The 131,399-nt window shown below is 40.2% G+C and overlaps 3 protein-coding genes across 4 annotated transcripts; 2 read left to right on the top strand and 1 right to left on the bottom strand.

Annotated features, from left to right (window-relative positions):
* Positions 1 to 1,660: 1,660 nt before the first annotated feature.
* znf238.2.S (zinc finger protein 238, gene 2 S homeolog) lies at positions 1,661 to 7,684 on the top strand. 2 transcript variants are annotated; one of them, XM_018232307.2, is made up of 2 exons: positions 1,661 to 1,996; positions 6,246 to 7,684. In XM_018232307.2, exons 1-2 carry the CDS (start codon positions 1,924 to 1,926, stop codon positions 7,679 to 7,681), a joined length of 1,509 nt encoding a protein of 502 aa, XP_018087796.1. In that variant the 5' UTR covers positions 1,661 to 1,923; the 3' UTR covers positions 7,682 to 7,684. The 2 variants fall into 2 exon arrangements, with proteins under 2 accessions (XP_018087796.1, XP_018087797.1); XM_018232308.2 differs by lacking the exon at positions 1,661 to 1,996 and adding an exon at positions 5,165 to 5,601.
* A 21,593-nt stretch (positions 7,685 to 29,277) lies between these two features.
* cep170b.S (centrosomal protein 170B S homeolog) lies at positions 29,278 to 91,935 on the top strand (the record flags this gene model as incomplete). Its single annotated transcript, NM_001096179.1, is given in 21 exon segments — positions 29,278 to 29,400; positions 44,252 to 44,392; positions 49,150 to 49,239; positions 55,118 to 55,196; positions 56,071 to 56,129; positions 56,993 to 57,046; positions 59,422 to 59,557; positions 61,092 to 61,199; positions 63,692 to 64,174; positions 65,029 to 65,783; positions 67,239 to 67,418; positions 67,524 to 67,659; positions 68,313 to 70,019; positions 75,990 to 76,119; positions 78,240 to 78,399; positions 82,495 to 82,533; positions 85,131 to 85,268; positions 85,977 to 86,065; positions 88,190 to 88,283; positions 88,794 to 88,845; positions 91,002 to 91,935. Coding segments are annotated over 20 exon segments (4,827 nt in total). The 3' UTR covers positions 91,235 to 91,935.
* Positions 91,936 to 107,401: 15,466 nt separating this feature from the next.
* On the bottom strand, positions 107,402 to 116,902 carry LOC121397762 (myosin-11-like). Its single transcript, XM_041575189.1, has 3 exons — positions 116,548 to 116,902; positions 115,469 to 115,677; positions 107,402 to 113,457 (listed from the first exon to the last, which is right to left on the bottom strand). The coding sequence occupies exons 1-3, from the start codon at positions 116,900 to 116,902 to the stop codon at positions 110,044 to 110,046; spliced, it is 3,978 nt and encodes a 1,325-aa protein (XP_041431123.1). The 3' UTR covers positions 107,402 to 110,043.
* Positions 116,903 to 131,399: the final 14,497 nt, after the last annotated feature.

Here is a 131,399-nt window from a genome sequence, read left to right as displayed (position 1 = left end):
TAGATGATGAGATTTCTAAAGGATCCGATCGTCATCGTGAGACCACAATTATCTCGGAACGATCGTACGAATTGTCCAGGGGAAAAAAAGGGGGAGCTGCCTTCTTGGCCCTGCAAACAGGGGGGCGACAAAGATTTTTTGACCTGGCCGATCAATTTCCTGACAGATGCCGGCCGAAAAATCGTAAGATGTTCGATCGCTCGAATCCCACAAACCGCACGATAATTTCGAAGGATTGCTCGGAGTTCGCTAAAATCGGTCGTTTCAAGCAAGAGAAATCTTTGCGTCTATGGGGACCTTTATACTCATTTAGATATAGAATTGTGCTTTAGGCTAATTTATTGTATATTTCTGCAAAAACCCTAATAATTAGTGATGGGCGAATTTCTCCCGTTTAGCTTTACTGAAAAATTTGCGGAAAATTAGTGAAACTCGAAAATCGATGCCCGCGTCAGTTTTGGAAGTGCTTCTGAGAAGTCGCTTGCGTCAATTTTGACGCCGGCGTTAAAGTCAATGGGTGTCCGAATTGTGTTAATGCACGGTGATTTTGACACAAGCGACTTTTCGGACCCACGTCCAGAAATTTCTGATGCCGGCGGATTTTCTCTGGAGTTTTGCAGATTTATTCACTGACGGCGAAACACGGAAATTCGCCACGAATTCCCGCCAGGCGGATTAATTCGCCCATCACTTCTAATAATCCCTCCCTTCTCTTCCACTTCCTGCTCCCTGAATTCCCAGGCTGTGCAGGGGAGCTGGCAGCGTAAATTTTGGATGCGGGTCTGAAAAGTCGCTAGCGTCAATTTTGACGCTGGTGTTAAAGTCGCCGAATAGTGTCGATGCTCAGTGATTTCGACATAAGCGACTTTTCAGACACGTGTCCAAAATTTTTTGACACCGGCGATTTTGTTCTGAAGTTTCGGAAATGTATTCACCAGTGGCGAAATGTTTTTAACTTGTAAGTTAATGTTTTTTTAAAAAGAGATTTCTGGGGCGCCAATTTTTTTTAAACGTGTAAGTTTAAAAAATGCTTTTTTAAAAAAAAACTTTTATGGGTGGCCCTGGCGCCAATGTTTTTTTTTTAAACTTATAAGGGGGCCCTGACCATCAATAGCTTTTTATAACTTGTGTGTGGGTGGGGTTACTTTTTTAGCGCTGATGTCTGTGTGGAGTGGGCGGGGCTTGGGCGCCAGGGTGGGTGGGGCCCCAAAATGTTGTTGTACGGGGTGGGGCCCCAAAATGTTGTTGTACGGGGCCCGTGATTTCTATTGGCGGCCCAGTTTGCGGCAAATGCCAGAGGGGCTGCTTTAAGTTGCCACAGACACTCACTGTTTATATATTGGGCCGTGTGTGGCCTGTCTGGGCCTCTGTGTAACTGAAATGCCAGGGCCTATTTTGAATCTCAGTCCAGGCCTAAAGTCTAGTATTTGAGGCCAAGAATCACTTCGCAGCTGTACATCTGTTTCACTGCTCAGTGTCAATAGAAATCTGCCCAGGAGTGACATTTTCAGGAAGAGCAGTGGCCGGAGCTGACTGACTGACTGACTGACTGAGGGGCGTGTTTATGTGACACGGGCACAGCTGCAGCAGACGCCTCTCCTATTGGATCCCAGCGGCGGTGCGAACACTTCCCATTGCTGCCTGGAGAGAGGGGAGGGGTCAGCGGGGACTGTAGCCGGTGCCAGGCGCACACACACATTCACACACACTCACTCTCTCTCTCACACAACCTGAGCCCTGGGAAAGGGGAGACACAGCCCTGGAGCAATTTGCAACTATTGTGTCCGGGACTATCGCGAGAGCGTCCTCTTACCAACCTGCTCTTACCAACAAACAGAGCGCTGCTAGGCTGCAACTAACACAGCCGCACACTGGGGGAGGCAGCGCTGCAGTGACACCGGCAACAACATCTGGGGAGGTACCATGAAGCCGCAGGATTCTCACAAACTCTGGGCACTGAAACAACCGGCAGCTCCCGGCGACCCCAGCGCAGCCTGTGAGTATGAGATTCTCTGTTCGCTCTGCCAGTCGCTTTAGTGGGCGTTTAGGTGATTTCTATGTTGTTACTGCCCGTGCCCACCCCCGCACCTCACTGCAAATGGGACGCCCCGAGTTGTGTGCTTCCCCCCCGCACCTCACTGCAAATGGGACGCCCCGAGTTGTGTGCTTCCCCCCGCGCCTCGCCGCAAATGGGACGCCCCGAGTTGTAATAGGGAGCCTTCACTCATTGCGACTTTTAATCCTCACAGAGGAGTTTGTCAGGCTGCTGGCGAGGGATTGCTTGCTTGGGCACATACTGGGAATTCATAGGTCACAACTAACAAGGCAGACAAAATAAATCAGAGGAGAAAGTGTCGCTGGTTGCAGAATAGAATTATAATCATCTCACTTCCTTAAACTCCACACAACCTGCTCTGCCTGGAACCTGCAGGCCTGGGACTCACAGCAAAGGTCACACAGACTCCCCCACCGTCTTTACTGAGTCCCAGGCAGGAACAGTCTGTACCAAGACTTTGTAGCAGCAGCAGCAATAATAATAATACACCTCCCCCCAGTGTTAAAGGGGTTGTACACCTTTAAATTAACTTTTAATATGACGCAGAGAGGGATATTCTGAGACAATTTGCAATTGGTTTTCATTTTTTATTATTCGTGGCTTTTGAGTTATTTAGCTTTTTATTCAGCAGTTTGTCAGTTTGCAATTTCAACAGTCTGGTTGCTAGGGTCCAAGTTCCCCTAGCAACCATGCAGTGATTTCAACAGGAGACTGGCATACGAATAGGAGAGGCCTGAATAGAAAGATCAGTAATAAAAAGTAGCACTAATCATACATGTGTAGCCTTCAGCTGGCCATAGATGCAAAGATCCGATCGTTTGAATCCTTGAATCCTCGAACGATCAGACTTCCCCATCTTCTGACCTGCCACTAACCGTTCTGATCAAATAAAGTACAAAAGAACAGATCAGCCGATATTCGGGCAGATTCGGGGAGATTAGTTGCCCCAGCGACAAATCTCCTCTTCTTTGGGACGACAATCTCCCTGAACTGCCTTCCCCTACCTTCCTGCCGGCTAAAATGGAAAATCTCCAGCGGGGTGGCACTTGCGACGATTCATTTTCCAAAGTCGCCCAAGATTCCTCGTGAGGCAACTTCGGAAAATGAAGCCCGCCAGTGCCATCCCGCTGGCGATTTTTCATTCTAGCCGGTGGGAAGGCAGTTCGGGGAGATTGTCGCCCCGAAAAAAGAGATTTGTCGGTGGGGGCGACTAATCTCCCCGAATGTACCCTTACAGAGCATTTGCTGTTTAAATGGGGTCATTGACCCCCATTTGAAAGCTGGAGAGTGTCACAAGAAGAAGCAATTAATACAAAAACTATATTAAAAAAAATGAAGACCAATTGAAAAGTTGCTTAGAATAGGCAATTTATGTGAACCACCCCTTTAAAGGTACAGGCTTGATTTACTTACAGGGGAAAAGGAACCGACTTGGCCACCCTGCCTGACCCTCCTCAAATCCAGGGGAATGTATTGATCTCTTTAATCGTCTGCCAGACAGAAGCCAATGTAGCTAAGTACATAGATTAGAACAGTGATGACCAGTCCCCAGCTGTTACACTACAACTGCTAAAAACCTACATATTTACAGTGTGGAGTCGTTTATCAAAAGAGCTGCAGTTTGTCCCTCTTTTAAATAACAGCACTTTGGCGAAGGGCTTTTGGGAGTTCTAGTGCAACAACAGCTGGAGGGCAGCAGGTTGGCCCTCCCTTAATGAGACTGTTCTGTACATATATTTATACGTAAAGCTGACACACACCTTTTGTCTGATGATTGTTGCAAACCAGAGGTTATCCGCAGCTGCTGTTATTTGCTAACACATCTAAAATGTTAAAAAAAAAAAAAAAAAGTAGCAGGTATTCACTTGCCATGATTCAGTTTTACGCTCCCCCTCCTAGAGGGTAACATGTCCATTTTAGTGATTGGCCTAAGGGAGGAACTCCATGATGCGTTTGGTGCCGACATGTCGAAGCGCGCTGCGTTTTCATCCGACAGTCGGATAAATGTAGTTCTTACATGCAATTCTCCTTCACTTCCTGTTTCTTCACATCTGAAACTTTGCATGCGTCTCGTTGCATGGCGACTTGTCAGCAAAAAAAACGCATTGTGGAGTTCCTCCCTAGGGCAGGACTCCACTAACGATTCCGGCGTCCGGAATGCGAATGGGACGGAAATAAGGTAAGTAATGCTATTGTTGGATCGTTTCGCATTTTTGATGCAACACGATCCGACAATAGAATTACTTACCTTATTTCTGTCGCATCCAACGTGACGCCTGCGTTTTTGCGCAGCGCGCTGGATCGCGCCGGAATCGTCCGTGGAGTCCTGCTCTTAAAGGAGAAGGAAACCCCCTGAGCGCAAAAATCCCTCCCCTGTGTTGCCCCCCCTCCCTCCTCCACCCTGGCCTACGTGTCCCCCTGGGCAAATGCCCCTAACTTGTTACTCACCTCTCTGCGCAGGTCCTGTCCACGGAGTTCACAAGCGCTATCTTCTCCCAATCGGTCTTCTTCCTGCTTTCACCGGCGTTTTTGGCGCATGCCGAATGTCACAAAGTGAAATCGGAAAACTTCGTGACTTTTGGCGCATGCACAGTAGATCCATACCGGATAAATGCTCCTACTGTGCATGCGCCAAAAACGCCGGTCAAAGAAGACCGCTTGGGAGAAGATGGCGCTTGTGAACTCTGTGGACAGGACCTGCGCAGAGGGGTGAGTAACAAGTTAGGGGCATTTGTCCAGGGGGACAGGTAGGCCAGGGGGCGGGGGGAGGGTTTGTGCGCCCAGGGAATTTCCTTCTCCTTTAAGGGTGCTGCTGTGTGCACTGTACCTGCTCCAGAGTTACTAAACTTATTTGGGGGAGCAGTGCCATTTTCCACCCCTACCCCCCCAAGCAACAGTTGCACCTATGTAAGGGCTCTTACAGGCAAGCGTTTTTACCTGCTCCGGTTTCATGCGTTCAGCCGCAGGGAAGCGCAGGAGTAGATGCACTGAATTCTTTTCAATGGGGCTGTGCTCACACAGACGCATGTAAGCGCCAAACGCAGGTGGGGACGCAGCATGTTGCTTTTTATTCCTGCGTTCGGCGCTTACATGTGTCTGTGTGAGTACAGCCAGAATTCAGTGCGTCTACTCCTGCGCAGGTAGAAACACTTGTCTGTAAGAGCCCTAATGGATGACTATAAATGGGGCTGTTGGAACTTTAAAAGGCAGCAAGCGGCGTGGTTGGCTGGTAGCTAGATTTGGAGTAACATATGGCATTAAAAGGAGCACAGCTGGAGGTAGCATTTCCATAGCAGTGAAGTCAGAGCAGCTGACTCTCCAGCTTGCAGTGTAATTAGCAAACTGAGCACTCCTCCCTGCCTCCTCCTCCTCCTCTCTCCCATACACTCTCACACTGACACTCTCGGCTGCTACTGTTGCTGCTGCTCTCTCGCTGTCTGCTGGAGACCTTGTTGTAATACCACAAGCTGATTTAGAAGAAAGCTCGAAAGGTCTCTGGGGCATATCCCATGAACTGGTCCATCCCTTTGTTGCAAGGGGGGAAGGTAAGATTGAGATGAAACAAACAATATCACTTTGCTGGTAGGGGGATCTTTTCACCTTCATTTTTTTTTAAGGTTTATTTTAGTAACAAAAACTTTTTTTTGGACTGGTGGTTTAAACTTGAAGCTATAGCCGGATCAGTGTGTACAGCACTTTGGGTTTATCGTAACTTTTTTCTTTTTTTGTTTTGGTCTCACGATTAAGACTGATTAATTATGTGTTATGTTATGCTGAATATTTATCCTTTTTTTTTTTCTGGAGTACTGTTTAACCATGATTATGTCCTGTAGAGATACAGTGTATTTGATTAATACATAAGAGGTAATCGAAAGTTGAAATAGCAGCCAAGCCTTGTGTTTAACAGCCGTGTTTCCATAACTACTTACTGGCCGAGCTCAGTTACACTGACCGAAAGGGACAAAGCTTAGAAACTGCTTCTCGGAAGCTTTTGTTTATTTAAAATCAAGTTATTCCAGTTTCGGGCAGGTACAGTTTGGATGGGGAGGCTTGTTACAAAATACAACTGCTATAGGGAACTGTTAAAACGTTACAAGTGAAGCCCAGGTTGCCCTTGGTTGCCACTCTTTTTCTGTTAATTGCAGCTGCTGGTTTGCTGTAGCTTTCACGTTTTTCCTGTTTTGAACAGGTTATGAAGGAAGAATGGAGTTTCCAGACCATAGCCGCCAGTTGCTGCAGTGTCTGAGTCAGCAGCGTCACCAGGGTTTCCTGTGTGACTGTACGGTTTTAGTTGGAGAAGCACAATTCCGAGCCCACAGAGCAGTCCTGGCTTCGTGCAGCATGTACTTCCATCTTTTCTACAGGGACCAGCCAGACAAAAGGGATATTGTGCATCTCAACAGTGACATTGTCACAGCCCCGGCATTCAGCCTTCTGCTTCAATTCATGTATGAAGGCAAGCTAGAGTTCAGCAATCTCCCAGTAGAAGACGTGTTGGCTGCAGCAAGCTACCTTCACATGTATGACATTGTCAAAGTCTGCAAGGGCAAGTTAAAAGAAAAAGAACTTAATTCAGGGGAAAAGATTGCAGATGACGGCTCTGACTTGGAAAAGGACAACGCGCTGGTAGGCTCTGAGGAACACAGCTTAGATGCAGCAAGTCAACAAAAAATCTCCACCCTGGACAACGTAAAACAAATTTGGAAGGAGAAGGTCAGTGGACTCTCTGGTTTATCCTCTGACCTGATAGGTGTTAATTCAGTTCCAGCAGAGGCTGTTATGTGTAAAACAGCAGCTGGAAAAACAAAAGCCAATGGCAGTAGTCCTTCAAGCCCTTTGTCCCACAGATCTGCTAACCACACACAGCCTCCAAGTGATAGAGATGGCGCTCTGGATTTATCTTTCAAGCCTGTGCCTGGGAGAGATTCCTTCCACCCCTCCTATGTCTTTGGACAGCTGCTTTCCGACAGCCAGCAGCAGGGCTCTTTGCCGCTTGTTAAAGATGAACAAGACTTGCTGTCAGAACAGGAGGACAGTGAAGCAAAGAGTCCAAAAAGTCAACGCGTCGGGAATTCAGCCAAAAGTCTAGTGACAGGGTTAGGACACGTGTTCACAGGAAATGGCAATTCTCACGCTAGGGTAGATGACTTGTATCAAGATCGAGAGGAGAGTGAGGATGAAATGGACTCCTCTGATCTTTCTACGTCAGGCGGGCTGGTGTCTCCTGGACAAATCTGCATCTGTCCCCTTTGTAGTAAGGTATTTCCCAGTCCACACATTCTGCAGCTGCACCTGAGCTCACACTTCAGGGACAGGGACAATTCACGGATCAAGATGTCCCCTGATGGCTCCGTGCCCACGTGCACTACATGTGGCAAAACCTTTTCATGTATGTACACCTTAAAAAGACACGAGCGCACTCACTCGGGTGAAAAACCTTTCACCTGTGGACAGTGTGGGAAGAGTTTTCAGTATTCCCATAACTTAAGCCGACATGCTGTGGTTCACACCAGGGAGAAGCCACATGCGTGCAAGTGGTGCGAGAGACGTTTCACTCAGTCAGGGGATTTATACAGACACATTCGTAAGTTTCACTGTGGCCTGGTAAAGCCATTGGTTGTGTAAAAACATTTGTTTCTTATTTAATGTGTGAGCTTACTACTAGTTGCATCACGGGTGCTAGTGCTGCGCCTTAAGCTGCTGTACTGTGAACCTCCATGCACAATTTTTAGACTTTCTCTTCCTTCCTTGTTGTTGCAACATGGCAAGTATTTGGGTCAAGTTTATGAACCATAATATTAGGGAAGAAATGGAATGAAGGAGTTGCAAGATGGGTGGTAATATAGTATATGTGTATTGAATGAGTATGTTACTGGTGCCTACAAGACCGTCTACTTCTGAACCATGAAAAGCCTACATCTTTCACTGATGGTGTTTATAGGCCCATTTTCTTTGCTACCCAGTCCCACTATGAAACCTTAAAGGATCCGTAACATAAAAAAAAAATTGTTTGTATACTACGGGGGAAAAAACACCAACACATATTAAACTTTAAAATCGCAAAGTTTTTATTAAGAAATAACTTACCGAAACTCTGCATGCGCTCCTCTTCAGAAAAGGCGATAGGGCGATGATCCATCATGCGGCGCTCGATTTATCCACCCTGGCTATCTCCTATAAGGAAGGCAGGGAGGAGAAATTGAGCACCGCACGATGGATCACCCGATCGCCTTTTTTTCTGAAGAGGAGCGCAAGTGGAGTTTCGGTAAGTTATTTCTAAATAAAGACTTTGAGATTTTAAAGTTTAATATGTGTTGGTGGGTTTTTTCTTTCGTAGTATACAAACGAATTTTAAATTCAATAAATTTTTTTTGATGTTACTGGTGTTTTAAGTACTCATATTTATTTAAACTGTAGAAAAGAAGTTAAAATATAAATGCCTCACCTCTTCATAATCTCATTTTAACACCCCCCCCCAACCTTATTTACTGCTGGTATGAGATCAATGCAGCTGTGAAGTTCAACATCAGATGTAGGTTAAAGATACAACTTAACATCACGCAAACCCTGAAACATGAACAAAGAACTACCTAAGCCTATTTATATAAATGAAACTGGTATTTACTTGGAATAATTTGTAGCTTACAGCCTCACAGATGATTCGATTGTATGGACAATATTTTAACTTTCTGCCCCAGAGTTATCAGTTACCCTAATAAAATAAAAAATAAAATTAAAATCACATATGCAATTTGATGTGTGCATAAATACAAATATATACATACATATATTGTTTACCTTCCCTGGTAGGCATATTCAGTCTAGATGGAATATAGTAACTGTCAAGTATCTGTTTACAGTGAATTACACTTTGTATTATTTCTAACAAGTAAACACTTGTTTTCTTCCTTGCTGCCCTGTTGTCAGGGACACACAGTGGAGCCACAAGCACAATGCTTGTTAAGATGACGCTAGTTCTTACTAATCGAACAAGGGGCTGATGTAACATTCTTTAGCATTGGAAGAAAACCTGGCTAAATGTTCCCCGAACTTTTAGCCTAGACCATACAATACATAGCACATCTGAACAAATATGTGGCTTTCTATTTCTCCGCCCCATGAATGGTACAAGATGAACTTTAAAGTAATAGTATTTTATATTTAAACATTATGGCAGACGATGCAGAGACCTGCTAAAATGATGTATTGAAAGTTTTCAGCCATACTGTCTCGCATTAAGTATTAAATATTTAGGTGTGTAAGAAATACATGTATTAATATAGTTTTCTACTCATGAAAGCCCTTTGGAAACCGTATCAGATGTTTTTAAAACATGGTAAGCTATGTTTATTTATTTTCCTAAGAGCTGAGCACTATATATCATAATGGAAGAAACATTTAGGATTCTATACTATCCGTAAAAATCCAGCTCCACTTATTCTCAAATTCCCTGTTTTTCAGGATAATGATTCATAGTATCAATGCACGTTATCTATCATGTGATGGTAACGTGCTGCTACCTTCTCAGGACCCACCTACTGAGCTGGTTAATGTTTTTGCAGTTTCCACCACATCAGTGTCCATCATTTTCTTTAGGTGTCTTTAAAAGTTTCACAGAAAATGGATGTTTTTTTTAAGCGCTGTTTCCCCATTCCAATTCTATATTATGACTGCAAACAGAAAAAAAGGTCATAGCGTGAGCAAATACAAAACTTCCAGTAGCCTGTTGATTGCAAGTTTCATCCTACAGTAAAACCTAATTTCAGCCACTTTTTATCAAAGCGATTTGAATGCTGCCTTTTGCATCGAAGAGGTTTGTGATGAAGAGAATAAGGTGTTTCTAAAATATGCATATGTGTGGGTAATAGTGGACTACCTTAACTAGTTCCAAAAAAAGTAAACTAAAAATGTTTATATAATGTGAAAGAAGCTTTTCTTTAAAGAATACAGGCTAATTTCACTACAAGTTTGTGAAATATTTTTGCTGACACTGTTACATTCATGTTGAAAGGACGGTACAATATATATATATATATATATATATATATATATATATATATATATCTATATAATATTTTTTTAATATGTGTGAACATTCTTGTAGACTAAACACTGGTACAGTGGTCCTATTTACTATTTAGTTATTTGCTGTGATTGGTAATAGCACTGAAAAAGTACTAAAACCTTAAGTTATTTTTTTTTTTCCTGATGGTACTTGATAATAGTATTTATTAGTTTGTTTGTTTTTTGTTTGTTTTTTTTTATTTTGGAGTGAAATTGAGTTTTTCTTTTAGAACTGCTTCTAAATCAAAGGGATGTCCTTGGATTGTTAAAGGTGGGGAAACCATAACAATGTCCTTTTTTCTTTTTCCGGAAGGGGTTTAACTGATTTTTTATTTTTTGGTTTGTTTTTTCGTTAGCTAAAATATTTAATTTAATGTAAACTTTAATAAGAATAATTGAAGTATGTATCACTGGTAAATAGCAGCATCTAATTGTTTTCCCTAATCTCTCAAGATAACTATAGCAGTGAAGGTATAAAAAGAAAGAGAATTCTGCATTAAACTGTTTAATTGTGTTTACAGAGATGACAAATGTGCTATTCTTGGTTACCTTGTTGTTTTTATGGAAATTGGAAAGCAATTACATTTGCACTTATAAGTTTTATTATACAATAATAACACTGGCATCTTGGATTTGAAATATCTCGCTTTTGTACACATTGCACATTAACAGTTTGGGTATCAAAAAAAGAAAAAACAAATTTTTTAGAAAAAGAAATTCTGTACCTGCAGAGCTGCTCTTTTGGGTTTAAACACTGGATGTAAAACTATCTGACTCCTATGCTGTGAAATCACTGAAGAAACTATCAGTTTTGTTGTTCTCCTTGAAATGATGAAAAAAACATGTATATGTAAAACACTAATTATTTCTGTATAAAATTTTATACTATATATTATGTAGACATAACTATTGGCTTGGAATATATTTTATAAAAAAAAACATGTTCTACTGATTTTTTTTGTTTTTAGTTTTCTCATAATTTGTGTGTCATTTAATTTGTACAGTTTTCAGTATGTGTTTGTTAAACTGACAATCGTGAATAGGATTGACATATATATATATATATATATATATATATATATATATATATATATATATATATATATATATATTTGCAGAAATAAAATCCAAATCTGTTAGAAATTAAATGATTCTAGATGACTAGCTTTGATTGATTTGTTTTTGTTCCTGTTGCTGCTGCTTACATTCAGAGTGTACATGTGTAGGGCCAGAAAAGTAGATGTTTTCACCAAAATATGACAATGCCTGCTAATCTAAAACCTAGTCAATGCTCATTTTCTAATGGAATGAATAATTTCCTTTTATCAGGGCATTGACAGGCACTTGTACTGGTGCCAGTAAATGTGAAAGCCCATCAGAAAAACAAAAGAGGCTGTCCTCAGCGTCACAGACTGTGAAGTGGTCATAAGCATTGAATCCTCAAACGATCGGACTTCCCCATCTCAAGACCTGCCACTAACCTTTCAGATCAAATAAAGTAGTAAAAGAACAGATCAGCCGATGTTCTGCCCCTACAGCAGTGATCCCCAACCAGTAGCCCGTGAGTAACATGTTGCTCTCCAACCCCTTTGGATGTTGCTCTCAGTGGCCTCATAGCAGGTGCTTATTTTTGAATTCCAGGCTTGGAAGCAAGTTTTAATTGCATAAAAACTAAGTATAGTGCCAAGTAGAGCCTCCTGTAGGCTTCAGTCCACATAGGGGCTACCAAATAGCCAATCACAGCCCTTATTTGGAACCGCAAGAGACTTTCTCATGCTTGTGTTGCTCCCCCAGCACTTTTCACATTTGAATGTGGCTCCCGGGTAAAAAAGGTTGGGGACCCCTGCCCTACAGCAATCGTACAAAAGTTATGTCCGACAAAGCTGGTGACAGTCTCCCATGGAAAATCGTCCAATCGGCAATACATGCAGAGAAATTATCAGCAGCCGACAGAAATCTTTTAACTCGCCCGATCGTCCAAACCACCGATCTCCATGGGAGGTAAAATGTCGAGACTCTACACACACACGGTCCGAAATTCGTATGAATAGAGGATTCCTACGACCGGATCTTTGCGTCTATGGCCAGCGTAAGGGTGGTGGCAGACGGGGAGATCCGTCGCCCATCGACAAATCTTCTCTACTGCAGGCTACTAATCTCCCTGAAATTCCATATGGCATATATATCGCTTCGGAATTCTCAAGTCGCCGAAGTTTCCTTGTGAGGCAACTTCGGGCATCTTCAGAAAACGAATCGCTACGTATGCCATACCGCCAGCGATTTGCATTGTTGCCAGCGGGAAGGCAACTGGGGAGATTAGTCATCCGCAGTAGAGATTTGCCGCTAGGCGACTAATCTCCCCGTCTGCCACCACCCTTACTGGTGACACTGTATAGATATTTGTACGTCTTTCATAGACCACAGCGAAGTCCAAGTGATAAATGCATAATTGCTGAAGGGGGGGGGGGATAGCCACAAACAAGAGAATTCACAATACTTCACAGTCTGTGTCTCTGTTTTGGGGACATATTTTTTTAAGTAAAATGATGGCTCTTTAGCTGTTGGTAGAGTTGTACTTAATAACACAAAGACCACAGCTTGAGCAACATTTATTTAAGGTCGAATTTTGAATTCATGTACGTTTTTAAAAACTCCCATAAATTCGAAAATTCAAAATCTATTAAAAAAAAAATCTAATTTTTTCAATCTTGGATAAATTAAATTGACCTGAAAATACTAATTGAATTCAATTCGAGTTTTTTCTCAGAAAAAAACTTGAATGTCAGGAAGGCTGCAAACAACTCCAAATCCATCCCTGGATGTCTTCCATTGGTTTAAACAGCAATTGGGCAGGTTTTAGTTGGCGGATAGTCGAATTTGAGGACCAGTCGGCTCTGTCAATGGAGTAGTTGACAGTAGTTTGGGTTCCATCAACTACATGGTTGAAGCACCTGCTCTCCACCTAATGAGCATTGGATTACAGGAAATGTAATTTGCAAAACATAGTGGAAAAGATTACAGTATCTGTAGAATGTTTCTTTAGCAGGGGCTTCCTGGGGCCAGAATAGTGTATTCAGTTGATCATCTTTTGACTTTTTTGTAATTTCATATGGTAAGTATTTAAGGGGCAATTAAAGCCATCATGAACCATTCTCTACTAATAATAAACTTGTGTCAAAGGGCTGAAATACAAGCAAGTTTATGCACTGCCCTGTGTGCCATCCATCCCCACCCATCTGTTTTGAGTGGTGGTTCCGCAGTCTGCTCCTATTATATATACAGCCTAAAGCAGGGATTCCCAACCTTTTGAACCCGTGAGCAACATTGAGAAGAAAATGGAGTTGGGGAGCAACACTAGCATGAAAAATGTTCTTGGGGTGCCAAATAAGTGTCGTGATTGGCCACTTGGTCACCCCTGTGTGGTTTGTCAACCTACACTGAGGCTCTGTTTGGCAGTGCACCTGGTTTTTATACAACCAAAACTTGCCTCCAAGCCAGGAATTCAAAATTAAGCAGCTACTTTGAGGCCACTGGGAGCAACATCCAAGGGGCTGGAGAGCAACATGTTGCTCACGAGCTACTGGTTGGGGATCACTGGCCTAAAGCAACTGTGGCACTGTAAGGAGAATGCATGTGTTGGGGTGATGACTTATGCTTGTGGGGCTATAATTTACCTATACTAATGCTACTATATTGGCATGCTCATACAGTATCCAATGACACATATTCATTATTATCGTTATCCTTTATATTGTGCTGCCATATTGTGCTGCACACTACAGATCTATTTTACACGTTTCACATCTGTCCCAGTGGAGCTTACACATAAAGGTCCCTATTCTATCCACACAACACACACATTAGTCAATTTTATGATGAGACCTTTAAACATCCTGTATTTCTTTTGAGTGCGAGAAGAAACCTAGATAACACGGGGTATCAAAAATACTCCTTGTAGTGCTCTGGCTAGAATTGAGTAATATGTTTATTTTATCGGCAGGGTTGTTCTGACTGCTGTAATAATGTTGCCAACTTATTAAAAAACCCTAAAGGGAACTTACTGCTTCTAGATTGTTTCAAAAATTAGAACAAGAGTTTGAAAAGGGATAAACAAAAACTGCTTTCAACAGCATTACATTTTCTTTCATTCCATTCATGGCCATTTACAGTATAATTAATTAAAGGCACAAGGTTTGCCCAAGTGCTCATAACAACCAATAAGATGTTTGCTTTTGAACAGGTGAGCAGTAAATGCTGCCTGCTGATTGGTTGCTCTGGGTTATTAGGGTAAGGGCACATGCTAAGATTCGGGGAGATTTAGTCGCCCGACAAATCGCCTCTTCTTTGGCCGACTAATCTCCCCCAAAAGCCTTCCTGCCGGCTAGAATCTAAATCGCCAAAGGGATGGCACTCGGATCGATTCGTTTTCCGAAGTCGCCCTGAAGTTGCAACTTCGGACGACTTCGGAAAACGAAGCGCTCCGAGTACCATCCTGCTGGCGATTTAGATTGTAGCCAGCAGGAAGGCTTTTCGGGGAGATTAGTTGCCCGAAGAATCTAAATTGCCAGAAGAATCTAAATCGCTGGCGGGATGGCACTCGGAGCGATTCGTTTTCGGAAGACGCCCGAAGTTGCAACTTCGGCCGACTTCAGAAAACGAAGCACTCAGAGTGCCATCCTGTTGGCAATTTAGATTCTAGCCGACGGGAAGGCTTTTCAGGGAGATTAGTTGCCCGAAGAATCGAAATTGCCAGCGGGATGGCACTTGGAGTGCTTTGTTTCTTCGGAAAACAAAGTGATCTGAGTGCCATTCTGCCGGTGATTTAGATTCTAGCTGGCGGGAAGGCTTTTTGGGGAGATTAGTCACCCGAAGAATATGTAGTTTGTTGCCGGGCGACTGCACCTCCCCGAATCTTAGCGTGTGCCCTTACCCTTAGAACAGTAGTAAACTATGAACCTTTAATTACATTACCCCATAGGGGTGTACAGATCTGTGCATTTGAGCATACCAAATAGGGCAAAGTGTGTATTGCAAGAAACGGTTTTTATAAATGAGCACTAATGTGTAATGTAAGGATGGTTTAATATTCATACTACCTTTAGTTGTCAATCTATTAAGTGGTTCCACGTAGATTTTTACAAGATATAGTGAAACTAATTGGAGAGAAACACAACATGAGTTACTGGTCATTATGAAAAGAGAGACAATGGGGTAAATTTATCAAAGAGTGAAGTTCCGCCACTAGAGTGAAATTCCGCAGCTCTCCATTCATTTCTATGGGATTTTGAAAGGCATATTTATCAATGGGTGAAAGTGAAAGTTCACCCTTTGATAAATACGCCTTTAAAAATCCCATAGAAATGAATGGAAAGTGGCGGAATTTCACTATTAACTTCACTCTTTGATAAATATACCCCAATGTCTTAATTTGTGCATTTGATGATAATACTGCATGATTTCTAAAAATATTGTTGCTTCCCTTCCATCCCCGACTTGCTATATCACACAACTTACATCTTGGGCTGCATTAGCTCTGAAGAATTGGCAGGCTAAGAAATGATTAGATAACAAGCCACCAAAATAGAGTTTACCGAGGGTCAGTGCAATGTCATCTGTTTCTGAAATTGGTCTTCGAACTATCTAGCGGAACTTGTTCTTCCTGCTTCATTGTTTGCACCATCACAGATGCTCAACCAGAAGTTTTGGGCAATGAATGACAGGCACTGTGTCCCCACAACAAAGCTTTTTATTTGTATTATTTACAAGTAGCCACTTCATACAAAATGCAGTCACTGTAATTATCATACACAAGGTTTTATGGGTCTCTGGTAACTATGGGCTTGAACAGCCCTGGTCCATGTTCCATTCCGGCTATAGATCTGGCGGCCACATGGAACAATGAAGGTTCATTGAGACTCCAGTGCTTATATAGATATCGACATGCCAGAAATAAAATGCAAAATATACATTGTTTGCTGCTGTATCTTCTTTTTACTGGCCAATACTGTTTAAAAAAAATGGAATATATGAAGTTATATATTTATTTTATAAAATCTGCACTTACTTTATAGTTCAAAATTCAAGATGCCCATGCAGCTCCAGATCATTTATTCACCAAAGTTATTCCATTGTGATTCTATGGTTAAAAATAGTATGGAGTCCATCAATGTCACATTTAAAATATACTGCATACCTTCCATAATCAACTCACCGAAGCAATATTATTTAGCAGTGTTTGTGTGTTATCCAGAAGGAGGCAAGGCCACGCCATTGGTGCAGTTTGCTGATTTGGAGGATTGAATATAAAATTGTTGTTACACTAAGGGGCAGATGTATTAAGGGTCGAATATCGAGGGTTAATTAACCCTTGATATTCGACTGGCGAATTAAAATCCTTCGACTTCGAATATCGAAGTCGAAGGAGTTTGCGCAATTCGTTCGATCGAATGATTAAATCCTTCTAATCGAACGATTTGAAGGATTTTAATCTATCGATTGAAGGATTATCCTTCAATCAGAAAAAACTTGGAAAGCCTATGGGGACCTTCCCCTTGAACTAGGGGGTCAAAGTTTTTTCTTAAAGAGACAGTACTTCAACTATCGAATGGTCGAATAGTTCGAGTTGTAGTCGAAGGTCGAAGTAGCCAATTCGATGGTCGAAGTAGCCAAAAAAATACTTTGAAATTCGAAGTATTTTTTATTCTATTCCTTCACTCGAACTTAGTGAATGGACCCCTAAGAACTGGAGAGTATGTGGCATCTACTGTAAAGGTCTGGAGACAAATTTATAAAAAATCCCTGGAGTGTCCAAAATGGTCTATAGAAAGCACATTTATTTGCTATTGTTCTGGTTTGTATGCCTTCTGCAGAACAGATGTGACTGCCTTATCTTGCTAGGCAAGCTATATCTACCGGTATATGCAAGGTATGTCTACAAAACTTGTTTTAGTGCTAGTGCAACTATTCCTGAGGCTAAAAAGATAAATATTTGTTGTGGAAAACTTTTTTACGTTTCCCAATTATTTCAGGGCATATTGAAATGTAATGGAAATAGTCAGCGCAGCTCAAATGACAGTTTCCGTACATAAAAGAAACATGCACTGTCATTGCAAGTACAGGTTATTTTGGGGTTTCTTTTCCTTTAAACAGGATTCACGACAATATACATTCAAAGGTAACCAGCACAAACTGTGTATTTAACTAGACATCTTACCAGGAGCTACCTCATTCCAGACATTCTCCATAGACTTTAGTACTTTAATTAAAAGCAACAATCAAGTTGAGAGGAAGATTAGACATTTCCAGATTACATTCCAAGGTCCCTATTAGGGCAGAGACACATGTGAAGATTCGGGTAGAGATTTAGTTGCCCGGCGACAAAACGCCTCTTCTTCGGGCGACTAATCTCCCCAAAAAAACCTTCTCATTGCAGGATGGCACTCGTATTGCTTTGTTTTCTGAAGTCGCCTGAAGTTTCCTCGTGAGGCATTATAATTAAACAATCCAAATTTTTTTAATTATTTTTTCTCTGTAATAATAAAACAGTAGCTTGTACTTGATCCCAACTAAAATATAATTAATCCTTATTGGAAGCAGATCCCGTCTATTGGCTTTATATAATGTTTACATGATTTTCTGGAGACTTATGGTATGAAGATCCAAATTACTCTGGAAAAGCCCAGGTCCTGAGCATTCTGGATAACAGCTTCCATGCCTGTACAAACAAAGTAAGGGCCATATATATTATATCACTTTAGTTCCTCTTTAAATGGGAAAGGTAGGAATATCATTTAGCCTGCAGTTCAGTAGATACCACTCTTATTTTCTGCAACACCCCCAATAAATAAAACACAACTCAAAGCATATTGCGGTTTGAAAGAAACTGAAATGAAAAGAAATTGAGGTTTGAACGAAACTGAAATGCAAAGACAGCAATCTACCAAGGAAAAAATACTTGCTCCCATACATTACTACACACTTGCAATAAACAATTAACTTGCATGGATTATATTAAGTACGTTAAGCAAAACCAGTTTAGTATTAAATTGGACAGGATGGGGCAGATTTACTAAGCTTGAGTGAATAGTTCGAATCCAAAAATATTCGGATTTCGAAGTAATTTTTTGGGTACTTCGACTATCGAATTGGTCAAATTCGATCGAATCAAATGATCCGAACGATTCGAAGTAAAAATCGTTCGACCATTCGCTAATGAAGTACTGTCTCTTTAAAAAATCCTTTGACTCAGTACTTTGCCAAATAAAAGGTACCGAATTGAATGTTAGCCTATGGGGACATTGTAGATAGGTTTTGGGCACTTTTTATGATCGAATAAAAATCATTCGATTGATCGCTTAAAATAGTTAGAATCGTTAGATCGAACCTTTTGCGCTAAAATCCTTTGAATTCGATATTCGAATTCGAAGGATTTTACTTTGAGGGTCGAATTCAAGGGTTCTTTTAATCCTCGAAATTCAACCCTTGATAAATCTGCCCCTATATGTATTATGCATCTTTTGAATATGTTAAAAATAAATAGTGATGGGCGAATTTGCGCTGTTTCACTGAAAAATTTGCGGATATCCCGCGAAATGTTGGAAAATTTGCGAAACGGCGCCGGCGTCTCGTTTTTGATACCGGCATACGTTGTTTTCTTTTAAACGGATGCCGGCGACAATTTTTTGGACGCCGGCGAATTTTCGCGCCCTTTTTGCAAATTTATTCGCCGGCGGCAAATAGAACAAATTTGCCGCAAATTCGCGCCTAATGAATAAATTCGTCCATCACTATAAATAAACACTGATGGGAACACAAATATAGCTGGGTTTTCCCATGATGATGAGTATATTGCTTTATTACGATGTATTGTTGTTATATAAAGCACTTCAGATTAGAATTGCTGTACTATAAATATCCATTTACCAAACTGCCATTTACTATAAATGATACCAATTTACCAAGTTACACTGCAAGTGAATCACTCTGATAACATCCCTTTATTATGTATTTAAAACGGCCATTTATGATTCATTCAGTTCAGATGAAACAAAAAACATAAAAAAAATCAACATAAAAAAAATCTATGTATTAATTTTTAATATATCTATTTATTATCTATATATATATATATATCTATATATCTATATATATATATATATATATATATATATATATATATATATATATATATATAATATATACATGTTTATACAATGTTTATACACATTCAAATCAAATACTTGGACACTGATGTTATTTTAACAGTATAACTGTTTCACTATATGTAGTAAATATTATGGTGTAATAATATAGTCATCAATATGTCTCTTCTGAGTACGCTAAAATAAATAGACTGAAGAAGTATTAAATACTGTTAGAGAACATTAATTCAGAGGGCGCTGTCACAGGCGATGGGAAACCAAACCAAAGAGTGCCATCTACTGCATGCATTGTATAACTACAAGTAGAGTTGTTTTGTTTGGTACAAGGGAAAGGGATCGCCACTCAAAAACATACTGTAAATACATGAAATTCATTGGTTAAAGATTTTTTAAAGGTTTTAAAAAATTTTCAACAAGTAATTGTTATTGAAAGCTTAGGACAAATGTTTATATTCATAACATAACTATGCATGTCTGGTAGTGTCTTGTGTAAGTTGTTTCTAGCACTAAGATTGCAGGTAAAGTTGTTGTACCTTGTTAGCCAGTAAAAATGTGACAGGGCAATCCTTTAGAAATAAAAAAAAGAACAAAGTGGTATAAAGGTGATAAATTTAATGGCTAACTAATATAATCATAGCAAGCTTTCACAACATTTTAGTACCTTTTTTAGGCTGATAACAATGCAGCTGTGGTGTTCTCTGGTATATATACAACATTCAACTCATAGGTCAAATGACCAACAAAAAGGAATATCAATCTGTGTGTAAGATGTCAAAGTCATTTACGAGGGGATCTGCAAGAGACAAGCAGATAAGGTACAAGATAATGTGGGTCAGAGAGGCTGAATATAAATTAAGGCTGGATTACTGGAGTGTAGAATCAAAGGAATTCCATATGATCTCTTAGTCCAGATCCATATATGGTTGTATTTCTGACCTGGTGCTTTTTCTTAGGCCAGATAATTAGCAATAAATCCAAGGCCCAGGTTGAGTCGCTTCTCCAAAGAATGGAAACTTTCCATTAGTTTGTATTCCCATGTTTTTCTTTCATTATGTGTTTTACAAAGGATAAGTAAACCTTTAAAATAAGTGAATGAAAAATTGATGAGGGGGCTATTCTAAGAAACTGTGCAATTTACATTCATTATTTATTTTGTTTTAATGCCAAGATATTAAGGGATACATATTGTGTTAATATGAATGAGTTTTGTTACAACAGCGCCACCTGCTGGTCAGTTTCCCACCAGTCTGACCACCAAGTAGTCAAGGAAGTTGTCAGGAGAAAGAAAGAGGCTGCTCTGATGTTCTTCTGCTTAGGGAAGATGTGAGAAAGGTTTCTATTTTTTTTTCCTAAGCAGAAGAACATCAGAGCAGCTTCTTTCTTTCTCCTGACAACGTCCTTGACTACTTGGTGGTCAGAAACTGACCAGCAGGTGGCGCTGTTGTAACAAAACTTATTCATATTAACAGTACATTTATCCTTAAATATCTTGGAATAAAAACAAAATAAATAATAAATGTAAATGGCAAAAGTGCTCAGAATATCACCCTCATCAATTTTACATTCACTTATTTTTAAGGTTCACTTATTCTTTAAAAGAGACTGAGACGGCAGCTTATTGGCCCGTGTATGGGACCCCCCGACGGGCTTCCCCGATCAAGATCTGGCCGAACGTCGGCCAGATCTCGATCGGATGGGACTAAAAATCCCGTCGGATTGCGGCCGCATCTGTTCGTTGATGTGGTCCCACGATCCGACCGCCCGTAAAGCCACCGTTAGGATCCGATCGTTGGGCTTTAGGGCCCACGATCGGATGAGCCCGATATTGCCCACCGCCAAACGAGCGCATCTCTCTGTGTATGGCCACCTTAACTGTCATTGATTATCTGACACCCAACTGCTGCATGAAAACACAATGAAGAGAATCAGATGCTGAGAGAGGAATAGTGAGTATAAACTTGATTATTTCAGAAACGATGCAGAATTTTTAATCAATTGTATTTAGAAACTTTCTTATTTCAGTATGCTTAAGCTTATATTGCATTTTCATTTCGGCGATCGTTCCCCTTTAAAACTGTACTTCAGTCCCAGCTTGGACCCCCAATATTGGTGGTTTCACATGAGAAACAACACAAAAAACAGAAAGTTCCATGCCCTTAGTTGCAGAGCCGGTATTTTGGCAAACACAGTGCTTGGTGTGTCTTGGTGAAAGTAATTGCAAAATCTTTGCCTATGTTTATTATAAACACAGAATCCATCATCATTACAGATAAAATCACTGTAATCACTGCTGTCCTTTGATTCCATGAACATGTTATTACTCCAAACAAAAAACTGCTTTCAAAGGGCTTCTTTATATTCATGTGCAGAAATATATACTCCAATGGGTTTTATGGCCTGACTTATGGCATGGTGACCTTTACAGCTTATCATATTGTTATGTCGCTTAGCCACAAGTAACAACTGTTCCAGCTTGTGGATAATACAGGGCGGCTGTTTCGTGGGATGCGCCACACACACACACATAAAGGGACTTTCTCAAGATCACAAGCAGCAGGCAAGAGATTCACATCCAGGCTCCCCCTTTCCAGCAACCAGTTCGTTGTATTTCAGAATGCACAATTCATTTACAAACACAGCTGCTTATTTTGGAATGCTGCCCTAGATAAAAAAAAAAATAGATGAAAAACTAGAATGTTACGCTTGACTGGGCGCTTTGTATAGTGCAAAGTGGCATAAACAGTGCAGTGCACTAAGGTTTACAAATCATAGAAAGTAAAAACGATCACTGTGCCTTTTTGATGGGGTATTTTAAAGGAGAAGGAAAGCTACGGAGGCATTTTATTGCCAATAGATTAGCTGCAATAGTGCAAGCTAGAATGCTATATTTATTCTGTAGAATGTTTTACCATACCTCAGTAAAAAGCTCTAGAAACTCTCTGTTTGTTTAGGATAGGAGCTGCAGTATTAATGTGGTGTGACATCACTTCCTGCCTGAGTCTCTTCCCTGCTCTGGGCTCAGATTACAGTAGAGAAGGGAGGGGGGTGGGGAAGAGGAGCAAACTGAGCATGCTCTTGCCCAGGGCAATGAAGTTTAAGCTGAAGGCAGGAAGTCTGATACAGAAGCCCATGAGTACACAATAGAAGGAAAGAAATGCTGTGTTTCTTTTGACAGGGGACTCAGAGCAACATTACTTTGGGGGTTTACTGGTATATTTAGATGGACCTTTCTGATAAGGCTTACTTAGTTTTAACCTTTCCTTCTCCTTTAAGGCTAATTTCACACAGGGGTAAGCAGTAACCCTACTGGCTATGAAAAATGAACTGTGATTTGACATTTAGGGGCCTCCGCCAAAAATTCGCCATCGGCGGCTTCACTCACGACGCAACACTTTGCCAGGCATAGATTCGCCAGAACAACGCTAATGTGCCCTACACATGAGCCCAGTGTATAGTTTATGTGCCATATGTTAGGAAATGTAGGGGGAAGGGGATTACCCCAAAATAATTTAACGCTCTTTTGCAGCCTATCACCCAGAAAAAAGGAAAAGACACAAGCGTTTTTTTGGGAATTAGAAACATTTTCAACTAAATTGAAAATTCGTGATTTTTTTTATAAAATCAGACTTTTAAAAAATCACGAGTTTTTCAGAATGGGTTAAACACCCAGAATAGAAAAGTCAGAATCAGAAAATCCGGCATCTCAGACCTGTCAAGGTTGCATATAAGTCAATGGGAGAAGTCCCAATGATTTTTTTGATGTGCGCTGGGTTTCGGAGTTTTCGGGAAAAAAAGAGTTTTCAGGTGGAAAATCGTAAAAACCGCATGTAATAATAAATAAGCGTAAAAAAACCCAAGCGGATTTCATCAGATTTTGTAGCAGAAAATATTGAGATAAATTTGGACTTTGATAAATAACCCCCCTAGTGTCCAATTTTATTCTTTTACATCTTTGGCAGTAGTGAGTTGTAGTTCAACAACATCAATACGTGTTCTTTCCATTTAGCGAAAGCTCATCCCATACTTCCCAACTGTCCCGTTTTTATAGGGACAGTCCCTTTTTTGACAGCTCAACCCACAGTCACTCGTTTGTAATGGAAAGTCCAGTTTTTCTCCGCATTTTCCGCATATCTGAATGTACTTGCGTTTGCATAAGGCTGGCTCCAACATGTGATAGCGGCAACATAGTCTAGCACAGTGATCAGCAAACTGTGGGGGTTGCCCCATTTAAAGGGGAACTAAAGTCTAAAATAGAATAATGCTACAAATGCTGTATTTTGTATACTGAACATAAGTATGAACTTACTGCACCAGAAGCCTAATTAAACTAATAATTTATGTTTTCAAAGTCAACATCTTGTAACATTGTCAAACTTCTCTACAAGACCAAGACCATGCACATGCTTAGTGTGGTCTGGGCTTCAGTTGGAAGGTTACGATTAGGGATCATCATAAATTATCAAAACAGCACAAGTCAAATAATATCTGCCATAGAAGCCGATAAAGATAGACTAATTAATAATCAGAATATGCAGACTGCACTGGGTCTGCAGATACGAATCTCTACACGGTCGCCGGCTGCTCGACAGGGAAACAAACAAAGCTGCTTAAGTTCTGGGAAAGTATCGTTTGAAAGTATAATCATTTCCCTGCAGAGCAGTTAGAGACTGTCTGAAGTTTCTAATCCATAGAAGTCAGAGCAAATGAAAGGGAAATTTCACTGCATACAGTCAGGTTTCTTATCAAAACAGTAGGCATTTTATTGTACGCAAGTATATTGGAGATAGATTTATTTTTCATTAAAGATGTAAAGTAAAAATGGGATTTTATTTTTTTTGCCTTTACATCCCCTTTAAGGGAACTCAAGGCAGTGTACAGGGAGGCCCAGTCTAAAGGCAAGTCAGGGTAAGCATCCCATTTAGAGATAACAAAGCATAACTGCCACCAGACAGGCAGGTAGGACAAGGACCTTATCAAACCTGCCCAATTGATATCTGCCTGGTTTTCGCCCACATATCAGTCGGGCAGGCCTATTGGTTGGCACCATACATGGACCAATAAGCTGTTGATGCAGTCCAGTTTACCTTTAGGGCAGAGACACACGTGGAGATTTGGGGAGATTTAGTCGCCCGAAGAAGAGACGATTTGTCTCCGAACTGGCTTCCCGCCGCTACGTTTTCCGAAGTCACTCGAGTGCCATCCTGTCTGTGATTTCGATTCTAGCCGGCGGGAGGGAATTGCAGGGAGATTAGTCGTCCAAAGAAGAGGCGATTTGTTGCCGGGCGACTAATCTCTGCGAATGTCCACTTGTGTCTCAGCCCTTAAGCCAAACAATCCCTGTAGCAAGGAAGTGTACCTATGCCCCAGGGGAGGAATGTGTTCCCATACGTCAGAACTAGTGAAAGTAATTCCTGTTCTCTAGTCAGTATATTGGAAGTAAATACAGGCTTCTGTCTCTTTGGACTGCACCCCATGGAGAGGGTGGCTGCTGCTGCTGGAGAGCCTAAGGTAGGAGGCCTCAATTAGAAGATTTAACCCAAATCTTAGTGAAGCTACTTTTTGCACTTTGCTCACTATATTCTGGCCTTCTATTGCTCTGAAATACAAGGCAGAGACCTGCCGCTTGCCCCTCAAATACAGCGCTGACTGTTAGGTAGCATTTACTGGTTAGAAAACTGAAAGCAAACATCTGATTGGCTTACAAAACCCAGTGAATATTTGCAACAATTATCACCCCACAAGCTTTAATGGGTAAAAAATATAAGCTGAGAAAAGTTTCCTGAATATATGTATTTTAATGTGTTGCGTGCAAACACTTGTACCTGAGATAGATATTCAACCCCCCAGCAAAACATCATATACATATATGTTCAGGGAAATACACTCATCATATTTCAATTTATTTTTATTAAGATTATCAGCACCGAAATAAAAAAATCATATCACTACCTGTGGTTCTGCGGCTGCTTTGGAGCAATTTCTCCTGCTGTGTTATCCACAACTAATTCATGCACTAGACACTCATAAAGACATTGCCTCCTTGGAGAAGATTATAATGGCAACAAAATACCAGAAAAAGGGCAGGTTACCTGTTGTCTTACACATCCCAATGCAGGGCAAGATTAATGAATGTTCTGGTTTGATGGTTAAAGTGACATTATCAGGGAAAGGATTTTATTTGCAGACAAAATGATATATCACACTGTTTTAATGAGAATAAAAATTTGTTTTTGCTTGTAGTAAGGAAAGTATTTCCTAGTACTCATTTCACTTTCATTAAATAGAGACTTAAGGTGCAATTCCAATTATTTGGAATTGCCCCTCCCCCAAACATTTTGCTGAGATGTCTCATAAACCAGAACAATTATGGTTTTAGGTCATTGAAGGGACCTCTCCATTTAAATGTGAGGAAGAACAGGGATCTCTTTCTTAGGGCAGAGACACACGCTCAGATTTGAGGAGATTTAGTCCCCCGGCGATAAATCGCCTCTTCTTAGAGGCAACTAATCTCCCCAAACTGCCTCCTACCAGCTAGAATCTAAATCGCCGGCGGGATGGCACTCGGAGTGCTTAGTTTTTCGAAGTTGCCCAAGTTTCCTCATGAGGTAACTTCGGGAGACTTCAGAAAACGAAGCGCAATGATTGTCATCCCGCCGGCGATTTAGGGCAGAGACACACGCTCAGATTTGGGGAGATTAGTCGCCCAGCGACAAATCTCCTCTTCTTTGGGGCGACTAAACTCCTCTTCTTCCAGGCGACTAATCTCCCCAAACTGAATCCCGACGGGAGTTTTCCACGAGGAAACCTTGTGCGACTTCGGAAAGCGAAGTGCTTCGATTTAGATTCTAGCCGGCGGGAGGCAGTTTGGCGAGATTACTTGCCTCTCAGAAGGGGAGATTTGTCGCTGGGTGACTAATCTCGCCGAATCTGAGAGTGTGTCTCTGCCCTTACATTCTATCCGGCGGGAGGCAGTTCAGGGAGATTTGTCGCCCCGAAGAAGAGGAGATTTGTTGCTGGGCGACTAATGGGACATACAGTAAGTGACATCACTAAGCACTGTTTGTAAGGATATATTTTATAGGTTGTTTGTGGCTTTGATGTATTATATACTCAACTTAATTCCCTATATTTCCTGTCTCTTCAATTGCTGCTGTTTCTCCCTGCTTCCGGCTAGAAAGGAATTAATGCAAATTAAAACTGCTCCAACCAGTCTGTTAAACACCGGCAGTAATAAAAGCGCCTATATTATGATGCACTGGAATGCTGTTACAGGAACTAATAATAAGCACCCTGACATGGGATTCTTTAGGGTTTACAAAACCAACACCTGATACTGGTTTAATACTGTTTTTTTTCCCCTAGCTAGATGCATCATCCTAGCTAGATGCACAATTTCTGCACAATTCAAGATAATTAAAAAGTCTATAAAGGCCAAAGTGAATATATACATATATATATATATATATATAGATATATATAGATATAGATAGATATATATTAGGGATGCGCCGAATCCACTTTTTGGATTCGGCCAAACACCCGAATCCTTCGTGAAAGATTATATATATATATACTTCTGGATTTACTATATATATATATATATATATATATATATATATATATATATATATATATATATATATATATATATATATATATATATATAATCGCTGTGTCGCTCCAGTGCGAATACACTGATCAGATTGTGGTAAAGAAACATGAGACTTTGCATTTCGTACAGAAATCCGCAGAATGTGTTCGTGTAAGAGCCTTAAAGAAGAAGGATACTGCTTGTTGTGGGGCCTGAAATCGGGGCTCGGCCGCCTGCATTCCCGGTGTTGTGATCTGATTGTTGGCCCAAAAGGCTCACGATCAGATCAGCCTGATATCGTCATCTCAAGGTGGGCAAATTGGGGCACAATCCACTCATTAGGTTAGTGGCACAGGGGAAAATATGTCGCCTGCAATTTTTTTGACACAGCTGCAGGTGACAAATCTCCCAAAAATGCCTCTCCACTGCCGAAATCTCTGGCGCTATGTTCAACTTATCGCCAAATCCTCTGGAGGCAACTTTGGGCAATTAAGTGATCAGTTGGACACACCACCAGCAATTTCAATGACGGGTAATTTGGAGAGGCATTTTTGGGAGATTTGTCGCCCACAGCTACGTCAAAAAAAAAAATCGCAGACAACAAATCTTCCCGTGTGCCACTGCCCTAAGGGGTATAGTTTTCCTTTAAAGCGGTGGTTCACCTTTAACTTAACTTTTAGTATATTATAGACCAGCCAGTTCAAAGCAACTTTTCAATCAGTCGTCATTATTTATTTTTTGCTAGTTTTTCGAATTATGACCCCATCTAAAAAAACAAAAGCTCTGTAAGGCTACAATTGTATTGCTATTGCTGCTTTTTATTACTCATCTTTGTATTCAGGCCTCTTTTATTCATATTCCAGTCTCTTATTCAAATCAATCCATGGTTGCTAGGGGAATTTGGCCCCTAGCAACCAGATTGCCGAAATTGCAAACCGGAGAGCTACTGAATAAAAAGCTAATAAACTCCAATACCACAAATAATAAAAAATGTAAGCCAATTGCAAATTGTCTCAGAATATCACTCTCTGCGTCATATTAAAAGTTTTCTCAAAGGTGAACAACCTCTTTAAAGGATAAGTAAACCTTTAAAATAAGGAAATGTAAAATTGATGAGGGGGCTATTCTAAGAAAATGTACATTCATTATTTATTTAGTTTTTTATGCCAAGATATTAAGGGAAACATATAGGGGCAAATTTACTTATGGTCGAATACCGAGGGTTAATTAACCCTCGATATTCGACTGCCGAATTGAAATCCTTCGACTTTCGAAGTCGAAGGATTTACCGCAAATAGTTTGATCGAACAAAAAATCGTTGGATTTGAAGGATTTTAATCCATCGATCGAACGATTTTTCTTCAACCTAAAAATTGTTCCAAAGCCTATGGGGACCTTCCCCATAGGCTAACATTGACTTTGGTAGGTTTTAGGTGGCGAAATAGGGGGGTCGAAGTTTTTTTTAAAGAGACAGTACTTCGACTATCGAATAGTCGAGCGATTTTTAATTTGAATCATTTGATTCAAAGTCGTAGGTCGAAGTAGCCAAAAAAAACATTCGAAATTTTTTTTATTCTATTCCTTCACTCGAACTAAGTAAATGTGCCCCATAGTGTTGAATATGAATGAGTTTAGTTACAACAGCGCCATCCACTGCTCAGTTTCCCACCAGTCTGACCACCAAGTAGTCAAGGAGTTGTCATGCACTGGAGTAAGGGGTTTTCCCCCCGAAAGCTTGTGTGTGAATTTTCAGCTGGAATAAAATGTTTTAAAGGCAATGCCTGAGGATGGTGTGCTTCATATCCTGTTATTCAAGATAAGAAATTTGGCTGACTTGGAGGCAGCTTGGGAGTGGATGCACCCAGAAAGAAGTAAGTGGTGTGCTGAAGAAAAATTGTATTAGGAAAAAGAAAGAGGCTGCTCTGATGTTCTTCTGCTTAGGAAAGATGTGAGAAAGGTTTCTAAGCAGAAGAACATCAGAGCAGCCTCTTTCTTTCTCCTGACAACGTCCTTGACTACTTGGTGGTCAGACACTGACCAGCAGGTGGCGCTGTTGTCACAACTCATTCATATTAACAGCACATGTATCCCTTAATATCTTGGAATAAAAACAAAATAAATAATACATGTAAATGGAAAAAGTGCTCAGAATATCACCCTTGTTCATTTTAAATGCACTTATTTTTTTTATGTCTACTTATCCTTTAAGCGCAGCTTATAACGGACCAGTATTGTGCCTCTCTCAGGTAGCCTGACAGCAGTGAAGCAGATGACCAGCAGGTGGCGCGCGTTCGCTCCCCGTTGCAGAGCAGGAATGTCACCTAGGCTGGTTATTCTGCTGGAGAGGGCGGGGCTTTAGCTGATGACGTCACGAACCTGTCGTGCAAGTGAAGCCGGAGAGGGGAGAGGGTGTGTAGCGTATGGATAGGATCACCTGGGCCGGACACCTTCACATCTGTACAAGGAGAAACGTTTCCTACTGCCTCTTGGGAGGGATCACAGGCGGCAGCTGAGGAGACCACAAGCAGGTAGGTGGGAAGAGATGGGATGTTGTTACCCTGAGAACAGCTGATCGTCCATTGCTTTGCGGCCTCTTCCCAACACCTGCCTGTATTGATGGTGCCACGGGGGAAGGATACGGCGGTGTGTGATGCGGTTCTGCACTCTGTCCCTGGCCTCTGGGCGCAGTGATGCGCAGGTGACACATAGCGAAGGGCAAATGGTGTTTCAAAATGGTTAACTCTTTCCCACATTGGATCTCCCCTCCCCTCTGTTGGAATAATGATTACACATTGGCACAAGGAGAAATGCAATGAATGCAGAGGTTGCACTATCTCTCCTGCTGCCTATTGTCCATACTGTGTGTGTGTGTGACACATTGTGTCTGCTGCAGTGAATTATACATGAGAGCCCCCTGGGCTTTTTCCTTGCGACTGAGGCTGATCAGCTGTGATTTGTCTGTGCGACAGGGACATATTATGGCTTCTCCCAAGCTCTGTCTTGTATCCTCACAGGCCTCTAATCTGCTGCCAAACCCAGTGTTTGTCTCTGCCTACAGCTTGTCTCTCTTCTATACAAAGCAGCAGATCTGCATAGAGTGTCTGTGATGTTGCTGCGGCTTTCAGTGGACTGGTGGGAGCCTATTTCTCTCGCACTTCCACTTCCTGTCGTACCTACAAGGTTGTCTCCATTATGTGGATGTTTAGCTTCCCTTTACAGCTGGCATGTCCTGTCTTTTATTGTTACATTGGGGACTCAGGGCTCCATAATTCCTAAAGTTAGGGGTTAGTGAGGGAGTGTCTAAATATATCTGAATGTCATCGGCATAGAGGTGATATTTAAGGCCAAATGAAGATATAAGGTCTCCCAAAGAGAGAGCAACAGAGGACCAAGTACAGAACCCCGAGGCACCCCCACAATAAGAGGGGCAGGGGCACACGTGCAGGTTCGGGGAGATTAAATCGCCTCTTCTTCGGGGCGAACTGCCTTCCGCCTGCTAAAATGAAAAATCACTTGCGGCACTTCGATATCCGAAGTCGCCACGAAGTTTCCATCGTGAGGCAACTTCGGACGGCTTCGGAAATCGAAGCGACGCAAGTGCCATTGCGATGGCGTTTTCTCATTATAGCTGGCGGAAGGCAGTTCGGGGAGATTGTCGCCCCAAAGAAGAGGCGATTAGTCGCCAGGCGATTAAATCTCCCCAAATCTGCCCGTGTGCCCCTGCCCTGTTCATCTTAATGTGGGGGTGCCTCAGTGTTCTGTACTTGGTCCTCTGTTGTTCTCCTTGTACACTCTCTCTTTGGGAGACCTTATATCTTCATTTGGCCTTAAATATCACCTCTATGCCGATCACATTCAGATATATTTAGACACTCCCTCACTAACCCCTAACGTTCAAACCCAGATAGCAGACTGCCTAGTAGTTATCTCTTCCTGGATGAATCAACGCCACCTCAAGCTCAACTTGGCCAAGACTGAGCTCATGGTCTTTCCACCCAAATCGAGCCCTTCTCTTCCTTTCACCATTACTATTGATGGCATGACTATTAACCCGGTTAACTCAGCACTCTGCTTAGGGGCCATCTTTGACCAGTCCCTCTCCTTCTCTAACCATATTAATAATACTGCCAAAACCTGTTGTATCTTCCTCCGCAATATAGCCAAGATATGTCCGTTTCTTTCACAAACAACAGCCAAAGCACTAATTCATGCCCTTATCTTATCCCGTTTAGACTATTGCAATCTCCTCCTAACTGGTCTTCCTGACTCCCATCTCTCTCCCCTCCAATCAATCTTAAACTCTGCTACCAGGATCCTTCTACTCTTTCCTAAAAGGGAACCTGCTCAACCCCAACTAAAATCCTTAGCGTGGCTGCCTGTTAAGCAAAGGAAAACATATAAAACCCTTCTGCTAACATTCAAAGTACTTCACTTTTCTGCTCCTCATTACATCTCTTCTCTTGTCTCACTATACATTCCTGGTCGTCTTCTCCGCTCTTCTCAGAGCCACCTTCTCTTCACACCATCCACATCCACTGCCATCTCTCATCTCAAATCCTTCTATCTTGCTGCTCCTCTGGAATTCCATCCCTGAATTCCTCCGTAAGGAATCCTCGCTTAATCTCTTCAAGAAAAAACTAAGAGCCTACCTTTTGGATCACTAGAACATCAGCCTAGTCCTGTCCCTACTTACTATGCCTTACCTTGTGCACTTTTTTTATCTCCAATTAGTACCTGTATCTTAATCTCCCATCCACATAGTACTTTTATGCAGTGTACAGCACTGCGGCTCCTTAACAGCGCTTTACAAATAAAGTTATACATACACGCTCATATTCGGGGAGATTAGTCACCCAGCGACAAATCTCATCTTCTTTGGGGCGACTAATCTCCCCGAACTGCCTCCTGCCAGCTAGAATGTAAATCGTTGGCGGGATTGCACTCTGAGCAGGCAGTTACCCTCAGTTTTCCTGACTTCAACTAGACAACATCGCTTGAAATGGTCTTTTTAGTTGATGGATAAGCTTGGTCTAAAGGTGGCCATAGACGCAAAGATCTGATCGTTTGGCGACATCGCCAAATGAGCGGATCTTTCCCCGATATGCCATTAACGAGCATGGCTATATTGGGGGTAATCTGATTGTCCGGCCGTATGGCAGAATGATCCGATTACGATGTGCCATGGGCTCCGGCGGGATCGGTCGAGTCAAAGTCAAACCTGACCGATTGACCAAACGACCGATCTCCGCCGGACGAAAGCTGTCGGCACACGCCACACACGATCCGAAAATCGTACGAACACTCGATTCATACGATAGGATCTGTGTGTCTATGGCCAGCTTAACGATAATGGAAAGATTTTATAAAAAAAAAACCTTAAGCCAGCCATAGACGCAAAGATTTGATCGTACGAATCTCCGTTTTGTGACATTTTTGGGCCGTGTGTCCTGACATTTTTCGTGCCATGGTCATTCAGACGATCGGACAGGGTAGAAAATTTCTGTCGGCTACTGATAATAACCCTGCATGTATTGCCGATCTGACGATACCAGTGGGAGACTGTAACCAGCTTTTGTCGGACATTTGCACAATTGCTGTCAGGGGCCGAACATCGTCTGATTTATTCTTTTACTACTTTATTTTATCTGAATGGTTAGTGGCAGGTCAAGAGATGGCACAGAACGATCGTTCGTCCAATATGAAGGTAAATCTGCACGTCTATGGCGAGCTTTACATCTATGGCCAGCTTTACACCCATCTCATTTCTTCCACCGTCCTAATTGTCAATTTTCCTCATATCTCCTACTTTTCCCTAGTGTCTTCAGCCCTTTTTCCTTGAATACAATTCTTTCCCGCTATGTCCTTCTCTTCTTCCATTACTTCACTCTCTCTCTCTCCTACATAAAGAGGATACGACAATGGAAAAGGTCAAATGGATGAACAAGTTGCCCTCCTAATACCTCGGCACACCATCATTTTCCTGGTGTCTGTTTGCAAAAGGACCTGGTGAAGAGAGGCTACAGGGCTCTCCAATATACCCCCCTGCATCCAGATATATGGGCTGCAAAACCCCTAACGGTAGGAGTCCAAAGGCGATTTCCTCGTGATCCGTCGCGCTGCGCAAAAATACACAGGCATCATGCCGGATGCAACGGAAATAAGGTAAGAGATGGAAATGTTGGATGAAGTCGCAGCGTTGAACCGACGCGACTGTCAGATGCAGACGCAGCGTGCAGCGTCTACATCCGACAGTCGTGTCGCGTTGGATCAACGCTGCAACATCATCCGACAATGTAATTGATTGCCATATTTCTGTCGCATACGACGTAACGCCTGAATTTTTGCGCGGTACGTCGGATCGTGTGAAAATCGCCCGTGGAGTCCTACCCTTAAAGACCAGCAGAGTTCATGTATTTGTTTTGTCAGTACTACAGAGCCTCGCTAGCGGCCATAGACTGTAACTCCTGGTAGAAGCTATTGACATATGCACATGTAACATTGCATGTAATAGTCTGCCCCACAACATAAAGGGATTCTGTCATGATTTTAATGAAGCTGTTTTTATTTCTAAATATATTCATATTTACACTGCAAATAATTCACTCTACAATATAAAATTGTATTCCTGAACCAGCAAGTGTATTTTTTTTAGTTATAATATTGGTGTGTAGGTGCATCACTTTGCCTGGTCATGTGATTTCAGCACTTTAGGATGGAACTGCTTTCTGGCAGGCTGTTGTTTCTCCTACTCAATGTAACTAAATGTGTCTCAGTGTGACCTGGATTTTACTATTGAGAGTTGTTCTTAGATCTACCAGGCAGCTGTTATCTTGTGTTAGGGAGCTGCTATCTGGTTACCTTCCCATTGTTCTTTTGTTTGGCTGCTGGGGGGTAATATCAGTCCAACTTGCAGTAAAGAGTGACTAAAGTGTATCAGATGACGAATGGCAGCGGGCCTAGGGGTGCCACAATGAAAATAAGACTGGTAGCAAGACCCAAACCTAAATAAACCTCTGTCTGGATTTCATTTAATTCTTGTTCCCCCAGTGGAATCCTAAAAACAAGCAGAGCTGGGATGCACTCTAGGGCAACATGCCAGCTGCCTCCTACTGGTGTTAAACTACAACTCTCAGTATCTGGCAGTCAAGGGGTGCTGGCAGGTGCATTGCAGCAGTGTCTGGTGGACATCAAGTTTAAAAGCTGGTTAAGGCAAATGTTGTAATTACTGAATGAACATACTGAAATGACCTTCGATGGTATAGTGGCATCGGTGTACTTTGCTCTTTTCATCCTGGAGAACCTTGCTTTATTACTATCTACATATAAGTGTGCCTTTGCAGTCATCCACAGCAATACCACAGAGGGAACCCTCTGCTTTTTGGTTGTTAGGAAACCCATCTAGTGTTTATTCCTGGCTTCTTAGCAGCAGATTCCAAAATGGAAGGGATGGCATGTTATTTTTGGAAATACAGCGTAAACTGAAGTAAACTGTTTTATAACATTGTGCACATTTCAGCTTTAGGGACTCTTGTATGTGACACAGTTGTTTTAACAAAGTACAAACGCACATGTTATATGAATTTGCATGTACTTATTTGCATTCCTCTTTTCCTTATAATAGAGAGCAGGAAGTTATTGCTGCAGGATCTCCATCCTACAAAAAAGCTTCATATGTAACTGTTTTTCTGACACAAGAAACATTTGCAATAGCTGGAAGGTCAGACTGGTCTTGCTTTATAAGGCCATCTGCATATCTGCATACAAGTGCTGCTATTGTGACATGTGCGGGATTATGTATTGTCCCTATTAGTCCGCAAAGGTCTGTGCTACTTGAGTGACTTGCTTAGTGGGCTTACTGTATTTATTATTATTATTATTATTAACATGTATTTATATAGCGCCAACATATTGCGTAGCACTGTATATCGCAGTTTGGTCACTCCGTTGAATGATGCATTGCACTAATCCCATCAATTAGCCGATGCCAGATCAGTTGCATAGAGTTGGGCGCTGGGAGTAGAGTTGGGCGCGGGGAGTAGGGTTGGGCGCGGGGAGTAGGGTTGGGCGCGGGGAGTAGGGTTGGGCGCGGGGCGTAGGGTTGGGCGCGGGGCGTAGGGTTGGGCGCGGGGCGTAGGGTTGGGCGCGGGGAGAAGGGTTGGGCGCGGGGAGAAGGGTTGGGCGCGGGGAGAAGGGTTGGGCGCGGGGAGAAGGGTTGCGCGCATCCTAAACTTTCCTAGGGGTACCAAATGAGGGCTGTGATTGGCAATTGGTAGCCCCTATGTGGACTGGCAGCCTACAGGAGGCCCTGGCAATACACCTGGTTCTTGTGCAACCACAACTTGCCTCCAAGCCTGGAATTCAAAAATAAGCACCTAATTTGAGGCAACTGGGATCAACATCGAAGGGACTGGTGAGCGACATGTTGCTTGCAAGCCACTGGTTGGGGATTGGGGATCACTGTAGTAGACCATTCCCAAAGTTTTTTCAGCCAGGTAGTTTCAGCTGCTTTGTTGCCCATCTGAGAGATGATTTCCTTCAGGAAACAAAACTTTCAGTCTAATGTAATTCTGAGGGTTTAAAGGGTTGATTCACCTTCACAAGATAATTAAAACGCTATACCACAAATACAATGTTTTTGGTTTGTTTCGTATTCTTTACAGTTTTCTAAATAGGAAAAGTCATCAACTTTTTAAACCATTAAAATTCAATACATATCTTTGCAGCATGAGAGAAATGTCACCAATTTATCAAATGGTTGCTCTGTGACAAACCTTAAGGCCATACACGGGCAGATAAAGCTGCCGATATCGGTCCTTTAGACTAGGGATGCACCAAATCCACTTTTTTGGATTCGGACGGATCCCCGAATCCTTTGTGAAAGATTCGGCCGAGTACCAAACCGAATTCAAATCCTAATTTGCATACGCAAATTAGGGACAGAAAAGGAAAAGGTGGGGGAAAATGTTTTTTACTTCCTTGTTTTGTGACAAAGTCACACGATTTCCCTTCCCGCCCATAATTTGCATATGCAAATAATGATACGAATTCCGTTCTGCCGGGCAAAAGGATTCGGCCCAATTGGATCCTGCTGTAAAAGGCCGAATACTGAACGAATCCCGAACCAAATTCTGGATATGGTGACCAATTCAGCAATTTATCTGCCCGTGTATGGGGGCTTCTGACGGGACTTCCCAATTGATATCTGGCCATGAAGGTTTCATTTTTCCCCCGACCGACTCAGCCCATTGCTCCTCTTTGTAATCCAATCGTTCGGCCCTAGGGCCGAATGTTCGGATTACCCTGATATAGTCCTGCTGTTGGTGGGCATATCGGTGAAAGATCCGCTCGTTTGGCGATGTCGCCAGACAAGCGGATCTCTTCATGTATGGCCAGCTTTAGTAGAGCTCGGAGAGCCTGCTCCGTAGGGTCTAAGTGAAGCCGCTACTGGTGAGCAGTGTATCCATTAATCGAATTGTAACCGTAATCTGCTACTCTGAAACATCAGAGGGAGAAATGAAACAAATGAATTTGTAAATTAACATTGTAAATGAGTGCTATTTAAAGGGGATCTAAAGTCAATTTTTAAAATGCATAAATCTGTTCCTAGCACTAAATAAAACACTTTTGTCATGTATGTTTGTACCTGCTTTGAGATACATGTAATTGTGTCTGCGGCTTTCTCTTCTCTTCTCTTGTTTGCGTTCTCTGTCCTGCTCACTAGTGATTGATGGGCTGCCCCTCCGATGCTTGAAAGTTAGATAAGGCTCAGGGGTGGTTTAACCCTTACATATATACATGCTTGTTGAGAAATGACTGCAATCTCGGAGCGCGAGGGAGTAAAGGTGGCCATACATGGATAGATCCGCTCGTTTGGCGATGTCGCCAAACGAGCGGATCTCCCTCCGATATGCCCACCTTGAGGTGGGCAATATCGGGCAGATCCGATCGTGGGCCCTAGGGCCCAACGATCGGATCCTAGCATTCGGTAAACGGGCGGTCGGATCGCGGGACCGCATCAACGAACAGATGCGGCCGCGATCCGACGGGATTTTCTGTCCCATCCGATCGAGATCTGGCCGACTTTCGGCCAGATCTCGATCGGGGAAGCCCGTCGGGGGCCCCCATACACGGGCCAATAAGCTGCCGACACAGTCTGTTGGCAGCTTTTATCGGCCCGTGTATGGCCACCTTAAGACGGCCAGCAAGCCGCTGAACTTTGAAGGAGATCGCAAACAAGAAAGAGAAGAGAAAGCCGCAGACACAATTACATGTATCTCAAAGCAGGTACAACATTTTTAACAGACACACATTACAAAAGTGTTTTATTTAGTGCTAAGAAGCTATTTATGCATTTTAAAAATTTACTTTAGATCCCCTCAAAAAAGTCTTGGGAGTGTGGGAGCAGTGGTTCAGTTGCACCACCTACTTCTGTGCATTATGGAGACACTTACATACAATGCTTGAGTATTCCCTTATAAATACCTGTTTCTTCTTTGTTGTTCTCCACCCCTTTGTGGTTTGGTAACAATGGAATATCATGATGTGCAGTTACCAAGAAACAAAAAGAATGTCAGAGACACTTTACTTTATAAATTAAAAGACACTGTACACATAGCACCTTTATCTAAATCATTATAGTAAAGAATACAAAGCATTGTTGTCCTCTTGGCTTTACAGAAACAGGAGGTATTTAAACTAAATATTTAAACTATTTATAAATATTTAAAAAAAAATGTATCAGTTCATAATAGAAGACTATCAAAATTGGGATAATTTTCACACATCAATGAACAATGGACAAAGGGCACCCCTAGGGTGCAGAGGCTTTTTTGGCATCCTAAGGCTAAAGATGGCCAGATTTTATTTTTGCGTACAACAAACGATTGTTCATTGCAACCTACCGACCTACCACTAACCATTCAGATTAAATAAAGTAGTAAAAAACAAATCAGATTATGTTTTGGGCATTAATTGACAGACAGCAATCATATGAAAGTTATATCCAACATATAGAAGTGACAATCACCCATGGATACATGCAGACATATTATCGTTAGCTGACAGAAATCTTCTAACCTGTCTGATCGACTAAACGACCAATCGCCATGGTACAAAAAATATCGGGATGATGCAAACACTTTCCGAAAATCATTTGTACGACTTTATCTTTGCGTCCATGGCCAGCTTTAGGGCACACAGGCTAAAGGCTTTGGCTGTTGTCATCCTGCAGATCTGCTCGGTGCCACTGCTGCATTCATTTGAATGCGATCAACCTGTGTGCCCTCATACATGGCGAGGCTGAAGCTGAGGTCAACCTGGAAATACCTTTCCTGTAGTAGTGCTAAAGGGATCCTGTCATCAGAAAACATGTTTTTTTCAAAACGCATCCGTTAATAGTGCTACTCCAGCAGAATTCTGCACTGAAATCCATTTCTCAAAAGAGCAAACAGATTTTTTTATATTCAATTTTGAAATCTGACATGGGGCTAGACATTTTGTCAATTTCCCAGCTGCCCCTGCTCATGTGACTTGTGCCTGCACTTTAGGAGAGAAATGCTTTCTGGCAGGCTGCTGTTTTTCCTTCTCAATGTATCTGAATGTGTCTCAGTGGGACATGGGTTTTTACTATTGAGTGTTGTTCTTAGATCTACCAGGCAGTTGTTATCTTGTGTATAAAGCTCCCAAAAGACAAGACAATTCTTCTTGCCGAACGACCGAGTTTAGTCCGACCAATCCTTCAAAATTATCGTGCGGTTAGTGGGATTCGAACGATCGTACATCTTACGATTTTTCGCCCATCTGTCAGGAAATTCATCGGCCAGGTCAAAAAATCTTTGTCGGGCCCAGTGCAATCTATCTGTTTGCAGGGACAAGCAGGCAGCTCCCCTTTGTTTTCCTGGCAAATTGGTCTTTTTAGTTCATGGTAAATTCGTACGATCGTTCCGAGAAGATCGTGGTCTCACGATCAGGATCTGATCTTTTAAAAATCTCAACATCTATGGCCAGCTTTATTAGGGAGCTGCTATCTGGTTACCTTCCCATTGTTATTTTGTTTGGCTGCTGGGGGGGGAAAGGGAGGGGGGTGATATCACTCCAACTTGCAGTACAGCAGTAAAGAGTGATTGAAGTTTATCAGCGCGCAAGTCACATGACTTGGGGCAGCTGGGAAATTGACAATATGTCTAGCCCCATGTCAGATTTCAAAATTGAATATAAAAAAAATTTGTTTGCTCTTTTAAAAAAAATGGATTTCAGTGCAGAATTCTGCTGGAGCAGCACTATTAACTGATTCATTTTGAAATTTTTTTTTTTCCCATGACAGTATCCCTTAACATCTGCTTCAGCTGATCGGATTCAGATCAATGGAGCAGGGGCACTGAGCAGATCTGCTTCTTTCAGCCTGCAAAAATATGTAGACTGACAACAGACGGAGCCTTCAGCCTGCTTGCCCCTCAGCCTGTGTGCCCACAGCCTAAAAGGCTTGTGCATATGCAGCCCCAGCCTAATAGCTCCACTGGGTTTTGTCTAATGGAGATAAGTCGGAAGTTGATAATATTAAGCATGTTTCAGTCCACACAAGAAACAGCTGTAAGTATATTTAATTAAAGGTGGCCATAGATGCACAGATAATATCGTACAAAAATTTTTTTGTATGAGATTCGGTGCGTGTACGGTGGGAAAAGAGTCGACTAATATCGGCAAAAGATCTAGATATCGGGCTGGACAGAAAATTTTGATCGGGTGCCCAGACATCGGCCATTGTTAGTGCTGAATCGTCAGATACAGGTAGAATTCTATTGTTTCTGTATATCTGACACTTCAGCCCTACACGTGTGTTCTTGAAACGAACGATCTTTCTTGGAAACACTTTTCCAAGAAAAATCGTAATTGTTACGTCTTTGGCCACCTTTAGTTAAATTCCTCATCTCTTCCATGGGTAGTAGTTAAAAGCATAAAGCTGGCCATAGACGCAAAGATCCGATCATACAAATCATCGTACAATCAGACTTTCCCGCAATCTCCCGACCTGCCACTAACCATTCAGATCAGATAAAGTACAAAAAAAAGATCAGCCGATGTTCTGCCCCTGACAGCAATTGTACGAAAGTTATGTCAGACCAAAGCTGGTGACAGTCTCACTTGTACGAACGGCAATACACGCAGAGATATTATCGGCAGCCGTCAGAAATCTTTTAATCTGTCTGATCGACCAAACGACTGATCTCCGCTGGACGAAAAATGTCGGGACTCTCCACACATGGTCTGAAAATCATACAAATCCTCGATTCGTACGATCAGATCTTTGCGTCTATGGCCAGCCTAACATTGCCATTTCAAGGCCATTGTTTAGCTGATAAACACTTAATCATTATAAGCTTTGCATAGATTCTAGGGCAGTGATCCCCAACCAGTAGCTCGTGAGCAACATGTTGCTCCCCAACCCCTTGGATGTTGCTCTCAGTGGCCTCAAAGCAGGTGCTTATTTTTTAATTCCTGGCTTGGAAGCAAGTTTTGGTTGCATGAAAACCAGATGTACAGCCAACCAGAACCTCCTGTAGGCTGCCAGTCCACATAGGGGCTACCAATAGCCAATCACAGCCCTTATTTGGCACCACCCAGGAACATTTTTCATGCTTATGTTGCTCCCCAACACTTTTTACATCTGAATGTTGCTCACGGGTGAAAAAGGTTGGGGACCCCTGTTCTAGGGGTTATTTATATAACAAAGACAGTGTCCAAAGTGCAAAAAAGGCCATGTTTTAGCAGAATAAAACGCTGGCTGCCTTATTTAGCTCTGTGTTAGATAGGGGCGGAAGGGCAAAAGAGTGGGTGGGAAGGGGAGACACCTAAGGCTTTGGGCACACAGAATGCTCCGGCTGTTGTCAGGCTACGTATTTTTGCAGACTGAGAGTAGCAAATCTGCTCATTGCCCAAGCTCCATTTTGAATCCAATCAGCCGGTGTGCTCTCACACAAAGCGGAACTGAAGAAAAGAGCACACCGGTTGAGCAGATTCAAAATGGAGCAGGGGCACTGAGCAGATTTACTTCTCTTAGCCTGCAAAAATATTCAGCCTGACAACAGCCAGAGTCTTCAGCCTGTGTGCCCACAAGCTTTAGGGGATGGAAAGTTGAGACACCTGTGTGCCCAAAGCCTAACTTCAGATGCACAAATGAGGGAGCAGCAGAAGATTGGAGCTCTTTTCTTGCCACCGATAGGTGCAGAGTGCAGTTTTCTCCAGGGCACAAGTGCTTGTTAGATGAAGGGGCACATTCTTGCTCCATGGGGAAAAGTAATGATCCATAAACACATTTTTTCAGCGTGAACAATATATACTAGAACCCCTATTTTACATTTTTCAGGAAACCAGAAAAAAGTGCTGTAAAATCTGGGAAATATATTATGCATTATATGATAAGCCTGCATTCTGCCTCTATAACTCCAGTATGCTGATAACATGTTACTTGCTATATTACAAGCGCATTTTTTTGGGCAAGTAATTTTCCCTTGGGCTTCTCTGTTTTTGGCTGTGGGCGGTGCATGAGCAATCAGTGGCCTTTTAGATGCTGTTGGACTACAAGATCCAACAACAACATCTGGAGGCTTGTTGACAAATCAATGTGACAGACGCGCACATACTACAAAAGGGATTTTTTCTGTATATAATTACCATGACTTTTACTCAACTTTTTATAGCAAGCCAAAATTAATGGATGCCATTTAGAGTATAATATTATACTCTGGTTCCTCCCAGCACCTAATACTAAATAATATGTATGCTGGATGAAAAAACAAAGTGTATCAAGCAGAATGCAGTGCTGAAGTGCTTGTATTACACAAATGTTTTATAAAACACCAAGTTGGCCTTTCTCCCAGTGTTTGGTAGGCTTCTCTTTTGGGTTCAATTTGGAAGCATCTAGCAAGTAATATGTCTTCTACATTAAATTTGCATATAGAAACAAAGGGTAATAGACGTATTGGCAGCAAAATATTCAGCAGTGTCCAAAACCTTCCCACAAGGATAAAACATTTCTGTGTTCAGTGTCGTAACATATCGATATTCTGTGTGTGCACGGATAGCCTATTTACTAACATTGCACTTTTCTGGTTTTGTGACAATATCTGCTTGGGGTTGCTTTGTACTGATCTTGTTGCATTTGTAGATGGAAGAAACTGCAGGTTTACCTCATGGGAGAAGTTAAAGGGGTTGTTCACCTTCCAAACACTTTTTTTTCAGTTCAGTTGTTTTTAGATTGTTCCCCAGAAATAGACTTTTTTACTTACTTTCTATTATTAATTTTTTTTTTACTGTTTTTCCAAAATCTAAGTTTAAAATTGAATGTTCGTGTCTCTGGTGTTTGAGTCTTGCAGTTCAGTAATTCAGGTGCAGAATCTAAACTGTTACAAAATTGCAACATTTAGCGGCAGGTTTATCAAGGGTCGAAGTGAACATTCGAATTAAAAAAAAAAATTAAATTTCGAGCTATTTTTTTTGTGTACTTCGACTAGGGAATAGTCCAAATTGAATTTGAAAATAAATTTCAAAATTCACTTTCTCTTTAAAAATTCTGCTTCGACCATTCACCATCTAAAACCTGCCTAATTGCTATTTTAGCCTATGGGGGGGACCTCCTAGAACCTATTTGGAGTCAATTGGTGGACTTTGAAAAATCAAAAGTTTTTTTTATAGAAAAAACTTTGAATCGAATTCCATGGAATATCATGTTACTTTGATTCGTTTAATTCGAATTCTAATGAAAATGGCCTATTCACCAAAAAAAAACAAAAAACGATTTTTTTTCAAAAAAATTTCAGTTGGTCTTGTTTTAGTCGAATTTCGAAGTTCGAAATTCGACCCTTGATAAATCTGCCCCATAGTTGATACATTTCTCAGCAGTATCTCTGGAGTAGTGACCACACCCTACCGTAACCCGCTCTCCCTCCACCCGCTCAAGTGCCCAAATTCCGGGTTCCTTTTATAGACCTCCCCCACCGATGACGCCATAAAAAGGGATTATATTTAGAAAATGTCATGTTATTTCAGTATGAAGAAGCTTATATTACATTTTCATTTTTGTAATAGTTCCCCTTTAAATTACATTTATTTTATTTTGCAGCATGAAAAATATGAGCATGATTAACTAGGTCTCACAGTTTACAGCACAAACTGCTCAAATGAAAAAAAGTCCACGACCCATCTAGGAAGGGCAGTCGCCGACTGCTTCACAGGGAAACAAACAAAGCTGCTTGAGTTCTGCATGGCTGGGAAGTAAGGTGGGGGCTCCCCCTGCTGTTCATAAGTATGATTGTTTCCCTGCAGAGCAGTTAGGGACCGTCTGACAATTCCTATCCACAGCAGTAAATGAAGGGAGAATTTCACTGCATACAGTCAGGTTTCTTATAAAAAAAATGGTACACATTTTTTATTAAAAAAGTCTGTTTCATTAAAGAAAGTAAAAATGGGATTTTATTTTTTTGCCTTTACATGCCCTTTAAACTACCTTTGCTTTCTTTCTTCTAATGTTGCAGTACAGTCATACAAACAGGTACAAAGGTACAACATTATGTTTGAATTTATTTGATTACTTTGAGGTTTCACCACAGTGACCGGACAGTTTATGCTTATTTCAAGTTTCCAGCCATCTCTCAGTGTTTGGAGTCCTTGAGTGGCAGAAACAGGTTTACTGTCCAGGTGCAGTTGGTCACTTGTGAATGAATTTTCCGACACCTTATCGTCTGTCCATAGCTTCACTTTAGAGTGGGGTCTTGGGCATAACCACCTCTACAAACAGCCCTAGGGGACTCCTCTAGTCAAAACTCTATATTCTGACAGTTTAGTCCAGTGATCCCCAAGCAGTAGCTTGTGAGCAACATGTTGCTCTTTGGATGTTGCTCCCAGTGGCCTCGGGAGCCAAAAAGCGCTTCCTGATGGCTGCAGGTCTACATAGGGGCTACCAATACCCAATCACAGCCTTTATTTGAAAGCCTGGGGAACTTTTTGCATGCTTGTGTTGCTCTCCAACATTATTTTATACTTGAGTGTGGCTCATGGGTAAAAAAGGTTGGAGACCCCTGGTTTAGACTGTAGGCAGGGGATTTGGAATAAATACAAAAAAATATTAATTTGCCACCTTTTCTCAAAAAAAAATAAAAAAAATATTGGCCTTAAGATATTTATTTTTTCTTCTCCATCATTGATACTAGCATCAAATAAAATACTCGCCAGTAGGCAACTCCATGTAAAATGAATGATGTGATATCAACATCAGAGAGTTGGGTTCAATGTGTGACGAACTTGAGAAATTTGTTGTTTCCTGAGGAATGTATATCATTTGTTTATCAACTTTTTCAGTGTTTTATTTTTTAATTTTTTTTCTAGGATGTTTTATGAGTAGTTGCTGTGCCAAAGAACAAGATGAGTGTCACATCATGGTTCCTCGTCAGCAGCTCTGGCACACGCCATCGGCTGCCACGGGAAATGATTTTTGTTGGACGGGAGGATTGTGAGCTTATGCTTCGGGTAAATCCCTACTTAATTCTTCCGATTTTACAATGTCAAAGTTATTCTTCTCTTCTTGTCACATGTTGCCTGAAATTTTTTTTTAGGTTAAAGGGAAGTAAATATGCCCCATGGTGTTTGGGTCACTAAGAAGTTTTAAGGTTGATGAATAATTTGAAACCTGTTCAGCAACATTTACTATAGCCTGCTTTTAGAGGAACAGTAACACCAAAAAAGTGATTTAAAGGAATAACAATAAAGTGTACTGTTGCCATGCAATGGTAAAATTGGTGTGTTTGCTTCAAAAATACAACTATAGTTTATAGAAATAAGCTGCTGTGTAGCCATGGGGGCAGCCTTTCAAGCACAGGATACACAATAGATAACAGATAAGTACTACTATAGTTTATATAACAAGCTGCTGTGTAGATATGGGGGCAGCCTTTCAAGCACAGGATACACAGTAGATAACAGGTAAGTACTACTATAGTTTATATAAACAAGCTGCTGTGTAGCCATGGGGGCAGCAATTCAAGCACAGGATACACAGTAGAAAACAGATAAGTACTACTATAGTTTATATAAACAAGCTGCTGTGTAGTCATGGGGGCAGCCATTCAAGCACAGGATACACAGTAGATAAGAGATAAGTACTACTATAGTTTATATAAACAAGCTGCTGTGTAGTCATGGGGGCAGCCATTCAAGCACAGGATACACAGTAGATAACAGATAAGTACTACTATAGTTTATATAAACAAGCTGCTGTGTAGCCATGGGGGCAGCCATTCAAGCACAGGATACACGGTAGAAAACGGGTAAGTACTACTATAGTTTATATAAACAAGCTGCTGTGTAGTCATGGGGGCAGCCATTTAAGCACAGGATACACAGTAGATAACAGGTAAGTACTACTATAGTTTATATAAACAAGCTGCTGTGTAGCCATGGGGGCAGCCATTCAAGCAAAGGATACACAGTAGATAACAGATAAGTACTACTATAGTTTATATAAACAAGCTGCTGTGTAGCCATGGGGCAGCCATTCAAGCACAGGATACACAGTAGATAACAGATAAGTACTACTATAGTTTATATAAACAAGCTGCTGTGTAGCCATGGGGGCAGCCATTCAAGCAAAGGATACACAGTAGATAACAGATAAGTACTACTATAGTTTATATAAACATGTGTAGCCATGGGAGCGGCCATTCAAGCACAGGATACACAGTAGATAACTGATAAATTCTGAAGAATCCCATTGTATACTGCAGAGCTTATCTATTATCTGCTACACAGCAGCTTTTTTTATATAAACTATAGTAGTGTTTCTGAAGCAACCACATCAATTTTACCAGTGCAGGATAACAATACATTAGATTTTCATTTCTTTAAAAGTCTTTAATTTTTTGGTGTTCCTTAAACATTATAGGATCAGCCTAAAATAGCATTCACCCTGAATTTAAAATCACCAGTTGGGATGGGTAAAGTTTTTTTTTGCCTTGTTTCGCTGCAAAAATGACGCCCATAGACTTGTAAAAAAAAAAAAAAAGACGCGCGGCATAAAAGACTTTAATGGGCATCTGCGACATTCTGCCGGCGGCGAATTTTTGGGCGAAACCATACGGGTCAAATTCGCCCATCCCTAATCACCAGCTTATGCATCCAGTGCATTAGTCTGATGTTTAAAGGCTAACCAGTCAGGTACTTAACTGGGCAATCTATTATGTGTTGTGTTGTGGCTGTTTAGGGAAAACTGTTCATTTTGCTCATTCTGTTCTGGTAGCATAGGGGAATCCTTTTTAACCATTTACAAAGATGGATGAAAAAGATGAGGGAATTTGAAATCAGGGCCACACTTCCAAACTTAGACCTCAAAAGAAGGATTCCAACAGTATTTGAAACTAGAATTGTTACTGTAGTTAAACAGCAGTGTAACATTATATAAGGACAAATATTTGAAATTGCAGCTCCCCTTCCATTGTCTCCTTAGTCTGTGCAGCAGCCAACTCATAAAGTGTGTAGGAAAAATGTAATGCATGGAAACTTATTCATAGGTGTATGAAGTTTATTAAAAGCTCTGCTGGACTTGTTTAATTTGCCAGTATCTTTCTTTTTCTCAGCTACTCTGACTATTCCCTTTGGCTGCTGTATTAATCTGCTGTATTAATCTGTGATATCCCTTTACTGTTGCGTAAGACACACACTTTTTTTCCCCTTTTACCTCCTATGAGAGGTTTTCTAAGAGCTGAACCACACGGTGCGCCTTCTTCAGATCCGACGCGATGAAAGGAAGCGGATGCGACGAGATGGATGCGCCAAATATAATGTAAGTAATAGGAATGTTAGACCTACAAGCTGCGCGCATCCGACACGACTGTCGGATGCGAACGCCGGGCTTGAGTCTTCATCCGAAAGTCGAGTCATGTCGAATGCACACAGTTTGTAGGTCTGACATTCCTATTACTTGCATTATATTCGGCGCATCTGTCTCGTAGCATCCGCTTCCTCTCATCACATGGATCGGTAGAAGCTAGAGTCCTACACGGGACCAATTTGTTAAACCCGACCCATGACCCGCAACCCGCATACTTACCCGCTACCTGACCCGCAAGTACCTTATGCGCAACCCAATCCGCGACCCACTGACCATCAAGAATCCGGAAGTGCTGTCGTTGTAAACCGGAAGTAGGCGGGATCAGAAAAAAGGAGTAAAACTCGCTATTGAGAAGCAGGGTGCCGCAGGTTTTTGCGGGTAACCTGCAGGTACCTGACCTGCTGTGGGACTCTAGTAGAAGCTGCACCGTGTGGTTCAGTCCTAAGAAAGCAACACAGACAAACAGAGATAGAATGTTCATTTCATAGACCTTATTAAAGCAACAAGGTGTGCTCAGATATGCAGCACATACAAATGGTTTAGGGTGTGTGTACAGAAGGTGCTTTGTGTTCAGTGCAGCAGACGGAAAACCTGTCCATTGCATGAAATGTTTGACTGATGAAACCCTGTCAGATGGACAAAGATTAAGCACAATGTGTCTGACGCAGGAACCTGTATTCACCTTTATTCACAATATCACAATGTGTAGAACTCCTGCACTTTGCTTAAACTTTCAGTAGCTCAGAGGGAGTCCAAATTGAATATCTATACCTTCCCTTTTTATAGGTAGGTTTACATTCTTTCAAGATTTGAAGGGCAAACAAAATAGAAAATCCTTTAACAATGATAGTTGTAAACAGTAGTATTTAGTCTCCTCGGTTCATGGCACATTTGTGTTTGTGGTCACCATAGTCCTCTGTGCGGGCAATAAAAAGAGCAATATCTACAGACGGCTACTTTCCTTTCACTGGGATAGAAAAACGTATGGGTTGCGGCAAATGCTTTTACTTTTTACACTGACCTTTGCATTGCTGAGGATACTTGTCTACTGCCAACACCATCTACATGTTAGAACTCAAAGGGCTTAAATACTAATGCTTGATGGAGCCCTGTGAGCAAAAAACAAGCACACCGTTTTGCATGAAACGCCTATAGGTATCTGATGTTGCACCAGCTGAACTGTTTGCAATTAAAAGGGTGTATAAGTGCATGCACATAATTACTATGTTTTGTTCACATGCCAACCCTTTTCTCTCCAGGGCAATTCGTGCCAGTTTTATTGCAGTTTTAAAGCTTAGCACCTCCAGTACCTGGAACAGAATTTTTCATCTGACTGAGGAATTCTGGAAAAAACATTCTCTGTTTTGATGCTTCTAAAACAACTTCCGACTCAGCACATGCAAAGGAAGAATAAAAAAGAGACTTTTTGACTAGTGAATAATAAAGAGACTTTTTGACTAGTGATTGCCGAATCTGACCTGTTTAGCTTCACCAAAAATTCATGAAATGGCGAAAATTCACCGAAATGCATTGGTGTATGGGCGTCTTTTTTTCCACCTGTTTGGGGGCATCATTTTCACTGCGAAACTTGGCGAAAAATTTCGCTCATCACTATATGTGACCCTTTATAGCAAGATATGGGTTTTACAAATTCCATAGCTGACATTAATTTTACAGACTTTAACCTGACTAGTAGATTCAATTTCAGACAGCGGACATTGATTGTCATTGGTAACTGCCCAGGTGCAAATGCAGATTTACCCCATGTTTATAAATGAGCCCCTTCTCAGGTGTTCCACTTAGCACTCCACTTAGCCTTCTGTTTATTATATAACATCGTTGCAAAGCTAACATTCAAACAGATAACCTCTTTGTTTGTTATTGTTTAGGGTGGAGATTGGATTAATAATAATTGCTCCAGCCTAATATAATGTGTTCCAGGGCTTGTCAATAATACCGTAAGAGAAAGCAAACATCCCAACATGCTTAGTCTCTATCTTATGACGTGATCATTTTTCCTGCTCACATTTTTTCATTATGCAAGAAAAGAAAATTTCTTTTTTTTTCATTTTTTGGTTCGATGAAGGACCCAGCTATAAATTTGATACAGCTTTGAGGTGGAGGTTAAAATAAAAGTGGTTTTTCTTCGTATGCAACTTTCCAGTTGGTGTTTATGTAATTCATGATTTTTTTTTTTTTAAAAGTGATTTGTATTTATTTCATCACACATAAATCATACATTGAATTTCCTTTTTAAGGATTTCCTGCATGAAACAATGGAGCAGGTGACCCACAGTGAAATTCTGCTTGGTATGAATATCTGGGCAGATGAAACAGATGTGTGTCTCCTTTTGTGCTGCTGACTGTAGCCTATGAATTATAGATCTGTGTGTTCTTTTAGTCCCGCAGTGTGGATAAGCAGCATGCTGTAATCAACTATGACAGTGATAAAGATGAGCATCGAGTGAAGGATCTTGGGAGCTTAAATGGGGTAAGAAGCAAACACAATTTTTTCATTAACAACCAAAAAAATAATATTTTTTTTTTCATATAAAGAATATTAAATCATGCATATCATGGTAAATAGCTGTTGTAGTAAATGCGAAACAATTTCGTTAATGTTCATTTAGTTTCAACTTTTGCAAAACTACATCCATTAAACCATTAAGGTTTGTGACGCACGCTAAGATTCCAGGGAGATTAGTCGCTCATTGACAAATCTCCTCTTCTTCGGGTGACTAATCTCGCTAAAATGCCTTCTGGCCGGCTAGAATGTAAATCGCCGGCGTGATGGCACTCTGAGCGTTTCGTTTTCCGAAGTTGCCTCACGAGGAAAACTTGGGCGACTTTGGAAAACGAAGCACTTAGTGTGCCATCCCGCCGGTGATTTACATTCTAGCCAGTGGGAAGGCATTTGAGGGAGATTAGTCGCCTGAAGAAGAGGAGATTTGTCACTAGGCGACTAATCTCCCCGGAATCTTCGTGTGTCACCACCCTAAAGGGTTTGCGGGAGCAGTTGTTCTGAAACAGAGTGAACCATTGAAATCTGTAGAAATTCCCCTTAATAATGTGGTGGAACTTACGGAGGGAGCAGAGAGAAAAGCCAGTGTGAGTATTGGCACAGAAGGTACAATGGGAGCAGTAACTGAGCTCTGTGTAAACAGAACGACTGAGTTTCAGAGAGCGTTATGCACTGTTCGAAAATTTGCCCATGAGAGATCAAAAAGGAACAAATAGGAGAAGGGGAATGATTGAAATGCCCAATCACCCTGAACATATGTGATGGGATGTGTTTTGTCTTAAGGCTCCATACACGGGCCGATAAAAGCTGCCGTCAGACCGAGTCGGCAGATTATTGTGTAGGGCCATTTTACGGGAGTCCTCAATCGATGGCCAGATGTTGATCGGGCAGGGTAAAAAATCCCGTCGGATTGTGGCCGCATCTGTTCGTTGATGCGGTCCCGCGATCCGACTGCCTGTATTGTCTCCATTCTGATCCGATTGTTGGGCCCTAGGGCCCACGACCGGATCAGCCCGATATCGCCCACCTCAATGTGGGCATATCTGGGAGAGATCCGAGATCGATCGGATCTCCCTGTGTATGGCCACCTTTATTCTGCCAGGACCCAGAGAGCTCGATGCAGGGTGGGACACATTTCAGAGGAAGAGAGTGGGAGCAGAGAAATGATGCTGAGGGTGGGCAGGATACAAGTATATGCAGGGGAGGGTTAAAAGGATTGGGAGTAAAGTAGACTTAGCTGGAAGGCATTTTGGTATCAGCCCTGCAACAGCGCTTTTAGTTCTTATATGTATATTTCATTCCTCTATAGTGTGCCAAGTTTTTTTTTTCCAGCTCTGTGCAATGAAAAGGGAACAATAAGAATACAAGCAGCAATGTGAAGTAGAGTGGAACGAATGGTCAGGGGGCCCTGCTCAGGGAAACGTTCTATCTCAGGGAAGGGATTGGCACAGCAGGAGAGTTTGTAGTGTACTCAACATTCTAGCGTTTGATTATCAGGAGCTGATGGGTATTGTAAGGTTGCGTGATAGAAACTAGCAAGGTGAGTAATGTTCACCTTGCTAGTGATGGGCAAATCTGACCTATTTTGCTTCACCAAAAACGAGAGAAACAGTAAAAAATTAGCAGGACAGATTTTAGTCAATGAACAACATTTTTTCATGGCGAAATATTTTGCTCATCCATATCTGCCTGCATTAGTGCCATGTATCCCAAAACCTAGTTACAAAGAAGCAAACGGCAGCCAGTCTGGACCAGAATGCAAGAGGGTCGGCATAGAATTTACAACCAGTCGGAGCATTAGTTCGTTCTCAAGGCTTGAACAACTTGAGACCACTTGCAGTTCTATTATATGCACACTTCAACTCTTCACAAACCCAACTGCATATTTTTTTAAACAGTAATGATAGGAGGATAAATCTACCTTTTACGTTCACAATTACTATTTTTTCTTTAATTCATATATTTTATTGGTTATGCATTTTTTTTTCATTCTGCATTCAAATCACAAATGCAACCTGGTTGCCGGGCCCATTGACCTAGCAACTGGATTGCAGATTGATTGATTTGAGACCATGCTGTTTTTCTTCCACTTACCCAAAGCAAGGTGTGGTTGCCATGGCAACTGACACAAACAAGATAAAAATTAAAAGTTAGCCTATGATGTGATGATTGTGTGTACATATTTATGACCACATTTATTATTATAACTAATAAAATACATTTTAATAAAAGTTAAAGGGCACATTTTGAGTGCAATTTTGGGCATAAGTCACCATGTATTTACAATGCCTCAGGACAAGGGGTTTTACAGATAACCGATCTTTCCGTAATTTGGATCTTCATGCCTTAAGTTTACTACAAAATGATGTAAACATTAAATAAACCCAACAGGCTGGTTTACAGCAATCAGTCACAGGGCTAAGGCTTATGGCACACAAGACATTTTAAATGCCTGAACCAAGCCTTGCCTATAATGTAAATCCTATTGGCACTGCAATCACAGGAAGGTTTCCATCATAGTCGGTGACAGGTATCACAGCTGGGTCTGGGCGTATCCCCACTGGTAGAGAATTAACCACCTGTACCATTAGTCTATTATTGTATCATAATAATTAATCATCTAATTAAAGGGGTTGTTCACCTTTAAATTAACTTTTAGTATGACGTAGAGCGTGATATTCCGATACAATTTGCAATTGGTTTTTGAGTTGTTTAGCTTTTTATTCAGCAGCTCTCCAGTTTGCAGTTTCAGCAGCCTGGTTGCTAGGGTCCAAATTACTTTCTAGCAACCATACACTAATTTGAATAAGAGACTGGAATATTAATAGGAGAGGGCCTGAAAGACGAGCCATAAAAAGTAGCAAAACAATACATGTGTAGCCTTACACTGCTTTTGTTTTTAGATGGGGTCAGTGACCCCCATTTGAAAGCTGGAAAGAATCAGAAGTAGAAGGCAAATCATTTAAAATCTATCAAAAATAAATAATGAAGATCAATTGAAAAGTTGCTTAGAATTGGCCATTCTATAACACACTAAGGGGCCCATTTACTTAGTTCGAGTGAAGGAATAGAATAAAAAAAGCTTCAAATTTCGAATGTTTTTTTTGGCTACTTCGACCATCGAATTGGCTACTTCGACCTTCGACTTCCAATCAAACGATTCGAACTAAAAATCGTTCAACTATTCGAGCATTTGATAGTCGAAGTACTGTCTCTTTAAAAAAAACTTTGACCCCATAGTTCGCCACCTAAAACCTACCGAAGTCAATGGTAGCCTATGGGGATTTTTCGATCGTTCGATCGAACTATTTGCGGTAAATCCTTCGACTTCGAGATTCGAAGTCGAAGGCTTTCAATTCGCCAATCGAATATCTAGGGTAAATTAACCTTCGATATTCGACCATAAGTAAATTTGCCCCTAAAAGTTAACTTGAAGGGGAACCACCCCTTTAAAGTAAATAAAAAAAATTGATGAACAAGAAGATAAAAAGAAATGGAAAATGCTCAAAATGTTCATTTTAAATTGAACTTTCCACTAAAGCTTCAATGAATAATTATGAAGGGGGACACACAGATATAACTGATCTCCAAATAGATGTATTTTCTATGATTACAGCTTTTATTTGAGTAAAACTTGTTTACCGCAATAAATGGCAGCTGGAAACTCTACATGTGACCTCCTGAAGTCCCTGGAAGATCTTGCAATGATCTCTTAATCCTGCAGTTAACTAAAGATTACTTTGCACGCACTGGCCACAGGCAGAACTAGAACCTACTGTACGAAAGTACTTGTAAGCCGTGTAGTTCAGGGGCTTGTAGGAACTGGTTGCAGGTTGTTGTGATAGGAAGCAGTGTGTAAAATATCTCTCGTTTCACTGTCACATGTTCATTTGATTAAAACAAATTCCCTTGCATTACACACTGTTTTTTTAGCATACCCAACTTCCTGTCCCCAAAGTGATGATTTTTGCATTTTGTAATTTTTACATCATTAACTTTAAAAATTATGAAAAAAGAAAAATTGGTTTTCATTTCAGTCAAGTGGAAAGTACACGCTCCCTAGCTGGGTGCAAAGTTTTAGCTCTGCTAAATATATTTTTAGATTATTGGAAATCTTGTTGATGTTTTAAAGGACCAGTAACAGTAATTTTTTTAAAAATACATTTGTTTATTTTTAAAGAAAGAAAAAAACACCAACACAGTTTAAACTTTTAATTCACAAAGGTTTTATTAGGAAATAACTTACCGATTCTCTGCATGCACTCCTCTTCTGAAACGGGGAAAATTCATTGTGCAACGCTCGATTTCTCCTCCCTGCCCTTTATAGGAGATAGCCAGGGAGGAGAAATCGAGTGCCGCACGATGGATTAAAAGTTTAAACTGTGTTGGTGGTTTTTTTTCCTTATAAAAAGAAACAAATTAAAAAAAAAAAAAAAAATTTCTGTTACTGGTCCTTTAACCCCCTCAGTATATAGGCCTAGAATAGATTGAGAGAAGTTTCCAGCACAGAGTCATTTTCACCGTAGTTATCTGCCGACATCTGCAATACATGGAGCAACACTAACAACTCTAACTAAATTACACTGTTTACATTGCAAATAATTCACTCTACTAGTGATGTGCGGTACCCGCAGGATCCGTGAGTTTACCCGCGGTTTGGGCGGGTTCGGGTCGACCTTGCACGTTTCCGGCTTTATAGTCTCGCGTCTGCTCGCTTTGCCCCTTTTGTGACGTCATTGTGTGCTCTATAAAAGGACCCCAGAAGCACGGGTGCGGGCGGGCTGGAGCAGGGCGGGTTAGGGTCGGGTACTGGTCAGGAAAACCCTGACCAGCACATCACTACACCTTACTATATTACATTTCATTCCTGAACCAGCAAATGTATTTTTTTTTAGTTGTAATATTGGTGTGTAGTTGCATCTCGGGTCATTTTGCCTGTGCTTTCAGAAAGAGCCAGCACTTTATGATGGAACTGCTTTCTGGCAGGCTGTTGTTTCTCCTGATGGAGTCGCAGTGGGACCTGGATTTTACTATTGAGTGTTGTTCTTAGATCTACCAGGCAGCTGTTATCTTGTGTTAGGGAGATGCTATCTGGTTACCTTTCCATTGTTCTGTTGTTAGGCTGCTGGGGGGGGGAAATGGGGGGGGGGTGATATCACTCCAACTTGCAGTAAAGAGTGACTGAAGTTTATCAGAGCACAAGTCACATGACTGGAGGCAGCTGGGAAACTGACAATATGTCTAACCCCATGTTAGATTTCAAATTAAATATTAAAAAATAGGTTAGCTCTTTTGAGAAATGGATTTCAGTGCAGATTTCTGCTGGAGCAGCACTATTAACTGATGTGTTTTGAAAAAAATATGTTTTCCATGACAGTATCCCTTTAATATACTAGTGATTCACATGCTAATAGGTAACGTGCCGCAAGAACAATGGGTTATAAGCAAGGACAGACAGAACTGGCCAGCTCTAGAATCAATCATTTGTTTTCATTTATCTTCATGGTGATAAATGCAGGGCAAAGGTATCATTGACTGGTTACTAACAGTTGCAGATATGCCCAATCTTGGTAAATGAGCCTTTCTAAAAGGAAAGGCTTATTTAATAGTAACAGCAAGATAACCTTTTTTTTTTTTCTTTATTAGAGATTACAGTTATGTCTATTACATTTTAGGAAACGAGTGCAGCTAACGATATGCATAATGCTACATAACAGCATTTCTGCCAAAATATGTTGGATACAAAGTGGTGTGTCTTTTCTATGACAAACTGTATTTGTAAACTCAGAGCACAATGACCTTTGAACAAATGATCTCACTACTGACGCTGCTTCTTTTTTCCCTACAGACCTTTATAAATGATGTAAGGATTCCTGACCAGAAGTACATTACTCTGAAGCTAAACGACAACATACGCTTTGGCTACGATATCCTTTCTTTATTTAAGGATGTGGGTGGGGAGCAACATTACACTATTTGATTGTCTATCTATTTTGTGTATTGTTTTTCTTTGCATATCTGGTTCTAGTGGTATCAGTAGTGGATTGTTCAGTTTGGTGGAATTTATACTACAGGTGTAATAAACTTGCATAGCAGCAGATTATTTGGTATTACTAGGAGCAGGGAGGGAGGTAGATAGAACAAGCCATCTCCACACTTGCTCTCAGCTTTATGAGAAATAGACAACAGGTACAGGGCAAGTGAGTTACAATTAATACAAATGCCCTTAAATAAAATTTCCACAAAAACAGAATTTACCGTTATTACAAGTATGGGAACCTCATTGGCCTACACGGACACCATTTATTATATTTAGAGGTTAACGAGGGACAATACAGTTTCTGAGCAATGCATATAGAATTTTTCCAAGTATATCATTGTGCAATGTAAACTGAATGTATTTTACCATTTTAGTGATACTTTCTGCTTCACTCTGACATTATTATTCCTTCGAAACCAAAAATTGGCAAGCACTCCGTAGTCCACTCGTAGGGTGAAAACTTTCAAGTTTATTTCAGCAGGTTAAAAACATCATAATCCTGGCGCGTTTCGTACCGAAGATACGTAGTCATAGTGACTGTATATAACGAAACGCGTCAGGATTGTGATCTTTTTAACCTGCTGAAATAAACTTGAACGTTTTCACCCTACGATTGGACTAAGGAGTGCTTGCCAATTTTTGGTTTTGAATGCACATCACCCAGGTCAATATATATATATATATATACACCCTTAAAAATTAGAAGCTCTGATTGAGCTTCATTTCTCCATTTGGTTATTATTCCTTGACAACATGTTTACATATTAATACATATGTCCTGGAGCAGATCCAGCACCAGGTACCAGAAGAGGCATTGAAGGTAAGTTAGAGAGATTTAATAAGTTTCATGTATAAAGTGCCACAGAGCTAAGTTTGAACCCATTTTTGTCCTTTTTTATGGCCTCATCCCAGAATCCCCCTATGTACAGTATATGTTAGTCCTGTTTCACTCTGGCCACTGATTTTGCGCAACTGCTAATGAAAGTGATGTTCACATGGATACTACTTGTGAGGACCATTGGCGATTTATTTGATGTAAAGGAATGGCCCCCCACAACAACAACCCCCTACAGGGCTTTAAACAGCTCTGCAAATGCCAACAAATGCAGTCTATATAATGGACTGATGGTTATGTTCTCTGATCAGTCAGATCCAAGCCAAATGGATAGATCTTGTCTACAGTGATCTGCATAGTGAAGTTGCCTTTGAAGCCACTCAGTGCCTGATGGGTGGGCAGAAAGGCTGATGCTCTAAACGTCCCAAACGTAACATACATTCAATTTAAATGTTCAGAGGTGAAGCAAAGCACTTTCTCTAATTTAAAAAAAAGTAGAGAATTTATTTAGTTTTGTCTAAAAATAAAATATGCAGAATAACATTGGTTACTTGAAATGAAACATAAACACAAAAAAAGTTGCATTTACAAAAAAACCCAGTGTTTCATTAAACTGATGATGGGGGAATGTATGAAACATTTAAATATTCGCATAGGAGTGTATTCCTTTGCGTGAACAATGTTTCTTTTGCACAAATTTAATACGCACACATTTAATATAGCCCATGCAAAATGCAAATTTAATTCCTATTTATGCAATTTTTTTCGTGTTTACAACTTTTATTACATTCCCCTCTTGGTCACTTTTTATGCTCTGCACAATATAATGCCCTTTTGTTGTTCATCAGTACTGTGACCCTCCAGTTATTGCTTTTGAACAAATCCCTGCATCTTCTGACAAGGTTGGTACAGGAAAAAAGTTTTTAATAGTAGTCGTTAGAATAGTAGTATAGAATGATGAAGAATCCGTATGTTTGTATCAGAAAATTGTGGTGTTAACCCAGAACACTTACTGACTTGTCCCTATTGAGTGGCATTGCCTCTTAATTTTAGTGTTATTGTATTTGGAAAACATTTAACTCTAAAACCGTATTCTTCATGCCGTACGTTTATTCATATTTAACCAAACTGTTAAAGATTGTCTTTGGGTTGATTAATGGTGCTGGGTGTATTCTAAACAGACTGACTTAATCAAGTTACTGGGAAGGGTGGAATGGAAAGGAAGGTACCTGAATATAAATGTGGTGCACATACAGCACTTATGTAAACAGTAGGAAGTTTAAGTGCACCTTAAAATGGGAGCTATTCACAGCCACACTCTATAATTATAAGATGATTCTGGAAGCATACCTAGCCGTTGCTTGAATTAAGGGTTAATACTTAAATATGCATCATATGATTAAAAAATATAGATACAAAACCATAAAGCTTTACTTTATCTGTTTAACCTTTTTATGGCTGTAGTATTAATGGCAAGTCAATTATTAGCACCATGCAAAGTTCACCAACTGCACTTCTGTCCTAATTAGCATTTCCCTATTCGCACATAGGACTAATGTCCAGAGTGGAAACATAAAAAAAGTGACGTCCCAGACAGTGTTGGCCTGGAACACCAGGGGCCCACCCAAAAACCTTAGACCAAGGACCCACTCTCAGTACTAATATTCTTCCTCTCCTCACTCAACCTCAATTCTTCTAGTCTTTTTTTCTTTGCATACTAAATCTATTATTCCATCTATTTTGGCTATTTTTGGCCATGAAATAGGCCAAATATTTAGCAGCATGAGAGCTCACTGACACATGGGCCCATCTGGAGTTTTCCTGGTATCCTGATGGGCCAGTCCAACACTGGTCCCAGATGTATTGACCTGGCCCAATGTTTTTTGAAAAAGCTCACTATTCATTTTTTTTCTCTTATGCTCCAGATTACAAGCATTTAACTCCAGAATTTGTCCCAGCAGACTCTGTTAAATGTTTTTTGTTGGATGTGTGATTTGTTTAGTACACCATATGTGGTTGCTTGGCCTTAAACTGATTAGCTATTTGGTTTTTCTTGCACTACATTACAGAATTTGTCCATGGATGTGTTTACTGTATGTGATATTACAGCATTAGTCTTAAGCCTTAATCATGTGCTTGATCTTAAAGGAAAACTATACCCCCCAAACAATGTAGGTCTCTATTAAAAGATACTGAGTAAAACAGCTCATGTGTAAAACCCTGCTTCATGTAAATGAACCATTATCATAATAATATACTTTTTTAGTAGTATGTGCCATTGGGTAATCATAAATAGAAAATTGACATTTTAAAAAATAAGGGCCGCCCCCTGAGATCGTAAGATTCACTGTGCACACATACAAACCACATGTAAGGTCACATGAGCCAATTAACAGACAGAGTTCTGCCTTTTGCTTCCTCACTTCTTCCTGTTACAGTTAGTGTTGTAGTATTTCTGGTCAGGTGATCTCTGAGGCAGCACAGATAGAGTCACGAAATGGTGGTTCAAGGCAAGAGATGTAAAAGGGCAATATTTATGTAAATATATATTCCAGTTTGGTAAGATTCTTTAATATGTCATTCAATTTGATATAAACTATCTGTTGCTTAAGTATTCATTTTGGGGGTATAGTTTTCCTTTAATAGTCTGCAGTGTGGGACTGTGGCCATCATAGATAGCTCTGCTGGAATGTTTTTGCATGTACTAGTAATTCTAGGACATGCTCTATAGCAGGGGTCCCCAACCTTTTATACCACATTAAAATGTAAAAAGAGTTGGGGAGCAAGACAAGCATGAAGAAAAATCCTAGGGGTGCCAAATAAGGTCTACGATTGATATGTGAACAGGCGATCTAAAGGAGGTTCTCTTTGGCAGTGCACCTGGTTTTCATGGAACCAAAACTTGCCTCCAAGCCTGGATTTAAAAAATAAGCACCTGCTTTGATGTCACTGGGAGCAACAGCCAAGGGGTTGGTGAGCACAAACAATTTGTTGAGGATCACTGCTCTATAGGAAATAGATTTCCTTACCAAAATACAAGGCAAGCTAATGAATGAAGGATTGGTAAGACCACTACCACCACTGGATCTATGGTGACATCAGTTTGTAGACAGAAGGCAAACACACAAGAAAACCTTGGCCTTTACCTACTGTATATGTAAACAGTTGTCTTAATCTGTCTTAATTTTGTTTTACCTCTGAAGATGTTCAGTGTGTTTAAAATGGTCATTACCTTTTGGATCAATTACATTGAATTTTCAACACACCTACTTTTTAGCATGAAAAGTACACCAGCCACCTTCAGATGTGTTCGAAAACGTCTGCAGTAAGAGAAGACCAGTTTAAGGAGCAAGGTGCCCACATGGACTCCTCCCAAGCAAAACAGGAAAAAGTGGACAAGAAATCTGCCACTGGTAATAATTATCTACCATTTTTCTCAGTCATTCAAGCAGTGTTCTAGCTATGCCTGTATAAAAGCATTAGTTAAAGGAAAAGGAAAGTCGTTAACCACTTGGGGGTGCCAAATGTTAGGCACCCCCAAGTGAATGTATTGATTTGCCTGAAACCCAGAGCCAGTGCGCCTATCAGCAGAAAACTACACCGGCCCGGGGTGATTCCAGCAAGCACCACGGATAGATTCTCTTCCGGCTTCTTCTGTCTTCAAATTTCCCGGGGCAGACGTATGGACAGTAGAATTTAAAAGCCCAATTTTTAGTTAAAGTCCGGCTTTTCACTCTATTCGCATGCGCAGCTGCAAGGATCGCTCCGTGGAGCTCACTGGAATAACCCCGGGCTGGTGCAGTTTTCTGCTGATAGGAGCACAGGCCCAGGGTTTCAGGAAAGTAAATACATTCACGTGGGGGTGCCTAACATTTGACACCACCAAGTGGTTAATGACTTTCCTTCTGAACACTAAAGCCTATACTGTGCATCCAGAGTACCTCAATAAATTTGAGAGCAACCCGTTGCAACATTTCAAAGGCCTGAATAATTCACCTGCTTGCCTTATTATCTCAGATAAGGTAAAATGACCTTGTTGTGACCATGTCAACCATACACTGATAACACAGAGTAACACAGGGTTGAACACACATTGGTGACTGGTTACTTATTGGTGATTGGGGTACTAATCCCTAACACGCGGTCAGATTTGGGGAGACTAGTGGTCCGAAGACAAATCTCCCCGAGATTTGCCTTCCTAGAATGTAAATCGCCTGCGGGATGGCACTATCGCTTTTCCAAAGTCGCCCGAAGATGCCTCATGAGGAAACCTCGGGCGACTTCGGAAAACGAAGTGCTCCGAGTGCCATCCCGCTGGCGATTTACATTCTAGCCGGTGGGAAGGCAGGGGAAGGCTGTCCGCCCTGAAGAAGAGGAGATTTGTCGCTGGACGACTAATCTTCCCGAATCTGACTGTGCCTCTGCCCTAAATGTTTCTTTCTAAATTGAATACTTATGCCAACTATAGTCCAATTTAAGATATTCAGCCCTCAAGCAGATGTTGGGAGCTGGGAATTTGCTGACTTGCTTGTTGTTTGCCAGATTGGCTGCTTTTTATTTGTCATGTCTCCTATGAATCTACACAGAGCCAGTATTGGCATCTTTTCTGGACAAGAGGTTTATTTGATGAAAAGAGGATTTTGGGCTATGGGGGTAATGATTGTCTGTATTCCATTCCTCCATGTTTATCATGTTAACATTCCACTGACATTACTAAAATACTGGAGTAGTTACAGAAAGTGCAACCTTTTTAAAAACCGTTTTGTAAGCTGCCGAAATTTTGAGTTGTTTGTGTATTGAACTGTCCCACAAAAATCATCATTCTAGTAGTAGTAAATACCATATAAAATTTGGTCATTTTGTAGGCCATGCCATTTTATTTATTGTTTTTATAGAATATTTTCTTTCTTGCAGAAAAATTACTGATAAATATACTTTAATTCACAGATGTTCCTGCCTACCGTACACCTTTATATGGTCAGCCATCTTGGTGGGGAGAGGACGATGATAACAAGCTTGGAAAGGAAGGCAGAAGTCAAGATGAACATTATTCAGGTGAACTTGCTTACCTAGTTTTAAGGGACATCGCAGTCCACTATAATAACTAGAAAAGCATTTCAAAAATGGGACTACATTATTTCCAAGTGCATTACTGTCAATCCATCCAGCCGCCTCCCAGTCATTAATTATGGTTAATTATGGGTTGGTCCTGTTGGAAATTGTATGTAAGATAAGTACATACTGGTGAGGAACACCCTTTACTATAGGAGTTATGTCTATTTCACTGCCATTGCCACTGACATAGTCTTTAATCATACCTAGAACAGGTTCATTTCGACAATTTGTTCTTAAAGGAGAACTAAAACCTAAAAATAAATACAGCTTTTTTTAAATGTTATCTCAGCCCAGAGGTTGAGAAGCGAAAGTTATCTAAGCCCGCACATATTCACAGCAGCTTCCATCTTGTTAGGCCATCTTTTTAATGACTGCACTGCATATTCTCCGTGTGATTAGGACAACTGTTGAGAGGCTAAGCTTAGGGGTGATCTCATCGAAACATTAGAACAAAGTGAGATTTTATGTCATAGGTGATGTTACAGGACTAATTATTAATTAATCCTGATGCCGGATGCACTGGTTTCTATGCTACCATGTAATTTGAATCTAAATGAATTTCTAATTACCCTTCTATTATTTAGTTTATTTTATATATTGTGACTTGGTCTCTTAGCCCAGGTACTTGACAAAGAAGATGGGATGCTACTGGGGCATATTCACAGACACAGGGGTGTACAGACACCAAAACATAAATATATCATTTCTATCTCTAATTCTTTGCTGAGCTTTTAAAGGGGTTGTTTAGCTTCAAGCTCTTTTTTTCATTTCAGTTGGTTTCAGATTGTTCCCCAGAAATAAAGACTTCTAATATTGAAGTGTTAAAGTTTCATATTTCATCTTCTAAAGCAGCTCTGGGAGGGGGGGGGGGGGTCGCCGACTCTCTAACTGTCTAAATTGATACATTTAGTTGATACATTTGTTATCATTAAAGGATAAGTAAACCTTTAAAATAAGTAAATGTAAAATGAATGGGGGCGATATTCGGAGAACTTTTCCCATTTGCATTTAATATTTATTTTGTTTTTATACCAAGATATTTAGGGATACACGTACTGTTAATATGAATGAATTTTGTTACAACAGCGCCACCTGCTGGTCAGTTTCCCACCAGTCTGACCACCAAGTAGTCAAGGAAGTTGTCAGGAGAAACGAAGAGGCTGCTCTGATGTTCTTCTACTTAGGAAAAAAAATTAGAAACCTTTTTAACATCAGAGCAGTTTCTTTCGTTCTCCTGAACAGTACACCTGTATGACCTAAACTCCCTCTAACATTCTGGGGAAAAACTTAAATTTTTAAAACTGTATATTTTTGTATATATTTCATAACTCACCCATCCGTATCCCTAAAAGTTTCTTTAAATTCCAGTTCCTGATACAATTTATATGAGAAAGTAAGACACTCAGACTGGCTTGGAGTAAACTAACCCCCACCACTAAAGACGGGGGCCTGGGGCTACCAGATTTATATCTCTATTACCTATCTAGTCAGCTGCACTGTGTCAAATGGTGGTTTATCCCAGACCCCTACAACCCAAATACAAATCCCCAGGCACTGGCTGTGGGGTCTTTAGAAGGTCTTAGGGACCTTCCGTACGGAGCAATCACAGATCATCCCAGCCATTATGGCAACCCTAAGGAAGGCCTGGAACCTAGCACTAAAACTCTACCCACAACAGTCTAACCCTAACACCTTTGTGGGCGAATTCTCGCCTCCCCCATCTCCAGAAATTTCCTGACTTTCTATACTGGCCCGAAACCAGATCAGGCTCTTACAAGATGTACTAGATGCTGCTACATTTGGCTCATACCAGTTCTTTAAAGACAAACTTACAGAACCCAACCTCTCTCACTTTCAGTATTTCCAACTCAGTCAAGTTTTCCAAGCAAGGATATACAAATCTCCCAACCCCAATTTGAAACAGCTCTCTGGTCTCCTACCCTAACTAAACCAACGTTAACATTATATAAAGCACTATTACAACCTCCCCCCATTCCAGAAGGCTACAGACAAGCTTCTATTATCTTTACTCTGTACGGAACAAGTTAATTCAGTTTAAATGGCTACACACATTTCGATCTTACCCCATGGGATGCAATCCCAGTGCAAAGTGTCATATGTGTGGGTTAGAAGGGGCAAACCTTTTACACATGGCCAGGTCCAGCCCACTGGTGGCCAAGTTTTGGACTTGGGATTCTCTAACATGAACCGAAATACTCAAGACGCATAGCTTGAGGCTCTATATAAACTCTGATGGGTTTAACCGTGGCTGTTAAGTGGGGGGAGGTGTAGGACATCTCCTGGACGAATGGGCACCTGTCCAATGCCTAAAGGGACTGATATACCAGCCAAACTATTGAATGAAATGTTAATTCAATTAAATGGGTTTTTTTTATATCATATTTTGTTTTATGTTATACATTTAAATGTAGAAAGGCCAAAAGATATGACTCAACACGAGGAAGAAGTAAGTGACAATATGGGCTACAGGGATTCTCCGGATCAGTGCATGTACCCATTCAGAAGAGAACCAAGTTACTTTGAGATTCCAACTAAAGATTTTCAGCAGCCTGTGAAGCCTCCAGAAACCCAGGTCTATGAAATCCCTACTAAGGACACAGATACAGTGCCGCCTGTAACGCCCCCAGTCATGCAGAGTCATGCCTCTTTCACAATTGAGTTTGATGATTGTAAGCCTGGCAAAATAAAAATTAAAGATCATGTCACAAAATCTTCAATGAGACAGAGGAAAACTGCTGGAAAGGAACCTGGTCCAACAGAAATGGTATCGGCAGAAAGTAAGGTGGCTGACTGGCTAGTTCACAATGACCCAAGTTTGATTAGAAGGCCATCTCCTGGGGAAGATGTCTACAGTACCAAGAGTGACCTTCCCATTCATAACAGAACTCTTAAAGGTAAGAAGTGATTCATAAAAGTAAAGGGGGGGGGGGTTGGAACGTTGCGACAAAATCAAGCATCAATTCGAAGCATGCAACTTTTTTGAATTGACGCTCCAGAAACTCTGGTTTTTCGAGTTGCTTAAAAAACTTGAATAATAATAATAATATCGAACAAAAACCGGTGCAAACAGCCCCAAACTTTCCAGAACCATGAATGCATGAAACAGGTTCCAAAGGTAAAATGGACCATCTGTCATTGACTTTTAGATGATTTTGACAGGTTTTAGCTGGAGTATTTTCATATTTGAATGGTTAGTAGCTTCTGGGTATAATAATTTGCACATGGTGTCTATTTAATTGTAAAGTGGGATACTCTGTGGATAACAATTGAAAAAGGGCTTTGCCCGAAACATGTTGTGTCAATAAATGTTTTGCAGTTCTGCTAGCGCCTGGCTCTACTACTTTCTACTTTGATGCTTCAGCCTTTTATGGACAAAGGCAGAGCCTTAGGTGCAAATAAGTCATACTTGGAACCAGTGCTTTCTACAAGTTTGAGAGAAATCTCCGTAACCTCTGGAAAAAGTATTTTTCCAAGCCAGTGAAACCATGGAGTATTGATAAATAGGGAATTGGTTACTTAGAAAGCTGGGCTAGGCTTGAGGAAAGCGACTCCTAACCTCCAGCTGGCAGCACAGCTTGAAATTTCCCTGGAGACAAATGGAGCGATATCAAAGTGCCGTCTCAAAGTGCATCTGCATTATTTTTTTTAAAATCAAAAAAACCTTTGAAGAAATAATGCAGAGTATAACTTCTTTATGGTATGAAATCATCATAAAATCTTGCTTGACTGTTTTTTTTATCTATTTAAGGTAACAAACATGAAGATGGAACACAGAGTGATTCAGAAGACCCCTTGGTGACCAAACCTGAGCAAGAAACTGGAACAGCTGATCACCCACAGCATCAGCGGCAGTTCAATCGCGAACCTGAAGAATTGCTTCACAGTCAGCAGGCGTTTGTCATAGAGTTTTTTGATGATGATGCTCCTAGGAAGAAACGATCCCAGTCTTTTACACACAATTCTAACTCCCCTCCAAATGATACAGATCCAATCCTTAAAGCTAAAGTTGACAAGCGAAAGGGTACGGTACATGTTGAAAAAGTATCGACTAATGGAACAGGCTCAACTGCACCAGCATCAAAATCACTGTCAAGCCCTTCATTTCCACAAAGATCGAATTCTTTCAGGCGAGAAAAAACGGAAGACCGCATAGCGTCTGCTCCTACAACAGCAAGGTTACCAGGGAAGAACTATGGAAGTGTTGGGAAGAAATCAAAGCTTGCCCAAGAATTTGCTGCTGAATATATGCATGAACAAGCAGAAGTAGTTAAACAGGCAGCAGAAAAACCAATGACCTTGCCTTTGTCTGCATCAATATTACAGCAACCAGCCTCACAAGTGCAAATCTCAAGCCAAGCACAAACTATGCCAGTGACATCTGATGTAAGATCAGAGACAATTAAGAATGAAGAAGAGGACAACTTGAGTGATGCTGGAACATATACAATAGAAACAGAGACGCAGGATAGAGAAGTCGAACAAGCGAGGAAAATGATAGACCAGGTAAAATACTAAAATGCTGAAATACTAAACTAAAGGGTAACAGAGAGAGAAATACATTATGAACTGGGTATAATGCTGAGAAAAACCCCAGGGGCTCATTTTGACGTGATGTTGTTTCTGTTTGCAAGCATTGAAGTGTTATCTAGTTAGCTTGGCTGTAGTGACATATAAACTGGTTTCCATTGTTTCCAAGTACAAAAAAATATGAACTGATGAAATGCTTTATAAACTTAAAGGGTTGTTCACTTAAAACGATTTGTAATATTTGGTAGACAGTAGAATGTAGTATTTGATATATATTTTAATTTTCTGTTCTGCAGCGCTTCAGGTTTGGAATTTAAATTGCTGTCTGGTTGCTTGGGTTTAATTGCTTTGGGCTAACATTTTCACCTGGAAGCCAATTGGAATTCAGAAAAGTAGGGATGCACCGAATCCACTATTTTGTATTGACGAATCCTTCACTAAAGATTTGGCCCAATACCGAACCGAATCTGCATATGCAAATTAGGAGTGGGAAGGGGAAAACATTTTTTACTTCCTTGTTTTGTGACAAAAAGTCACGCGATTTCCCTCCCCGCCCCATATTTGCATATGCCTCTTGGGCCACAATAACCAGATAGCATTTTGCAATGCAGGGTTGTAACTTGCAGAATAAGTCAAAATCATAATTTGCCTACTAAAGGGGAATACTGTGTTATTATGTTAAAGGGACTCCGTCATGATTTATTTCTAAATTACATTGTTTACATAATTCACACTACCATATAAAATTTAATTCCTGAACCAAGAAGTATATGATCCTGTGCTTTAAGCAAGAGCCAGCACTTCATGATAGAACTGCTTTCAGGCATGAAATTGTGCCCTTTACTCAGTGTAACTGGAGGAGTTGCAGTGGGACTATTGAGTGCTGTACTTAGATCTACCAGGGAGCTGTTATCTGCAACCTACCCATTGTTCTATTGCTAGGCTGCTGGGCTGAAAGGGAGGGCGATGATATCACTCCAACTTGCATTGCAGCAGTAAAGAGTGACAAGTTTATCAGAGCACAAGTCACATAACGGAGGCACCTGGGAAACTGACAATGTGTAGCCCAGTGTCAGATTTTAAAATTAAATATATAAAAATCTGTTTGCTCTTTTGAAAAACTGATTTCAGTACAGAATTCTGCTGTAGCAGCCCTATCAACTGGTGTGTTTTGGAAAAAACATGTTTTCCCGTGATGGAAACCCATTAAGATTATGTTATACACTAAGAGCTTTTTAGGCCTTTTAGGGCTATATCTGGATCCTTAGCCTCCAGCAGCATTCTTATATATTGTATAGCACAAGCTCTGTTAAACAGATTGTGGTGTGTATTTTTTTTATTTTGTCTTTGGCTAGTGTTTTGCTTTAAAGCTCAGTTTTTTGAACTTAAATATTTGGCTACATATATCTTAACACTTACATTTGTATTTAGGTCTTTGGAGTTTTTGAACCTGATGAGTATTCCAAGATTTCATCCACAGTTTATAGGCCAGTCATTAATAAAGGAAAAGAGGAACATCTTGGGAGTGAACCAAGCATGACCCACAAGCCAATAATGTCATTGTCAACTCCACCGATAAAATTAAGTAATGGACTTCAGGCTGAACCCTTGGTATGTTTCAGTGTTACTGAATGCACTCCTATTCCTTTCAATGAGCTATGATTTTGCCAAATGTAAATTACTGAATTTAAATTGTTTGTACTATAACATCTGCAGATTGAAAGACCTGGCTCCAGCTCCAAATCAGGTCAGAAATGGGTTTCCCGCTGGGCAAGTCTCGCTGACAGTTATCCTGATGCATCGCCAACATCTCCTTCGGACAGTCAGAAGCAGGGCTTTATTGCAGATGATGGTAAATACAATAGCCCAAATCTGATGTCATTTCTCATAGTTTTCAAAAAAAGTAGTTGTACTGTAGATTTGAATTGATGTTGAGGATATACTTTAGCTACAGTAATAAAAATGAAAAAAAAATTGCTCCAATTCACTAAATATTTAAAGTGGGAGGTGTATGAAATCTCACAAAATATTTAAAGCGGGAGGTGCACGAAATCCCAAATCGGTTTGGAATTTTGCCAATCTCTACTTTTTTTTTCTTTTTTTGCAGGATTTTAATGTGGCTGAACTGAATCAGAACCATTAATGTCAGTTAAGCCAATTAATTGTTTCCATTATTGATTCAAATCAGTCGGGGTTAGTCAGGATCCACAAAACCCCATACATATTTTTGCAACAAATTTTGTTTTTATTATCTGAATTGGATCAAAGCAAAAAGATTTAGTCTAAGTTGATTTAATATTGTATAATTATGAATTATTAGCTCATCCCCATTGTTCAGAGACCTCTTATTACAATGATTACATATACAAGGTTAAAGTTTCAATACTTGTATGATTTCAAATGACAGAGGTAGATGCATCATAATGTGAAAATGTGCATGTGGTTCTGTTTGGTGTATTTGACAGCCATAATGAAATTAAAATTAATTAGACCCTTGCATTGCAGAAGATGTTATTGAGCGTATAGAGGTCCAAGGAGAAGCAGATCCCACGGTGCCATCAAGAACAAGACGACTCCTTCCACAACTCCCTCCTGAAAATGTAATGCCAACAATTTTTGTTTGCCAAGAATCTTTTTCAGCTGAATCTCAAAGGAAGCATGTGGAAGAACCAGAAAAAGGAATTTCTGCAGAAAATAGCAGTTTATTATTAGTTCAGGAGGAATTGGATCCAGACAGCCTTAGTGATACAAGCAGGTCTGATGATGGTGTCCTGTCAGTAAGGAAGTCTGCCAAGGCTTCTAAAATTTATAGAAATGGATGGAAGGGAGAGGAGCCTCATAGTAGGGAATCATCTGTTCAAAGGACTTTAGTATCTTCTAGTGAAAAGAAATCAACTTGTTTTTATGTTGGAAATGATGATATGGGAAGCCTTAAACAAACAACCTCTGGATTGTCCTCTAAAGATGTAGTTAAGAACCACGAAAGCCACATTAACCTGAAAGCTAATGTACATTCAAATGTGGAGACTCCAAGTGCAGAAAGATTAGTTAATCAGTTTCACAAGAAAGAGAATGGCTCTGCAAAAGACCCTCTTTCATTTGTAAGGCAAGAAAGCTTTACCAAAGAGAAGTCCAGTAGCAACGTTTCCCCAAATAAGCTTCCACATATTTCAACTCATCCATTGCTTAAAGATTTAAGTGTTACAAAATCAAGTCATGATTACAGTCAAGAGACACGTTTAATACTCAAAGAGACAGAAACGGCGTTGGCTGCGTTAGAAGCAAAGCTGTTTACACAGTCCCACCTTGATGAATTAGAAAATACTCCTTCCTTACGTGATGACTCCTTGTCGGGAGAATCTGATGTGGATACTGCCAGCACAGTTAGTCTAGTCAGTGATAAAAATGCACCAATCCATTCTCAGCAAAACAGAATTGTCAACCTTCAGAAGGAAAAGTCCTCCTCCACATCTTCTATACAAGAGCAGTATTGTCAATCAAGTGCTCGAGAACGTCTTTCTGAGAAACGAAGAACAGTTCCTGCTGATGCTGGAACCAGGAGCATAACCAAACGGGTAGGGATGACACGTAGCACGGGAGCACGTGGCTCATTAGACTTCACAGATGAAGAAAGAAGTTCTAGTCTTCCCTATATGCCAGTCTCAGAAACTGTTTCATCTGACTATGAAAATTCTTCTTCAAGGCATATTTCACGGAGAAAACCAATTGGTCAGACTTGCAAAGAGGACTCCAGTAGATCATCAAATGCACAAAAAGTTCAGCAGGCTCTTACACGTTCTAACAGTTTATCAACTCCGAGGCCTACACGAGCCTCAAAACTGCGTCGTGCTCGTCTAGGCGAATCATCTGACAATGAATGTGCTGATGGAGAAAGATCAAATATAAGTCCAGGAACATCTTCTGCCAACTCCTCTTCTGCTAAAAGTTCTACAGAACCTAAAAAGCCATCTCGTCTAGACATTCTTGCAATGCCAAGAAAACGTGCTGGTTCATTTAATGTTCCAAGTGACTCTGAAACGTATTCTTCAGTGAGAGCGATGTTTTCAGGACGTAGCGTAGACCAAAGTTATACAAGTAGAAAACCAGCTGTGGCAGAAAGCAAACAACCTCCCAAGAAACCTGTAGCACCTACACAGAAGCAAACTCCATCAAAAGCTCGCTCAAGCAGTGTCAAGTACTCCTCTTCTTCAAGTAAGTTGTTGCTATTAATATACAGTTTGCTTTCCTTCTATTGCTTACATTGTTATTTGCCTAATAATGAACATAGCATATATTAAGGGTAACATACATTATACAGCTGTAAAGTATGGGCAATCCATTTTATTACAATGCTATTTGATTTTGAGTTATAGTGTTAATATCGTTCTGCTACTTTATATCATATTGGGGACCCATGTTAGAGTCCTTCAACGGGTTGGTTACATGCGGGTTACTGCGGAATACCTGCAAAGTGGTTGGGTTTTGGGCCGAAAGACTTAAGATTTCCAGAACATGTGGGTGGTCCCGGGTACCCTGCTTGGTTACTCCGCTTATTGGAGGCTTGATTCCCCCTCCAACCTGGTTGATCCGCTTCTAAAGTGACTACCATTACAGGCCACCAGGGACGACACAGGGTTTGGGTTGAAGGTTTGGGTACATTCATGGGATCTGGGGTGCAGTGTAATACTAGGTGCAAAAAAAATAGTATAGTAACCCATAGCGACCATTTTTCACCTTTTACTGGTCAGTTGTTTGAAAGCAAGGATTTGATTGGTGGCTATGGGTTATTGAATCTGCCTATTTATTACATTGTCTCAATAGTCTCAATAAATATATAAAAGTACAGTTTAATTGGTTATTCTGTTTTTATTGACGTTTCTTACCGCTCCCAAAATTCCACTCACTTCTATTAAGGCTTCTAAGTGCTACTGAGAGATATGACAATATGAAGCCTGAACATTTCAGATATCTTCTGTTACTACAGGCTTCTAGAATTACTTTTATTATAATTCTACTACGGCACATCTGGTGTTTTGATTGCTAAACCTTACATGTTAGTATATTTATGAATTTCCCTATTAAGGCACAGGCCTTGATCATTAGAGTGTTGAAAGATGAAGCGCCTTTGTTTAAAAAAAAAAAAATGTATATTTTTTTTTTCGTTTAAATATTGGGGTGTCAATGTAGACTAACATAAACAATTGTGTGGTGTTAATTAACATAATTATATTGTGTTAAGCTTAAAATGTTAGCTAGTTTCCTACAATGTGTATATAAATTGCTCTGATTTGAAAGAAGAATTATAACCACACTCCTTTTTCCTGAACTGATTTTTTTTTAAAATGGGGGGGGGGGCATTTTAAGTCAAAAAGTGCATTTTTTTTTTTTTAAACTAAGTTTTTCAAATGAATTGGTTTTCATTCAGATTTATTGTAGTTTATTAACATTATTTTATTCTATAGAACACTTGTTATTTTTTCTTTCTCTGTCCCTAACGAATGCAGTTCTTCTTTCACCCCTTAGACTGAGATTATATTACTATATTAAGTCTCTTCTTTCTGTTAAAAACGTTGTTTCTTTTGATGTAAATCTTGCGACCTTTAATCATAGATGAAAAAGCAGTAAATGCTACTTGACCATAAAAAAAATTCTGACAATTGCAATAATTCAGCAAAAGAAACGAAAAATCCATGAAATGAATAAAATCAACTTAAAAGGAGTATCCATAGAAAAACAAGTTCGGCTTAAAGGATAACTAAAAATAAAATGGACTTTTAGGTGTAATTACAGTGTCCGTTACTAAAATACAAATGACTAACGTGCCATGCAGTATGTGCTTTAAAGGAGTGGTCTAGCAAGCTCATTTCTTCCAAACCAGGTATTTTTAAATTGTGTCCAATGCAGTTCAGTCCTGCAGCTTGGGGATAAATAGAAATGGTTGATCCTGATGAGGTGAATCAACTGTCTATTCAAATATGCAGTCTGCATAACTAAAGGGGACTTTGCTTATATGCTAAAATATTTTTTTTATATTGAGATTAAAGCTCATTATCCGTTTTACCTGATATTTTGACATGCTAAGCTGAATACCTTCTTGTAGTGAAAGACTTAAATGGCCACTTTGAAAATAAAGCTCAATACACTTCTAAAGAGGGAAACTCCCCAGATCTGTATTAGGGTGATGGCAGACGTGGCTACTGCGGGAGATTAATTGCCCAGCGACAAATCGCCTCTTCTTCAGGCGACTAATCTCCCCCAAATGCCTTCCTGCCGGCTAGAATGTAAATAGCTGGTGGGATGGCACTCGAATCGATTCGGCTTTCCAAAGTTGCCCGAAGTCTCCTCGTGAGGCAACTTCAGAAACCGATGCGTTCCACATGCCATCCCGCCAGCAATTTACATTCTAGCCGGCGGGAAGGCATTTAGGGGAGATTAGTCGCCCGAAGAAGAGGTGATTTGTCGCTGGGCAATTAATCTCCCCCAGTAGCCTCGTCTAGCACCACTCTAAGGGCAGAGACACACACTAATATTCGGGGAGATTTAGTCTCCTGGCGATAAATCGCCTCTTCTTCTGGGCGATTAATCTCCCCGAACTGTCTTCCCGTTGGCTAGAATCTAAATCACCTGCAGGATGGCACTCGGAGTGCTTCGTTTTCCAAAGTCGCCTGAAGTTTCCTCGTGAGGCACCTTCAGGCGACTTCGGGAAACAAAGCACACCGATTGCCTTCACCCCGACGGGAGGCAGTTTGGGGAGATTAGTCGCCCAGAAGAAGAGGAGATTTGTCGCCGGGCGATTAATCTCCCCGAACTGTCTTTCCGTTGGCTAGACTCTAAATCACCTGCGGGATGGCACTCGAAGTGCTTCGTTTTCAAGACGCACAAAGTTTCCTCGTGAGCGACTTCGGGAAACTAAGAACACCGATTGCCTTCCCGCCGGCGGGAGGCAGTTTGGGGAGATAAGTCGCCCCGAAGAAGAGAAGATTTGTCGCTGGGCGACTAATCTCCCTGAATCTGAGCGCGTGTCTCTGCCCTTATAATCAAAGAGGCAGAAATGGCGTTGGTTTCATTAGAAGCAAAGCTGTTAACACAGTCCCAACCCTGATGAATCACAAAATACTTTCTTTACTTTATTTCCGGCCTTTGATAAATATACCTCTATATGTTTAGCATTATGTTTACATCTTTAATCATCTATAACAATAGTTCTAATTAAGAGTGTGCTGGGAATGATAGGAGTATAAGAAGTACTGTCTCCTGCTGCTTTTGTCTAGCCAGATAGTTTAACCCCTGGTCTACCAGGGCTATTTAATTACCATGCTGCATGATGCCAGACAACAAATAGATCATAGAGCAACCCAGGAATGTAAAAATATACATTAGATAAGTAGTTAAGAAAGCAGACTATAAACGACTCGCTTGTAGTTTATTTTCTTTAAGCCTGACTCATTTCATGGGTGCTTTTTTTTTTTAAAAAAAAAAATCTATTTTAAAATGATTCTTTGATCACATTTTCCTTTTTAAGGTATTCTGTGCTCTTTTTTTTTTTTAAAATAAATTTACATATAATACACAAAGCCATGAATATCCTGTAAATTATATCCTTATAAACAGTGAGTTCTGATGTCATCAGTTATAAACGGTGAGTTCTGATGTCATTTCTGTCACATGACTCACTGAAACTTGTGTATTATAATAAATAAAGTACCCCCTGTTGCAAAATATGAGGATATTAGAAGTTACCTCGGAGTTCCATGACCTGTATAAAAACACTCGGCCTTCGGCCTCGTGTCTTTATATGGTCATGAAACTCCTCGGTAACTTATAATATCCTTATATTTTACAAGTGGGGGTACTTTATTCACTATATATATTATACAAGTACACAGCTTAAAGGGAAATTACCGTGTAAATGTAAAATTTGATATAAGCTTCATCTCAAGGAAATTGTGGAACTTTGTAAATGTACACAGTTAAAATGGGGACTTCAACTTTCAGTTAACTTTTAGTACCGGTCAGGGTCGGACTGGGGGGCCCGGGGCCCACCGGGACTGCTGTCCAGGGGCCCCCCTCCGGCCCCCTGCACCCCTACTAAAATATGTCGGCCCAGCAACACCGGCGATTGGCGCGCATGCGCAACAGCGCCGGCGTTCGGCGCGCATGCGCAACAGCGCCGGCGTTCGGCGTGCATGCGCAACAGCGCCGGCGTTCGGCGTGCATGCGCTGCGGCGCTGCGCATCGCCGGAAAAAAACATTTTTTCCGCGATCTGAAATATCTAGAGAAGGGTTCTGGCCCGGCGGGGGCCCACGAGGGTCGGGGCCCACCGGGTTTTTTCCCGGTTTCCCGCCGGGCCAGTCCGACACTGGTACCGGTATGGGATCTGTTATCCGAAACCCGTTATCCGGAAAGCTCAGAATTATGGAATGGCTGTCTCCCATAGACTCTGTTTTATCTAAGTAATCCAACATTTAAAAAAAAAAAAACATTTCCTTTTTCTCCATAATAATAAAACTGTAGCTTGTACTTGATCCCAACTAAGATATAATTAATCCTTATTGGAAGCAAAACCAGCCTATTGGGTTTATTTAATGTTTACATGATTTTCTAGACTTAAGTTATGAAGATCCAAATTATGGAAAGATCCATTATCTGGAAAACCCCAGGTCCCAAGCATTCTGAAAAACAGGTCCTATACCTGTATATTTTAGAATGTGCTATTCGTGAACTTTTTCTTCATTATTTACTTCTTATAGTTTAAAGGGATACTGTCATGGGGAAAAACATTTTTTTCAAAATGAATCAGTTAATAGTGCTGCTCCAGCATCACTTGGGGCAGCTGGGAAATTGACAATATGTCTAGCCCCATGTCAGATTTCAAAATTAAATATAAAAAAATCTGTTTGCTCTTTTGAGAAACGGATTTCAGTGCAGAATTCTGCTGGAGCAGCACTATTAACTGATTCAATTTGAAATTTTTTTTTTCCCATGACAGTATCCCTTTAATTATTTGCCTTTCTCTTCTGCCTCTTTCAAATGGGGGTCACCGATCCTTCAGCCAAAAAACGATTGCTCTGTAAATCTAAAATTTTATTGTTATTTTTTATTGTTCATGTTCCTATTCATGTCCTCTCCTATTTATATTCCATTAAAAACCACTGCATGGTTGCTAGGGTAAATAGAATCCAAGCAACCGGATAGATCCTAATTTCAAACTAAAGAACTGCTGAACAAAACGATTACTTAAAAACCACAAATAATGCAAAATGAAGACCAATTTGACCAAAATGAAGACTATATAATACTAAAAGTTAAGGTGAACTACCTCTTTAAACATTATATACCGTATCTAAAATAATCAAGTTAATGTTCATTATCCCCCCCCCCCAATCGCAGTAGTTTCTCTATATGCAGCTTTGTGCCGGAATCCGTTGTATTGAAACAGTTAGCTGACTACATTGTCTAGGCAAATGGAGGTCACACCAATGTATTCGACCTAACTGTCGATCAATATCTGACTCCAACACCTGTATGTAGAGAGGCGCATTCGAAATAATTGCAGAAGCCGTATAGAATTCTTCAATAATTATATTTTAGGGATGCACCGAATCCAAAATTCAGCCTTTATTCAGCAGGATTAGGCCGAATTCTTCTGCCCGGCCGAACCAAATCCTAATTTGCATATGCAAATTAGGGGTGGTAGAGAAATCGTTTAACTTTTCGGTCACAAAACAAGAAAGTAAAAAACGTGTTCCCCTTCCCACCCTTAATTTGCATATGCAAATTAGGATTTGGTTCATTATTTGGCCGAATCGTTCGCGAAGGATTCGGTGGTTCGGCCCAATCCAAAATAGTGGATTCGGTGCATCCCTGTTATATTTAGAAATATTCTTATTTGCATGAGATGAAGCTTATATTAACTTTTTCATTTTTGTCATAGTTTCCATCTAATTAATTCATTAAACCACAGTATATTAAACATGCACAGAATCCCACCACTCTGTCTTGGTTACTGGGGCACAATCAAGCCTTTCATTGATCATATAACGTTCTCTTTCTCTAAAACCAATTCATTTTATAAGCTTCACGAAGGAGGCAGCAGGGATCAGATTATGTTTCTACATCTGAGGAGGAGTGTGGCTCAAATCACAGCACTCCTAAACACAAACCCTCCCGTGCTTCAACAGCCACTCAGACTTCAAGGTCAAGCAGTGTCTCTCGACATCACAAGTCCAGTCGGCAGGATGAGGACGAGGTTGAGCAGGAAGTTTATAACAACTTTATGGCCCAGTCTGTGGAAATTGCAGAAATAGCGAGGTAAGTGCGATCCACAGCATCAAATCAACAGCCGTCCGAACAATGCACTAGCGTCCACATCACGTGCTTCAGCTGTAACATATTCTATTTCTGAGTGTTTTGACTCTCTAACCCTAGCGCAGACACCGTAAAATAAAGTATGAGAGTGTAGTGTGCATCTTTTTTATGTGCAGTTTATTTATCCTTACTTAATCCTGTAGCAACATTGAGTTAAGATGGCCATAAACGTAGAGATCCGCTCGTTTGGCGATGTCGCCAAATGAGCGAATCTCTCCCGGATATGCCCACATTGAAGTGGGGGCGATATCGGGCTGATCTGATCTTGGGCCCAACGGTCGGATCATAAGGCATCCGATACGGGTGGGCGGATCGCGGGACCGCATAAACGCACAGATGCGGCCGCGATCTGACTGGATTTTTTAAAGGACAAGGAAAGTTAAACTAAAGAAGTAGGTAGAAATGTTGTACATTATGTTTTGTGCTTCTGTACAAGCCCAAGGCAACCACATCCCTTTAGCAGTAAAGATTTGTGTCTCCAAAGATGCCCCAGTAGCTCCCCATCTTCTTTTCTGCTGATTCACTGCACATGCTCTGTGCTGCTGTCACTTACTGAGCTTAGGGACCCACTCACAATATACAGTACACATAGAATAGAAATGTCACAATATAAGGCTGATAAGTAATTAATACAGATAATTACTACATGGCAGCACAGAAACCAGTGCAATTAGCATCAGAATTTAATAATCGGCAAACCTGTTGCATCAGCTTATATTACAGGGGAAGCTCATTTTCTGCTGGATAATTAGTAACGAGCCCTAAGCTTAGCTTCTCAACAGCCAATCAGAGCCCACTGAGCATGTGAGTGTCACAGACACTTTCCAAGATGGTGACCCCCTGTGACAAGTTTGAAGTCCTGGATCATTGCTGCTATTGACAAGCTGAAACTTTAGGCTGGTGCAATAAGTTCAGTATATAAAACATGGCAGTTTTGGCCATATTAATTTTTAGGGTTTAGTTCTCCTTTAACCTACCCGATCGAGAAGTCGGCCAGATATCGATTGGAAAAGCCCGTTGGATGGCCCCACACACAGGCCAATAAGCTGCCGACTCTAGTTTTATCGACCCGTGTATGGGCCTTTACTTGTGTTACTTATGGCATAAGGCTGTTGTCTTTTTTTCCATTTCTTGCATTCATATGCCATTTAAAATAGGCCACCCCAAGCATCCTCAACTTTCCTTCGATACTTTAATTTGCCATAGCTCTTATTCTGTATGTGCATTTGGTACTGAATTTGGGAGCAAGGCGCTTAATCAGCAAATTCAGAAAGTATAAGGCAGAACCACTGGATGCTTAAATGTATGTTATAGTAAACTTGCTTTACTTTAGGGGCAGATTTATCAAGGTTTATCGAAGTAATGGGGGTTTTTTTTTTTTTTTGAAATTTATAAAAAAAATCTAAGTTTTTTTTTCCGGGGGAATAGGTCTATTTTCAATCGAATTCTAAATGTACGAAGCAAAGTAATGGCGTATTCGATCAAATTCAATTCAAAGTTTCTCCAAAAGAACTTTGATTTAGACTAGGGGTCCCCCCTAGTCTAAAACAGCAATTCGGCAGGTTTTAGATGGCGAATGATCGGAGTCGAATTTTTAAAGAGACATTACATGTTTTTCAAAATCAAATTGAATTTGGACTATTCCCTAGTCGAAGTACATAAAAAATAGCTTGAAATTTGAATTTTTTTAATTAGAATTTTCACTTCGACCTTTGATAAATCTGCCCCAGAGTCAAACGGGAAAATATGCCTTAATGTAAGAATCTATCTCTGTGAGTATTATTCACCATTTATTTGTTTTTTAAATCTTGCTGTAGATGTAATGTTTAATATTGTACCACAGGCCATTTGTAGTTGGTCAGGATTGTTTCCTATTGGGAGCAAACAATGCTTCTTTTGTAGCTCCCAAGTTAGGCTCCCTAGTTTGGTATATAGCAAATATTGAGTATATAGCAAATAATGATTCCTATATAAGTCGGCTGCTAGAAGCCAATCTAAAATCTTCACGTGTCGCATATACATTTGTATGTCAAAAACATTTGTAACCCTGTTGTCTGCAACAGATTGAGTCAAACCCTAGTGAAAGATGTAGCCAGTTTGGCAAGAGAGATTCATGATGTAGCAGGAGATGGAGATTCTCAGAGCTCGTCAGGAACAGGACAGAGCACCTCAATCAGTTCTGTGCCAAACACCCCAGCCTCAACTATTTCAGCAAGGGAAGAGGTAAAGTGTCTTTGAAATATTCTAATTTTTAATCTACTACACTCTGTCTCCCTCCGGGCATCATTGTGTGTTGAAGACCACAATTTGATTAACTTTATCTTCAGACAGTTCACACTTTTTAAATGATGTACAAAGATTAAATGTATGTGCATGCGATGGTGCCCTAAGTGCGTTTGATTCATATCTAAAGTGTACACATTAAATGCATGTTAGAACTGTTCTCTGTGTTTTACAAAAATGCTAACCGAAAGCCCATGTGAAAAAAATACCTGACCAGCTATGTACCAGCTGTGTGCTCCGCTTTTTCCCTCTAAGGCAGGGGTCGCCAATTACCTGTGAGCCGCATTCACGTGTAAAAAAGAGTTTGGGAGCAACACAGGCATAAAATAAGTTCTTGGGGTACCAAATAAGGGTTGGTAGTCCCTATGTGGACTGGTAGCCTACAGGAGGCTCTGTTTGGCAATACAACTGGATTTTATGCAACCAAAACGTGCCTCCAAGCCAAGAATTCAAAATTAAGCACCAAAACCAAAAACTGGGTAAATAGATAGGCTGTGCAAAATAAAAAATGTTTCTAATATAGTTAGTTAGCCAAAAATGTAATGTATAAAGGCTGGAGTGACTGGATGTCTAACATAATAGCCAGAACACTACTTGCTTTTTATCTCTCTTGGTTCACACCGATAGGTTACCAGGCAGTAACCAATCAGTGACTTGGGGGGGGGGGGCACATGGGTCATATCTGTTGCTTTTGAATCTGAGCTGAATGCTGAGGATCAATTGCAAACTCACTGAACAGTTATGTCCCACGTGGGCCCCCCTTCGAGTCGCTGACTAACTCAGAGTTAGAGAGCTGAAAAGCAGGAAGTAGTGTTCTGGCTATTATGTTACACATCCAGTCACTCCAGTCTTTATACATTACATTTTTGTCTAAATAGCTATATTAGAAACATTTTTTATTTTGCACAGCCTGTCTATTTACCCTGTTTTTTATTTTTACACTGAACTGTTCCTTTGAATTAACATTAAACAAATATGAAGCCCAAGTCCACAATATTAATTCCTCTACGCGTTTTATGTGATGCGCCACACTTCCTCAGGAAGCTATGTACCATTCCCAAATGGTTGCCCTCAAACACAGTGCCTCCCCCCCCATGTTGAACTTCCGCTTAACTGAATCTTCATTGGTCCATCTGGACATGTGGTGCCATATACATGTGTCATGTGCAGGATGACGTCAACAAGCCAAGCCTCTCTTTCACACAAGGATCCAGGAAGTAATCTACACATCCTCTCTAGGCAAGGCAAAGGAACTCCAATCCTCCATCCTATTGCACTAAAGAGATTGTGTTTAATTACCATGGCAACCAATAAAACTAGCACAACATATCTAAAATATTAGTCTCATAATATATAATACTAATAAATAATATAATAGCCAGCACAATTATAGCATACGTTCTAAAAACACATATATTAAACATATAAAATTTGGCATAAAATGACATGCCCAACAGATCTTACCCACTAAAATGCAACTCGATCAAGACCTATGTTTCCACCATTATGTTGAAGGCTATTTGGTTTAAAAATCCAAAAGCTTTCGCTTTGTAACCTCAGTAGACAATCAAAACCCTTATGCAGTATGTGGATTGTACTTGTTCTAAACATACCGATGTAGTTCCAGTAGGCTTCTCACTGGGTTGTTTAGTATAATGCCTAGCAACTCTAGGATTCATTTTCTTCTCCTTAAAAGGAGAAGGAAAGTCTTTGTGCACTTGGGGGTACCAAATGTTAGGCACCACACAAGTGATTGTATTTACTTACCTGACACCCCAGGCCGGTGCTCCTATCAGCAGAAAACTGCACCGGCCCGGGGTTATACCACTAAGCACCACAGAGCGATCCTCTTCCGGCTTCTTCTTTCTTCAAATTTCCCAGGGCAGATACATGTGTATTTGAACTAAATAACCGACTTTTTAGTAAAAGTTTGGCTTTTCGTTCTTTCGTAAAGCATTTTCAAGATGATTTCTTTAGCTGAATTGGTTTAAATGCTACAAGATATCATAAACCTTCTGTGATGTGGTGTTTTATGTTTGTTTCCATTTCTTCTTATTTTTTTCCCTAATCTAAACTGTTTATACGTGGAAATATGTTTGTGTGTTTCCTTCACTGCATAATGACTGTAGATTGTTGGGCTGTGGTTTGTAGTCTATAGTCTGTAGAGTCTACGTGAGTCTATGTGATTCTGATTCTCCTTGTAGGTGTGGCTGACCATGCCTGCTTTGAAACACGGTACTTTGTTTATTTACACAGGCAGCTACCTCATTTAATGAAGGAACAGTTCAGTGTGAAAATAAAAACTGTGTTAATAGGCTGTGCAAAATAAAAAATGTTTCTAATATAGTTAGTTAGCCAAAAATGTAATGTATAAAGGCTGGAGTGACTGGATATGTAACATAATAGCCAGAACACTACTTCCTGCTTTTCAGCTCTCTAACTCTGAGTTAGTCAGCGACTTGAAGGGGGGCCACATGGGACACAACTGTTCAGTGAGTTTTCAATTGATCCTCAGCATTCACCTCAGATTCAAAAGCAACAGTTAGGTGCCCCCCTCAAGTCCCTGATTGGTTACTGCCTGGTAAATCAGTGTAAATCAAGAGAGCTGAAAAGCAGGAAGTAATGTTCTGGCTATTATGTTAGACATCCAGTCACTCCAGCCTTTATACATTACATTTTTGGCTAACTAACTATATTAGAAATATTTTTTATTTTGCACAGCCCATCTATTTACCCAGTTTTTATTTTTACACTGAACAATTCCTTTAAGAAACTTGTTTTATAATTGGAAGACATACATGTCCTATGCTACAATGGAAAATATATTCCATCTTTGCTAGGAGAAAGGGTTTGTCTGATATTGAGTTTACATATACCGTAGGCCTTAGAAGAAGAGCTCCATCAATTTCTAAATCACAGAGGGAGATTTTGTTGTAATCTATGGAGACTATATCTTGCCTTTTTAGAGATGTGTTTAGAGAGTGGTTATTACTCATTTGTTTAAATGCCTTTTGGTAGGCACTCATATTCCTGGTGCGGATGGTCTAGCAATGGCGGAGCCAATTAAAAAAAAAAAAAAAAACTACGGTTATCCCCAATCGCAGTGCGTGCTCTATTAGCCTACACCTTTGATTGGGGATAACATTTTGCCCATCAGGTGCCCATTAATGAAATAATATAAACATTTTTAGATGCGGACATGATCCGATGGGTTTTTGTAACCTGTCCGATCGAGATCTGGCCAGCTTTCGGCCAGATACCGATTGGAGAAGCCGGTCGGATGGACTCGTTCTGTTGGCAGCTTTTATTGGCCCGTGTATGGGGGCCTTTACCGGCATTTACCAGCTGGGTAACAGCTAGGCTGGGGGGGAGGGAGCAGGGAGGGGGTCTATGTAGGTTTGGGGGTAGGGTTTTTTTTAATTAAGGTTTTAGTTCTCCTTTAACATTATACATTAAGTAAACATTTCAAACAAATGTATATCATTTGGGTGAACATCCCCTTTAAGGAATTTTATACCCGGGGTCTCAAGAGTTCAACACTGTACAAGGGGTTTTGATGGGGTCAGAATTGTAATTTTGAAATTTTAGTTCCTGGAAGTATTTAAAAAAAAACAAAAAAAAAAAAAAACTGATACACATATGTACCTGTAAAGATCTGTAATGTGTCAGTATCACTTTAATTCTTGAATAGTACTAGATTGAGATTGTTCTCTTGAAGTTGACTTGAAGGCCCTTATCTTTGTTCAGATCTTTGCAGTTATTCACGTGATAGTCCCATAGGTAGTTGTATCTCTTGTTGTTTCAGCACAGTCTACTCACGCCATAGAATAAAATCTAATTTTTTTTATTTGTATTTAGTTCTTTAAGGTCAGTGGCTGCTGTTTGTTTAGATAAATTATATGGATACAGTTAACTTTCTTTTTATTTTTTATTTATGCTCAAATCTTCTCTGAGTGAGTTTATTTCATAAAACCACATCTTTTTGCTTTGTGTTTCCATTTGTTCATTTCTCCATCTTTTTTTTCTTTAACACAGATAATTAAACGGCCCTTACAACGAACACGCCCATCACAGGTGCATCTTTTTTTTATTTTTTCCCCTTTATAATATACTTCAAATAATTTCTGCATTAACATTCTGTATGATGGGAGAATGTGTTTTTGCATTTCAATTTTCTTTTATTGCAATTAAAACATTTATAAATAGTAAGTTTTGCTGTATATCTGGGAGGGGTGCTTTATCAATAGTATATAAGAACACCAGAGTAGAATGGAATAAGAAAAGAAATATATAAAAAATATACCGTATATACTCGAGTATAAGCCGAGTTTTTCAGCCCCCAAAATATGCTGAAAAACTCTTCCTCGGCTTATACTCGGGTCAGGCGCAAAAACGGTCGCCGGTGTCTAAGAATAGTCGCCGGCGTCTAAGAATAGTCGCCGGCGTCCAAGAATGGTCGCCAGCATCCAAAAATGAGACGCCGGCACCTCCAATGGGAGCAGCAACCCTCAATTTTTTGATTGAAACTTACCAGACGCTGCTGCATTTCTCACCCTCGGCTTATACTCGAGTCAATAAGCTTTGGAGGTAAAATTAGGTACCTCGGCTTATACTCGGGACGGCTTATACTCGAGTATATACGGTATATGAACTCCTGGTGACAGAATGTCCACAATTATTTTTAAACCTTGTGCTCTCTATACATTATACAGGTATAGAATCACTTATCCGGAAACCCATTATCCAGAAAACTTTAAATTACAGGAAGAGTCAATTTTAAGCAATAATTCTGATTTAAAAAAAAAACAAAACGATTTCCTTTCTTTCTGTAATAATAAACAGGACCTTATGCTTGAAGATAACTAAGCTGCATACCGGTAAATCCATATAGGTGGCAAAACAATCAAATGGGTTTAATGTTTAAATAATTTTTAGAAGCCTTAAGGTAGGGAGATCCAAATTACAGAAATCACCCTTATCGGGAAAACCCTGGGTCCTATAGCCTGCATAATAGATCCTATGCCTGTATATATATTGATCTTGTGAATCATTAGAAACTATTCATAGTTTAAGAGGTAATTTGACATGATACCTGGTAAGTTATGGAAGTCGTATGGGGCAGGCCATATAGGAAAGTAGTTGATACATTTATGGAAGTAGCAGCATTGTAGCTGCCTTCCTCCATAACAATGGAGTTTTAAAACAAAAGTTTCATCAGGGGGCACCAGACACCCACAATGCATTCTTCTGTCCTTTTTGAAACCTTGCTAAATGGTGAAGCACAATTCTCTCTCATGTTTCCAGGTATAAAAAGCTGCAAGTAGCAGATGTTAATTTCACCCTTCTATCCCTGGCCTCCCTGCTGCTTCTTCCACTGCTTTCTGTCTCTGCTTCTAGCCTAAAAGTACCAATTAAGTGAAATATGCCCTCGAAAGCAGAAATAATACATTAATGCTGCCATTAAGTACATTTAATAGGGTGTAAATTCATATTTCTTAAGCAACAGAGTGAGAGACATCTGTGTTAACCTCGCTACCCAAAGTTATACAAACCTGATTCTGAGCCCAAATATGCTAAAACACTGGGTTAATCTGCGCCACTTCTATACCTGTGAATTTCTGCTGAGCCGCTGATCATATGGACACTGAGCAATATTCACAATAAACACAAAATGTCTCACTAAAGAACAGCAGCGCAGTACAAGCTGCTAGATTTGAGGGGTTATATAGGATAAACTACGGAAAGTAAGCCATTTCTAAATATCTGAGATTATTTATCATTATTCTAAACGGATTAGGCCCTTGATTGGTTGCTACATATACTGCATATTTACAGATATGAACCTATTAGTTAGTCTGGCAAGGCAATGGGAATAATCTCTTACTCGTTCGATGCCCTCCATTCAAAACAGCTCTTCCCAAATTAGGGTAATATCGAATATTAGTAACTGACCTATTCAAATCTGTGAGGTGTCATAAAAACATATCGGTTTGCCAGCAACTCCTGAAATATGGTGGTGAAAACCTTCTTTCTGCCTGTTTGTGGATGATCATGGTGACTGGGCAATTAATCCAGAACTGGCCAAAGTGCCTACCGTTTACACTCTTATGAATGGCCAGGTTATCTTTTGTGACAGTTGCCCTTTAAGGTGGCCATACATGGGCCTATAAAAGGTGCCGACAGACCGAGTCGTGTATGGGGCCCTCTAATGGGCTTCCCTGATCGATATCTGGTTGATCAGACAGGACTAAAAATCCCGTCAGATCAATGTCGCATCTGTTCGTTGATAGAAGTCCCGCGATCCAACTACCCGTTACCCTCTATTATGATCCGATTGTTGGGCCCACAATCGGATCAGCCTTATATCGCCCACCTTAAGGTGGGCATATTGGGGAGAGATCCGCTCGTTTGGCGATCTCTGTGTATGGCCACCTTTAGTCAGCTTTTTTATGCACATGCAGGTTTTTTTGTAAAATACTTTGCTGTTCATACAGTTATTTCTGACTATATCATAAGATAACTAAATTAGGGAAAGGTCAAGTAAAGCAATGTTTTAAGAATAGTATCTTTCAGAAATATTTCATATACTTTTGTAGTTTAAAATGCAAAACCCTGGCAGAGACTTTTTATAGGTTTTTATCTAGTAGCTTACACTTATTTTCTGCTTCAAGTTGGTCCATCATATACCAGAAGCAAGTCTGAATTACCAGAAGATTCCACCAGGTTCAACAGGCCTTGAAGACTTCGATCAAAATATGAATGACAGCAGAGAAGATCCATCAAAGAGACGAGCTAGAAACATAGAAGAGGTATCTACTTTTTTGTATGCAGTTAATGTGGATATGGTATTGGTCTTTAATTTACTTATTTAATTGTATTGTCACCATCGTGCCATGTTGTAAGTCCTGCCATTATGCCAACCCTACCTACCCTACCCTCTCCTCCTCTCCCGCTGGTTGCTCCTTTTCTGCCTGTCATTCATTAGCTCACCTCTCCTGGTCCTCTGGTCAGTCATTTCTTCACTTCCCCCTGCTGGTCGCTAGATCACCATATTGTTCCTGTTGCTGCTATGAGTCGCGTTAAAGAAACTCTCTTCAGGTGGCAGCAGCCCAGAAGTTACCAGGGAAGGCAAAAAGCTGCTCCTTGTGATTCGAGTGCTGAATTTCTGAGTTTTAAATTCGAATTTTGGCTTTTTTTGTGTGCTATTGCTCTCTCAGCAGTAGCAATGCACCCCTTGACCCCCTATGACACAAGAAAAGTGGGAGGGAGAGATTAGCTGGGCCGCCTCGGAACCACTCTGTGCCAAATCAGTGCTGGCCCTAGGCAGCTGCCTCTGTTGCCTACTCAATGCACATGTCTACCACAAATTGGCACACAATTGTTTTGTTCTGCATATAATACATAGTGAATAAAGTACCCCATTTTGTAAAATGTAAGGATATTATAAGTCAACAAAGTGTTCCATGATCCAGGGCTGATTCTAAGGCAGGAGCTGATGGCATCATGTTCTATTTCAGGTGATTTTTGACAATCTTATGCTGAATCCTGTGTCTCAGTTATCACACACAATATGCTCAGACACTGAGGTACTTACAGAAAAAATGAAGTAAGTATTGTTTCATTTGTTGTTTCTAACATTGTTGAATTTGAATCTCTTGCAATGTTACGGTTATGTGTTTTTATTAATATTTATAATTTTGCATTTGTACCACTAGATGGCATAACAAACATGCAGCATGTGTTAGGGATCACAGACTGTTTTCTTAGAAGATTTGATATTTAGGGGGGCACATTTACTAAGCTCGAGTGAAGGAATAGAATAAAAAATACTTTGAATTTCGCTACTTCGACCATCGAATTGGCTACTTCGACCTTCGACTACGACTTTGACTTCGAATCGAACGATTCAAACTAAAAATCGTTCCACTATTCGACCATTCGATAGTCGAAGTACTGTCTCTTTAAAAAAAACTTTGACCGAATGAAAATCGTTCGATCGATGGATTAAAATCCTTCAAATCGTTTGATTAGAAGGATTTAATCGTTCGATCGAACAATTTTTCCTTCGATCGTACGAACAAAGGAAATGCGTTAAATCCTTCGACTTCGAAATTCGAAGTCGAAGGATTTTACTTCGACGGTCGAATATCGAGGGTTAATTAAATGTAAATATGCCCCAAAGTCTCTCTCTCCGAATTACAGAAAGGCCATCTCTCCATAGACTCCATTTTATTCAAATAATCCAAATGTTTTCCTTTTTCTCTAATAATAAAACAGTACCTTGTACTTGATCCCAACTAAGATATAATTAATCCTTATTGGAAGCAAAACCAGCCTATTGGGTTTATTTAATGTTTACATGATTTTCTAGTAGCCTTAATGTATGAAGATTCAAATAATGGAAAGATCCTTTATCCGGAAAACCCCAAGGTCCCGAGCATTCTGGATAACAGGTCCCACACCTGTTATAATAACTAACAGACAGTCTTCCTCTGCTGTGGTTTTCTGAGCTATTTAATGTATAAAATAGTATTACGTTTGCTAGTAAACCCTTTGCAACTGATTTGCATGTGTCATTTAATGGTCATCTATTGGAAAACAAATTTGGTTGGTTGTTTAATTGCTTGTTTGCTGTTGGTCAATAGATTTAGACAAACTTATTATTACTACTAGTACTAGTAAGTCTGCATTTCTGGCATAAAACCTAATTGTATCCACTAGTGCTATGCTATTGTGTGTGGCAGTTGTAGATTGTCTTGTATATCTGGTATGTGCCAAAATGATTACGGATGCACCGAATATACTAATTTCGGATTCGGCCGAACCCCCCAATTCTTCGCGAAAGATTTGGCTGCATACCGAACCAAATCCGAATTTGCATTTGCAAATTAGGGATGGGAAGGGGGAAACTTTTTTTACTTCCTTGTTTTGTGACAAAAAGTCACACGATTTCCCTCCCACCCCTAATTTGAATATGCAAATTCGGATTCGGTTTGGCCGGCAGAAGTATTCTGTCAAATGTGGCCCGGGGTTATACCAGTGAGCACCATGGAACGATCCTCTTCCGGCTTCTTCTTTCTTCAAATTTCCCGGGTAGACGCATGCGCAGTAGAACAAAATATAGCCCGCTTTTTAGATAAAGTTCAACTTTGCAATCTAATGCGCAACCGCAAGAAGTAAGTAGAAGCCAGAAGAGGATCGCTCCGTGATGCTCCCTGGAATAACCCGGAGCCGGTTCAGTTTTCTGCAGATAGGAGCACCGGCCTGGGGTTTCAGGTAAGTAAATACAATCACTTGGGGGTGCCTAACATTTGGTGTGAAACAACTTTCCTACTCCTTTAAGGGAAGGATGAGACAGGTTGAAAGGGGGCTTTGAAAAAGCAAGTAAAACATTTAAAAAAAAACAAAAAAACCCTAAAATGTGAATAAATATTGTTTGAGGGTAACACCACACAAATTACTTTCCAGCAGGAATACACTCAATACCACTCAAAGCACCCATACATACTGCCAGTTACTTCTATGGCATTTGCTTGTCATGGTGAACATGGGGCTTATTTTGTCCCAAAAATGCCTTGGCATACCAAGCGAAAGTCTTGCAATTGCATTACATTGGCAGCTTGAGTGGGCAGCATTGGACAATACTAAGCATTTCTTGCGCACATACAGATGCTGGGTGTGACATTTTCCTTTAAAAACACATTTCTATAATTAAAATCCTTTGTTTCAGAGTTTTATTTCAGAATACAGAGAAGAACTGGGAAGAAATTGAAGCAAAGATTAACTCTGAAAATGAAGTGCCAATTCTTAAAACATCTAATAAGGTAAATATCTGATTCGGTTAATAAGGTAAATATCTGATTCGGTTTATCCCACAAATCCTCGGATCCCTGTTTGTCATATATCCACTCTTGCTTCAGAGCTATCCAGTTTGGTGATTCTATATATTTAACTACACTTCTATCACAGAAGCCCTTTCATGCTGATGAGGAAACTCCCTCTCTAACCTCATGTCCGTGACATGATGCTCTTTTTTTATTTTTTCATATGGATGACAAATGACAGCATGTGGCAACTAGGGCATCAAAAAGCCAGTAATTGTTTTTTGTGGCACTTGTTCCAAAAACACTGGCACTCTTACGTTTTATTTCCATTCTTACTGATTGGTTGGGAGTCACAAACCAACTACCACTTGTCTTCTCATTGTAGTAAGTGCAAGGTGCAGTCATCAACTTATTTATATGTTTTTATTACATTCCTCCAATCTAACATTTTAGAAATCTTTGTAGGTTGTTCACTGGATGACTTTATTCATTTTTGTTTTTTTTTTAAAGGAAATTAGCTCTATCCTAAAGGAGTTGAGAAGGGTTCAGAAACAATTGGAAGGTTGGTGTTGCTATTTGTTTTGATCTTTTCACTGTAGACGTGGTTAGTCTGTAACATTGTATAAGCAAAAGAGAACGCAGAAACAATTACAGTGCAGCAGTAATATAAGGCAGTTATATCTCTAAAGGCCCCCATATTCGGGCCAATAAAAGCTGCCGATCCATTTGATCCATTAGGCCCACGATCGTATCAGCCTGATATCGCCCACTTCGATGTGGGCATTTCGGAGAGAGATCCATTCATTTATTGACATCGCCAAACAAGCAGATCTCTATGTCTATGGCCACCTTAACTGCCCCTGCTTTCTCTCCTTGAGTTAAATAGGAACTCTTGACTTAAAGAAACACTTGAGCTGAGTACCTTCAGTACTGGTGCTCTCCGGGGAGCCCCCGCCGGCCTAAACTCACTTCCCACAGGTCCTTCTTGACCATCCCCCTATCTGATTGCATTAAAAGACGCAAGTAAACACTGTTCCTGCAAGTACCATCTGACTTTCTTATTTGGAAGGAGAGCCCTGATAGATTTTATATAGGACAATACTATCCCATAAATACTATGTAATGTTATATCGATCAGGCTGAGTTGCACCAAATGGCACCTGTACCACCAAGTCGCAGCAATACATTTGATGTGTTTGGTCAAGGACCACTAGCTGGGGTAGCCAAAAGAGCTTCCCTTTCACGAGACCTAAGCATTTGAGTATATAGCTGTGATTACAGAAGATTTAGTAACTTAATTACAAATATGAGGTTATAGTTATGAAGCGGAGCAACCATCACTGCCCAACTGGGTGGAGATATGCTCATAGAGACTTCAGCTGGAAAAACATTGTGTTGCCTTTTACTTTTAGATTCTATTTAAAGATGATGTTCACCCTTTTAAAAATCTAAATATAGATTTGCCAATTTAAATATTTACATAAAGTTTTTATTAACAAAAAATGATTCAAATTCAAACTATCCACCTGGAAAGGAAGCAATGAAAAACTCTTTAGCTCCTCTCTCTCTGGTGTGCTGACAAATAGAACGTAGGAGGCGCAGACCACAATCTGCTACTTCAGCTTGCCCTTTATGATATGCACTATCCATTGATTCGATTGGCTGGTGCAATTTAGCCAATAGGTTGAGGCGTATGCGAAGGAACGAGCCTGTGCAGTTCAAATCGATGTCTTTACTATCCCTGTTCATCTTGTCACATCATTCCTCCATGGCTGGGATCTAGGTTGGCGACCCCCTGGCGTTGCCAGATAGTGGAGAAATTAAGATTTATGTACGCTTCCTTTTCAGGTGGGCATATTGAAAACAAAGCATTTTTTTAATAAAAGCAAATTGTAAATCTTATTTAAAGGAGAAAGAAAGTCATCTTGCACTTGGGGGTGCCAAATGTTGGGCAACCCCCAAGTGATTGTATTGACCTGAAACCCCGGGCTGGTGCTCCTATCAGCAGAAAACTGCACCGACCCGGGGTTATACCAGTGAGCACCATGGAGCGATCCTCTTCTGTCTTTTTCTTTCTTCAAATTTCCCGGAGCTGACACATGTGCAGTAGAATGAAATAGCGACTTTTTAGTTAAAGTTCGGCTTTTCATCTACTACGAAAGTGCAGCCGCGCGAAGAAAGAAGAAGCCGGAAGAGGATCGCTCCATGGTGCTCACTGGTATAACCCTGGGCCGGTGCAGTTTTCTGCTGATAGGAGCACCAGCCTGGGGTTTCAGGTAAGTAAATACAATCACTTGGGGGTGCCTAACATTTTGCACCCCCAAGTGCAAAATGACTTTCTTTCTCCTTTAAATAAGATTTACAATTTGCTTTTATTAAAAAAACGCTTTGTTTTCAATATGCCCACCTGAAAAGGAAGCGTTCATAAATCTTAATTTTTCCAGTATCTGGCAAAGCCAGGGGGTCGCCAACCTAGCTCCCAGCCATGGAGGAATGATGTCACAAGATGACGTCTCCTTTAAATGGCCAAAGCTATTTAATTCTATGAATTTTACAACGGTGATTGGCTGCTATAAAAGTGAGAGAATCCCTCTTTGTAAATAGTTCAACTTTTTAATTGTTTTTGAACATAAAATGCTTTATTTTATAGTATTTTACTTGCCAACATGCTTTTCTAGCTTACAGTTAAAATGTTTTTTTTCCCCGTTGTCTTGCCAGTTATAAATGCGATCATCGACCGCTCCGGAAATCCAGAAGATACGCCAAGTAATAAAAAGACATCTTCCACTCTCCTGACTTCGAATGCTTTACCCAGGACTACTAACAACTCAGCCGCCAGAACACAGACTCCTGGCCATCTGAGAAATTACATCCATAAATCCAGCTCCAGCTCCTCCAGATCCCCAGGATCCAGCTTCAGTAGAGATGACGAAGAAACGTATATTGTTTGATGGTTCTTTTTTTGCTTCACTTTGTATGTAACACAGCTTTGGTATAGTATTTGAGTGCTTGTGGGCAAAAAAAAGCAGCATCTGCAGATTTCTTGCATTGCACATAATCTATGCTGTGCGACTGAATGTTTGTCAATGAACACTAGCACTGTGGACCAGCACATGTTCAGCATAGAGGTAAATTTACTTGAACTTTCTTTTTTTTTTTTTTGTTGTTCTTTTAAAGCACAGAAATTTTATTATTTTCTCATGTGCCATAATGTTATACCTGAAGTGCTGGAAATATCTGATGTTTCTGTGTCTGTCGCTGATGTTATGTATCTCGTGTAGCTTAATTGCACTGATCTATCGTTTTTCTTTTTAATTTAAGACAATTGTCGGGTGTGTGAAAGAGCTACTAACTAAGCATCGTGATCTGTTTCTTGCCAAAACATTTTTCTGTACAATTATAAAGGCGTTCAGCCACGTGTCGCTGTTGTATATAAGTAAATCGAGACATTCATAGTGACTGTACATTAGAAGCATTTTATGTTCTGTTTATTGAAAGAGAAATTTATTTATTGCTGTTTCCACTGACATGTTGGTCGTTTGTGTATTAATTTCAGTGTTTTTGTCTGCTCCAAATTGGTCGTCGTCAAATTTCAGAACAATAAATGTGTTCTGATGGGGAAAAACCTTCATTGGCTCACACTGCCAGTGTATGTATGTGGTTTATTCTTTAAGCACATGCTCCATTAACACACACAGAACACTGAAAATGGCCAAGCTGCTGGTTAACAAACATATAATTGGGTCAATATTGGTCCTCAAAATGTAGGACCGTTGCACTAGGGGCTTACAATTTCTACCCATTTCAAAGACATTTATTACTAAAGGATGGTTTATTTTGTCTTGCTCAGGCTTCCGTAGAGTTACGCACTCTTGTGCTAGCCATTTGGGTGGTATGTGCCGTCCTACTGGTTATTAAGGAGATCTAAATAATGTAATAAGTGTTCATACTAATGAGTAATATTTTAGCTTTTTAAATCGTTGTTCACTAATCTCTTCAAGACTTGGTTCTTGATTAAGAATGCCGGAACCTGTTAAGTGAGGAATGTTTGATGCTTTCCAAAGTATGTGCTTTGCCGAACCAAAATTATAAAACAGGTACTTGAGATAACCGACCATGCCACCTCAGTTACACCACAGACAAATGATGGTTATTCTTTTGCTCTTCTTGGAAAGTACCAAGTTAAAGGGATACTGTCATGGGAAAAATGTTTTTTTTTAACAACGCATCAGTTAATAGTGCTGCTCCAGCAGAATTCTGCACTGAAATCCATTTCTCAAAAGAGCAAACAGATTTTTTTATATTCAATTTTGAAATCTGACATGGGGCTAGACATATTGTCAGTTTCCCAGCTGCCTCCAGTCATGTGACTTGTGCTCTGAAAAACTTCAGTCACACTTTACTGCTATACTATAATTTGGAGTGATATCTCCCCCCCCAGCAGCCTAACAACAATTAGTAACTAGATAACAGTTGCCTAATACAAGATAACAGATGCCTGGTAGATGTAAGAACAGAACTCAATAGTAAAATCCAGGTCCCGCTGAGACCCATTCAGTTACGTTGAGTAGAAGAAACAGCAGCCTGCCAGAAAGCAGTTCCATCCTAAAGTGCTGGCTCTTTCTGAAAGCACAAAATGACCTGAGATGCACCTACAAACCAATATTACAACTATAAAAAAATACACTTGCTGGTTCAGGAATGCAATTTTATATGGTACAGTACATTTTTTGCAGTCTAAACAGTGTAATTTAGAAATAAAAACTACATCATAAAAAGCATGACAGAATCCCTTTAAAATCCGTCATCGCCATCAGGATATTTGGGTCTTTTTAAATATTTCTGTATGTCGTAATCATGACCACTATCCTTGATCCTTTAGATTTGGTAAGAATTCCAAGTCCAAATTGTCTCCCTACAAACAAAGATATATATTTAATATAATTTGCAGTTTTGGTTGCAGGAAAAAGGTACTGTTGGATTTCAGAGAATACACGTTAAACCAGATCGAGCCATTAGATGGCATATTGAACTACAACCCTCAGTAGGAAATGCCTACTTAGATTACAGAGGTCTCTAACAGTCATCTATGTAAACATTCTTGCAAAAAGAAAAATTAGGTGCAGAAAAACCTAAAAAAAAAAAAAAAAAAAAGGTTGTGATCATTCATTCCACCCTGCAGTCCTTACATATGTTATTGTGATGTCACAGGTTTAGTTTAATGTCCTAATAAAACTCAATAGAACAAACACCAATAATCTTCAACTTTTGACTAGTCTTTACGTGTAAGCAACCTCAATAATCTACTTTAATCCCTAAATGTTGTCTTAAATCTTACTTAGGAAAGGAGAAGACAAATCTGCTTTTCTGAGCTGTTTCTGGGAGAAGTGAGAAGCCATTGTTATTTCATTAAAATAAACCTTTAACATAAAGGGGCACATTTACTAGGCTCGAGTGAAGGATTCGAATTAAAAAAAACTTCGAATTTCAAAGTATTTTTTTGGGTACTTCGCCCATCGAATAGGCTACTACGACCTTCGACTTCGATTCGAACAATTCGAACTAAAAATCGTTCGACCATTCGATAGCCGAAGTACTGTCTCTTTAAAAAATACTTCGACTACATACTTCGGCAGTTTAAACTTACTGAGGTTCAATGTTAGTCTATGGGGACCTTCCCCAGCACTTTTCTACGTTTTTTACGATCGAACAAAAATCCTTCGATCGATCGATTAAAATCCTTCAAACGATTTTTATTCGATCAATCGATCTAAGTATTTGCTCTAAATCCTTTAAATTCGATATTCGAATTCAAAGGATTTTACGTTGAGGGTCGAATTCGAAGGTTTATTGACCCTCGAAATTCGACCCTTGATAAATGTGCCTCAAACTGTTTCAATTAAAAAATGTGCATCGTTTTTAACTCAAATTCAGTAAGATACCAGCAGTGTGGCAACTCTAACACACTTGGTTGTTAAAGTTGTTTTGATTGGCTGCTGAATACCCAATAACAGGGCTTCTTCATAAGATGAGAGAACAAACCGCTTATGCTGCATTTAGGGAAGTTGTGTATAAGTAATCTACCCTCTGCTTCATTTTCAGCATACAAAGAGGAATGTAAGAGTATTATAACTGTGAGGATAATTTATGAACAGCAATAAAGGCCAGTTAAAGTTCAAATTTCTTCACTTCACATTCAGTATTGATATTTGAGCTACACTTACCCATTCTACTTGAATTTAGGAGGTTATTTATCAAAATCTGAATTTATCTCATTGTTTTCTGAAATATACTCCGACCAAATCCGCACTGGTTATTTCCCCTTATTTATCAATACAATTTCCCAAAAAAATTCAGTTTGGGAACAAATTTAAAAATATAAAAAAATCGTGAAAATTTGAATCGTACGAATTTTTCGCATTTTGCACCCGAAAAATCCGATTTTTTGGGGATTTTTGTCAGAAAACGACACAATTTTCAGATTACCAAACCAAGTACAGATCAGGATATCATTGGGACTTCTCCCATTGACTTATATACAACTTCGGCATCTGAGATAATGGATTTTCCTATTCTTTTGTTGAAAATGTTTTTATTGTTTTCCACGTTAAACAAGCAGGAATTTCAAGAAAAGATCAAAGCAGAACAATGAGGCACACCAATACAACTTGTAGCAAAAATGCCTAATAGGAAAATGAAGAGTAAAAATGACTGGTAAAGCCATCTAAATTGTTCAACAGATTAAAATAAGTAAATTAAAATCTAATCATATAACCAAACCACCAAACAACGCTCAGCGAATGTTGATTTTCCTATTCTGACTTTTTCCATCCTTGGGGTATCATAATTTTTTCACTAAAAATTCACAAAAAATTCTGATTTTATAGTCAAAAGACTCGAAGTTCTTAGCATTTAGACTTTATTAAAAAAAACCTAAATGTATGTTTAAAGGAGAATTCAACCCTAAAGTTAAAAAAACCCTCCCCCCTACCCTACATAGACCCCCCTCGCTCCTCCCCCCAGCCTAGGTGTTACCCTGGGCAAATGCCCCTAACTCTTTACTAACCCCTTGGTGCAGATTCAGACATCGGAGTTTACAGATGCCATCTTCAGCCGCTTTGGTAATCTTTGGAATGAGATTGGCCCTTCAGGCAAATTTTCAAGAGTTTTGGCACATGCACAGTTGTCGCGAAACAGAAAATTGCTCCAACTGCACATGCGCTGCCATGCCGGTCTCATTCCGAAGATTTCCGAAGGGAAGAAGATGGCGCCCATGAACTCCGATGCCTGAATCTGCACGGAGGGGTAAGTAAAACGTTAGGGGCAATTGCCCGGGGTAACACTTAGGCTGGGGGAGGAGGGAGGGCTTTTTTACCTTTGGGGTTGAATTCTCCTTTAATTGGATAATTAATAACTAATATAGGCATATAATGGTGCAATGGATGCACTTTAGTGAATGACCGGCACTGTCCGTGACCTTTGTAGCCATGTATAAATAAACATTTTTTTTTTTTAAATCGCAATTTGTTTGGAATTCTGTAATCTGTAGTGTGTATGTCATGCTATGTTGGGTTTTGCATTTGTTCCGTTTTGTAGATATTTTTATATGTCTGAAGACGGTAGAGATCCTAAAGCTTAAGAAACTTGTTTGCTAGAGTTGCAAAATGAATGGACCTTTGCCTGGTTTAGCCACCCAAGTATTGGGACAACTGGCTGCTCCAGAGGTTTGGAACCTGAAGTACTTCAATAAAAATCATTAGATAAGAACTCCACCCTTTGTACCAACGCATTCAAACCTGTCCACTCTAGACACTTGGGGGCAGATTCACTAAGGGTCGAATTTCGAAGTTAAAAATACTTCGAAATTCGACCCTCGAATTGAAATCCTTCGACTTCGAATATCGAAGTCGAAGGATTTAGCGCTAATCCTGCGATCGATCGATCGAAGGATTTTTCGTTCGATCGAACGATTAAATCGTTCGAATCGAACGATTAAATCGTTCGAATCGAACGATTCGAACGATTTTAATTCAACGATCGAAGGAAAATCCTTCGATCAAAAAAAGATTAGCAAACCTATGGGGACCTTCCCCATAGGCTAACATTGACTTCGGTAGGTTTTACCTGCCGAAGTAGGGGGTCGAAGTTTTTTTTAAAGGGCAAGTACTTCGACTATCGAATGGTCGAATAGTCGAACGATTTTTCGTTCGATTCGTTCGATTTCGTTCGAATTCGAACGAATTTAACCAATTCGATGGTCGAAGTACCAAAAAAATACTTCGAAATTCGAAGTATTTTTCATTCGAATCCTTCACTCGAGCTTAGTGAATCTGCCCCTTGATGTAAGTGCAAATGGACCAATGTGAGAGGCGGGCATGAACACAGGAATGTATATCTAGTTCTTTTTATCCCTAAGTGAGTTGACTTTTGTGTTTCTTAGGAGGAATTAAATGAAACATATATTTGAAGATTTTGAGGACAAATTATGTAAAGTTTTAGAAGTATATATTAAGCAGTATTTTCATATGTAGTGCCAAATATTATCTTATAGAAGGTTTGCCGTTGTTAGAATGTATCCACCAAATGTTTTAATAATTTGCCTTCCATTTTATATTCAAGGGAGGGTAGGTTCCAGAAATCATCCTTCACGAGAACATTTTTACTTTATGATTGTAATATAAAAGTGTTTAATAGAATATTGATAAGCTTCTCAGCCCTTAAAGGACAAGGAAAGCTACTGAAGCAGTTTATTGGCTAATAGATTAGCCACAATAGTGCAAGCTACAACACTATATTTATTCTGCAGAATGCTTTACTATACCTGAGTAAACAGCTCTAGAAGCTCTCTGTTTGTTTAGGATAGCAGTTGCCATATTAGCTTGTTGTGACATCACTTCCTGCCTGAGTCTCTCCCTGCTCATAGGTCTTGGCTCAGATAAAAGCAGGCAAGGGAGAAAAGGAGAGAGGAGCAAACTGAGCATGCTCAAGCCCTAGCCCTGGAGGTTTAAAGGAGAAGGAAAGCTACGGAGGCATTTTATTGCCAATAGATTAGCTGCAATAGTGCAAGCTAGAATGCTATATTTATTCTGTACAATGTTTTACCATACCTGAGTAAAAAGCTCTTGAAACTCTCTGTTTGTTTAGGATAGGAGCTGCAGTATTAATGTGGTGTGACATCACTTCCTGCCTGAGTCTCTCCCTGCTCTGGGCTCAGATTACAGTAGAGAAGGGAGGGGTGGGGGAAGAGGAGCAAACTGAGCATGCTCTTGCCCAGGGCAATGAGGTTTAAGCTGAAAACAGGAAGTCTGATACAGAAGCCCATGAGTACACAATAGAAGGAAAGAAATGCTGTGTTTCTTTTGACAGGGGACTCAGAGCAACATTACTTGGGGGGTTTACTGGTATATTTAGATGGACCTTTCTGATAAGGCTTACTTAGTTTTATCCTTTCCTTCTCCTTTAAGCTGAAAACAGGAAATCTGATACAGAAGCCCATGAGTACACAATAGAAGGAAAGAAATATGGTGTTTCTTTTGACAGAGGACTCAGAGCAGCATTACTTTGAGGGTTTACTGGTGTATTAATATAGACCTTTCTGATGAAGCTTACTTAGTTTTAGCCTTTCCCTCTCCTTTAAACACAGCTTAGGTTAACAAGTTTTTCAGACTTGAACTGCTCATGCAGTAAATGTGGTTAAATGGTCAGGTAACTGTAAAAAATGAAAAATACCAAAAAAAATTTTAAACCAAGAAAGACAATAATTGTTGTAGTCAAGAGTTGAGGATATTGGGGTGCCCTCAGATGCATTTATCAATTGGAAACTACCAAAACTACCATTTTGGTTAAGTCCCAAAAAAATATTTGTGTGTGTGTGTATATATATATATAATCTGAAGATAATTCGTGTTGAGTTTAACCAGTATAGCTGAGCCAAAGAGAACAGAGAGAGATTATAATGGCTGGTTCCTAGTTATGGAACAAGCAGACTGTGTAGTTAATGAACACCACCACTGATGAACAAACTGACGATATTGCTTAATCCATGTTAAAAATGCTTTATTCATAAATGTCCTCAGCATGCACTGTTACCGATCAAGCCACTGTTGTACTGTACATCTATTATCTCTCATTATTTAATGTGCCACAATTTTACCCCAAAATTATTTTGGTTTGTTTGGATTATTTTACTAAATTATACGTGCATAAAAGCAAGTCCTGACTGATTCTCATGGAGTACAAATACAAATGAAAAAATAATGGCTGCATGGATTTTTTTTCCAATTATGTTTAGGTAATTGTTTCATTTTTAAATTAATATAGCATTTCTTATTTTAAAGGAGTGGTATAGTGTCCTATTTAGTATGCTCATGTTCAACAAAGGTGTAATCCGCCCCCTTTAAGGGAAGAGACACGTGGTCAGATTCGGGGAGATTAGTCGCCTGGTGACAAATCTTCTCTTCTTTGCTGCGACTAATCTCCCTGAACTGCCTTCCCGCCGGCTAAATTGAAAATCGCTGGCGGGATGGCACTCAGAGCGATTTGTTTTTCGAAGTCGCCTGAAGTTTCCTCGCGATGCAACTTCAGAAGACGAAGCTCTCCGAGAGCCATCCCGCTGGCTATTTACATTCTAGCCGGCGGGAAGGCATTTCGGGGAGATTAGTCGCCCCGAAGAAGAGGAGCGACTAATCTCTCCGAATCTGACCACATGTCTCTGCCCTAAAGGCCGGTTCTCTCTTTTCTTATTTTCCTAACAAATTGGGGGAAAAGTCCTTGGTTTTAAATATTTTTGGAAGATATTTTCATGTTAATGTCTCATCTTGAATTTGCATTGTATTAAATAGCATTTTATCTCTACTCCATGCTTAAGACCCGTGTTTACGTGTTAAGAACTTTATACTTGAAAACAGAGCCGGGCCAACCCGGCCAGGCGCCCTAGGCAGCCTGGCGGGCCAAGGCGCCGGCTCTGTGCGCGCTCGACTGCGCATGCGCTCCAGTGCGCATGCGTAAAATGTGTGCGCGCATGCGCAGAAGCGCATTTTCGCGGAAGCTGCCAGTACCAGCCGAAGAGAGACGGGACCGGACACGGGGTAGGCGACAGAGCAGGTACGTGCCTGGCCCCCCCTCAGTTTTGCGCCCTAGGCACGTGCCTACTCTGCCTACCCCTAGTTTCGGCCGTGCTTGAAAACCAGAGAATGGGACAAAAGCAAACTGAACAAAGTGACCAACAGCATCTCCATCTGAATCTTATATAAAAATGTGGTGATTTTTGCAATTGCACTGTAATGGGTTGATTTGAATTCTATTTTATAATTTATTTTTATGTTCATAGTGCATGACAATATATCTGTTAATGCTTACTGGACACTATATATTTATATATATATATATATACATATATATATACATACATATATATTACACGTTACATATATTGGTCAGATATTATTATGATAAAAAAGGGCAAAATGAATTTAAGATAATTAACTTTCCATGTATCCTGTGTGGAATTGTGCCTATGAATATTCTTCAAGTTCCAGGGACCAGTAGAATCGTCTTGTCTTGAAGATTCTATTTTTTGTTGTCTTGCTGCTGAATAGTCCGTTGGTAACTCATTTACTGGATCGTTCCAGTTGCATGCATTACAAATGCAACATGAATGTGTGACGTTAAACAGAATTTCTTTGTAAAACTTGAATAAATAAATGTTTTCCCCCCCCATCACTAAAATGTATATTCTAATGACAAGGAAAGTCATGATTATTCCACACTTGGGATTTTGGGGGGGGGGGGTTGGTAATTTATTTAATTGCATCTGTACATTTTGTTCTGAAGTGAATGTTTTTGGGTTTTTTTTTGAGACAAAATAGATTACTATTTTATCAAGTTTTCCATAATCTATTGTAATAAATCATTCTTTTTTTTCATGCAGAATTGTGTGTTTATGTACAGCCAAAGGACTTATGAATGATACAGATTTTCAGAAATCACAGGGGCAGGGCAGCGACTGTCCAAATCGATAGACAAAACTTAAAGGTCATCTTTTAGAGGCACATTTATTAAAGGTCGAATTTAGAATTCATGTGAGTGTTTTTTTAAAACGATTAAATTGGAATATAGTCGAAATTTGACTGGGGAGTTAATTAAGGAGGCCAATAATTGAATTAGAGTTCTTAAAGGGCCAGAGTGTGATAAATCTCAAAATTTGAATTAAAACTCGAATCGAGTTTGGATAATTTACAAGTCAAATTTGAGAGTTTTGACCATAAAAAAAATTCGAATTTTCAATTCGACCCTTAATAAATCTGCCCCTTAAACTGCATTTACCAGGCTTTCAGCTTAACAGTCATGTTAAATACCTTGTCTATGTATTTCCTGAATAGCCAGTTAACCCTAGAGTTGATGACTTTAAAAAAGAGCTGTTCGCCTAGAAGCTCAGTATGCAATAAAAGGCACAACGTTTGCCCAGGTGCAGTTACCCATAGTATCCAACAGGCCTGCTTTTAAACAGGTGTGAGACATGACTATGAAGATTTTCATTCATCCAGGTCATGGTATATTTAGTATAGGTAAAGCTGAGTAATCAATGAAGACATTTCACTACTCATCCGAGCAGCTTCTTCTGGTGTGGGAACTTCTCGGCATATAAACTCTTCCACTAATCCAATCACAATGCCAATTGTAACTCTTCTCAGAGAAGTAACTTTTTTTTAATTGATATCCCCTTAAAGCAGGCATGTCCAAACTCCGGCCCATTTTCAATTTCAAATTGGCCGCAGCCTTAAACAAGGATTCGCCAATTTAAGGGCAGAGATGAGCAGAGCATCTATCTTCTTGTCATGCCGGCTGCGCACAGTGACGTGATCACATGTTGGCGTGTTGGTGCTAGTTCTCGCCGGGGGCTGCCTCGGAGCTGCGCAAGAGCAGTTTAAAAGATTGTTACTCTGTAGAATGATGGCTTTCTGTGGTGGCTACACAAAGGGTAGACCTGAAACCGCAGATCCAGTGTTCGTGAAATAGGGAAAAACGGTTTCAGGTACAGTGGAGGAAGTGGCACTTTCCATAAGAAATGTATTACTAGCCCTTTAACAAGCTATGCAGCACTAACATTTGTTTTGAATAGTACACCCTTGCCTTCCAGCATGGGGGCAGGGCAAAGTTCTGATATACACACTGACGTTGTTTAGGTATTTTTCACCGCCTAGTACTGTGGATCATCCATGTCCAACATACTGTTAAACCCAGACCCATAGCCCTTTAGCAGTAACATTTGTGCCTTCAAAAGGCCCCCTCATTCGCTTCCCATCTTTTTTTTGCTGAATCATGGCACAAGTTCGGAGCTTAGGGCCCGACTCAGTACACAATAGTTATATTCATAATATAAAAGTCTGGTCATAAAATAGTTCATTTGTATTTATGTTAATGGTTCAAAAAAATGTCCCACTGAATGGTCGACCTCCACCCATATTCACCTCACCAAATCTGGCCCTGGTAGCAAAAAGTTTGGACACCCCTGCCTTAAAGCCTTGCCACTCTATGGATTCTAATACTTGCTCCCTGCCTTGAAGAATTGTGAAGCATTCAGTAGGGCTCTCACAATGATTATTGTAATGTCTGCAATAAAACATTTAAACAGAATGTTGAAGGCAAAATGAAGGCAGCAACTCATTAATACCATACCTCCCAACTGTCCCATTTTCTGCGACAGACCCAATTTTAACAGCTGAGCCCGCAGTCCCGGATTTTTTTTTAAACATTTAGAGTTTATCTTTGATTACCTGCACTGATGCGAGGAAAAAAATACTAAGTTTCTGAAATTTAATTAAAATAACAGAGTCCAGAGTAAAAAGCAGAATAAGCTTTAGAAGAATGACCTGTAAATGCAACGAAGTGGTGGCAGAGGAAGTACGGCCTGGAATCCCTGTTTTCTCATGGGCAGTCAAGGGAACAGATCAAACACCGAAGTCCGTTACCAAGAATAAAAGCATGGTCAAAATATCTGTTATCTGGAATCCAGAAAGCTCCTAATTATGGGATGGTAATCTCCCATAGACTTTGTTTTCATCAATTTATAAATGAATAATTTTCCTTTGTCTCTGTAGTAATAAGGCTGGAACTACCCGATGCGTCTTCTTGAGATCCGATGCAATGAGAGGAAATAGATGCGACAAAAATAAGGTAATAGAAATGTCGGACCTTGTAGTTGCGTGCATCTGACATGACTGTTGGATGCAAACGATGCATGTTGCGTCTTCATCCGACAGTCGTGTCAGATGCACGCGGCGACAAGGTCCGACATTTCTATTACCTTATTTTTGTCGCATCCGTTTCCTCTCATCGCGTCGGATCTCGAGAAGATGCATCGTGTAGTTCCAGCCTTAAACATTACCTTGTACTTGATGTTAACTAAGCTGCATGAATCTACTGTATATTGGTGGCAACACAATTGTGTTGCGTTTAAATTTTGAACGATTTTTTGTAGACTTAAGTTATGGAGATATCAATTACTAAATATCCCTTTTCCATGCAACTTTGGGTCAAGAGCATTCTAGGTAACAGGTTCCATATCTGTACTAGCTTCAGTAAGGGCACATGGCTGTTGGTAGGTTTATAAACTTTATTTGGAGCTAAGAATTTGCAATGCACATGCAGCAAGTTGCGTATCAGCCTTTGGCAGCAACGAGATGGACCATCTGTGCAAAGGCAATTATCCCTATAAATAAAACCACCAACATCAATGCATGTATGTCAGATGCTTTAAAGTTGATCAAGCAGTAGATTTTGATGTGGTGACCAATTTAGTTTTTGATAAATGAAAAAGGGCAGTTTTCTTTCATTGCAGAGAAATAAAGTTCAGGTTTCATTGGCAGAGTAACACTTTTACTTAGAGTAAAGCCGACTCCGGTATGATCCGGCCAAACCGAATGTATTATCTTCCTTCGGCACAGATTGGTACAAATATACTGTATTGAGAAGGGCTTAGCTACCTACTTTTTGGTTCATTAATGGCCTTCAGTATTGAAACTGACAGTGACTGAATTCAATAAATTATTTGTGTCCCCATCTCATACACCTGGAATACGATGACCTGTTTTCCATATCACACTTTGGGGGCACCTGCGATACTGTATTATTACTCCTGTGATGACTCTCTTCAGGTACCGCTTTGTGTCATCGACCAACTAGGTTTTGATTATTTAGATAACATTTTGATCATTGAAAACACAGAGGGTCACACAGATGCCTAGGAATTTACCCAATTTTGGGCATCTTAATTTTGAATGACCAATATATGTATGATTAACTTAAGAAACCAGTTTGTTGCCCTCTTTATTCATTAGTCTTTCATGTGTTAATTAAAAAATCAGCATTATTTATCTAATTCACCTCCTATTAAAAAGGTATAACTTTTAATATGTTATAAAATAGCCCATTTTAAGCAAGTTTTCAATTGGTCTTCATTGTTATTTTTTTTTATATAGTTTCTGAATTATTTGCTTTTTTTTGCTTCTGACTCTTTCCAGCTTTCAAATGAGGGTCACTGATCCCATCTAAAAAAACAAATGCTCTGTAAGGCTACAATTATATTGTTATTGCTGCTTTTTATTTCTCATCTTTCTAGCCCAGGGGTCCCCACCTTTTTTACCCATGAGCCACATTCAAAAATAAAAAGAATTGGGGAGAAAAACAGGCATGCAAAAACTTTCTGGGTGCAAAATAAGGGCTGTAATTGGCTATGTGGTGGCCCCTGTGTGGACTGGCAGACTATAGGAAGCTCTATTTTACAGTACACCTGGTTTTTATGCAGCCAAAACTTGCCTCCAAGCCTGGAATTCAAAAATAAGCTCCTGTTTTGGGGCCACTGGGAGCAACATCTAAGAGGTTGTAGAGCAACACGTTGCTCGTGAGCTAATGGTTGGGGATCACTGTTCTAGCCAGGCCCCTCCTATTCATATTCCAGTCTCTCTTTCAAATCAATACATGGTTGCTAGGGTAATTTGTATCCTAGCAAGCACATTGCTGAAATTGTAGACTGGAGAGCTGCTGAATAAAAAGCTAAATAACTCAAAATACACAAATAAACAATTAAAATCAATTGCAAATTGTCTCATCTCTCTACATCATACTAACAACTAACTCAAAGGTAAACAGCCCCTTTAAAGGAGAACCAAACCCTTATTCATAAAAAAAACCCTACCCCCCACCCTACATAGACCCCCCTACTCCCCCCCAGCCTAGGTGTAAACTTCGGTAATTGCTCCATAGTCTTTACTTACCTCTCTTTGCAGATTCAGTGCAGCGGAGCTCACGGGTGCCAACTTCTTCTCTTCGGTAATCTTCATGAAATAGGTGCCATATTAGCGCATGCGCAGTTGGAACACTCTTCCGGTTTTTGACTGTGCATGCGCCGAAAATGGAGGAAATTGCCGAAGTGCCTGAAGAAGACCTGAAGATTACCGAAGAGCCAGAAGATGGTGCCCATGAGCTCCACTGAATCTGCAAAGAGAGTTAAGTAAAGACTTAGGGGTAATTATCGGTTTACACCTAGGCTGGGAGGGAGCAGGGGGGTGTCTATGTAGGGGAGGGGAGTAGGGGTTTTTATGAATAAGGGTTTGGTTCTCCTTTAAGTCATAGTGCCATTTCTGGCCAAACTTTATCACAGGGCAATACATAGAAGAAGACCCACTCTACATATGTAAGACATCATCCTGGTTATAACTCACTGTTGTGAAAATAGACAATGCACCCATGAACCAGACAATGATTGGCTGCTGTGTTACCTCGAATGGAAAGTAAATCAGGAATATGCTGGGATGGAAAGACTTAAAGGAAAACTATACCCCCCAAACAATGTAGGTCTCTATAAAAAGATATTGCATAAAACAGCTCATATGTAAAACCCTGCTTCGTGTAAATAAACCATTTTCATAATAATATACTTTTCTAGTAGTATGTGCCATTGGGTAATCATAAATAGAAAATTGCCATTTTAAAATATAAGGGCCGCCCCCTGGGATCGTAGGATTCACTGTACTCACAAACAAACCAACAAACCATACATGTTAGGTCACATGAGCCAATTAACAGACAGAGTTTTATCTCTTGCTTCCACACTTCTTCCTGTTACAGTTAGAGTTGAAGTATTTCTGGTCAGGTGATCTCTGAGACAGCACAGAGACCATCGCGAAATGGTGGCTCAAGGCAAGAGATGTAAAAGGGCAATATTTACTTAAATATATATTCCAGTTTGGCAAGATTCTTTAATATGCCACTTAATAAGATATGAACTATCTGTTGCTTAAGTGTTCATTTTGGGAGTATAGTTTTCCTTTAACTGGATCCCACTAAATTATTTTCTAAAAGTAAAGTCCAACACTACAATCTTGGTATTTATTCTTCTAAAAGCATTAAAGCAATTAAGTTACTTTTACCTCTGAGCCCACAGCAAACCTAATCCATAAAGCAGGCCAGTATACTGGAGTCCAATAATGTCATTGTCATGGTCTGTCCTCTCACAAGCAACATATTCCCATAAAAAACAAACAGAAGACTGATATTAAAAATGATATACATTTTATTGTTGATGCAATATATAAATCATGTTGTCTTTATTGTACCTTTATTATATACTGATATAACAGCTGATATGTAGGAATGCACCGAATCCACTATTTTGGATTTGGCCGAACCCCTGAAACCTTTGCAAAAGATTCGTCCGAATACCGAACCAAATCTGAATCCTAATTTTCATATGCAAATTAGGGGTGGGAAGGGGAAAACATTTTTTACTTCCTTGTTTTGTTACAAAAAGTCACGCAATTTCCCTCCCCATCCCTAATTTGCATATGAAAATTAGGATTCTGTTCGGCTGGGCAGAAGGATTCGGCTGAATCTGAATCCTGCTGAAAAAGGCTGAATCCCGAACCAAATCCTGGATTCGGTGCATCCCTACTGATATGCAATCACATTAAGTTCCAGATAAAGTCCAAATATGTGAATTAAGTTTTCAAACATCATTTTATAAAACAAAGCAGCATTTATAGTTTGAGTATCGCGTATTTGGTACCCATACTTTTTATAAACCAAACAGTTAGAAATGTGTATCACAGTCTAGAAAAGTCTTTGATTGGCTGGCACATAGCAAAGCATTGACGGTAAACTTTGTAAAATGCCTTTACATAGGCATTTGAATTGGCAAGGATATTGGTTACACTCACAGCATAATAATAACTCTTGGGAGTTATTGAAAAAGTCAAAGAGCAAAATATACCCTATTTCGGTAAGGTTACATTTCCTTTTTAATAAAATATACAAGCCTAACTAATTCTATAAAGCTTTTCTATCTGCAATCAATAGGAGCGGCCATTTTAATTCCTTTGAAGAGGAAAAAGGAAATTTCTATTGACATGAATTCAGTTTCTCAAGAAAGAACGTTTAAACGAATGGGGTAATGTAATAACAAGTGCAAAGTATAGTAACCCATAGCAACCAACCACATGTTTTCAAACAGCTGGTCCATAAGTTCTACCAACCCATTGTTTGGAGTAGCAAGAAGCGGATAAAACTTAGCAGATGTTATTACATTAGCTCATATTCACCTATTGGAAGAGCGGTACCATGGATTTATACAACACAAGATAATATGTACCCATCAGTCATTTTAAGAACACTAAGGGGCCAATTCACCAAGCTCGAGTGAAGGATTTGAAGTAAAAAAACTTCGAATTTCGAGTGTTTTTTTGTGCTCCTCGACTATCTAATTGGCGTAAATTCGCCTGAGTAGAATAGATAAAGCGCAAAAATGCTGCGACTATTCGCCATTCAATAGTTGAAGTACTGGATCGAGCGCAAAAACGCTGCGACTATTCGCTCATTCGATAGTTAAAGTACTGTCTCTTTTAAAAATACTTTGACTGCCTACTTCGCCACCTAAAACCTACCCAATTGCTTTAAAAGCCTATGGGAAAGTCCCATAGGCTTGTTTTCCAAGTTTTTGATCGAATAAAAAGGCATTTGATCGAATGAAAATCCTTAGAGCGAATATTCGATCGAGCGCCTATTCGCCTGGCGAATATTCGACTATTCGCCAGCACGTAAATTCGCCCGAATTGCCTATTCGATTCTATTCCCCAGTCGAATTTCGAGGGATTTAACCCCTCAAAATTCGACCCTTGATGAATTTGCCCCATAATGTACCAGTCTAATGTTTCTTTAGGTTCTTGTTGCAGTTGAGTCTATGCTTAGCATTTAATTCCAATATATTTGAGTTTATTTTCCATCTTATTCCTAAAAGGCTCATTTATACCCAATCAATATATATATTTTATGTAAGACAGATACATGAAACTGGAATGCACGCCCCTAACTCATCATTCATGCATAATAAATTGAGATTCATGAAAGAACAGTAATTCCCTAATCACTGTAGCTCCCTTTGTAGTCATTTTGTGAACTAGTTACGGTGATATTTGGGATTAGAAGTCATGGACCACTTGAGCTCATGTACCAACTGAGGAAAGAAAATATATATATATAAGTGTGTAATAATGTACCCCCAATTGTAAAATACACTATATGGCCAACATCACATTTTGAAAGCAAAGGCATTAATATAAATTTGTTGTATGTTTACCTCTATAGCAACCTCTGCTGTTCTGGGGTGGCTTTTATGTACATTGTTAGTAGGACTGGCTTTCATTCAATGACAAGAGTATTAATAAGGTTGGGCAATGGTATTGGGAAAGAGGTCTGTTTCGCAGTCAGAATTCCAATTGATGCCACAGGTGTTCAGCTGAATAAAAGTCAGAGTTCTGGTGGGCTAGTTCTTGCACACGAATCTCAGAAAACTGAGAAGGACCTTGCTTCATGCATGGAGCATCATTGTGCTAAAAGAAAAAGCCTTCTGTAAACTGTTGCCCAAAAGTAGGAAACGTGGAAAATTAAAAAAAAGTCATTGTATTTTACAAGTTAATATCCTCTGGAGCCAGGGGACTTAGCCGGGACTAGTGTTCTCCAGGCATTGGCAAAGCCCGCAGTCCATCAGATGGCCAGATAGTGAAGAGATTCATCGAAAGCATTTCCTCTGGCTTCAGATTCATTCGACAGTGACCTTTTCAGCACTCCAGTGATACTTGGCACTGTGCATGACAATGTTTGGCTTTTGTGCAGCTGCTTGCCCATGGGAATACATCTTGTTAAGCTCCCAACCAATAGTCATTGTGCCGGCATTACTTCCATAGACAGTTTAGAAGTTGGCAGTGAACTTCAAATGTGGTTTTTCAGCACTCACTGTTCCATTTCTTTGCACTTGCATGGCCGACAAATTCATGACTCAACTGTTGCTGCTTCTTGATGTTTCACAGCTACTAGGGCAGCTCTAACATGGCATGAATTTCATGAATTGACTTGACAGAAGGATGGCATCCTATGATGGTACATTTGAAAGCCACTATTGACTTGACAGAAGGATGGCATCCTTTGATGGTACAACATTTGAAAGCCACTAAGCTAAGTAATACAAAAATATACAGTAATAAATGGATTTGTCCAGTTTTACTAATTAGGAGTGTCTAGATACTTTTGGCCATGTAGTGAATAAGTATATTGGAAGTCACCAAGGAGTTCCAAGGTGGTAACAGGACATGTCCTATTATATAATAGGTCAAGAAGCACCAAGGTAAGTTTCAAGATACTTATATTTTAAAACAGGAGGCTCATTAGGATACACACATATATATAATTCCACAGGGTTGCTTGGTGCAATCTTGTGCCACTTCAAGCCCTTTTCTCTGTAATCTCACAATTTTGTTATGCATAGTTGAAGGTGATCTGAACCTGGCTTCAGCTACACATGCTCTAGGTTTGAAAAAGAGAAACAACTTAAGTTGGCACCCATCAACCCTGTTCCATGGTCACTCAATATGCCAGATCACTGACTTTCTAAACTGTTGCTACATATATCAGAAGCATCAGAGGATGCTGGTAAATGGTATCAGATGATAACTGCTACTCTGAGATTGGCTTCATTTAAACTCATGGAGCATGCCCAGTAGGGACTGAGACTAAAGCTGCTGCTACTATGTAAAATGTACAGAGGTAATGAGCTGCTAGTAAGATGCTATAGGGGAACTGAATTTTTTAAACTTACAATTTATAAAAAAGGTAAAAATAGAAAGCATGACATAAAATTTTATCACATTTTGCATCACATTGGCCAATGCATGGAAACAGCTTAATAAATGGAGTCAAAACAAAAAAAGTTAAAAGAAAAAAGAGTCAAAACACTGCATAGAAATGGAAACACTTATCATTAACACAGGTCAGCACTATGGAGTAAAGAAAACGAGAAAATGTCTTTTATCACTGAGCTGTCACCACTAACGCTATAAGTCAAAGAGGCAACAGTTCATAAATCTGCCCCCTAACATTTGTGAAGATGAACTGCTGTCCCAGTAGAAATTCTACAGTGTACATTCACTTGATTTTTCTATAACTGTTTAATAAAAGATACTGAAACAGGTTATTTTGACTTATTTGAGTTTTTTTTCCATATCTGACTACACTAAAAAGTTAATTCCATTAAAAAGTGGATCAGTATCGTCCAATGGTCAAATTGTCAGACAATTAAGAATCTGTCAGGAATGGGAGTGTCATTGTTAACCCTGCAGAATAAATGCTAATCTATAAACTCCTTACATTCATAACTGGTGAGTATAATGTCCCTTTAATCATTTGAATTGATGTTGCCTTACATTCAAGTACTTTAAGATGAATCTTCACCTTTGTCTTTCTCTTTTGATTCTTTTGTAAAATTGTCTTCTGTTGTTTCAGCAAGAAGTTCTGGATCATCTTTTTCTGTCTTGTCAATTAGATGTTTCTCTGTGGCAGAAGAAAACCCTAATTTGGGAACTTTAAACCATGATTTCTTCTCGGAAGTCTGTAATTCCTCTTTTTCTATTTTTTTAGTGTCCTGCACCTTTTGAATAGAAGTTTCGTTATCTGTTTTATTTACAGAGGAAGTAAATCCAATACTAGGGAGGTGAAACCTGAACTTCAGAGACTGATTACTTGTGGCTTCTTTTGATTTCAGACTGTTTTCATCGTGACTAGGAGCTGCAGTTGATGACATTTCATTTTTTGCCGCTCCATCATTTGTTTCAGCATATTCAGACATATTAGAAAACTCTGGTTGGTCACAGGATTTAACTGAAAGTGTAAGAGTCTTCACTTTTGGTATATAGAAAATCTGTCTGTTTGGTTTATGCTCTGCTGTTGTATTGTCTAATACAATGTCAAGGGACTTCGTATTCTCAGAAACCACTAGGTGATCTTCTGTATTGGTGCATGCCTCTGCTGATATTTGAGACTCTTCCCTGTTAACATTTCGATGGGACTCTGGCAACTTTATCTTCATAAGTGAAAACCCAAAAGAAGGTTTTTCAGTTTCTGATGAACTGATCTCATATTCTTTTACAATTTGGGTAGGCAACAACATATTTTCAGTTGAAGGTTGTTTAGTTTGAGTTGTGCCATCCGACGTATAGTCAATTGCAGTGTTTTGTTTTGTTTCCCAGATAGTGTTTGAATATACCTCATCAAGCTTGTTAGAACCTTTTATAATAGTTATTTCTGTGCTTTCTGTTGATACTGGCAAATCAGATGAAACATGTGATGTGAAATTAGGAAGCCCATAGTCTGTATCAAATTGCTTTGCAGTCACTGAGCTTTTCTCATTCAATGTAATGTATTTGACAGCAGTTGGTGTTATGTTCATCTCTTTTTTCATAGATTTTTTTATTTCATTTAAGGATGTTTCATCTCCAAAATCTGGGCCAGTATCTGCATCTTTGACATCTGACTGATGTTTATTTAAGTCTAAAGTAGATGTATTGGCAATACAACTGATATCTACAGTTTGCAGTTCATCCTCACAAGTTAAATCATATTCAGCAAGGTCTATGCCAACCTTTTCAAGGTGAGCAGCAATACCAAAGGATTCACATTGTGGCTCAGAAGGTAAAATTGGCTTTTTAACTTTCGAAAAAGATAATTTAAAGCCAGACCTATTGGGTTTCATTTTTTTCTCACTTAAATTGACATTCCTAAGAGAAACTGAGACTGAGTGTTTTTTTTTCTCAGTGAAAAATTGATCATCTGTTATTTCTCCTGAATGTCCAAATCTGTTCACTTTTTGCTTTTTGATAAAATGTGTTTGTAGTTCTTCACTTGCAGACTGACTATTTCCATGCTCCATTTGTTCTACTGGCTTATAGAACTTAGCATTATCACTTTGGACATCATTAGGATCTACAAAAGAAATTTGGGGTGCCATGAAATAAGGAAACTCAATCTTGATATCTTCCTCAAGATGTGAATCTACAGAAATTGTAGTTGGTTGTGACTCACTTAACAAATTCACAGGTGACATATCCTTGATTAGTTGAGATTTTTCTTTCTGTGTATCAACAGTTTTAGTCATGTTATCTTTAGTAACAATCACCTTTAATGAGTCTGTGCTAGTGCCGGTGCTTTCAGTTATCTCCCCTGTGGAAAGTTTTGATAATTCCAACTGAGGGAGCTGGAATTTTAAATGCTCACCTTCCTTGCTTAATAAAGGTGCTTTCTCTTTGCCTGCTTCAATTTCTAGCTGTGTTTTTAGTTTCTCACTTTCATTAAATAAATCTGTAGCAAAATCTTTATGTGGTAAATCAGCATTTAGGTCTTTGATTGTTTCATCCAGAGGATCATTAGCGCTTTCTTTTTTCCTCCTAAAACTAAGTGAAGGAAGTTTAAATGATGGCAGTTTGAAAAGACTTCTGCTCTTTCCTACAGATGAATGCTGCTGCAAGTCATTATCTTCCATGGCTTCTTTGATCTTATCAGTCCCACCATCTTGAGCAGATATAATATCTTCTTGAAAAGTAGCAGTGCCATCATCAGATTTGCTAGCTTTTGTCTGCATAATCTCTTTCACTGAGTCAGTTTCCCTCCCTATGGTTTTGAATGAAGACTCCAATGTATAGTTAAGTGTATCAAAACATTCTAAATCCAGATTATTATCACTGTTACCTTCATCTTCAATGTAAATATTTTCTTCTATAACAGAAACACTATATTTTAAAGGGTCGAAACTTATTCCACTATCATCAAGATTTATATGTATTCTGTCACCCATTTTTGGCAAATCAATGTCTTTCTTTTCCTCTTTCAAATTTACAGCTACTGTCCTAAAGCTTTGTTCCACTTGCTTGGCAGTATCAATTTTATAAGAATTAAGCATCTGTTCTGTTGAATCACATGTTAATACTGAAGTGTCCTTTTCTAGCAAAGTTTCTTCAAATGGAATGGATTCATACATTACTACAGATTTATCTTTTTTTAGGAGTTGTAGCTCTCTGATAGTCTCTTGTGGACCCTCAGTTGTATTAACATCATACAATGACAAAAAACTTTGTTTACTCCCTTTGATGTCTTCATCGGGAGTATAAATACGTTCCTCAAGAACTTTGACACTAATCGTTGATGGAGGGCCTGGACTAGTTACTCCACTTAGTGCCTCAGCACATAGGAATTCTGATTGCTGCTGAACTTTTGTGGTTGATACCTCACACTCATTGTTATCACTAACTGGATCACAGGTTTCTTTTAAAACTTCAACTTCAAAATTAATGGAAGGTCCTTCCTGAAAAGTGAAGTTAGCTCCTGTATTACTTTTATTATTTCCTTCAGACACGTTTAGTTTTTTTCCTATAATGTTTCCATCGCTGATACTAATTCTCTCTTCAATAAGAGTAACACCAATTATTGGTTTCGTAAAATATGGTGAAAAGGATTCTGCTTCCAGAACAGCCTGTTTTTCCTCAGTTGTTTCAGTTGTTATAGTTGCAGTCCCTGCCATTTCTTCTTGAGGTTTTAGTTCTTCTTCGGTTGGAGACAAAGTATCATCAATGTCTTCAATCTCAAATTCAGTTTTTGTTTCTGAGGTGTATCCTTCCAGGGGAGAAGTAACACCTGTCTCTTGGTATTCAGTAGCTATGACAGTTTTTTCCACTTTTGTAACCTTTTTCCTGCGTCTTTTCCCTTTACCCTGCACCTCCCAGTGTTCTTCCACAGAGGGTTCCACTTGAATGCTTAACTCTTTCTGCACTACTTCAGATTCTTTGATGTCTTTCTGTATTTCAAGTGAAATGTCTCCTTTCGGCTGTGTCATGGCAACCGAGCTATCTGGAATAGCCTTTTCATCAGACTGAACAAAATGGAGCATTGATAACGTCGGAAGCTGTGTTTCGGGAACTGATACTTCTATAACTGTCTCTAGAATTTGTGTTTTGGGTTCTGTTATTTCAGTCTCTTGAGTTGTTCTAGCCGTATCCACTCTTTCTTCAGACACCTCTAGAATTTCTGCTTTGGGTTCTGTAACTTGAGTGTCTTGAGTTGTTTCTCTCTCTTTTCCTTCAGAGTCAACCTTGCTGTCTTCTTTGTGCTGTGGGATTTCCTCTGTGCCACCTTCCATATCGGTTTGCTCCGTTGTAGAAAGTGTTAAGACTGTGGATGTTGGAAGCTGTGTTTCGCAAATTGTCAATTCTGTAACTGATTGCAGAATTTGTATTGTGGGTTCTTTAATTAGAGTCTCTTGAGCTGTTACAGCTGTACCAACTCTGTCTTCAGACATTGTCAAGAAAAGTTTTGTCTCAGTTGTCTCAGTTGTCTCAGTTGTTATAGTTGCAGTCTCTGCCATCTCTTCTTGAGTTTTTAGTTCTTCTTCGGTTGGAGACAAAGTATCATCAATGTCTTCAATCTCAAATTCAGTTTTTGTTTCTGAGGTGTATCCTTCCAGGGGAGAAGTAACACTTGTCTCTTGGAATTCAGTAGCTATGACAGTTTTTTCCATTTTTGTAACCTTTTTTCTGCGTCTTTTCCCTTTACCCTGCACCTCCCAGTGTTCTTCCACAGAGGGTTCCTCTTGAATGCTTAACTCTTTCTGCACTACTTCAGATTCTTTGATGTCTTTCTGTATTTCAAGTGACTGTATGGAGTCAGTGTCGGGTTTAGGCCTTTCTTCCTCTTGCTGAAGCTCTACTGTCACATCTTCTTTGGAAACTGTTGTTGGCTCAGACTCAACTGAGAGGCTTAAAGACTCTATAACTGTCTCCCGCTCTGTTATTTCAGCCTCGTGTTTTACTTCTTCTTTGGGTTTTGAAGCATCTTCAGTTTCCGTTAGATCAGCTGGTTTGTCAGATTTGCCAAACAGTGGTATTTTGAATGCGGGGAGCTGTATGCCCCATCCCCAAGAACTGGTTTCTTTTTCTTCAGTGCTAATGCATTCACTTGTAGTCTTTGCCTCTGTTTCTTCTAACTCAAACTGAATGTCTCCTTTCGGCTGTGGCATAGCAACCGAGCTATCTGGAATAGCCTTTTGATCAGACTGAACAAAATGGAGCGTCGATAATGTCGGAAGCTGTGTTTCGGGAACTGATACTTCTATAACTGTTTCTAGAATTTGTGTTTTGGGTTCTGTAATTTCAGTCTCTTGAGTTGTTCTAGCCGTATCCACTCTTTCTTCAGACACCTCTAGAATTTCTGCTTTGGGTTCTGTAGCTTGAGTGTCTTGAGTTGTTTCTCTCTCTTTTTCTTCAGAGTCAACCTTGCTGTCTTCTTTGTGCTGTGGGATTTCCTCTGTGCCACCTGCCATATCGGTTTGCTCCGTTGTAGAAAGTGTTAAGACTGTGGATGTTGGAAGCTGTGTTTCGCAAATTGTCAATTCTGTAACTGTTTGCAGAATTTGTATTGTGGGTTCTGTAATTAGAGTCTCTTGAGCTGTTACAGCTGTATCAACTCTGTCTTCAGACATTGTCAAGAAAAGTTTTGTCTCAGTTGTCTCAGTTGTTATAGTTGCAGTCTCTACCATCTCTTCTTGAGGTTTTAGTTCTTTTCGGTTGGAGACAAAGTATCATCAATGTCTTCAATCTCAAATTCAGTTTTTGTTTCTGAGGTGTATCCTTCCAGGGGAGAAGTAACACCTGTCTCTTGGTATTCAGTAGCTATGACAGTTTTTTCCAACTTTTGTAACCTTTTTCCTGCGTCTTTTCCCTTTACCCTGCACCTCCCAGTGTTCTTCCACAGAGGGTTCCACTTGAATGCTTAACTCTTTCTGCACTACTTTCAGATTCTTTGATGTCTTTCTGTATTTCAAGTGACTGAATGGAGTCAGTGTCGGGTTTAGGCCTTTCTTCCTCTTGCTCAAGCTCTACTGTGACCTCTTCTTTCGAAACTGTTGTTGGCTGAGACTCAACTGAGAGGCTTAAAGACTCTATAACTGTCTCCTGCTCTGTTATTTCAGCCTCGTGTTTTACTTCTTCTTTGGGTTTTGAAGCATCTTCAGTTTCCGTTAGATCAGCTGGTTGTCAGATTTGCCAAACAGTGGTATTTTGAATGCGGGGGAACTGTATGCCCATCCCAAGAACTGGTTTCTTTTTCTTCAGTGCTAATGCATTCACTTGTAGTCTTTGCCTCTGTTTCTTCTAACTCAAACTGAATGTCTCCTTTCGGCTGTGGCATAGCAACCGAGCTATCTGGAATAGCCTTTTGATCAGACTGAACAAAATGGAGCGTCGATAATGTCGGAAGCTGTGTTTCGGGGAACTGATACTTCTATAACTGTTTCTAGAATTTGTGTTTGGGTTCTGTAATTTCAGTCTCTTGAGTTGTTCTAGCCGTATTCCACTCTTTCTTCAGACACCTCTAGAATTCTGCTTTGGGTCTGTAGCTTGAGTGCTTGAGTTGTTTCTCTCTCTTTTTCTCAGAGTCAAACCTTGCTGTCTTCTTTGTGCTGTGGGATTTCCTCTGTGCCACCTGCCATATCGGTTTGCTTCCGTTGTAGAAAGTGTTAAGACTGTGGATGTTGGAAGCTGTGTTTCGCAAATTGTCAATTCTGTAACTGTTTGCAGAATTTGTATTGTAGGTTCTGTTAATTAGAGTCTCTTGAGCTGTTACAGCTGTATCAACTCTGTCTTCAGACATTGTCAAGAAAAGTTTTGTCTCAGTTGTCTCAGTTGTTATAGTTGCAGTTCTCTACCATCTCTTCTTGAGGTTTTAGTTCTTCTTCGGTTGGAGACAACAGTATCATCAATGTCTTCAATCTCAAATTCAGTTTTGTTTCTGAGGTGTATCCTTCCAGGGAGAAGTAACACCTGTCTCTTTGGTATTCAGTAGCTTATGACAGTTTTTTCCACTTTTGTAACCTTTTTCCTGCGTCTTTTCCCTTTACCCTGCACCTCCCGGTGTTCTTCCACAGAGGGTTCCACTTGAATGCTTAACTCTTTCTGAACTACTTCAGATTCTTTGATGTCTTTCTGTATTTCAAGTGAATGAATGAAGTCAGTGTCGGGTTTAGGCCTTTCTTCCTCTTGCTGAAGCTCTACTGTCACCTCTTCTTTCGAAACTGTTGTTGGCTCAGACTCATCTGAGAGGCTTAAAGACTCTATAACTGTCTCACGCTCTATTATTTCAGCCTCGTGTTTAACTTCTTCTTTGGGTTTTGAAGCATCTTCAGTTTCCGTTAGATCAGCTGGTTTGTCAGATTGCCAAACAGTGTGATTGAATGCGGGAGCTGTATGCCCCATCCCCAAGAACTGGTTTCTTTTTCTTCAGTGCTAATGCATTCAACTTGTAGTTTCGGCCTGTTTCTTCAACTCAAGCTGAATGTCTCCTTTCGGCTGTGGCATAGCAACCGAGCTATCTGAATAGCCTTTGATCAGACTGAACAAAATGGAGCGTGATAACGTCGAAGCGGTGGTTCGGGAACTGATACTTCTATAACTGTTTCTAGAATTTGTGTTTTGGGTTCTGTAATTTCAGCCTCTTGAGTTGTTCTAGCCGTATCCACTCTTTCTTCAGACACCTCTAGAATTTCTGCTTGGTTCTGTAGCTTGAGTGTCTTGAGTTGTTTTCTCTCTTTTTCTTCAGAGTCAACCTTGCTGTCTTCTTTGTGCTGTGGGATTTTCCTCTGTGCACCTGCCATATCGGTTTGCTCGTTGTAGAAAGTGTTAAGACTGTGATGTTAGAAGCGTTGTTTCGCAAATTGTCAATTCTGTAAACTGATTGTTGCAGAATTTGCATTGTGGGTTCTGTAAATAGAGTCTCTTGAGCTGTTACAGCACGTATCAAACTCTGTCTTCAACATTGTCAAGAAAAGTTTTGTCTCAGTGTCTCAGTTGTTATAGTTGCAGTCTCTACCATCTCTTCTTGAGGTTTTATTCTTCTTCGGTTATGGAACAAAGTATCATCAATCTTCAATCTCAAATTCAGTTTTGTTTCTGAGTGTATCTCCTTCCCAGGAGAAGTAACACCGTGGTCTCTTGGTATTCAGTAGCATGACGTTTTATTCCACTTGTAACCTTTTTCCTGCGTCTTTTCCTTTAACCCTGCACCTCCCGGTGTTCTTCCACAGAGGGTATCCACTGAATGCCTGACTCTTTCTGAATACTTCAGATTCTTTGATTCTTTCTGTATTTCAAGTGATGAATGAAGTCAGTGTCGGGTTTAGCCCTTTCTTCCTCTTGCTTTGAAGCTCTTACTGTCACCTTCTTCTTTCGGAAACTTTGTTGGCTCAGACTCACTGAGAGGCTTAAAAGACCTCTATAACTGTCTCACGCTCTATTTTAGTTCGCCGTCGTTTAAACTTCTCTTGGGTTTGAAGATCTTTCCATTTCCGTTAGATCAGCTGGTTTGTCAGATTGCCAACAGTGTATTTTGAATGCGGGAGCTGTGATGGCCCCCATCCCAAGAACTGGTTTCTTTTTCTTCAGGCTAATGATTCACTTGTAGTTTCTGCCGTCTGTTTCTTCTAACTCAAGCTGAATTCTCCTTTTCGGCTCATGTGGCATAGCAAACGAGCTATCTGGAATGCCTTATTGATCAGACTGAACAAAATGGAGCGTGATAACTCGGAAAGCTGTGTTTCGACTGATACTTCTATAACTGTTTCTAGAATTTGTGTTTTTGGTTCTGTAATTTCAGCCTCTGAGTTGTCTAGCGTATAACACCTTCTTCAGGACACCTTAGAATTCCTTGCTTGGGTTCTGTAGCTTGAGTTCTGAGTTGTTTTTCTCTCTTTTTCTCAGAGTCAACCTTGCTGTCTTCTTGTGCTGGGATTTCCTCTGTGCCACCTGCCCATATCGGTTTGCTCCGTTGAGAAAGCGGTTAAGCTGTGGATGTTAGAAGCGTGTTTCGAATTGTCAATTCTGTAACTCGGATGCAGAATTTGCATTGTGGTTCTGTAATTAGAGTCTCTTGAGCTGTTCAGCTGTATCAAACCTGTCTTCAGACATTGTCAAGAAAAGGTTTTGTTCTCAGTTGTCCAGTTGTTTATAGTTGCAGTCTCTGCCATCTCTTCTTGAGTTTTTTAGTGCTTCTTCGGTTGGAGACAAAGTATCATCAATGTCTTCAATCTCCAAATTTCAGTTTTGTTTCTGAGGTGCTATTCTTTCCAGGGAGAATAACACCTGTCTCTTGTATTTCAGTAGCTATGACAGTTTTTTCCCACTTTTGTAACCTTTTTGCCTGCCGTCTTTTCCCTTTACCCTGCACTCCCAGTGTGCTCTCCACAGAGGGTTCCACTTGAATGCTTAACTCTTTCTGCACTACTTCAATTCTTATGTCTTCTGTATTTCAATGACTGATGGAGCAGTGTCGGGTTTTAGGCTTTCTCCTCTTGTGAAGCTCTACTGTGACTCTTCATTCGAAACTGTTGTTGGCTTAGACTCTACTGAGAGCTTAAAGACTCTATAACGTCTCCCGCCTCTGTTATTTTTCACCTCTGTTTTACTTCTTCTTTGGGTTTTTGAAGCATCTTCAGTTTCCGTTAGATCAGCTGGTTTGTCAGATTTTGCCCAAACAGTGGTTTATTGAATGCGGGATCTGTATCCCCATCCCCAAAGAACTGGTTTCTTTTTCGGTTTCCAGTGCTATGCATTCACTTGCTAGGTCTTGCCTCTGTTTTTCGTAACTCAAGCTTGAATGTCTCCTTTCCGCTGTGCATAGCAAAACCGAGCCTATCTGAATAAACTTTTGATCGACTGAACAAAATGGCTTGAAACGCGGAAAGCTGTGTTTCGGGGAACTGATACTTCCATAACTGTTCTAGACTGTGTTTTGGGTTCTGCTAATTTCAGTCTCTTGCAAGTTGTTCTAGCCGTATCCACTCTTTCTTCAGACACCTCTAGAATTTCTGCTTTGGAGTTCTGTAGCTGGAGTGCTTGAGTCTTTCTCTCTCTTTTTCTTCAGATCAACCTTTGCTGTCTTCTTTGGCGGTGTGGAATTCCTCGTGTGCTACCTGCCATATCGTTTGCACTCCGCTTGTAGAAAGTGTTAAGACTGGGATTTTGGAAGCTGTGTTTTCGCCAAAATTGTCAATTCTGTGTAACTGATTTGCAGAATGTTGCATTGTGGGTTCTGTAATTAGAGTCTCTGAGCTGTTACAGCTGTATTCACCTTCTGTCTTCAGACATTGTTCAAGAAAAAGTTGTGTCTCAGTTGCTCTCAGTTGTTATAGTTGCAGTCTCTGCCAAATCTCTTCTTAGTTTTAGTCTCTTCGCGTGGAAGACCAAATTATCATCAATGTCATCAATCTCAAATTCAGTTTTTTGTTTCTGAGGTGTATTCTTCCAGGGGAGAAAGTAAGCACCTGTCTCTGTGGTATTCAGTTAGCTATGACAGTTTTTTCCACTTTTTGCTAAACCTTTTCCTGCCGTCTTTTCCCTTTACCCTGCACCGTCCCCGGTGTTCTTCCACAGAGGGTGCCACTTGAATGCTTAACTCTTCCTGCCACTACTCAGATTCTTTGATGTCTTTCTGTATTTCAGAGTGACTGAAATGAGTCAGTGTCGGGTTTTAGGCCTTTCTTCCTCTGTGCTCAAGCTCTTACTGTGACCTCTTCTTGTCGAAACTGTTGTTGGCTGAGACTCAAACTGAGAGGTTAAAGACTCTATAACTGTTCTCCCGGCTCTTGTTATTCAGAACTCGTGTTTTACTTCTTCTTGGGTTTTTGAAGCAATCTTCAGTTTCCGTTAGATCAGCTGGTTTGTCAGGATGCCAAAAAACAGGTGTTTGAATGCGGGGAGCTGTATGCCCCATTCCCCAAGAACTGGTTTCTTTTTCTTCAGTGCTAATGCATTCACTTGGAGTCTTGCTCTGTTTCTTCTAACTCAAATGAATGTCTCCTTTCGGCTGGTGCATAGCATCCCGAGCTATCTGGAATAGCCTTTTGATCAGACTGAACAAAATGGAGCGTCGATAAATGTCGGAAGGCTGTGTTTCGGGAACTGATACTTCCTATAGAACTGTTTCTAGAATTGTGGTTTGGGTTCTAATTTCAGTTCTCTTGAGTGTTCTAGCCGTATCCACTCTTTTCTTCAGGACACCTCTAGAATTCTGGCTTTGGGTTTCTGTAGCTTGAGTGTCTGTTGAGTTGTTCTCTCTCTTTTTCTTCAGAGTCACCTTGCTGTCTCTTTTGGCTGTGGATTTCCTCTGTGCCACCTTGCCATATCGCGTTTGCTCCGTGTAGAAAGTTTAAGACTGTGGATTTGGAAGCTGTGTTTCGCAATTGCAATTCTGTAACTGATTGCAGAATTATGCATGTGGGTTCTGTAATTAGAGTCTCTTGAGCTGTTACACTGTATTCAACTCTGTGCTTCAGACATTGTCAAGAAAAGTTTTGTCTCAGTTGTCTCAGTTGCCTATAGTCAGTTTCTTGCCATCTCTTCTTGAGTTTTAGTTCTATCTTCCGGTTGGAGACAAAGCATCATCCAATGTCTTCAATCTCAATTCCAGGTTTTGTCTGAGGGTATCTTCCAGGGGAAGAAGAACACTGTCTCTTGGTTATTCAGTAGCTTATGACAGTTTTCCACTTTGTGTAACCTTTTTCCGCGTCTTTTCTTTACCCTGCACCTCCCGGTGTTCTTCCACAGAGGGTGCCACTTGAATGCTTAAAACTCTTCCTGCAACTACTTCCGATTTCTTATGTCTTTCTGTATTTCCAAGTGACTGAATGGATGCACAGTGTCGGTTTAGGCCTTTCTCCTCTTGCTCAAGCTCTACTGATGACCTCTTCCTTTATCGAAACGTTGTTGGCTTGAGACTCAACTGAGGAGGCGTAAAGACCTCTTTTTTTTTTTTATTTTTTTATTTATTTTTTTTTTTTTATTTTTCTTTTTTTTTATTTATTTTCTTTTTTTATAACAACAAACTGTCTCGCTGCTCTGTTATTTCAGCCTCGGTTTACTTCTTCTTTGGGTTGAGCATCCTTCAGTTTCCGTTAGAAATCAGCTGTTTGTCAGATTTGCCAAAACAGTGGTTATTTTGAATCGGGAACTGTAGTGCCCCATCCCCAAAGAACTGTTTCTTTTCTTCAGTGCTAATGCATTCCACTTGTATCTTTGCCTCTGTGTTCTTCTAACTCAAGACTGAATGTCTCTTTCGGCTGTGCCATAGCAAACCCGAGCTATTCTGGAATAGCCTTTGATCAGACTGAACAAAATGGAGCGTTGATAACGTCGGAAGCGGGTGTTTCGGGAACTGATACTTCCTATAACTGTTTCTAGAATTGTGTTTTGGGTTCTGTAATTTCAGTCTTGGGAGTTGCTTCTAGCCTTATCACTCTTCTCAGACACCTCTAGAATTTCTGCTTTGGGTTCTGTAGCTTGAGTGCTTGATTGTTTCCTCTCTCTTTTTCTTCAGAGTCAACCGCTTCTGTCTCTTTGTGCGTGTGGGATTCCTCTTGCCACCTGCCATATACGGTTTGCTCCGTTGGTAAAAGTGTTAAGACTGTGGATTTTGGAAAAGCGTGGTTTCGCAAATGGTCAATTTCTGTAACTGATTGCAGAATTGCATTGTGCGGGTTCTGTAATTAGATCTCTTGAGCTTGTTACAGCTTTGTATCAACTCTGTCTTCAGACATTGTCAAGAAAGTTTTTTTGTCTCAGTGGTTTCAGTGCTAAAGTTGCAGTTTCTGCCATCTCCTTCTTGAGTTTTTAGTTCTTCTTCGGTTTGGAGACAAAAGCATCATCAATGTCTTCGAATCTCAAATTCAGTTTTTGTATTCTGTCAGGTGTATTCTTCCAGGAGAAGTAACACCTGTCTCTTGGTATTCAGTAGCCTATGACAGTTTTTTCCACTTTTTTGTAAAAAAAAAAAAAACCTTTTTCCTGCGGCTTTCCCTTACCCTGCACTTTCCCTGGTGTCTTCCCACAGAGGTTCCACTTGCAATGCTTAACTCTTCCTGCACTACGATCAGATTCTTGAGCTCTTTCTGTATTTCAAGTGACTGAATTGGAGTCTAGTGTCAGTTTAGCCTTTCTTCCTCTTGCTCAACTCTACTGGACCTCTTCTTTCGAAACTGTTGTTGGCGGGAGACTCAACTGAGAGGCTTAAAGACGCTATAACTGTTCTCCCGCTCTGTTATTTCAGCCTCGTGTTTTACTTCTTCTTTGGGTTTGAAGCATCTTCAGTTTCCGTTAGATCAGGCTGGTTTGTCAGATTTGCCAAACAGTGGTATTTTTGAATGCGGGGAAGCTGTATGCCCCAATCCCCAAGAACTGGTTTCTTTTTCTTTCAGTGCTAATGCATTTCACTTGTAGGTCTTTGCCTCTGTTTGCTTCTTAACTCAAACTGAATGTCTCCTTTCGGCTGTGGCATAGCCAACAGCTTATCTGGAATAGCCCTTTGATCAGACTGAACAAAAATGGAGCGTCGATAATGTCGGAAGCTGTGTTCGGGAACTGATACTTCTATTAACTGTTTCTAGAATTTGTGTTTTGGGTTCTGAATTTCAGTCTCTTGAGTTGTTCTAGCCGTATCCATTCTTCTTCAGACACCTCTAGAAATTTTCTGCTTTGGTTCTGTAGCTTGGTGTCTTGAGTTGTTTCTCTCTCTTTTCTTCAGAGTCAACCTTGCTGTCTTCTTTGTGCTTGTGGATTTCCTCTGTGCCACCTGCCCATATCGGTTTGCTCCATTGTAGAAATTGTTTAAAGATGTGGATGTTGGAAGCTGTGTTTCGCAAATTGTCAATTCTGTAACTGTTTGCAGAATTTGTATTTGGGTTCTTAATTAGAGTTCTGAGCTGTAAGCTGTATCAACTCTGTCTTTAACAATTGTCAAGAAAGTTTTGTCTCAGTTGTATAGTTGCAGTCGCTACCATCTCTTCTTGAAGTTTAGTTCTTCTTCGGTCTGGAACAAAGTATCAGTCAATGTCTTCAATCTCAATTTCAAGTTTGTGGGTTTTCTGGAGTGTATCCTGCCAGGGGAGAAGTAACACCTGTCTCTGGTATTCAGTAGCGTATGACAGTTTCCATCTTTTGTAACCTGTTCCTGCGTCTTTTCCCGTTACCTGCACCTCCCCAGTGTTCTTCCACAGAGGGTTCCACTTGAATTGCTTAACTCTTTCTGCACTACTTCAGGATTCTTTGATTGTCTTTCTTATTTCAAGTGATGAAATAGAGTCAGTTGTCGGGTTTAAGGCCTTTCTTCCTCTTGCTGAAGCCTCTACTGTGACCTCTTCTTCGAAACTGTTTGTGGCTTAGACTCAACTGAGAGCTTAAAAGACTCTATAACTGGTCTCGCCGCTCTTTATTTCAGCCTTGCTGTTTTACTTCTTCTTGGTTTTGAAGCATCTTCAGTTTCCGTTAGATCAGCTGGTTGTCAGATTGCCAAACAGTGGTATTTGAATGCGGGAGCCGTATGCCCCATCCCCAAGAACTGGTTTCTTTTCTCAGTGCTAATGCCATTCACTTGTTTAGTTTCTGCCTCTGTTCTTCTAACTCAAGCTGAATGTCTCCTTTCGGCTGGGCTAGCAACCGAGCTTATCTGGATAAGCCTTTGATCAGCACTAACAAAATGGAGCGTCGATAATGTCGGAAGCTTGTTTTGGCGAACTGATACTTCTATAACTGTCTCTAGAATTGGTTTGGTTCTGTAATTTTCAGTCTCTGAGTTTTCTAGCCGTTATTCCACTCTTGCCAGACACCTCTTAGAATTTCGCTTTGGGTTCGTAGCTTGAGTGTCTGAGTAGTTCTCTCTCTTTTTCATTCAGAGGTCAACCTGCTGTCTTCGTTGTTGCTTGGGATTTCCTCTGTGCACGCAATATCGGTTTGTCCGTTGTAGAAAGTGTTAAGATTGTGGATGTGGAGCTGTGTTGGTCGCAACATTGTCAATTCTGTAACTGTTTGCAGGAATTTGTATTGTGGGTTCTGTAATTAGAGTCTCTTGAGCTGTTAAGCTGTATCAAAACTCTGTCTTCGACATTGTCAAGAAAAGTTTTGTCTCAGTTGTCTCAGTGTTATAGTTGCAGTCTCTACCATCTCTTCTGAGGTTTAGTTCTTCTTCGGTTGGAACAAAGTTCATCAATGTCTTCAATCTCAAAATTCAGTTTTTGTTCTGAGGTGTATCCTTCCAGGGAGAAAGTAACACCTGTCTCTTGGATTCAGTAGCTATGGACAGTTTTTTCCCACTTTTGTAACCTTTTCCTGCGTCTTTTCCCTTTACCCTGCACCTCCCAGTGTTCTTCCACAGAGAGTTCCACTTGAATGCTTACTCTTTCTGCACTACGTCAGATTCTTTGATGTCTTTCTGTATTTTCAAGTGACGAATGGAGTCAGTGTCGGGTTTAAGGCCTTTCTTTCCTCTTGCTGAACGTCTACTGTCACCTCTTCTTTCGAAACTGTTTGTTGCTCAGACTAACTGAGAGGCTGAAAGACTCTTATAACTGTCTCCCGCTTCTGTATTTCAGGCCTCGTGTTTTACTTCTTCTTGGGTTTGAAGCATTTTCAGTTTCCGTTAGATCAGCTGGTTTGTCAGATTTGCCAAACCAGTGGTATTTTGAATGCGGGGAGCTGTATGCCCATCCCCAAGAACTGGTTTTCTTTTCTTCAGTGCTAATGCATTCACTTGTAGTTTGCCTCTGTTTCTTTAACTCAAGCGATGTCTCCTTTCGGCTGTGGGCATAGCAACCGAGCTATCTTGGAATAGGCACTTTTGATCAACTGAACGAAAATGGAGCGTTGATAACGTCGGAAGCTGTGTTTCGGAACTGATACTTCTATAACTGTCTCTTAGAATTTGTGTTGGGTTCTGTAATTCAGTCTCTGAGTTGTTCTATGCCGTTATCCACTCTTTCTTCAGAACACCTCTAGAATTTCTGCTTGGTTCTGGTAGCTTTGAGTGTCTTGAGTGTTTCTTCTCTCTTTTCTTCAGAGTCAACCTTGCCTGTCTTCTTTGCTGTGGGATTTCAGTCTGTGCCACCTGCCAGATCAGTTGTGCTCCTTTGTAGAAAGTGTTAAGAACTGTGGATGTTGGAAGCTGTGTTTCGCAAATGTCAATTCTGATAACTGTTTGCAGAATTTGTATTGTGGGGTTCTGTAATTAGAGTCTCTTGAGCTGTTACAGCTGTATCAACTCTGTCTTCAGACATTTCAGAAAAGTTTTTTGTCTCAGTTGTCTCAGTTGTTATAGTTGCAGTCTCTGCCATCTCTTTCTTGAGTTTTTAGTTCTTCTTCGGTGGAGACAAGTATATTCAATGTCTCAATCTCAAATTCAGTTTTTGTTTCTGAGTGTATCCTCTCCAGGGAGAAGTAAACACTGGTCTCTTGGTATTCAGTAGCTATGACCATTTTTTTCCACTTTTGTAACCTTTTTCCTGCGTCTTTTCCCTTTACCCCTGCACCTCCCGGTGTTCTTCCACAGGAGGTTCCACTTGAATGCTTAACTCTTTCTGCACTTACTTTCAGATTCTTGGATGTCTTTCTGTATTTTCAAGGACCTGAATGGAGTGCAGTGTCCGGGTTAGCCTTTCTTCCTCTTGCCCTCAAGCCTTACTGTTACCTCTTCTTTCGAAACTGTTGTTGGTCAGACTCAACTGAGAGGCTTGAAAGACTCATGAACTGTCCCCGCTCTGTTATTCAAGCCTCGTGTTTTACTTCTTCTTTGGGTTTGAAGCATTTTCAGTTCCGTTAGATAAAGCTGGTTGCTCAGATTTGCCAAACAGTGGTATTTTGAATGCGGTGAGCGTATGCCCCATCCCCCAAGAACTGGTCTTTTACTCTCAGTGCTAATGCATCACTTGTAGTCTTTGCCTCTGTTTCTTCTAACTCAAGCGAATTCTCCTGCTGCTGTGGCATAGCAACCGCAGCTATCGAATAACCTTTGATCAGACTGAACAAAATGGACGTTGATAACGTCGGAATCTGTGTTTCGGAACTGATACTGTCCATAACTGTTTCTAGAATTTGTGTTTTGGGTTCTGTAAATTTCAGTCTCTTGAGTTGTTCTAGCCGGGAATCCACTCTTTCTTCAGACACCTCTAGAATTTTCTGCTTTGGTTCCTGTAGCTTGAGTGTCTTGAGTTGTTTTCTCTCTTTTTCTTCAGAGCAACCTTGCTGTCTTGCTTTGTTGCTGGGATTCCTCTTGTGCCACCTGCCAGATTCAGTTTGCTCCATGTTAGAAAGTGTTAAGACTGTGGATGTTGGAAGCTGTGGTTGTGGCCGCAAATTGTCAATTTTGTAACTGTTGCTGAATTTGCATTGTGGGTTCTGTAATTAGAGTCTCTTGAGCTGTTACAGCTGATTCAACTCGGTCTTCAGACATTGTCAAGAAAAAGTTTTTCCTCAGTTGTCTACAGTTGTTATAGTTGCGGTCTCTACCATCTCTTCTTAGGTTTTAAGTTCTTCTTCGGTTGGAGACAAAGTATCATCAATGTCTTCAATCTCAAATTCAGTTTTTTGATTGCTGAGGTGTATCTTTCCAGGGGAAGAGTAACACCTGTCTTTGGTAATTTCAGTAGCTATGACAGTTTTTCCACTTTTGTAACCTTTTTCCTGCGGTCTTTTCCCTTTACCCTGCACCTCCCGGGTCTCCACAGAGTGGTTCCACTTGAATGCTTAACTCTTTCTGCACTACTTCGAGATTCTTTGTATGGTCTTTCTGTATTTCAAGTGACTGAATGGGAGGTCAGTGTCGGGTTTAGGCCTTTCTTCCTCTTGCTCAAGCTCTACTGTGAACCTCTCTTTCGAAACTGTTGTTGCTCAGACTCAAGCTGAGAGGCTGAAAAGACACTTTAAACTGTCCCGGCCTGTTATTACAGCCTCGCTGTTTTACTGTCTTCTTTGGTTTTGAAGCATCTCAGTTTCCCGTTAGATCAGCTGGTTTGTCAGATTTGCCAAACAGTGCATTTTGAATGCGGAGCTGTATGCCCCATCCCCAAAGAAACTGGTTTCTTTTTCTTCAGTTGCTAAATGCATTCACTTGTAGTTTCTGCCCTCTGTTTCTTTCTAACTCAAGCTGAATGTTCCTTTCGCTGTGCGCATAGCAACCGAAGCTATTCTGGAATAGCCTTTTTGATCAGACTGAACAAAATGGAGCGTTGGATAAACGTCGAAGCTGTGTTTCGGGAGGCTGATACTTCTTATAAAAACTGTCTCTAGAATTTGTTTTGGCGTTCTTGTAATTCAGTCTCTTGAGTGTTCTAGCCGTATCCCTCTTTCTCAAGACACCTCTAGAAATTTCGCTTTGGGTTCTGTAGCTTTGAGGTCTTGAGTTGTTTTCTCTCTCTTTCTTCAGAGTCAACCTTGCTGTCTCTTTGTGCTGTGGTTTCACTGTGCCACCTGCCAGATCAGTTTGCTCCTTTGTAGAAAGTGTTAAGACTGGTGGATGTTGGAAGGCCTGTGGTTCGCAAATTGTCAATTCTGTAACTGTTTGCCAGAATTTGTATTGTGGGGTTCTTTGTAATTAGGAGCTCTCTTGAAAAGCTTTACAGCTGTATCAATCTGTCTTCAGACCATTGTCAAGAAAAGTTTTGTCTCAGTTGTCTCAGTTGTTATAGTTGCAGTTCTGCCATCTCTTCTTGAGTTTTTAGTTCTTCTCGGTTGGAGACAAATATCATCAATTGTCTCAATCCAAATCAGTTTTTTGTTTCTGAGGTGTAAATCCTTCATGGGGAGAATAGTAACACGTGTCTCTTGTATGTCAGTAGCTATGACAGTTGTTTCCACTTTGTAACGCTTTTTCCTGCGTCTTTTTCCCTTTACCCTGCACCTCCGGTTGTTCTTCCACAGAGGGTTCCACTTGAATGCTTAACTCTTTCTGCCACTCTTCAGATTCTTTGATGTCTTTCTGTATTTCAAGTGACTGAAGTGGAGTCAGTGTCGGGTTTAGGGCCTTTCTTCCTCTTGCTCCAAGCTCTTACTGTGACCTCTTCTGTCGAAACTGTTGTTGGCCTCAGGACTCAACTGAAGGCCTGAAAGACTCTATAACTGTCCCCCGCTCTGTTATTTCAAGCCTCGTGTTTTACTTCTTCTTTGGGTTTTGAAGCATCTTCAGTTCCGTATAGATCAGCTGGTTTTAGTCAGATTTGCCCAAACCAGTGGTATTTTGAATCGGGGAGCGTATGCCCGCATCCCCAAGGAACTGGTTTCTTTTTCTTCAGTCGCTAATGCATCACTTGTAGTCTTTAGCCTCTGTTTCTTCTACTCAAGCCTATGTCTTCCTTTCGGCTGTGGCCATAGCAACCGAGCTATCTGGAATTAACCTTTTGATCAGACTGAACAAAATGGACGTTGATAACGTCGGAAAGCTGTGTTTCGGAACTGATACTTCCATAACTGTTTCTAAGAATTTGTGTTTGGGTTCTGTAATTTCAGTCTCTTTGAAGGTTGTTCTAGCCGTATCCCACTCTTTCTTAGACACCTCTAGAATTTCTGCTTTGTTCTTGTAGGCTTGAGTGTCTTGAGTTGTTCTCTCTTTTTCTTCAGAGTCAACCTTGCTGTCTTCTTTGTGCTGTGGGATTTCCTCTGCCACCTCCATATCAGTTTGCTCCATTGTAGGAAAGTGTTAAGACTGTGGATGTTGGGAGGCTGTGGTTCGCAAATTTGTCAATTCTTGTAACGGTTTGCTGAATTTGCATTGTGTGGTTCTGTAATTAGATCTCTTGAGCTGATACACTGTATCAACTCTGTCTTCAACATTTTCAAGAAAGTTTTGTCTTCAGTTGTCTCAGTTGTATAGTTGCAGTCTCTACCATCTCTCTTGAGGGTTTTAGTTCTTCTTCGGTTGGAGGACAAAGTACATCAATGTCTTCAATCTCGAAATTTTAGTTTTGTTTCTGAAGGTGTATCCTTCTAGGGAGAAGTAACACCTGGTTCTCTTGCGTATTCGTAGCTATGACAGTTTTTATCCACTTTTGTAACCTTTTTCCTGCGTCTTTTCCCTTTACCCTGCACCTCCCGCGTGTTCTTCCACAGAGGGTTCCACTTGATATGCTTAACTCTTTCTGCACTACTTCAGATCTTGATTCTTTCTGTATTTTCAAGTGACTGAATGGAGTCAGTGTCGGGTTTAGCCTTGGCTCCTCTTGCTCAAGCCTCTTACTGTGACCTCTTTCTTCGAAACTGTTGTTAGGCTCCAGACTCAACTGAGAGCTGAAAGACACTTTAACTTCTCCGACGGCTCTGTTATTACAGCCTCGTGTTTTTACTTCTTCTTTGGGTTTTGAAGCATCTCAGTTTCCGTCTGATCAGCTGGTTTTTGTCAGATTTGCCAAAACAGTGGTATTGAATGCGGGAGCTGTATGCCCCATCCCAAGAACTGGTTTCTTTTCTTCATGCTAATGCATTCACTTGTATGTTTCTGCCTCTGTTTCTTCTAACTCAAAGCTGAAGTTCTCCTTCGGCTGTGGCATAGCACCGAAGCTATCTGAATAGCCTATTTTGATCAGACTGAACAAAATGGAGCGTTGATAACGTCGGAAGCGATGTTGCTTCGGGACAGATACTCTACTAACTGTTTCTAGAATTTTGTTTGGTTCTGTAATTTCCAGTCTCTTTGAGTTGTTCAGCCGTATCCATCTTTCTTCAGACACTCTCTAGAATTTTCTGCTTTGTTCTGTAGCTGAGTCTTGAGTTGTTTCTCTCTCTTTATCTTCAGAGTCAACCTTGCTGTCTTCTTTGTGCTGTGGGATTCCTCTGTGCCACCATGCCAGATCATTTGCTCCGTTGTAGAAAGTGTTAACTGTGGATGTTGGAAGCTGTGTTTCGCAAATGTCAATTTCCTGTAAGCGTTTGCAGATATTTGTATTGTGGGTTCTGTAAATTAGAGTCTCTTGAGCTGTTACAGCCTGTATCAAACTTGACTCTGCTTCAGACATTGCAAGAAAAGTTTTTCTCAGTTGTCTCAGTTGTTATAGTTGCAGTCTCTTGCCATGTTTCCTTGAGTTTTTAGTTCTTCTTCGTTGGAGACAAAGTATCATCAATTGTCTTCAATCTCAATTCAGTTTTGTTTCTGAGTGTATCCTTCCAGGGAAAGTATCACTTGTCTCTTGTATTCATAGCTATGACAGTTTTTTCCACTTTTGTAACCTTTTTCCTGCGTCTTTTCCCTTTTACCCTGCACCGCCCCCGGTGTTCTTCCACAGAGGGTTCCACTTGAATTGCATTAACTCTTTCTGCACTACTTCAGATTCTTTGATGTCTTTCTGTATTTTTCAAGGTACTGAATGGATTCAGTTCGGGTTTAGGCCTTTCTTGCCCGCTTTTCCCATCTTGCTCAAGCTCTACTGTGACCTCTTCTTTTGAAACTGTTGTTGGCTCAGACTAACTGAAGGCTGAAAGACTCTTAACTGTCTCCCGCCTGTTATTTCAAGCCTTTCGTGTTTTTTACTTTCTTCTTTGGGTTTTGGACATCCTTCAGTTCCGTTAGACAGGCTGGTTGTCAGATTTGCCAAACAGTGGATATTTTGAATGCGGAGCTGATATGCCCATCCCCAAAACTGGTTTCTTTTCATTCAGTCTAATGCATTCACTGTAGTCTTTGCCCTCTGTTCTTCTAACTCAAAGTCTCCTTTCGCGTGTTATGGCATAGCAAACCGAGCTATCTGGAATACTTTTGATTTCAAGACGAACAAAATGGAGCGTGATAACGTCGGAAAGCTGTGTGTCGGGAACTGATACTTCCAAGAAACTGTTCTAGAATTTGTGTTTTGGGTTCTTAATTTCAGTCTCTTGAGTTGTTCTAAGCCGTACCACTCTTCTTCAGACACCTCTAGAATTTCTGTCCCTTTGGGTTCTGCATTCTCTCTCT

The sequence above is a fragment of the Xenopus laevis genome, chromosome 8S (genome assembly GCF_017654675.1).
Source record: "Xenopus laevis strain J_2021 chromosome 8S, Xenopus_laevis_v10.1, whole genome shotgun sequence".
Classification (NCBI taxonomy): domain Eukaryota; kingdom Metazoa; phylum Chordata; class Amphibia; order Anura; family Pipidae; genus Xenopus; species Xenopus laevis.
The sequence above is the reverse complement of the archived record's forward strand: the minus strand, read 5'-3'. Positions and strand labels throughout refer to the sequence as shown.

Coding starts and splice junctions, on each gene's coding strand:
- LOC121397762 (XM_041575189.1), bottom strand. CDS start 116,902: ATGGGGCATACAGCTCCCGCATTCAATCACACTGTTTGGCAATCTGAC. Junction 115,678..116,547: donor AGAACACCGGGAGGTGCAGG/GTAAAGGGAAAA, acceptor TCTGACAACCAG/CTGATCTAACGGAAACTGAA. Junction 113,458..115,468: donor ACTCCATTCAGTCACTTGAA/ATACAGAAAGAC, acceptor ATTTCACTTGAA/ATACAGAAAGACATCAAAGA.
- znf238.2.S (XM_018232307.2), top strand. CDS start 1,924: ATGAAGCCGCAGGATTCTCACAAACTCTGGGCACTGAAACAACCGGCA. Junction 1,997..6,245: donor CGGCGACCCCAGCGCAGCCT/GTGAGTATGAGA, acceptor TGTTTTGAACAG/GTTATGAAGGAAGAATGGAG.